Below are 114,812 nucleotides of genomic sequence, written 5' to 3' on the forward strand. Positions count from 1 at the left end.
GACATAAATAAGAATCCAAAAACTTTAATCTAGTCATTTTTTTTTTGAATTGTTCAGCGTGTGCCTCGAACCCTTGATCTCTAGGTGAAAGATTATACCTCTTACCACTCCAACCAAGGAGTAGTTGGCTAGTCATTTTTTTCTTCACGAAGCCATGTTCCCATCTTTTTTATTTGTCGTGACATCAAAAGAAGATAGATCATGATTTTTCTTTTCTATTCTCATCTTTATTTCAATGAAACTGAAATTTATGTCATTTTAACTTGTTTCACTCAAAACTTTTTTTTCTATCAGTTACAAAACATTTTAAAATTTATCGGGATAGAATGAATATTTTTTACTTGATACCATGAGTAACGAAGTTATTATGCAACGATTTCAAAATTTTATCAATTAATAAAAATCATTTTCTTATAACATATAAATTTGTATTTTTTTTAACTTAAATGTGCCCCCACATAAGAAAAATCCTGGCTTCGCCACTGTGCCCTAGTATATATATAGAGAGTTAGGATTAAGGATATTAAGATTATGAATATATAAGCCGATTTTGTGATTCAAAATAAATAAAAATAGACATTTATAATTTCACGCAAATCAAAAAATGGTGGGGTGGGGTGGGGGGGGTGTGGGGGGGGGGGGGGGGGGGGGGGTGTCATCCATCAATGTTAATCCTTCAGCTAACAACTCCACAATAATGGAATTTGTCCTAAAGTGCTCCATAAGAAACCATCCACTATGTATTATTTCTTTCACAACTGAGAACTTTATGTCGTTGGTCTTAATTGTTGCTAGTATGTAAAATTGTAAAGTTGTTGTCAAAATAAAACTATAGTGGTATTTCAATACCCTAATAATGACTTAGTGGCAAAATGTTACAAACCATGTAGTTGACTTGAATACTCATTATTCATATAGCCCAAGAAACACGCCATCCGTCAATCTCACATACTAGTCTTCATGAGTCATTATTGTCCATTTTAATGACCTAGACTAGGGATAGAATAATGATTTCGTTCCTCGTTCACTTAGCATGGTTTCATTTATTAGACCATGTATCTAATAAACCTACTTGGAACATTACATTATTTTGGACCGTCGTTTAAACACTAAACCGAAATTTATACGACAAAATAAATTGTTTTATTTCAGGTAACAAGACTTTGTAAAAGTGAGCTACCAAGTAAACTTTTTTACGCACTCGTTTTTAGAAGTTTAGGTCATCCTCGTATGATCCTAATATCTCAGATTTCATATGTTTCTCCATATTGGTTCTGAGGTGACAGTTTAGTTTTGGATTTGATCCATCAATTACTTTGCTTATAATCTTTTAACCGAAGGACGCTTCCATCAGTTTCTTTGATAATATCAGTTTCTTCAAACTGAAATTAGTACTTCCTAAGTTCTAATTATTTTCTTTACTTAGTAGAGTTTGCAACAACTCCCAACCTGAAACATTTTCATCTGGTTGTCCTTCTTTTATTAAGATTATTGTATCTTTAATTTTGGAAGATTGCGTTTTTATGACTTGCTTCAACTTTTGCTTTCTCAGATTTTATTAATAATAAACTCGATTAATAATATTCCAAGATCTAAAATAAAGATAGACTCGACTCCTTTTATAGGGTTTAGATATTTCGAGATATACTTGAACTAGGAAATAAATAACTTCTAAACTCTTCTTGATAACTATTAACCTAAATAAACTTCTAAAAATAAGGAAACTTCTTAAAACTTGAACTCTGTAGAAACTTGTAAAGTAACCGCACTTGAATTTGGCCGACTGGCCCATTAGGTAGATAGTCTCCATCACACTCCTCTTCTTTCCCGAAGGTTCGCCCTGAACCTTCCGTTAAGGTTGATGTTACGATATACGATGGTATGAACAAGGCAATCCTTAACTCCCATTTGGCACGAACGAGGCCGAAAATCTGAAGAAGACAAATATGACCTAAATCACCAAGTAAAATATAAAATCAATGATGCCAAGAGTCCCTCAAAAGCAATAATAGTGAATAAAAGGCTAATAAATTACGACATCTCCCATCATCTTGTAGTCGGAAGAAGAAGACAAAAAATACTATATTTCTTTGAATAGAAAATCACTCCTGAATACCTTCAAACCCATTATGTTTAAAACAACCTTTCTTTCAATAACAAATATAAATATCTTATGGAGGTGCCGACCAGTAAGTGAAGAATGAGACCCATTAAAAAAATGGTAGAAGAAAAAAAGACAAGTCACCTGGTTCCCAAATAAAAGTGTGATAGTTCTCAGAAATTTGAGATTCAAAGCAGTGATACATCATTGCAATAATTGGGTTGCAAATACTCTCAAATTTCTTCATTGTATCATTAAATTCATCCACGATCAGATTTGGACCACCACCTAGATCCCAATCAAAAGTTTTTATTGATTGATCTTTGATTATTGAGTTTTAGGTTTATTGTGATAATAGAGGAATTTATCTTCTTTTTCTTCATTGTGTGAAGAGAATTTTTCATATGAATATTTTGATATAGAAAGAAGGGGCGAAGTGGAAAATAATTGAAGCGGAAGAATAATATGATTCGAAACGAGGATATTTTCTCCCGTAATTGCATATGAATCAAATAATTGGTCCGGAATTGGGTGTTTCATATCACAGCTATGGTTTAGGTCTGATCAAGGAACATTACTTCCTTCTTCTTCCTTCGCCATTGAAAGAATTTTGGTTCTTTTGTCAAGAACTTTTCCTTCATTATGATCGATTACAGTGAACGAATTAACTTTGGAGAACTGTTTTCTGGAGTCAATTTTTGTTGCAACATATGACAAATGGTCATCCAAAGGAAGAAAAACGTACCTAGTGGTGTTCAAAAGGTCGGGCCAGCCCGACCCGTCATTAAACAGGCCAAGCCGGGTTGCCGGTCGGGCCTCAACCCGGGCTGGCTATACCCTGACCCATCCCAGACCGGGTATAGACCCAGGCCAGGCCAGGTAAATCCATTAATTTTTTTGTTTTGTTTTTAAAAAAAAAAAATCTTAAACAATGATATACATAAAAAAAAATATAAACCTATAGTTTTGGAAGGTATTAATCCATAGTTTAGAAATAATTTTCTTAAAAGATTTTTTGAGAATAATTTTGGGATGATTTGATGATAATAATAAATAAGAATGATATGGAAATAATTTTAGGAATTAAATTTTTTGAAAAAAAAATCTATGGAATGTTAGAATAGACTTTCTCATAAACTTAAGATTTCCATGACTTACATAAATAACTTTAAGAAATAGTTTTTTGGAAGATTTTATGAAGATAAGTTTAGGAATGAAATCATTTTGAAAGAAATCTATGAAATTTTAGAAAAGACTTTCTCATAAACTTAAAGCTCCCTATGATTTAAATAGGTAACTTTAACAAAGATATTTTGGAAACGTTTTATTAGAAAGATTTTATTGAAATAATTTTAGGAAAGAAATTTTTGGGAAAGAAATTTATGGAATTTTAATAAAATTTATGGAATTGTAGAGAAGACTATAACATTAATTTACATAAGTAACTTTAACAAAGATTTTTTGGAAAAGTTTTATGGAATGATTTTTTTTTAAATGTTCAACGTGCCTCGAACCCTTGACCTCTTAGGTGGAAGACTATACGTCTTACCACTCCAACCAAGGGTTGTTGGAAAGATTTTATGGAAAGGTTTTATGGAAATAGTTTTAGAAATGAAATTTTTCGGAAAGATATTTATGGGATTTTAAAGAAATCTATGAAATTTTAGAAAGAGTTATTTCCTTTTTAGCCCCTTAGTTTGTGACCAACTTCCCTTTTGGCCCCCTATTTCTCGTAAATTATAAATTAGCCCCCTTTTGTAAAACCGTCATTTAACTGTAATATCTGATTTTTTTTGTTTCCATAATTACCCTCCTTTATTAATTAACTCTTATTTGTTCCTTCTTCCTTCCTGAGATTCTTATTTTTATTTCTTTTTCTTTATTCTTTTTTTTTTCTTTCTCTTCTTCTGATATAAATTATGTAATACAAATGACCAATTACTGACTTAAATTGAGATAGATATACCTAAATGGCAATTCAAACTAATCCCCATTTCTTCTTCAAAAAAATTAATCCACATTCAAGCCATATATATGCATATCAGACTTCTAAGTTTCTCCATGATCTTTTTGTATAACTTCAATTGAATCACCCTCAACATATAATGGAAAATAAAGACGAAAAGGACTGAAATCCAACTTGAGTTACTCGTGAAATGACAAATAATGTAACTCATAATAAAAATAAAATATATAAGAGAAATGGATTTGAATCTCATTTGATCTGCTCATGAATGGCAGCCTTGCACTCATCTAAGAACTTATGACGAGCGAAAGATTGTTGAGGAAAATTCGGAAACAAGTTAAAGTTCCTTCTTGACCTCCTTAAATGGCTCAAAACAACACCAATAATCGGATGATTGTTAGATGCTAAAGCTAAAACTACAAATCCATCATCTATTCCTAATCTTTCTCTGTGAAAATAACACATAAGAAGAAGAGTTCAGGAATGAAGAAGATGGGTGATTAGAAGTATCGACCTTCAGATTTAAGAGAAAGAATGTAGATGAAGAAGCCATGAGAAACATGGTGTCCTAGCTTTACTTTCATTAAAAGCCCTAGAACTATTAATCCTTTCATCTACACTCTACCCAATCTTTGAAGAGATTGGAAAGATGGATGTCCAAGTCTCTTGTGCCACAGATGATCTTGTGAAGACTGAGTTGAAGGAACATGAGTTGTGCTTGTATTATTTGGGGAGAAGGAAATTGGGTAAAGACCAGCTTCAGTTGTCCCTTGGAAAAAGTCTTGGTCGAGTGAAGATCCTTCACATAATATCCAAATGGATCAAAGGTTAATGAACAGTGATTGTCAGTGGTAAATTTGTGAACTGATAATAGATTGTGTGAAGCTTGAGGTACTCTAAGAACATTGTGGAGTTCAAAATTTCTATTATTCTTAATAAAGGAAGTACTACCAGTATGAGTTATGATCATACCTAGGCCATTAGCTATTGTGATTCTCTCTCGACCATTAAAGTCAGAAGTAGAAGCTAATTGAGACAAATCAGGGGTGATATGATTGGTTGCACCTGAATTAGCAAACCAAGGATTATGCCCAAAGACATTAGCAGAGGCAAGCATGGCAGTAATATTAGTTGGTGGTGATCTTCCTTGATAGGAGAAATTGAGCCTATGATAGCATTCCATAGCAGTGTGCCCAATTTTGTGACAAATTTGACAAATAGATCGACCATTGGTAGATGGATTGGAATTATGGTGTTGAAATCGATTATAATTTCCTCTTTGTACTAAATTTCCACCTCCTCTTCCTCTTAAAGAGTTATAACCTTTGCCTGAATTATGATTATAGAACTGGTTTCTATTGGAATAACTTTGATTTGAAGAGTTTCCTTGGAATTGATTGAAGACTTGTTCTTGTATTGTGGATTTTCGATAAAATTTGATGCCATTAAAGCATTGTTATCTGAAAAAAGGCTCATATTCTTCATCTTATCATTCAGAGTTATCTCCTCACCCAATAGCAAATTATGTAACTCATTAACCGTAGTAGGTGGATTCCTTATTCGTATAGAAGTTGAAAAAACATCAAATTCAGATGGTAAACCACTTAGAATACTTATAATAACTCCATTGAAAGAAGCCGGGCTTCCAGCAACAACAAGGCTATCACAATTCCTTTTGATTTTTAAAAGAAACTCAGGAATAGTATCATTATCCTTCCTGCAATCTCTTAGTTGTCTTTCAAGTTGAAGAACATGAGCAGTTGAAGAAGTAGCAAAAGATTCTTCAAGATTTTGCCATAATTGAGCAGAAGTAGTTGTTCCAACTACTTCATCAATCCATATTAGAATTGGTTGATCTTCATCAATCCAACCAATATATTCTTGATAGATGATCTTATTGTCTTCGTTAATGTATTTATCAGGACTGGTTCCATCGATTTTGCCATAATTGAGTTGAACCAGATAGAGTTGAATTGATCCATATTAGAATTGTTTGATCTTCATCAATCCAACCAATATATTCTTGATTGATGATCTTATTGTCTTCATCAATGTATTTATCAGAACAAGGTCTGGTTCCATTGATTGGCCCTAGAACCTTATATTTCTTTAAAATTGGGAGAAACATTGACTTCCAAGCTAGATAATTATCTAGTTGAAGCTTAATTGGGATTGCATTTCCCAATGAGTGGATCGAAATTGATGTAATTTTACTAGTTTCTATTGTTTAGATGATGGAATAAGAGACAAAGATTGAGAATGTAGAGAGAGAAAGCCGAAGGTTGAAGATGAAGAGAATCAGAGATGAAGAAATTTTAGTGAGAGAAAGTTTGAAGATAACTGGAAGCTTGAGGATTTAGCTCTGATACCATAGTTATAAACCGATTCTCATTGATTTGGAAATTATGATTACAAGTTTATATAGGGACAGAGAAAACAGAAAATAACTAACTTTAAAACAAAAGTTAACTCCTAACAAACCTATAACCAATTCTAACAAACTTTGAGTTATGATCCCATACATCTCATCGCGATCCAGTACAACACACTCATATATTTCCTCTCATCTATTAAGTCTCACAGGCGTTTCTTCAAACATTTTCAGTGTCATTCACATTAGGTTGTAGATATAATTTTTTTTCCTAATTCAGGACATCGAAAACAACTGAAAACCCTAATTCAGAACATTAGAAAAAACTGAATACCCTAAAGAACGAAACAGAACATCATTCACATTAGGTATGTAAAAAAAATATACCTGAAGCTTCTTCTCAAATGGGTAAACACAGGTGAGAACAAAAAAAAACTCTAAAGAAATGAAAGTAGATTTATAAAGAGATTGGCGTAGAGATTGTCGTGGAAGAGTGAGGTTGATTGGGAGAAAGTCAAGGATATGGATATGGAAGAACTTCCACAAAAAAATGGATACGGAAGAAGGCCATTTTGGGGAAATAAATTCATTTTCTCTTAATCTGGGCCTTCTATTTGGAGTTGTTTTATTTTAATCTGGATCATACATTGAAGTGCAGCTTTGATCACTAAATATTCTAATCTTGGTCGTCCGTCGAAGTGCAACTTGAATCTGGGCCGTCATTTACAGAAAAGGATCATATTGCAAATGTGCAAGGGCGGCTAGACAATATCCTTTATTAAGAAAGGATGTTTATCACAGTCAGCGTTTTCCCTTCTGCCTTATTATATAGACTAGGTATGGCCCGTGCCTCCGGCACAGACATTATCGTTGAACATTTTAAGCCTTATATAATGTGTACTTTTTGTTATCTAAATTAACCTTCACTTAGCACAAATGGACCTTTTATTATTCCACTTGTAGCATAAACAAACCAAATAAAATATTATTTCGAAATTAATTACTAAAATATAAACAAATAAAAATTTATTCTAAATTTTAAACTGGTTTGGTCCGATAGAATAAAGACCTGCACATTTGAATTACTATTTGGAACAAACAAAACACATTTTTTTATTAACGATGTTCTAATTAACTTTAAGAATTTATTAGATATTTCTCAAGTAAATGGAGAATATAAACCTTGCACATCCGAAGGACAAAGGAATTGATACTAGCTTCAAGAATCAATTAGGAGTCCTTAGCAGAAACAAAACACAATTTTCTGCTGACTTCAGAAATCAATTATATATTTCTTAAGCACACGGAGAATATAAACCTGCATATATGAAGGACAACATAATTGATTAACAATCACCCAATCTACAGAGTAAAACTAAATACTGACCAAAAGGAGATACTTAGGAACAACCAAATGAATTCGACTTCGGGACCATAAATCGAGTAGCATAGATAAAAAATTATTAATATATGTTGCTTGTTTTGGTTTGACTAATGTCTATAAGAAAAGAATCTAGGGAGAGAAACAAATACAAATCAGATTTCAGTACTATGTTTTGAGTCCCTAATTCGTTTTAAGAATTGCAGTTTTTGTCAACAAACTGAAGTAAAAAATACAAATAAAATCGTGGTTCAACCACTACTTTGTGCAACTTCCTCAATATTGGTATCTCCAAGCATTATTGCCTAAACCTGAGACTATTAAATCATCTTTCCTACTAATAAATGAAAATTTTGTGTTTCTTAAGAGTATAACACAACATGCTAAAACGACTTTATTAGGGAAATTAAACTCAAACCTAACCTTTTCTTCAAGAAGCACGACTGCCATATCTTGTGAACTCGCTTCGCTGACAACGTACCAACAATCTATACACAGTCTCATTGCAAGTTTTCTGCACAACTGACTGTCCATATTAGGAAACTGGGTACCCGAACTTGCGCAAAATTGCGAAAAATACGTAAGCAACTGCAACGATAGATAGCTTTATTGGGAAGATAAATCTGCAAAAATATGTTGAAATCTATACTCAACATACATAACTATAAACAACAAAACACTCGCAGGGGCTTCAAGTTTTGGCACTAACTTAAACCTCTAGAGGAAATTTTACAAATGATTAAGCAAACAGAGGAGAAAAGAATAAGAAATCTCAAAACTACGTTGTTGGAGAGAAATAAGTCAACAAATTTTTATGCCTAAAAGACTAAGTAAAGTTTCTGGAATAAAATGACATGAAGTGAGTTAAAGCCAACAACTTTTAAGAAGCATCTAAAGGAGAATAATTGATGCATTTTAAACGAAAATAATGCAAGAAAAAACTCTGAAGTACATGAAAGAAAGATAATTTTCACATTCCACATCATAGTTCCTTGAACATGCACACCACCTGCACAGTGGAAATGGCAGTGAGGGATTTACACAAAATCAAAAGTTCTGTTAAAGTTGAAATTTTAAACTCTTTCACGGATATACTTGATCACAATTCTCGAAACAACAAAAAGACAAAACAAAACGTCACCTATCGAGCAGTGATAATATCCTCCTCATTGATGTTATGAGTTTTATTGTTATGAGTATTGAAGCTCTCACTTGGTCATATCCTCAACCAGATCCTATATGGATGAGTAAGACACAAAAATGAATTCTTCAAAAAAAAAACCTAATAGCGCTATCAAATTATTGAATACAACCCATTATAAGTACAAATTTCTCTCATTAACTAAAATGGATCGAAATAATAATTTAAAATAAATTATATTCTGAACTCGATACCTTGCCATGTATCTAGGATCCTAATTTGAAGAGTAACCATCTTGAGAAAGTTTGCATTTCTTTAGCATACTTGCATGTATAAGATCTCCAAGAAACTGGGCATGTGTGAAACCATGCACACCACTTTTAGCACTCTGCACAAAATGATATGTATATATGTTAGTAAGTAATTTTAAGTAGGAACGGTAGTTTAAGAGTAAAGCATGTATTAGCATGTTGAAAAGCATAGCTCCCTAGTGATACTTGCAAAGTTACATAAGAAAAAAAAGAAGTATGGAGAAGGTGACTTATTATACCTTCCAAGAACTCCCGTTCCCTCATACGCAATATCCTGTTGCTCATATATTATTTCCAGATTGTCACGATCAGTGTTCTTACAGTTCTCATTGAAACACCCTAATTGATTTTCGAAGAACCATCTAAGGGATCATAAACCACACGGTATCTACATTCTTAGGAACAAATTGGTTCTCACTAAGAGCCCCATATTAGCATTATTGAAATCAGTGTTATGTTTTTCTCTAGATCTTCTTACTTGTACCGATATCACTTCGTTCTCTAGTAAAAAATGGAAGGATATTACAATAGTTTCGTTAAAAACCGTGTCGGGCCAGAGAGAAATCAAATGTTTCTCTTAAGATGGGTGCTTCAAATAGTCGAAATGCTGCAAGAAACAAATCCAAGCTATTCATCCTTTGGTGGACTGATAAGAGTAACTTCATTTGACTTTAGTGTTAGAAAATCAGTATCTAAACTTAAAATATAAAATATTTCATGTAAAATGATGATGATTATGGATCTACGATTCCTAGAAATCATTTCAACTAAAATGTATAATGAAGTTGAAGTTGAAGGGTACTACCAGTAAACACAAAATATTTCATATAAAATGATGATGATTATGGATCTACCATTCTTATAAATCATTTCAACTAAAAATGCATAATGAAGTTGAAGAAGTACTACCAATAATTTCTGCAAACTAATTGATTACAAACTAATGGAGTTTAAGATTTGACGAATAACTCCGTCCATTCTTCAGTCATAACATATATTGCTTCTTCTTCCTCCACTTCTTTTGTGAACTCTTCCTGCAACAACATAAAGTCATCTTATTAGGTCAAACTTAGTCAATCAAATTGATGATGAAAACCAACTGAGTTATAAACCAAATTCTGAATAACAATAATAAACCCAATCCTGGAATATCATAAACCCCAATTCTGAATAACAATCAAATTACAATAACTATTAGAGAGAAGGATATCAATAATAAACCCCAATCCTCGACTATCATTAACAATTAGATTCTAGAGAGAGAGGGAGGGCAAATGATAGATTACCAGGTGATTTTGCCTATAGAAAAACCCTGGTCCATGTTTTGTGAAGATATAGGGGGAAGGAAGATTGTAACTCCTATCTTCTGGTGAAGGAAGATTTGGGTTAAGATTGTAACTCCTGTCTTCTTAATGGGCGGATTGAATTTGTGGTACTATTTTCTGGTCGGTTTTGGTGAAGGAAGAGTCGCAAGATAATGAACGGTGAAGGAAGAGTCGCAAGATAATGAACGGTGAAGGAAGAGTCAACGGCGCAGATGAGATCTCGGACGTGCGAAGAGAGTTGAACGGTGAAGGAAGATTTGAGGATATTGTAACGCGCGAAGGGAGTTGAACGATGCAGATGATGATCTCTGGCGGCCCAGATTAAGGGGTTTATTTACTTTCCTGCATTTAGTGGGTGAATAGATTTTGGTAGGTAAGAGATCAAAGGTTGAGGATGCTATTAAAACCACAATGAACGATCAGATTTGTCTTTTAGCTTGTCCCAGTCAGCAAAAATTCTTGCCTTTTATATAATAGATTCAATCTACTTATTTCCTTTATTTAAGCTAGTCAACCATTTTAAACATGTAGCTTAATTAGTTTATTGCATGTTGACAAAAAAATAGTTTATTGCACGTGCTGCCAATTAATTGGAAATGGATTTAATGAAACCAATTACTCAGATGTAGGATGCACTTATTTGTTTATAAGTGTATGGTTGACCTCGAAGTTAAAATGAGTATTCATTGTGAAACTTGACATAAAACAGACATCAAATATATTGGTGCATGGAATGATTAAGCCTTTCTAATTCACCTGTCATAAGGTTCATTGTGCTTTTAACTTTCATTTTGTTACCCCTTTTTCTAAACACATGAATAGTAACGAAAATAAGAAATAGTGATATATACAAGTTTTTTTTTTGAGAACCGATTACATTATCGTTACAATTGGCATTGAATACATCAAAGATGTGATAAGTTTGCTAGTCGTCCACTGAAACTCTAACATGACCTGGCCTATAGCCCACTCAAATTCTAACATAACCTACTATAGCCCAACTAGATCTGATATATACTATGTATATATATATATTGAAGGCATCTAATGTGGGTGGTTCAACAGTAATACACACAGAAAAATCGAAGTCAAATAAAAAATGACAATCCAGATCACGGAATCAACTTGCTACTGATTGGGCGCCGAAAATACTGCTAGCGGTTGATGGCTATTATCAGTTGATTTTTTTGTTTATCCCGGATGCGTACATGAATTTTGTAACAAGCATGTCAATATTGGGATGTGGAAGGACACCTAAATCATTAAAAAAAACAAAGGGATAGGTTCATGTGAGGACAATCACATCTCCTTCGCAAGTTGGCTATAAATACATCCCACTACCCTTGCCACACTTATCATCAACCATCATCTATACTAATAGACTACTGCTACAATTACTGACTACAGATTCTGAGTAGCTAGAGATTAGAATGAGGATGCCATCATCATTTCTCTTATTGTTTTTGTTTATCTCATCGTCCTCCTCGGTGCTGATTGGTAAGTGGTATAGTGATAGATGCGGAGACTTTGGCGATGATGTTTGTCCAGAAGGCTCTTGTTGTAGTATCTGGGGTTACTGCGGGAACACAAATGAGTATTGCATTGACAATTGCCATAGTCAATGCACTCCAATTATTCCTGAAGGTAGATGCGGTACAGAGTTTTCGAATGCTCTCTGTCCTAAAGGTTTATGTTGTAGTCGCTGGGGTTATTGCGGCTACACCATTGATTACTGTGGTTATGGTTGCCAGAGCCAATGCAGCATTAGATGTGGAAACGAATTTGGGGATTCTCGTTGTCCTGAAGGTTTATGTTGTAGTCTCTGGGGTTACTGCGGCAACACCATTGATCACTGCGGTGAAGGTTGTCAGAGCCAATGTTCTTAATAGCCATCCCTGGGGGACACTAGAGTAACTTCATCTACTAGTAATTTAAGTTTTTGCTAGCAAAGCAATAATCAGATCTTGTGTAATTTGAGTTCCTGTTATATCTCTTTAGCATAATCAGACCTTAAAGTCAACACTTGGTTTCCCAACTGGTTCATAGTGTTGACATAAACTCCAAAATCCTAGAAAAGGTAGAATCAATAGTAATTGAACTTGGGTTATTAAATAACGTTATAAGTTTATCGGACTTTAGGCCCCTTTCATGTTGTTGGGCTTTAGAGTTTAGACCTCTTTCATTATTAGTTTAACTTAGGCAGTTATCGTGTTTAGCATATATTCATGATGTATCAATGCCTTGTCACGCCTACTAACGTACATCTAGTTGATTTCTTCTTCATCTTCTTTCCTTTTCCTTCTAATCTTCCCTCTATTTGCGTGAAAGTTTGGTTTACCATATCTGGATTTGGTGTGGAACCCCAAATCCAGACGAAAAGGTATGAGAATGATCACAACTACCATGAGGTTGAATTTCTTAGCAATCACCACCACCTTCTCCACAAGCATAACCAATGGCTTTTGATAAGCCCAACAATGGGTTTATACCCGCAAGCATACAGGGTCTAGTAATAATAATTCTCAGAAATCTGAGGTCGATCCTGATGATGCATAAAATGTCTAGACGTTGACTAACGTCTGAAAAGTCAAGATCAGACTTGAAGTCAACAAAGTCAGGCCGGGTTAAGGCAGCAGGACCGCTGAGCTCCTGATGGTCCACCGAATATTCCACTAACGGGGAGGTCGGCCAGAAGAAACCAGCCCTGCGAGACGCCCTGTGCATGGACAGATCAGCCCTGGGGTCTTCAAAGGAGTGAGGGGGGTCCACACAGGTTTGACCAGTGCCTTATGCCCAGAATTGGGGATGCAGCAGCCCAAGCGATCTATCGACTTAATCCCCAAACTTCTAGAAAGATCTCAGTCAACCACATATCTCGAAGTGTTTAAGCCAGTTTGGACTCCACGTATCTGAAGGAAGAAACTTCTCCTTTAGAGTCTATCACACCGACAAGATATCTACGAAAAATCCTTAAACTTAGGAACTTCCACTTATCAAAGATCCAGGATAGACTTTGAGAGAAACCCTAGATACTCAAGGGAGGAAACTTTCCCTTCGGATTGACGGCAACCGCCTCACCACCGCCACTAATCACAATCGACCGAACATCGCCTATAAAAGGCCCCCCACATCGTCCTTCACAGGACATGATCTCTTTACCCAAAAAGATCACAAGAAACTCAGAGTTCTCATAACTCGTCCCCCAAAAGGATGAATCGATATTCATTTTTTTACTGCAAAGAGCACCCTGACTGGCTTGTGCATCAGAGCGGTTTTCGAACCCTTTGCAGGTTTTCCCCCCTCGGGAACAGACGAAAGGAGCAAAGAGGGAGCGAGGAACATGAGCCACGAGCTGGAACAAAGAGAAGCAGGGCAGGAAGCAGAGCTGAAAGCAGGAACACAAAGCTAATCAATCCCAACATAACGGAGGATTCATACATAACGGAGGCAGTCATGCATCAACTCCCTATTTCGTGCTGATCTAACGGAAAGCCATTTTTTGACATCAACATTTGGCGCTAGAAGAAGGGGGTCTCTCCAGCAAAATCATCAATTCGGTAACCCGAACCTTATTGAACAATCTTTTCAGACTAACTACTTCCCTGAGTCCCTCAAACAGGCATGACAGCAGAAGATTACCCGTCCGGTGAAATTCGGGAAACGTCTATCAATCGCATGATATTCACAGCGGCCCTCAAGCGGCTCGAGGCCGAGAGAAGGCAGCAAGAGAAGAAAATCACACACCTTAGCGCAGCAGAAAACGCGTTAAGAAAGCCGGTGCCGAAAACACTCGAATCATTGCTCTCAGAAATCTTACGGAGACCAACGACCCATTCGGCCCCCTAACCCTAGGCCTGGGATCGTACTCTGGGCGGGAGACCACTCGCTCACAGATTCCTTAAAACTTTTGGTAAAAAACTGACCGACAGATATATTGGCCAAAAACAACATTTGGGCTCAATGGAGACGGAATTCGTGTTGGGCCTTCCTTCTACCCATGCCATCATACAACATGAGGTGTGCGCCTCTAGCAATCCAGCGAGCCTGGCATGGAAGCTTACCGAGAGTTCCTCACTAGCAAGCCCAACACGCTTAGTAGGCTGATGTGACATGAAAATGTCACATTTGGAGAGCCTAACTTAGACTAATTAGTCTTTATCGAGTGTTATCAATAATATTTTATGTGTTTTTCTTGTTAGGTATAATTTTTGGAGATAAAGATGTATATCGGAATAAACGGAATGAATTGTCACTATCATTTCATGTGTCGAAAACGAGAGAAAAAGACTTCAAGCAAATCAAATGACAAGTATAGTCAATGACGAGTCCGACGGTGAAAACGGTATTCAATTCGGAGTTCGGACGGGGAAGATATGGAAGAAAGAAGTCCGGGTGTATTTTAGTCCTTTGTGAGAATTTGAAGATGTAGAGACAAGGATGGAGGCACTCTCTTGGTTTCTAAATCAAAGCCCAAAACCAAGTCCAAGCCCAAGAAATATTAAGAGAAGAAGAATTGTGTAGAGATTTTATGGGCACCCATTTGTGGTCTAAAGACTTAGTCAAGTTTGGCTAAGTCTAGGGTTTAACTCAAGTTAGAGAAAAGGGGGTCAAAGACACTATTCATGATCTTCAACCTGGGAAAGGAGGCAAAGGAGAGAGGAGAGAGAGGCTAAAGGAGGCTAGGGTTTGGGTTCATCATCTTCTTTATCAAAGTTTAGGGTTAAGAGTTTGAGAGGGCAAGAGGGAAGAGACAAGGAGGGTGCCGGCCGGCCAAGTTGGCCGACACCACTAGAGCTCGGATATGGGATGGCAGTAGCTAGCAACGGCAACAGCAGTAGTTCAGCGACAGCAGCAGCGACGGCCAGCAGCGATAACAACACAACAGCAGCGACAGTAGCACATCAGCAGCGACGACCAGTACAACAGCAGCGACAACATCTCGGTTGCATGGGACACCACCCCCTTTGGCCGGATCTAAGTTTAGTTGGTCGGGATCTTGATTTTGGCCGGATTTCCACAAACTTTGACCGGATTTTTATGAGTTTTCCGGCCACTTTCTTGGTCCAAAACCTTAGGGCTTTTACTCCCCATCATCTTGGCTAGCTTCCCATATGATTTGATTTGATTTTGGATTACAAATTTCTAGAGAGAGAAAGCTAAGGTTAGCTTTAATGGAGGTTGTGTTCTAAATGGGGGAAGATGATGGTGGTCGCTATGAGGAACCCAGAAATTTGCTAGGGGAGATCGGCTGCACCTTAAAGACTCATTTTTTTCCGACGATCTTAGCCTCGAACCACATCGAAAAAGGGGGATTCTCTCATCATTTCCTTTCCATTTCTTCTTAAATCACCATTTTTAGCTAACTTTAGTGTGTCGATTATATGAGATGAAATGTGATGAATTCGTGATTACGTTTAATATGATTTGATGTTTTGATTACAAATTGATGTTCATTTATTTCGATTATCGTTTTGATCGTATTTTCATGTGTCTTGTCAAGCACTTCGCATAGTTAATAGACGAAACGAAGTATTTGATATCGATCGTAGTCTAAGTCGTAATTTCATGTGTCTTGTCATGCACTTCACATAGTTAGGCGACTAGACGACACTTTCGATGACTCGGGATTAACCGATTTAGACGTTTGCTTGACTAAGTATGATATCCGGATATACATAGTACTTAGAGACATTTACTTTAGGAGTCGAATATCGATTGTACCTCGACACATCAAATCGGACTACACATAGTCGTAGGTTTATCATTATGGATTCCCGGACTTCGACACCTCTCTCACTTATTTGTTGCCCGAATCGAGTCTTACCGTCTCCCGACTCTTGTTCCTTCGACTCTTCTCTCGAATTTCTCTCGCTCGTTTATTTTTATTGTTTAGTTTAGTTTATTTTACTTGTTTGCTTTATTCTCTTATCACCTTATTCGATCAAACCCCCATTTATCTTTGTTTCCTTTCCTTTTTAGTCTAAGTTAGCTTGAAATATCTAGACCGAGGGATAAGACCCTTCGATATCCAAACTACCTTCCTATCCTTGGATCGATCCCGGCTTTGCCGGATTACTACTTGATACCTCCGCTTGGGTGTGTAACCTTTTCGGGTGCATCAAGTTTTTGGCGCCGCTGCCGGGGATAGGTTTAGTTGTTAAGATATCGTTTGTTGTTTTGTTCATTAGTTTAGTGTTGTTTGCTTACTTAGACGTTTTTTTTCTTTATTTGTTTTTGTAGTTTCTTATCTTTTCATCTTTTTAGGTACCAATTTTAAGAAAAAAACCAAAAGTGACATAAAGGCGAAGGAAAAGGAAGGAATCGAGAAGCTTAAGAAGAAAGACGAACGAAACGAGAGGAGCACTCGATAGTATCGCATTCTATCTCATCCTTTTTTTACTTGTGTGTGATTGTTTAGTTCTTTAAGTGTTAGCTCCCATTTTGTGATTGTGTGTTAGTATCCTTGAACATTGTGAGATCATGGCGAGTTGGTCATTTGATGAGAATGACCTTATGCGGACCCTGTCCAACACTAGTCGATCATCTACAAGTCATCATGACTACTCAAACTTATATAAGAATGGTCCGACTAGTGATAGGAATAGACGAGTTGAACCTGACCGACCTAGGATGACCATGGGTGAATATCGACGAATGTACGGAGTCGGTCAGACTCGTCATGAATATGGTTTTAGAGATTATGAGCATGAGGGTAACCAACCCCGTAAGAGTCTTAGAGACTATCGACAAGAATTGGGATGACAGCACCTTCATGTATGGATTTGTCATTTGATGATAACCGTAGTTCTATTAGTATTGATTGACCACGTCGAAGTCTTCGTGACTATCGACAAGCATATATGAACAGTTCATTTAGTGATGACAATTCCCGACTCGATGATTCCACTCAAAGAGTCGAGTCTAGGTATCTACATGAAGGTAGTGAAGAAAGGACCATGGAGACCATTAGGCCGGTTTGTGCTATTTGTGCGAGCTTAGACCATTTGACCGAGTATTGTCCCATGATCCGTGTTCCGCGAGAGTCTTCGTCTAGTTATACTCATGTGTCTTATTACGAGGAGATGTCAGAAGATACTCTCCAAGCAATTTTAGAGTACCAAACTAGATTCAATCGAGAAATCAAAGAGATCACGGAATGGATTCTCAATATTGTTGATAGAATTGAGTCGGAGCCTATCATCGACGAGTAAGGGGTTTGCGCACCCCAAACTCAAGAGGAGACTATGAACGATGGTGAGGGTAATACACCTGACTCTAGTCTTAAGTTAAATGTCGAAGAAGCTCCTGATAGACCTTTTGAGATGGAATTGACCGATGACCCTTATTGCTCACTCCCTCGACCATTGTCATCTCACCATGATCAGACTACATTAGATTGTAATGTTCAGGATGATAGCTCTATGAGCAAGTTTGGGGAGCACACGTTATTGAACTTTCCAATTTTTAGCACTTGTGATTACTTGGATGAGTTATGTAGAATGGAAGGTGTTATGCCTAACTTTGAGGCTCCCGATGCCTTTAAGGATGTCGATAACATAGTAGTTGAAGAGATAGCGGATAACTTGTTGGATTATTTACCTAAGGAACTTATGGACCTTGACTTGGTCTCCGAGCCTATTGCCTTACCCTTAGAGTCTAGTTCGACCTTCCACGTGATCTCAGACTCGGTTGTTGACCCCTTCTGGGACACTTCGGACGTCTTCCCTGGCATGTCTAGGGACTTAGTGGATATTCTATCCACTAAGCTTGAGGAGGACTTCTTGCCTTCGACTGACCTCCTCCCACTTCACTTATATGTCGACCCTTTTGACGACTTTTTAGTCGTCGCCCCTAGCATTTATGCGTACTTAGTGGACCGTGCATCCACTAAGTTTGGGGATGGTCTCTTTTCGCTTTTAGTCTCACGTACACTTCGTTGGTTTAATATTTTTGTGAGACTTTTAGCATTTGTATATAGTTTTCTTTGGGTTGATCCCCAAATCTTCCGTTTGTTACTTTATGATCGTTAGCCGATTAAGATGGGCCTTGATGTTTGTGGGTAACATCTCTGGAAACCCTCCGCGAGACATAACTCGTGCTCTTGTGTGAAAACAAGAGAATCAAAGGCTGATTACATAGCTCAATGCAATCGTGTATACCCGCGTTAGTGGTAGACTTTATATGGTCATGTCTTTTATGTGGTTCATTCTCATTATGTTTTGGACATTATAGGAGCATTTCTTATATGTTTTACTTCTAAGGCGTGGTTTGTTCCAAGTTTGGGGATGGCGTGAGCTTGGCATCAACTTGGAACCTCTTTATACATGAGCCTTGGTAGTATCATTTTTTATCTCCTTCGGTTATGGTAATATCTCTCCACTCTTCTCTTTAAATTGATGTGCCTCTTTATCATTTGGTGAGTGCATGGTTGGAACATTGAGGACAATGTTAGTTTTAAGTTTGGGGATGCGGGATATGACCATAACCAATGCATGACCATGGGTTTTAAAGACAAAAGGGTTCAAATTAGCCAAAATTTGAAAATTTTTGAACATTTTGAGTAGATTTGCATGTGATTATAGTGATAGTTTTAAGAATGTTGATGCATATGTATCGAGTTGATGGCCTTTGTGATTGCTAATGGTCTTTGCATGAAAGTCGAGTCTTTGAGTGTTTGTGTTATACTATAGGAGTGACATCTTAGTGAAGAAGAAACATCTCTAAGAGACCTAGAGTAGTCATTAGTGGAGACTTAACCCATGTGAGAGCTCAAAGCCTAAATTGTCCTTCGAGTGTACTCTTCCGCGCTAACTCCGAGTAGAATGAAGAGCTACTCAACCTCGTAACTTATAAAAGAGCTCATTTGATCTCGCGTGCTCAACTTCCTTATCCACTAAGAGTGACATTAGGATAGCGAATTAACCTTGCCCTTGTAGTCCATGAAACCCAATGAGAATGCCAACTAGAGGGAGGCGGATACTCCATCACCATCCATCATCTTATATCCCGAGAATGAAGACATGAGAAGAAAGAATGAAGAATGTCAAAAGCAAGTATGAAATGCAAAGTTGATTGCAAGAATAAAGTTATGTGTGTTGTATTTTGTTCTGGTTAATTGTATTTATAAAAAAAAATGAAAAAGTGAAAAAAAGAGAAAGAAAAAATAAAGAAGAAAGAAAGTGGTTTATATGTATGTTTGAGCATGTTAGCTCTTTTGTGTGAATGATTGTATATATGTGTTGATGTTTGTGTTCATGAATAAGTATTCGAAGCAAGAAACGAATGTGGAAATGCTTAAGAGGTTCTATCATAAGGAGGTCGACATTCTCAGGAATCAACCATCATCATCCATTTCTAGTATCCGTTAACCTTTAGAAGGCATTCTTAGAGGGTAGAATGGGTGAGAAGGGCGAGTGAGCTTCCCCACTCTATTTAGTGGCTAATTCCTTTTCGAAGATCATTCGTTCCAAAATGTTGTCCTCACCCCTTTTTATGTGTTGAGTCCATGTTAGTGATCACACTCACACATACGAGCGAACCATTCTTGAGCGATTTCATATTTGGAGTGTATGTCCGTGAGGCCGAAGTCGAGGCGAAATGTACTAACTTAGGAATCAAAGTTTTGTGACTTCGGAACATAGATGTTGCTCATTATGGTATGACACTAGCACTTTAGGGTAAGATCATTAGTGAAGGGACCTTTAGCTTTTACAAGAACTTATTTACTTGATTCATTATGTGTTGACATGCTTAAACCCTTTACTAGATGAACCATGCTTATTTATGATTTGGATGTTGGACCCTTGTGTATTTGAAACCATGATGTTTGTGGGTGTCATCTATGGAAACCCTCACGAGACAATACTCGTCCTTTAGGGGTAACCTAGAGGTTTAAAGGCTTATTGCATACGCTAAATGCAACCAGGTAGCCTCCGAAAGTGAGTTAGGCTTCTATTTTGTTTTATTTGCTCGAGGACTAGCAAAGTTTAAGTTTGGGGATCTTGACGTGACATGAAAATGTCACATTTGGAGAGCTTAACTTAGACTAATTAGTCTTTATCGAGTGGTATCAATAATATTTTATGTGTTTTTCTTGTTAGGTATCATTTTTGGAGATAAAGATGTATACCGGAATAAACGGAACGAATTGTCACTATCATTTCATGTGTCGAAAACGAGAGAAAAAGACTTCAAGCAAATCAAATGACAAGTATAGTCAATGACGAGTCCGACGGTGAAAATGATATTCAATTCGGAGTTCGGACGGGGAAGATATGGAAGAAAAAAGTCCGAGGGTATTCTAGTCCTGTGTGAGAATTTGAAGATGTAGAGACAAGGATGGAGGCACTCTCTTGGTTTCTAAATCAAAGCCCAAAACCAAGTCCAAGCCCAAGAAATATTAAGAGAAGAAGAATTGTGTAGAGATTTTATGGGCACCCATTTGTGGTCTAAAGACTTAGTCAAGTTTGACTAAGTCTAGGGTTTGACTCAAGTTAGAGAAAAGGGGGTCAAAGACACTATTCATGATCTTCAACCTGGGAAAGGAGGCAAGGGAGAGAGGAGAGAGAGACTAAAGGAGGCCAGGGTTTGGGTTCATCATCTTCTTTATCAAAGTTTAGGGTTAAGAGTTTGAGAGAGCAAGAGGGAAAGAGACAAGGAGGGTGCCGGCCAAGTTGGCCGGCACCACTAGAGCTCGGATATGGGATGGCAGTAGCTAGCAACGACAGCAGCAGTAGTTCAGCGACAGCAACAGCGACGGCCAGCAGCGACAACAGCACAACAGCAGCGACAGCATCAGCGACGACTTGTACAGCAGCAGCCACAGCAGCTCGGTTGCATGGGACAACACCCCCTTTGGCCGGATCTAAGTTTAGTTGGCTGGGATCTTGATTTTGGCCGGATTTCCACAAACTTTGACCGGATTTTTATGAGTTTTCCGGCCACTTTCTTGGTCCAAAACCTTAGGGCTTTTACTCCCCATCATCTTTGCTAGCTTCCCATATGGTTTGATTTGATTTTGGATTACAAATTTCTAGAGAGAGAAAGCTAGGGTTAGCTTTAATGGAGGTTGTGTTCTAAATGGGGAAGATGATGGTGGTCGCTATGGGGAACCCAGAAATTTGCTAGGGGAGATCGGCTGCACCTTAAAGACTCATTTTTTTTCCGACGATCTTAGCCTCGAACCACATCGAAAAAGGGGGATTCTCTCATCATTTCCTTTCCATTTCTTATTAAATCACCATTTTTAGCTAACTTTAGTGTGTCGATTATATGAGATGAAATGTGATGAATTCGTGATTACGTTTAATATGATTTGATGTTTTGATTACAAATTGATGTTCATTTATTTCGATTATCGTTTTGATCGTATTTTCATGTGTCTTGTCAAGCACTTCGCATAGTTAATAGACGAAACGAAGTATTCGATATCGATCGTAGTCTAAGTCGTAATTTCATGTGTCTTGTCATGCACTTCACATAGTTAGGCGACTAGACGACACTTTCGATGACTCGGGATTAATCGATTTAGACGTTTGTTTGACTAAGTATGATATCCGGATATACATAGTACTTAGAGACATCTACTTTAGGAGTCGAATATCGATTGTACCTCGACACATCAAATCGGACTACACATAGTCGTAGGTTTATCATTATGGATTCCCGGAGACTTCGACACCTCTCTCACTTATTTGTTGCCCGAATCGAGTCTTACCGTCTCCCGACTCTTGTTCCTTCGACTCTTCTCTCGAATCTCTCTCGCCCGTTTACTTTTATTGTTTAGTTTAGTTTATTTTACTTGTTTGTTTTATTCTCTTATCACCTTATTCGATCAAACCCCCATTTATCTTTGTTTCCTTTCCTTTTTAGTCTAAGTTAGCTTGAAATATCTAGACCGAGGGATAAGACCCTTCGATATCCAAACTACCTTCCTATCCTTGGATCGATCCCGACTTTGCCGAATTACTACTTGATACCTCCGCTTGGGTGTGTAACCTTTTCGGGTGCATCATAGGCCCAGTCAGTCTGGCGTGGTCGCCCTAGCCCACTCTTCTAGCTTGATAACCCTGGTCTGACGTGTCAACTCACTCAGACTCCGTATGGTCACGCCACCACGTGGTTAGCAGTTAAAGAACGAGTCACCTCAATCCCTAACATCTCACTATACATTGAGGTCATGGTAGAAGACCGAGTCTTGCGCTACTTTAAGGGAGTAGAGGCCACTTCTACTGGTAACAAGCTGACTAAGGCGGCAGGCATCGTAAGGCTACGACGCCCCATCCAGAGATCAACGACTACGAAGGCACTCTAACGAGATCCTACTATTCCGGATCTAACAAACCCGCACCCATGGGTGGTTATCCTTCACTAAGTTCTATAAATAGAGGAAGCCTCATTCTCAGAAAGGATCATCTAACTCTCACTCGAAATTACTTACTTACTCTCAACTTGGCGTTCCAGAAACCTTTTTGCTCCGATCACATCAATCATTCACCACTAAAGCTCCGACTAGAATCCATCTACTCCAGTGACCTCTTATCTAAGTTAGTCAAAGAAGGAGGTTCCGGCCAGAAGTGTCTACGATACCTCACCAGATCTTATTAAAGGCTCTCTGTTCCTCTTCTACCTTTCTAGTCTACCCTACCGTGACCAGAAGCCTACTCTGTCATCGCCAGAAGTCTGCTCTACCATCATCAGAAGTCTACTCTGCCGTGACCAGAAGTCTACTCTGCCGTGACTAGAAGTCTACTCTGCCTAACCAGAAGTCTACTCTATCGTCCGAGTAGACCAGAAGCTATCCGATTCATCTTCCGTAGAACCGAGATCCGGCCACTCTACGAGCCGCGCCACCTCCGACGCTACAACGACTCCACTATCATTAGTAACTCTACTTTCGGTTTATTCATTTACGTTATCGAACTAAGTTACTGACTTGACCGTCGGAGGGTCCTTGGCCGATACCATCTCCGGTGCCCCCTTGGACTTCACGGTTTTGTTTCTCTTGTGCAGATCAACAGGTCTCTAGTACCCGCTTCTTACCTAGACGTTGGTCTACCAGTAGCCATTCTCTACTCGGACGTTCGTCTACCCATCTACCCGACTACCAGACCCGACCTTCTGCCCGTCAACCTGTCTATTTGAAGGCCCGAAGCCTAGTTGCTGGTGCCCACCTAACGATCTCTCTAACCGTGTGACTTTCTACCCGTCCACAACAGACAAGCCGCTCACTCCAACCGGAATAACCAGACCAACATTCAGGCGCTCCGCGAGATGACTTTCACCATAACAATGACTAGGCGCCTAGAAGAGCTGGCAGAAGAATTCATTAGCATATCGGAAACTTTGATAAAGGAGCTCACGTGGAAAGAAACGGAGCGGGAGTTCGAAAGCAGGGAAGACATCAATATCATCATCCAGAAGGTCTCGAGGACGAAGGATCTCAATGAAGCCTTCACCGGCCACTCCATGCACAAGTTCTCAATAGATGAATCATTGTCATTTAGGACCATGTAGAAAGAAACCCTCACGTCGCCACCAGAAAGAGTTCCATTAACCATTAAGAGACTCACGGCGAGAATTGCAAGATACTCGTACTATACTTTCAGGTATATTTATAACACGAAGGGCAGTTATGAATGGGCACGGTCACCGAAGAATAACGACGAACATAAGTGAATGTAAGACCAACATATTGACGCACAAAAAGGAAATATCAAGATAAACAACGTAAAGGCGAAAATTAATTCCATTAATTCTCAAAGAAGGACCTATTACAGAAGAAATTGCAGAAAAGGACACCGAAACTACAACAAGCGTTCAGGTCTATTACAGAAGAAATTACAAAAACAAAATAAAACCCTCAGAAGGAAGTTTAGGGCAAGGAAAAAACCAAAGAACATGTACGGCCAAGAGAGCAGTCACGCAATTAGGTGGAAGAAAAACTGAGAAGTTACCAGGTGCCCCTTTCTAGAAGAGCTGCCAAGACAAGAAAAGAACGAAGGAAAAAATAACCCCCTTGTCATCATCACCTTGCCCTGAGCATCCCAATTGGAGGCAACACTGGCAAGCCTTCGTCCTTGTGGAACCTACCCAAATGGGACATGGGATTACCATGACCATTATGGAGGATTCCACCCTCAACTACTTCCATTGTCGAAAAAACATTCTTCAAGCAGGTAGCTAGTATGAAGTCAAACAGAGGCCTCATCTTGGATCTTCAGTAGAACAACGGATAGGGAACAAGAGTTAGAAAATTGTGTGAAAGGAAGGATATCTTTGATCAACTTTTGGTGATAAGAAGTTTAAGAACCAAAGTAGGTTATTTATACTGGGAAGAAATAGCCAAGAGACTTCTTGAAAAAAGGCGAAGGGTCATTAAGGCAGAGACCAAACACATCTCGGGAACACTCAAGGGAATAATGACTAAAGGATACGCACAACTCAAGACGGGTCAGATTCGAGGGGATATCAGCGGGTTTCGAGGAAACACGTCAACTCCCCACTGAAGAAACACCACGTATCCACGTATAATGAGAGAACTGCTGTGCGCAATTACCTGAAGATGTATCGCGGAAAAACGCGTGATCAGAAGATCAATTACGTGACGTCACAGCATCGCGCATGAAAAGGAAATTAATTACTTGAGCAGAAGTCGAAATGTGTCTCGGGAGAACAAACCGCACGTCCTTCAATACGAAACTTGAATAAGTTCTGGCAAGTACATCCTGAGAGAAAAGAGGTTTTACCATCAACAATACCTACCAGCTCGGTGCAAATCGGCTCAGGATAATGCAGCTTTGGAAAACCAAAAGAAAGACCGAGCTTCGCGAAACAGCTCTGGTCTAGGTAAAATCCTTGACTTCAAGGCCTTCAATGTTTAAAAACACACAAGTTACTTCTACTCCTCAGTCTCATTACTTTCGACTAAGGAGTGGCGGGACTCATGATGATGCATAAAATGTCCAGACATTGACTAACGTCTGAAGAGTCAAGATCAGACCTGAAGTTAACAAGGTCAAGCCGGCTTAAGGCAGTAAGACCGTTGATCTCCTGATGGTCTACCAAATGTTCCCCTAACTAGGAGGTCGGTCAGAAGAAATCAGCCCTGCAAGACGCCTTTGGCATGGACATATCAGCCCTCGGGTCTTCAAAAGAGTGGGGGGGGGGGGGGTCCACACAGTTTCGGCCAGTGTCTTACGCCTAGAACTGGGGAGGCAGCAGCGCCAAGCGACCTACCGACTTAATCCCGAAACATCTAGAAAGATCTCAGTCGGCCATACATCTCGAAGTGTTTAAACCAGTTTGGACTCCATGTATCTAAAGGAGGAAACTTCTCTTTTAAAGTCTATCACACCGGCAAGATATCTATGGAGAATCCTTGAACTTAGGAACTGCCACTTATCAAAGATCGGGGATAGACTCCAAGAGAAACCCTAGATACTCAAGAGAGGAAACTTTCCCTTCATTTTGTCGACAACAGTCTCACCACCTCCACTAATCACAGTCGGCTTAACATCGCCTATAAAAGGCCTCCACATTGTCCTTCATAGGACACGATCTTTCTACACCAGAAAGATCACCAGAAACTCAGAGTTCTAATAACTCGCCCCCTCCAAAAGGATCAATCAATATTCATTCTTTTAGTGCAAAGAGCACCATGACTGGCTTGAGCGGTGGAGCGATTTTCGAACCCTTTGTAGGTTTTCCCCCTTCGAGAATGGACGAACAAGATCAAGGAACAAGGAGCTGGAGCAAGGAGCAGGTGCAAGGAACATGAGCAAGGAACATGAGCAAGGAACAGGAGCAAGGAACGAGGAGCAGGAGAAGTAGAGAACTAGAGGTGTAAGCTGATTCAACCGTTAGAGTTTGACTTGACTCAACAAAACAATCAACTTAACGTAGGCTGTCATGCATCAACTCCCTGTTTCATGCCGATCTAACTGAAAACCATTTTTTGACATCAGCAGGTGAGGCGGTGGGATTAGGGTTTTAGTGGCTATATAAACTAAAACCCTAAGGAGATATCAGCAGCCTCAACCTCACGAATCTCTTGTGTAACTTGTTTGGTTATCATAGTGGAAATCATCGTGCCTTTGTCGCCGTAGAGTAGGTCTCTCCAACTGAACCACGTAAATCTCTATGTTCTGTTCTTGATTGTTCTTTATTTCCTATTGCTTCTGCTTGATTACTCGTTATTGATCACATTAAACACCATCCAGTCATAACAAACTGGTACCAGAGCTTGTCTTTTGAGGTTTCTGTGATAGCGAAATACGAGATAGAGAAGTTCGATGAAAGTAACGATTTTAATCTTTGGAAGATTAAGATGACAACAGTATTAGTTCAACAGGGTCTGCTAAAGACTTTGAACGGGAAGGATGCACTCGCTGAATCATTATCAAAAGCAGAGAAGGAAGATCTCATGGAGAGAGCTCGTGGTCATATACTGCTCTGTTTGAGCAATAAGGTCTTGTTGGAAGTAGCGACAGAAACTACAACCGATGGGCTATGGAGTAAGCTGGAGGCAAGGTATATGACGAAATCTCTAACTAATCGTTTATATCTAAAGAAGAAATTATTTAGTTTACAGATGTTCGAAGGTGAATCGTTAAAAGACCATGTGGATGAAATCAACTGGGTTATCTTGGATTTGGCAAATATAGATGTCAAATTCGAAGATTAAGATAAGGCAGTACTTTTGCTCGCGTCCCCGCCACCATCATATGAAAGCTTGGAAGATGGTAAAGCAACACTAAATTTTAAGGAGTTGAGACGTAGGTCAATGGATGAAAGCAGTTCAGGAGATGTTCTGGTTCTAAGGGGAAGACCACAACATGTGGTCGATGGGAAGGGTCGTTCGCGGTCTAAATCGATGTAAGGAAATTGTGTGTATCTAATACAACTAATTGACTAGTGTTCTAAGTAGAATCTCAAACATCTATATGTTTAACACTAGATTACCAGAATCTCAAACAACGAATGGAAAGATGATTACCTTTAATCGCTGTGGACGGTAAAAAATCACACAATTAATAGATCGTCGATTGGTGGGCCACCGAAAACTTGGGCTCTAGACCTCGAGACGGACGAAGTTCCGGTTGGACCTATAGACAGACAAAAACGAGCAGAAACCGTGAAGTCTTGGGGACACCGGGATGGTGTCTTGCCAAGGGCACTCCGACGGTCAAGTCAGCGAACTATAAGTGAAATAAATATAAGTTGATTGAATGCTGAGGGTGTCACCGTGTTCTATCGTCGGAGGATGGCTAGACTCGTAAAGTGGCCGGAGCTTCGACTCTACGGGATAGTTGGTCGGATTGATCTCCTGGAGCAGGTCGAGAGGTCGTCTCGATCGGAGATTCTGGATAATGGAGAAGTGGGATGTAACAAGGACTTTAGAAGGACTTCGAGAGCGATGGAGCTTGAAGATATAATATCGTGGTCTAGAGTGATCCCCTAGAAGATTACCCTTCAAGTCTTCTGGAATTCGAATGTCGATTATCGTCGTCTAGAGCAATGATCAGAAGATACTAAAAATGAGAGAGAGAAGAGTGTTATGTAGTTTCTGGTCGGTATTCGATGCCTTTGAAGTCTGAGCCTCCCTCTATTTATAGGTGATTGATGGACTCGTGGAGTCTATCAGATCCAAAATAATTGGGGTCGAGGGTGACTCTGAACCCTAAGGGAGACTCGTTCTAGCCGTCGATCTGTCGCCTAGAGCAGCTTGACCGTGTGATCGTTCCTCCTCAACTCTAGACTCTTCGTAGTCAGAGGTGACTTCGAGATATTTGAGGTGACGCGGGGTCTTTGACTGACCTAGTCAAGTGGCACGTGGAGAAATCTTCAGAGTTGAGGTTGAATCAACAACTGCATGCTCGGTTGAGGGTGACCAAGGAGTGCTCGAAGTAATATTACTTTTAATGGGTTGTTGTTCTTCTAGATGGTCGTTCACAAGGGCTTAGAGCCGTTTGGACCTTTAGTGGGTCGAATTCCATGTTGGAGAGTATCCAACTAGTAGGCAAGTGTTGTTTATGCAAATTAGATTGGGCCTATGCGGCGTTTAGGCGAAGTGACCTAAGACGATTTTTGGCCACTACAATTTGTCCCTCACTCTCTAAGTTAGCGAGTGGCCTACTTAGAGAGTAGATTTTGCAGCGTCGAAGAGGTGTCGCGTTTATTGTTGTACAGTGGAGTTTCAACATTGAGAGATGTATCCAAATATATTTTCTTGTTGAACATATTGAGTGTCTGATCACTTCGACTAAAATTCAACTTGGTGTCAAGACTTGTCTTCGTCAGGTATCGATTGTGGTGACCTAAAGTTATCCCAAATTATCGTGTAGTAGTGTGGGATTACTTTAGAACACCTCCGAATGAAAGTTTGTTCAAACCACCACGTAGTAGTCCGAGCATGGTTGCTCGTATAGATGTGTGAGAAGAGATAAAATATCCCATGTGTAGTGGAGGCCCACGATTTGGAGATTTCAAACTGCCCTTAGGCGGTATGGGAAGGTGTTACCCAAACCGTTCTTAGGCAGTTTGGGCTTCCCTCCAAACTGACTAAAGGAAGCTTGGAGGATAAAAGATGCTCCAAACTGCCTAAGGGCAGTTTGAGGGGAGTGGTTCCCCAAACTGCCGTTAGGCAGTTTGGAGATCTCACTCCAAATTACCCACGGCAGTTTGGAGGACCCTAGACCAGCCTTAGGCGGTCTAGAGTGCCTCCTTAAGTTGCATGTAGCAATTTGAAGGGGGACTCCAAATTTTGGCCGTAAGTGGCCTTTTTTTTTAATTGTGTATTGTATATATATAAATTTGTGTATATATATATGAGAAAATTGTTGTTTAGGTAGAAAATATAATCATAATAACTAAAAAAGCCTATATTATTTACTATTAAGTAGAACTTGCCACAATATTTTAAGTAATGATATATAAGGTTTGAAATAATATAAGTAATTACTGATAAGGTCATTTTAAAACAAAATCATTCCTAAAATACCCTTCCCCACTAAACCCCCTTATCTCCCCCAAAATCCCAAGAAAATTGAAGTTTGTTTTCTTCTCCATTCCTCTTCGATGGGGAGAAAGTTTCGATTGGGAGAACAGTCAGCTACGATTTCTTCAATCACTATTGATATGGTGGTGGATTTCGAAGTTTGATCTTCAACAACAATAGTCTGCAAGTCGGGATAATAATCAAGAAACCCTAAAACCAGATCTGCAAATCTCTCTTTCTCTCTTTCCCCTAGGGTTCATAGGATTTCCAGATCAATGAAAATGGAGTACAAATCGAAAGAGAGTAAAGGGAACAGTTCCCCCTTGTTAACGACAAGAAGAAGGAAGATAAAATTGGCAGTAGCACCAGCAAGAGCTGATTACGATCTCCTCATTAAACTTCTTCTCGTTGGCGACAGTGGTTAGTTTTCTTTTTTCATTTCATTTTTATTTTATTTCTACAAATTAGGGTTTCTTTTATTTCCAGATTGAACCTTGTTAGGGTTTTTGCAGTTTATTACTGTAAGTAGTATTGATGTTTGATGTTAAATGGGTTGTATTTTAGTTTCTTTTAGTAGAGATTGAAAGGTAAAGCTAAAGATTTAGTAAGGGAAAGTTCACTCAATCACTAAAGTTTATTAGGTATTCCTCTGTTAGGGACTCTCGTTTCTTCTACCCATGTTCTTACTCCTAGTGATTAATTCTTTCCGTACAAATTGTAGAAGAGAAGATTGAATTGAAATTAATTGTTGATATAGTGAATTGAATTTGCATGATCTTTGGGTATGGGTCTTTAGTAGTCTATTATCACTTAAATCAATTGGCCGATTCTTACTCGTTATCATCGACATAGTAGTCCAACCTTTTCTTATCATCCAGTTCCTTACCTTGGTACTTCTTTTTGGTTTTTCGTTCGAATTCTATTTAGTTTTACGTATTCACTCACCTCGGAATATGATAGAAAATTCGAATACAAGTAAAAATAACTACCGACCCCATTATTAATCTATTATCACTTAAATCAATTGGCCGATTCTTGCTCGTGATCATCGACTTAGTAGTCCAACTTTCTCTTATCATCCAGTTTTTTGCCTTGGTACTTCTTTTTGGTTTTTCGCCCGAATTCTATTCAGTTTTACGTATTCACTCACATCGGATATGATAGAAAATTTGAATACAAGTATAAATAACTATCGACACCATTATTGTTTGAATTGTGACTTGTGTATTGATTCGTACTTCAGATCTCATGGCCGTGCCTGAGAATTTGTGGGCCCTGTGCGAAACTTGAATTTGGACCTTTTTTTATAAGTAAAACATTAAACAAAATTCAAGCTAGATCGTTTATTAGTAGATAAATGCACACTATGTATAGATGAATCCACATATATCTTGACGAAAGTAGGCGTAGACAAAAATTTCAATTTTAAAATAATTTTCATAGGAAATCTAGTCTAAGAATCCATAATCATCTTTAACCACAAAAATCTTTTATTCTATCTTAGATTATAATTATATAACTACAAAATAATATAATGAAAATTTGAACTTTCATAAAACTTTCAAATCTTAATATAATATCATATTTTATATTGCAACTTATCAAACATGACCAGGAGCAGAAGAAAAATTTATTAATCTGTTAGTCTAAAATGAAAGAAATAAAATAATATTTTTGTACAAGGACGATTTTTCAATGTGACATCTTTTTTATATGATTCTCACAAATATATCTATATAATGTTGGAATTTCGTAGAAACTTTTAGATTTCTATTTTATAAAAACATTTCAAAAGAAACACACCCGTAATAAAACAAAATAATGAGGAAGAAGTATAATTATGTAGAAATGGAGATTGGCTTAGCAATTGTACCCTCACCAGCCAACTTCATAAAAATTGAAAAAAGAAAAGAACGCCATGAGATTCGATCCCACGAGATAAGCATTAAACTGAAATGGCTCTAACAACTGTGCTACTTTGTATTTGATGTTCATTTCCATAATTCTGCTTATATCTCAATTTAGCTGCGAACCATTATAGGAAATAGGCCCCTGGTGGTGGGGGGCCCGGTGCGGGCGCCCTGCCCGCACCCCCCACCACACGGCCCTGTCAGATCTCTATGGAGTTCGGATTAAACCTTTCGTTCATTTCGGGAGTTCGGATAGTAAACCTTATGTTGATCCTGCACTCATTCACTGTTGCTTACCAAATGAACTGCTACATGAGGTAATAAATCTTGCACTCCAATCACGATCTTGTATCGATGATTTTTTTGTCTATAAAGTATTTCACTAACATAAAACTTCAATAAATTTTTGTGAAACTTTAGTCGTCGGAAAGGTATTTTTGTTGTGGTACAAATCACTTGTCTCTCGGTAGTTTGATAATTTGTTAATTCTGACCAATTCTGAAATCTTTTTAAGACCATTCTAATTGTGAAATCTTAAAATGTTATTGTGTTTATTGTAGGTTACTCTTATCCGGGTAGTTGGTCATTTATTTGAATCAAATTAAATGCTTCTTTAGAAGCTCCTCATTTTGGTCAAGACTGGAGAGGTACTGTGGTCTTAGTGACTTGCCCATCAAGTCCTCGAGACAGAGATATAACCCGGGATGGCTTGGCGCATCTATCATACAAGCCAAGTCTGGAGTGGTCAGCTGCCAATCCAGTCTGATAAGCACTGCTAATCTTAATTAAGGAGGGAAGAATCCTTCATAAAAGAATTGTTCGTTAGGATGGCGAAGGATTTTAAGCTTCGGCCAAATGCGGTTAGTTTAGTTGACATTTTTCCTGTTTTCGGTTATTCCAAAGTTGTAGTACATGGTACGGAAGCTCACGGTTTCGGGATGAGAAGTTGTTTATTTGATGATGTTTTTGTGGGTAGTGCTATCATTGATTTGTATGTTAAAGGTGGAATGATGGGTAAGGCTAATAAACTTTTTGAAATTATGGATTAGAAATAAGCATTTATGGATTGGAAAATCCGTTGGATTTGTTTTCGGAGACTTCAAGCTAGCTTGATCTTTGGTGGTATTTGAAGCCTAATTCCATTTCACAATGCCACTGGCTTTGAGTTTGAAGATTGGACATGACAAGAGATGCCGTCAAAATAGAACGGTATAGTTTAGAAGCAAAGGCAGTAGCTAAGTAAGGTTTTTTCGCTTTTGGATGGGTAATTATTTTTCTTTCGAGATGAAAGTTTCTCGGTTATGGCGAACGCTATATGATTTTTTTTGTGAAGGTACCATGAAGATTATGTATTATCTCTACTGTTATGTAACCTTAAGTTATATCAAAGATCTATAGAACTTCTCATTTTCTTCATTTCATCTCTCAATTACTATATAACATCAAGTTTTCCTCTCTCTCCACTAAATCTTATTATCTCATTATGCAAACACATGTTTGCAGTTTACATTATGCAAACAAGTTTGCAGTTTACATTATGCAAACAAGTTTGCAGTTTACATTATGCAAACACGCTTGCATAACAGATTGTTGCAAACATATTTGCATAACAGATTGTTGCAAACACGTTTGCATAACAGATTGTTGCAAACACGTTTGCAGAAAAACGTAAAGGAAAAAAATGCCGTTTTTTTTTTCTGGGTTTTTATTTTTGAAAAAAAATATTGAAAGTGGATCTTGTTGGAAAGCTAATGAAATATCATTTCTAAATATATAATTTTTATAGAAATCCGACATCTCAAAAAAAAGTTATATCGATTTAAAGTTTAAAGAAAAATAAAAGAATTTAGTTACACAAAATGACAAAAAGGATATTTTAGTATTTGCACACTTTTTGACCTGAATAATAATTTTCAAATGTTTTGTGCTTTTCTACTCATTTTAATATTATTTCAACCTTTTTAGAAATTACCTATATATATATATATATATATATATATAAATGGGTGTGTAAATATTTATATACATGTGTGGATAAATATTTATATACATACGTGGGTATATGTATATACATTCAAGTGATATATTGTGTGGAAGTCATACCTTTTCTATAGGGTAGTAAGTACACTTGTCCAAATCCATGTTTTGCAGTTGGTAGAACTTTGATCATGAAGTTGCCAAAAGTAGTCTAGGTGGACTAAGTATCAGCTCGCTCTGTAGGTGTTATGGTAGCATTAGATGCCTAACCATTTTTAGTTTAGAGGGATTTTAGTTACCCGAGAGAAACCAAACATAGTCAGGTGGACTAAGTGTCGGCTCGCTCCATTCACTGAAATGGTGGTATATCTAAATCTTTAGACTTCATATATGTCGACCAGACCTACCAGAGATTGTATTTGTCACCTTGGAGACTTGAAATGATCATATCCTCCACAATTTTAACCTTAAATGTTTGTGGAGTTAACTACAAAGTCTAGACGGACTTAGTGTCGGCTCAATCCATTTAAAGGAGATGAAAATACTTTTAAAGTTTTAGACTTCACAAATGCCACCTCATTCGGATGGAAGGAGGTCAGTTTCGTAGCTGGAAGATGTATAAATGCGTAATAGATTTATTCAGTCAGGTGATTGATATACCTCTTTGTTATAGTGTAGGTTGTATCTCGGAATTTCCATGCTTAAACGGTCATCTCTGACTATAAGAAGTAGATTGTTGAGATGAAGGCTCGAGTTGAAGGTTGCCAATACAGGGTTCCAGGCAGAGCATATTACATCTAAGGTGGACAAAATGGGATGTAGAAAGAGAGTTGACACTCTAGAGAGTGTGGCAAAGGACCCATGGGGCTTTTACTTTGTTTCATTTTCTAGACATATATTGAACGCCTTCGAGGTATGTATACTTCCGACGCCCATGGGGCTTTTTTAGTGTTTTGTTTTCTGTTCTAATCACACTTTCTTTATATTCCTTTAATAGAAGTGTAGTGTTGAACTTCTGAATATTTGAAAGGATGGTAATCTCTTCAATGAAATTCATGCTTTAAGTTACATAGTTTGAGCATGTTGAGTAAGAAAATATTACAAGCAAGTAATTCAGACTCGAGGTTTTTCGTCTCGAGCCTAGTCGCCAGACTTTTGAGGGTACTCTTTTCGAGGTCGACCTTCGAGTCTCCTCCGTCATCTAATAAGTTGGACCTGGAGATACCATTCTTGAATAAGGCCATTTGGGATGGCAGACTTTCGGCACCATAGTTGACTTTCAGAGTGAAAAGCCTTGAGGCGTCATTTTTTCAGGTGGAGCTCGAGGGTGAATTCTTTCAGGAAGAGAGTGAGATCTCGAAGCCGTTGTGTTATTTTGATGACTTTGAGGTCTCGAGCTTTCCTTCTCTTTCGGTAACACCCGAGGTATTTGTATTCCCCAGGATGTGTCTATCTCGAACTTTCCTTAGGCAGGGTGGAGTCTGGGAGACGTCTCGACCCGCGCAAACTACAATGTGTAGAAAGAGTTGTAAAGAAAAGTATTAGAGGAAGGGAGATAAGTGGCGTCTCGTGTATTGTGTGGATCAAATGGGGGTGCAACAAGGTGTATAATATAGTAATACTCCCTGCTAGGCCACTTGGAGCTCGAGTGTGAACCACGCTACTTCGTTGAAGTGACCATAAGCTTCTAGAAATTGTTATTTTTTCGTCGAAGTCTTATGTTCTTCGTCTGAAGTTTGAGGTTGATTGCTCCGGTCCATTGGTCCCCTGTTAGGCAAGTTGGAGCTCGAGCGTGAACCTTGCTGCTTCGTAGAAGTGGCAATAAGCTTCTAAAAATTTTTTGTTTTCCGTTGAAGTCTTATGTTCCTTGTCTGAAGTTTAAGGTTGGTAGCTCCAGTCTCCATTTAGCTTTGAGGGAATTCGAGCTCGCATTTCAGGCACCATTTGTCCCCCAGTCTAAGTGTAGAACATTGTTTTTCTGGACTTAAGTTGATTATTTGTTGGCTGGCTTCGGTGGATGAGTGAAGGTTGTGCTTCTCCTGTTTGTCCACGAGATTTGACCGAGCTGCACGCACAAAAGCGAAGGTCGTGCAACGCCATCGGCCCTCCGACACACAAATTAGTAATTTTCTATCAACAAAAAATGATAGAAATAATGGGTGAAGACATTCAATACTTTCTGTTATCAGTATGGGAGTCGAGTTGAACATCGTTTAGCCTCGTGTGGAGTCCAGGATAGTGCAAGATTCAGGTCTGGTTCCGTGTTCCCAAGGGATTATTTGATGTTTTTTGCCCCAGATTGTAGGTGTAGAATGTTTCGTGCCCTTTAGTCTAGAAGTTGAATGAACTTTTCCAGTCTGTTATCTCTAGAGTCGACTAAAGTTGGTGGATGATGGAGGTATTTTTAGCCATGCTTGTCCCCCAGTCGGTTTGTAGTCGCTCTGCAATTAGAGAGAAAAAGGAGACCAACGATGGAGCTATATGGCCCTCCGGTGCTACAACTGTATAGTAGGGTTTTGAGACAGTGTAAACTTCTGAGGTAGAGTTGTAGAAGGTTAGAGATACACCTCTGGCGAGACGTCTGGTTTTCTGGGTGAGATGCTCTAACCTGCAAAAATTCGAGCTAAAGGGTGAGTCAGTGGCGTAGCCACCGACTCTCCGATGCTTAAGTCAGTAAGTTTATTTGAGACGAAATGTAATAAAAAAGTTTAGAGTCACAAATGATACAACTTTAGATGTGTTGCAGCTCCAACTGTTATTGACGTTGAGTCCATCTCTTGCTTGTAGTATATATGCACCTTACCCTACTACTCAGCTGGTTCGATGCTCGAGTTGTATTCAGGAACTCTGGTGCGAACTGGTTCGTTCGGCAGTTCGACCTGGTGGATCAAGTAGTATCCTGTCGTCTCTGGCTTGAGGTCGCCTTGAGGTAGTGTAGGGCTCTAAGTGTCTGCCATCTGACCTACGATCTGTTCGTCTCAAACGACATTCTCGAGACCGCTCGTCGCTAGGGTAGTGTCTGCTTCGATGGTACTCATCTTCTTCCCAACGGATTGCTACCCAAGCTCGAGCGAGGACATCCTCCGTGGTGGTGCATTTGAGCTTGGTGAGTTCTTTGTAGAGTTCACTATCTGGAAGTAACCCTTTTCGAAATGCATCCACTGTCGTCTCTTGGTTGCAATAGGGGATCGAGACTTTTTCTTGTTGAACCTCCCCACATAATCTCTAAGCGGTTCACCTCTCCTCTGGCTAAGTCGGTAGAGGTCTCCAGAGAGTTTCTCTAACTTCTTACTACTCGCGAACTGTTCAACAAACGTGTCTGTCAGCTGAGCAAATGAGGTGATGGAGTTGTTCGGCAGGTTGGTGTACCACTAGAGAGCTGGGCCAATGAGGCTCGACCCGAAGCTTTTTCACATGCAAGCCTCTCTAAGGTCCTTGGGTATGGCTGCAGTGAGCATCAGTTGCTTGTAGGATGCAATATGGTCGTCTGGATCTGAGGTGCCATCATACATTCTAATACTTGGGAATGAAAATTTCTTCGGCATCTCCATTAAGGCGATGGCGTCGACGAAAGGGGAGTCTGTATAACTCTGTGGTAGACTCTTTCTAAGGGGGGTTAGGACTCCTGGAATGCGAGTGATCAGAGCCTCCATCTCCGCCAGTTTTTTAGCCATCGCCTGCTCCAAGGGGGTTCGTGCAAAGTCAGAGTTCAGGCCATCAGTCAACAGACTAAAGGGTACACTAGTAGGTAGTAAAATAGGAGCAGTAAATGAGGATGAGAAAAGAGGGGCAGTCATCGACTGCGATTGTTGATTGGTTTGAGCTGAGCTTTGGAAAGATGATAATAACGTCATTGCCGAAGTCGTAGTATTAGTCACTGGATTCGAAATCGAGACGCCAATGGTGCCAGAATGGACGGTTGGTTGGCTGGAGGAGTTTCCTGCTTCAGGGGTCACCAAGGATTGCATCGGGTTGACTAGAGTTCGAAACCTAGGTCCTGTTGGATACACCATGACGAGTTCAGTAACTTTTTCTTGAAGTAGTTGGTTTTCTGCTCGAACCAGAGCATTCTCCTCCTCCAAGGCTTTAAACTTTTGGGAGTTTTCTCGCATCTGAGCTGTGAGTTCAGCGATCTGGATCGAGACATCGTTTGGTGAGGCTACCATTCCTTCTTCCATTGATGAGGTCGTTTGAGATGTTAGTTGAAGGGGCCCCACAGTGGGCGCCAAAGGGTGTCACCGTGTTGTATCGTCGGAGGATGGCTAGACTCGTAGAGTGGTCGGAGCTTCGACTCTACAGGATAGTTGGTCGGATTGATCTCTTGAAGCAGGTCAAGAGATCGTCTCGATCGGAGATTCTGGATAATGGAGAAGTGGGATGTAACAAGGACTTTAGAAGGACTTCGAGAGTAATGGAGATTGAAGACATAATATCGTCGTCTAGAGTGATACCCTAGAAGATTACCCTTCAAGTCTTCTAAAATTCGAATGTCGATTATCGTCGTCTAGAGCAATGATCAGAAGATATTAAAAATGAGAGAAAGGGAAGAACGTTCCGTAGTTTTCTAGTCGGTATTCGATGCCTTTGGAGTCAGAGCCTCCCTCTATTTATAGGTGATTGATGGACTCGTGGAGTCTATCAGATCCAAAATAATTGGGGTCGAGGGTGACTCTAAACCCTAAGGGAGACTCGTTCTAGCCGTCGATCTGTCGCCTAGAGCAGCTTGACCGTGTGATCGCTCCACCTCAACTCTAGACTCTTCGTAGTCAGAGGTGACTTCGAGATATTTGAGGTGACGCGGGGTCTTTGACTGACCTAGTCAAGTGGCACGTGGAGAAATCTTCGGAGTTGAGATTGAATCGACAACTGCATGCTCGGTTGAGGGTGACCAAGGAGTGCTCGAAGTAATGTTAGTTTTAATGGGTTGTTGTTCGTCTAGATGGACGTTCACAAGGGCTTAGAGCCGTTTGGACCTTCAGTGGGTCGAATTTCACGTTGGAGAGTGTCCAACTAGTAGGCAAGTGGGTTAGGCCCAAGTGATGTTTATGCAAATTAGATTGGGCCTAGGCGGCGTTTAGGCGAAGTGGCCTAAGACGATTTTTTGCCACTACAATCTCTTTCCCACGAACTAAATCCCGACCAGTATTCGGAAGATAAGAGCTTCAATTCTAGCTCCTCTACTTGAGACACCGAGTATATGACTTGAACTCCCTCATTCGAGTCAGCTAGGACCTTCTTGAAGGTTGAGATGAAGAACTTTTTCTTTTTGACTAGATAATTGAGAGAAACTTCTTTTTTTTCTCTCTCTCTGAGAATTAGACTTCTTGGCTTTTCAACCTCCCTCTTTAGGTTGTCTAATTAAGTCCATATATAGAATTCCATAGAATAGTTGTTTGACCCAAACTAGGATTCATAAAGACTTAATTAGGAGTATTTCCAAAATACCCTTTTAGGGTTCCCATGAAATGCCCGGCCAACATAGCCCTTTATGGGCTTCCTTGGCCGGCCCACTTAGGGCCTAACTGGCCATGAGATGGCCGACCCCTTGCTTTTGTCGATCATCACATAGCCGACCCACCTAAAGCCTTTCCGGGCCTCCCTTTCGGGCCCGGATGTGTTTGTCTTTATTCGGACTCCTCCGAACTAATTGGACTTACCAATAATGGATCCAATCCACTTATTTGCCATTCTATTTCTAGTCAATTCTACTAATTCAAACCATCACTCTAATGTGTAACCCTTGTAGGATCCGGTCTATGTTAGCCGCGGATTACCGAAGTTATTCGACGATCGTAAGCGACTTCTAACTAAGCATTACGACCTCTAATTCGACCGGACTAATGATTTTCCGAGTAAGGTCATCATGATCCTATTCGCCAAATCGTACGCATTGCCACCTTGGTCGAATTCCTTCGGAAGGATACCATTTCTTCTGACCGAGGGAATATATCTTCAGTCTCCCACTTGTACTTAGAACACGTGCAATGCTCGATTCCCATGTCTTTTCGTATCTCATCTGATATGTCATATTTATCAGACTCTATTGATCCCGAGAACAAACTTCCAAATCAAATGATTAACTCTCAATCCATTTGAGCATGGCCATGCATTTTTCAGTTGTTTCTCATCAAGTGGCCTTGAGATACTTTATCCTGATTTTACTCAAGAAGACATATTCCATTCTTGTACGCCCACTCAATTTCATGTCTATCCTGTCTCTCCTAGTAATCCGCCTTTATAACCATTTTTTTCGGATGGCGTTTAACGGTACCAAAGTTCGACATTCCTTACATAAACTGAGTGAGTACTCATGTTTTGAGAAATTTCTCCGATTTGCTTAAATGAGAGTTATGCCAATTTGTAACTTCAACCTTTTGAAGTACTCTCATTTTGGCGGGTTTCCAGTGTATCATCTATAGACCCATGAAGTTGACTTTAAATACTCCTATTCCCATAGCCCAAGAAACAGCGCTATCTTGTCAATCACTCATGCTAGTCTTCTTAAGTCATTGTTGTCCAACCAATGACCTGGACTAGGGATAATATAATGATGTGCTTCCATTTTCACTTAGTAGGGTCTCTTTCATTAGATCACATATCTAATAAACCTACCTGGAACACTCTATTATTTTGGACTGTCGTCTAAATTCTAAACCACAATTTAAATGACGAAATAAACTGAGTTTATTTCGGATAACAAGAGTTTGTAAAATTTGAGCACCCGCGTAAACTCCTTTCCGTTCTCAATTTTACAAGTCTCTTAGGATTCTCTACCTTGATCCTAATTCCTTAGATCCGTACATCCTCCATGTTCGTTCTAAGGTGACAGTTTAGTTACGTTTTCACTTCGCTTATTATTATCGTGCTTTAGAACGCTTTCATAAGACTTTATCATAATATCAGTTTCTTAAACTGAAATGAGTACTTCCTAAGTTCTAATTTTACTTTCTTATCTAGTAGAGTTAGCAACGACTCCCAGCATGAATACTCATTTTCATCTGTTTGTCCTCCCTAAAAGATTCATATCTTTATTTTTGGAAATTGCCTTTATGACTTTCTCCAATCTATGACTTCAGAGACTTAATCCTGGATGCTCCAAGCATTCTAGGTTGTTCTCTGACGTGTATGGGCGACGACATCTTTTATACTCCAAGTATTTCTCAGATGTGCGGGTAAACATCAATCATCTTCATGATTGATCTTATGTTCTTAAACATAGGTGTTTCTCTCATGTTTGCTTTCGCTCATCAGAATTTTCAAATTCTGAATTTTGCTTGGCAGTTTATCATGCGAGATGGGTAGAACCTCTCTCTAAGAGTTCTTCTATTCAGATCTCTTCAAAACTCCTTTCGAACGAGTCTTATCATCTCTTTGATCTATCGTTATAGATTTTGACGCCGAAATTAATTTACCCTCGTCTATTGTCCTATTGAGTCAGTTCTCTAACTGTTTTGACATTTCCAATTGTCTTCTCAATCCCAGTATGTTTCCTACGTACTGGACCTGAAACGAACTTGTTTCACTCCCACTTACCTTCTTGTCGAACAAGACTTAACCATTCTTACTCTTATCTCTTTGGACTCTCATTCCAATTTCAGAGTGGTTCTGCTATAGTAAGTTTATTTGACTAGATTAGAATAACTAAGTTGAATTGTTTAGGTGTAATTATTTAAATGTTAAATAGGCTCTTTTAGGAACATCATAAAATACTAAATACTTTCTTTACTCCTATAATCCCATTGCAGAGTCAATGCTCGAAAAAGAAAAAGGAAAACTAAAATTGATTTAAGTAATTCCTATGGAGTCTATGATCCTTCTCGAGCTTTTCTAGCAACTCTTGCTTCCTTAGCTTTCATCTCCTCTTCAATAAATACTCAGCTCCCACTAGCTCCTGTCATTCATAATGAAAAGAGCTTTTAGGTATCCTATACCTTAGATGAAATAGTATTTGATTGAATCCACTTTTAATAATTTTTTACCTTGTCTGAAACTTCCGGTTCCTTTGATTAATTCTTCCAAGTATCGCGGGCAATCTCTAATCCGAATATGAGATGTGCTACCGCACATAAGACAATTTTTGTTAGGAAGGATTGTTCTGGGTCTTGGCACTTTCTTGCCTGATCTTCTGCCAGATTGTCTCCTTCTCCTAACGCCTTCTGTTCCCGTATTTGTACCTTCTTGAACACTAAGAATTTCTTCTGTAGTTTCAGGTATGCTGATTTTGCTTTTAGCAACTTTCAGAATTGCGAGCAGACTTTCAAAGGAAACTTTACCAAACTTTTCTTCAAAGTTAGTTATTACATCCTGATAACTATCGTCTAGTGAACGCAGGATGATGTCAACTGTCAGTTCGACTGCCATAGGAGATCCCATCCATTCCATGTCCTTGAAGTGATCAATCATTTCTAAGACATGGTGACAAACTGATTTCCCTTTCTCAAGTCGTTTTTCTAGTGTTACCATTTTGATTCTAAATCTCTCCATTCGACATTGTGTTCTAAACACATCTATGAGTTGTCGAATGATGGTGTATGCTTCCATGCCAATGAATATATCTTGATATTTCCTTTCCATGGACATTAACATTAAATCGGTTACTGGCGCTGACTTCCTTCGAATAGTGTCTACTTGCTCACGCTCTTCATCAGAAGAGGTTTCTGAAAGTATGGGGATTGGAGTGTCCAATACTTCCGCTCTTGCTCCAAGAAGCTTTCTCAGATTTCTTTCCTATTGAACGAAGTTGTTGTCATTCAACTTCATAAGCATGGTATAAAGGTTGAAGATGTTGTTGTTTGCCATAATTAAACTACATGTAAGAAATGCGAAAGTACTTAAACTTGTTATCCTGGCATAATTCTTAATTTGCCTATATTATTCTATATTTGTTGTCCCCTAAGAATAATATAATTCCAAGATCCCAGTCCTTCGAGATTAAGCGTACTTTGGCACTTCCTTTAACTCGTTGTACTGGGTAAGTAACATTTTACTGATCATACTCTTATGATTCTTGGTTGACAAATTTCACACTTGAGTGTCAATTGTCCTTAAGCCCCAAAATCCAAAACCCTTTTGCTGACTCGTTGAGAATAACCATTTAAACATGTAGACCTCTTCATAGATCTACCCGTGTTGTCCCGATGTAAAAGATGACACCCTGCTTTGGCAGACCCATCATCGATGAAAAAGGGATCAACAGGTGTCTTAATCTGGGTAGGCTCTACTCAAAAATCTTTTTGGGACTTATTACGTAATTTATCAAGTTGTGTTACTGTGAACTTTAACATAACTATACATGATTTATTCAATCTTAGTATAACCCCTAAAAGATCTCATCTTTTAGGTTATTTCTTGTTTGCCTATGGTTCGTTTGGATTTATATCCTTGAACCTCCATTGACTACTCCCTCTTGAACCATGATCTCATCGTTCGGTTCGTCAATAGATTCTAAGACCCTATACTCTAAGTATTATTCGGGCACATTCACTTGTGCTTAGATACAAGAAACGATTACTTATCTAAAGGTATACTATTCTACGCAATCACATATATCCTCCATACATACAATAATATGACATTCATAATTAAAACACAAAGTATGTATCCTAGATTCGTTTCTAGGTTTGCAACATTTCGTATAGCTAATCGTGGGAAATAATGACATCTCTATGTCTAATGGCTTTAAAGTTTATTTTTGTAAAATTCGGACTAAAAGCTCATTATGTTTCTTCCTTAATGATTTCCAAAATCGATTCAAGGAAAATTCCGTTTGGGCTCTCCGATGGCCCGGTCAATGTCGAAAAAATATGCTTGGAACCGGGAGAAAAAGGTTTGGAAAAAATTCCACTTAGGTTAAGGCCAAAAGGCCCTCGAGTCAAACTCGAAAAGACCTAAGTCAACCCTGGTCAAAGTCCCTTGATTGGTCTCGGGTCAACCCTAGACTTTGTCTCGGATCAGCCTAATCATAGGCCGGTCCTTTCGTGCTCTGTCCCTCGGTCAGACGCGTCCTAGCCTAACTAGACGCGTCCTTACCGGGTCAGATGCGTCCAAGACGCTTCTGACCCAGGACAGACCATAGGCATCTCAGATGGGATGCTCAGGATGCATCCAGACCATCGGGTCTTTGGTATACCCTCTCGAACGCTTAGTCCGAGAGGTGTTGGAACAGTGAGACACGTCTCGGGTCGGGACAGTGCATGGCCATCTCGGATGCAAGGTCCGAGATGCCTCGGTGCACCACAAACGCGTCTTAGACGCTTCTGTGTACGACGACACGTGCATCCTACATGGGATGTCTTCTGGATGCGTCCTAGACGCTTCTGGTTGCTCCAATCGTGATTCCCTACGAAAGTGGTGAACGTGGTTTAGTTTTATATTTCTGTTTTGCTCGAGGAGTAGCAAAATCTAAGTTTGGGTATATTTGATGAGACATGAAAATGTCCCATCTGAATCTCTTTACTTGGGCTAGTTAGTCCATTACGAGCTATTACTCTGATGAATTGTTTGTTTCTCTTGACTAGGTGTCTTTTACGAGGTTCGACGCGAAAAACAGATAAAATCGGGAGAAATACGTAATAAGGGCATTTTGGTCATTTGGTGAATTGGGTATTCTAGTAATTTGACCAATATTGATGTTTGGTGAAAAGTAGAGTCCAAGAAAAGTCTGTGGGTGAAAACAAAAATCAAATCGGAGTTCGCACGAGAAAGTTAGATTTAGTCAAAGTTTGGAGTCTAAGACGGTTAACCAAATCAGCAAGACACGTGGCGTGTAAGTGGAGGAAGATCTGACCGCTCAGATAGGTTCCGGGTTATTTTCTGTCACACTCTGTGGTACTTGTGGAATTCCAGTGGTCTTCGATTTAGTGCAACTGCGTGCACGATATTACCATGTACTTGAGCGCATTCTCCAAATCTGATGGACAGGAATCACAATCAGATGGATCAAACGGCCGTCCTATCTGCATCGCACACAAACCCATGGTCCGCGCTACAGAAAATCTCGGCCTTATGATTGAGCAACGCATCCCAGATTCGAAATCCTCTTTCTCTCTTGTCTTCTTAAACTGTTTTGGTAAGATAACAGTAGAGAGAGAATAAGTTTTAAATAGAAATTTTCGAAGACAAATCAGATAGAGAGGAGGCATTGGAAATCCTTGCAGAGATATATGAAGATTTATAGAAATGGAAAGAGGAAGATTTGTAGAGAGAGGGAGTATTTCTCTTTCTCTTATAACCAGTGAATGTGGGATGCGATTTTACTTAGAAACCAAGATTGAGGAAGATTTATTCTCTCCTTCTCTATAGATATCATAAAGTGAAGAAAGAAACAAATATTATATAGAGAAAGAGAGAGAAAAAGAGAATTTCAATTTTATCTCTTTCTAATCAAATATTATGATTGTATCTTTTGAATATTAATTTCACCATTCTTCTATAAATGGTGCGAGAAAAATAATTTTGGTGAAATGTGTTTCGTTCTGTCACCTTTAATATATCCTTCCTTGATTTGTGCAATGCAAGCCGCATTATCTTCATAAATAATGGTAGGTGACTTTGTAATTGTAGGAAGATCACATGAAATTCTAATATGATTGATAATAGACCTGATCCATATACATTCTCTAGTAGCTTCATGAAGAGCAATAATCTCTCAATGGTTAGAAGATGTAATGGGCATACTTTGCGTACTTGATCGTCATGAGAAAGTCGTACCGCCACTGGTAAAAACATAACCTGTTTGTGAAACTCCCTTATGTGGGTTAGAGAGATATCTAGCGTCAGTGTATCCTATTACTTGTGAACCATCTAATGAATTCTTCGAATAAAATAACCCCATGTCAGTGGTTCTTCGAAGGTATCGAAAAATATGCTTTACTCCCATCCAGTGTCACTTTGTTGGTGCCGAACTGAATCTGGCTAATAAATTTACTGCAAAAGAAATGTCAGGTCTTGTATATTGAGTCAAATATAATAAAGCACCGATTACACTTAAATATGGTACTTCAAGAGCAAGTAGTGTTTCGTTATCTTCTTTAGGACGATAAGGATCTTTTACAGTATCTAAAGATCTAACAACCATTGGAGTGCTAAGAGGGTATGCAGTTTCCATGCGAAATCGTTTCAAAACCTTTACAGTATATAAATTTTGATGAACAAGTATACCACTTGTACTCCTCTCGATTTGTAAACCAATGTAGAATTTTGTTTTTTCAAGATCTTTCATCTCAAATTCTTTCTTCACATATTCTGCAGCTTTTGGACATCTTCAACTGTCCCAATTAGATTTATATCATCAACGTATATTGCATTGATAGCGAATCCAGTATATGATTTCTTAATGAACACACGTGGACAAATAGGATTATTTACATATCCTTCCTTGGCCAAATATTCACTGAGGCGATTGTACCACATTCGCCCTGATTTCTTAAGCCCATATAAAGCTCTATTAAGTTTAAGTGAATACATGACACGTGGTTTTCCCTCAGGTAATTTGAATCCTTTAGGAACTTTCATATAAATATCAGTATCTAGATTGCCATATAGATACGCATTAACGACATCTAGTAGATGCATATCAAGTTCTCCTTGAGCTGTCAAACTGATTAAATATCTAAATGTAATTGCATCCATAACAGGAGAGTATGTTTCTTCATAATCTATCCCAGGTTTTTGTAGGAAACCTTGTGCCACAAGTCGAGCTTTATATCGAACGATTTTGTTATTTTTATTGTGTTTTCTTACAAAAACCCATTTGAATCCAACTGGATTGACATCCTTAGGTGTGAGGACCACTGGTCCAAAAACACTACGCTTATTAAGTGAATCTACTTCTACCTGAATTGCGTCTTTCCATTATGACTAATCGGGTTTTTGTCGACATTCCTCAATAGAGCGGGGTTCATAATCATCATTCTCTTTCAGAATTGAGGTTGCCACCGTAAAAGAGTATAACTCATCGATAATTATTTCATTTCAATCCCACACTTCTCTCGAACATTCATAATTTATAGAGATTTCCTCATTTTTAGGTATCTCTGCCTCATCAAGGGCTTCATCCTCTTCAATGAATATTTGTTCAGAAAGTGTGGGTGTATCATTAATAATTTCTTCTAGAGAACTATTATTTTGTGATGGATACTTCCGTTTTCTAAGGATAGTATCTTTAGAACCAATTGGTCGCCCACGCTTCTGAAGTATTTTAGATGACTCATTTGCTATAACATTTTCACCTGGTCCTCCAGGAATATTGATTCGTGCACAAGCATTAGCAGCAAGTATATATGATGCTCTTACCCTAGCTGTATCATTAAATGCATCTGGTAGTTTATTTGCAATGTCTTGCAAATATATTATCCTCTGTACATCTAGTTCCGACTGACTAGTGTGAGGGTCTAAATAAGACAAACTTTGTGTATACCAACACAAATCATTTTGTTTACTATTCGATGTAGACGGATTTTCACCCCCTAATTGTGAGAAAACTGTCTCATCAAAATGACAACTCGCAAACTGTGCGGTAAAAGTATTACCTGTCATAGGTTCGAGATATCTTATAATAGATGGTGAGTCAAAACCAAAATATATACTCATCCTCCGTTGAGGTCCAAATTTAGTGCGTTTTGGAGGTGAATTAGGGATATGCACCTCACACCAAAAAACACGTAAATGTGTAATATTTGGTTGATGACCCAAAACATGTTGTAACGGCGAATAACCATTCGCTCTGGGTCGAAGGCGGATCAAAGCTGCAGCATGTAATATTGCAGATCCCCATGCCGAAACAGGCAACTTAGTTTTCATCAACATTAGTCTCGCAATTAGTTGTAGATATTTTATGAATGATTATGCTAGACCATTCTGGGTATGAACATAGGCTACAGGATGTTCAACATCAATACCAACTGCCTGACAATAAGCATCAAAAGCATTTGATGTAAATTCACCTGCCCCATCAAGACGTATCCTTTTGATAGGAAAATCTGGAAAATGAGCACGTAGTCTAATAATCCGAGATAGTAACCGTGCAAATGCAGTATTACTAGTAGATAAAAGATTAACGTGAGATCATTTGGTAGATGCATTAATTAATACCATAAAATATCTAAATGGTCCACATGATGGGTGAATAGGACCACAAATATCTCCTTGAATCCTTTCCAAAAAATTAGGAGATTCTATATGAACTTTTGCGAAAGATGGTTTTACAATAAATTTTTACTAAGAAAACAGGATGTACAAGTAAAATCCTTACTTATCAGAAACTTCTGGTTCTGTAATGAGTGCCTTTGAGAATTTTGGATTATTCTACTCATCATGGTAGATCTAGGATGTCCCAAACGATCATGCAAAGTGTCACCACACTAGGGTCGTAAAGCTTCTGGTTTACGACAACATATGATTCAATCGTTTTTATCTTTACAAGATACAATCCAGAAGAGAGAGTCGACAATCTCTCCAGGTCATGCTTCTCGCCAAAAGTATTGGAAGTAATATATAAATGTTCCTCATTATTTTCATATCTAGTCTCAATGTGATAACCATTTTGACGAATGTCCTTAAAACTTAATAAATTTTTTAAAGATTTAGTTCAAAACAATGTGTCCTTAATGGTTATTTTTGTACCATGTGGTAATATTATAGTAGTTCTACCAGAACCCTCAATGAGATTAGATGAACCAGCGATTGTTATTGCGTTAGCCTTGTATACCCTCAATGTCTCAAAATACTTATTGTTTCAAAAGATAGAGTTAGTAGTTGCGCTATCAACTACACATATATCTTCGTTATCTTTCGATATTGTGTTTCTGCAATCCATACCTTGTATGCATAAAATAAGAAATAAGATAACTATAACATAATTATATTATATGAACATGATAATATTACATTATTTAGGAGAAACAAAACCAATATATACAAATAAAACGCTATTCAAGAAACGTCAGATTTAAGAAAACACTTTACAAATTCTTCATCAGGTAATTTGTCAAATTCAACGGAAGATAGATGATCGAAGCTACCATCGTATATATCTCTTTCATCGTCTGGGACACAATCTTTTGGAATTTCAGGGTTACTGCCGTAATTAACGGGAAATAACTCGGTTTGTGGTTCAGTATGACGTATTCGACTTCATCAATTAGATAATCAGACATATCTAGTCTAGTGTTATAGGAGGAACCATCAATCTTCATCTGATTCATTTCTGTGTTGGTCACCGATTTCTTTAACGACGCTTGGTAGAGATCTACCAGATGTTTTGCAGTTTTACAGGTCCTTTGCCAGTGACCTGTCATACCACATCTATAACATGAGGTCTAGTATTCGAGTTATTGTAACGTCCTCGACGACCACGACCACGCCCACCAGAGTGGTAGCCACCATCTCTGTTATTCCAACTTTGATTATTCCCATGACCGCGTCCTCCAGAGTGGTAGCCACCATCTCTGGTATCTAATTGGTGATCGTTATCTCGATCACGCCTCTATTATTTCTGTTGTGACCGTTGCCACGACCACCTCGTCCATAAGATGTCACATAGATTTTAGATACTTCAGAATAACCCGTTGGACGAGTCTCTTGATTTATCATAATGACTTCCGGTTTTGTTCCGCAACAAGTAGACAAGAAATTAAATCAGAATGAAATTTAAAGTTCATATTTCTGTGTATTTTTCTAGCAGATTCATGTTAGATACATGAAAACTAGAAAATGCTTTCTCCAACATTTGTTCTTCACTGAATGGGAAACCACAATGTGTCAATTTTGTCGTTATTTTAAACAAAACAAAACTATACTCAGAAACAGTTTTATAATCATGTAATCTCAGATGCAACCAGTCCTTTAAAGCTTTAGGAATAACTCTTTTTAAATGGTCAAAACGTTTCTTCCAAGCTTCTACTTAGACCCCAAATTTTATTTTATTTCCAATTATAATTTTCTTATGTTGTACTTAAATTATTTTTGTAAGTCAGAATTTTTTTCTTTTAGTTCTTACTTGTTTATCTTTCTTCACTTCATGATCTTGTTATTATTCACTTATGTGTCGCCAATCGTTTGTAAGTTGTCTCGATTGACCCTCCAATCTCAACATTTTTCTTTTTGGCTTCTCAAATTTAAGTAAGTCTGATGGTAGAAAAATAATCTTTTTATTATATTAAATGACAAAAGTTTGAAACAATTATGATCAAGCAAAATATATTCTCATCTTATGACAGCAACTTTATGGATAGAAATTTTGAATAAAAAATTCACTGAAGTTAGCGTTGCCTCGGGCAAAATCCTGATTCCGCCGCGTTCTATTTGGTTGTTTTAGTGAAGGTTGTCTTGTCGTTCGCTGACACATATCTGGCAGAAAGAGTTTGTGCTTTCATTATTTCCTCTTTATGACAAATTTGACTTCGAATATCTTGAGTGATTGCGATTTTTATATTAAGTTTATGAACGCCCAACTAAATACCAATTAAGTGCAGAGTGGAATTTATTTATCTCTTTGTTTTGTTGCTACATTAGACTTGTTCCGCACAATTCAACGTATGAAATTAACAATATTAAGTAACAAATGCAAGCAAGATTTTTATTTTAAGAATATAAATTAAATAGCAACCATAGTGACCAGAAAAAAAATCATCTACTCAAATGAAAAAAAAATAACAAATTACTTTCCTACTACTTCCATTTATCTAACAAGAAATTGATTGATCATGTAAAATTTCTTTAGTCGGATACCCTTATGGAAAGAAGGGTTACACCATTTATGGCATAGAGACTAAAACACTCTATGACTCTCGAAATGTCACTTTTTTTTTTAAAATAAATTCCCTTTTGAGTCGATTACTGACGTTTCTTCTTACTCACAGACTTTTACTCCTTTAAATATTATGGATGACCCTGTGCCTTTTCCCAACACTTTCTGGTCTCCGTTGCGACCAAATATTTTTCCGCCTCCACCTCTGGTCGAGTCTTCGCCCTCGCCTTCAGTTGATTCCCCTTGTTTGCCTTTTATAGAGTCGTCACCTCCTACTTTGGTTGAGCCTCTAACTCACTCGGATTCTAACAAAGATTTATCTTCACATATTGATGCCACTATTTTACATATTTTTCTCATAACTAACACAAAGGGAGAAATCTTATATTATGCTCCGCCGACGCGATTGTTTTTTCTAACAGGAACGCCATGTCCACAGACTTTTGCCGCCATTATCACGACAAGCAAAACATTGCCGTCATTATCACGACAAGCAAAACAAGAGTGATATTCATCATAATCAGCAAATATTTGTAGTTCCTCATTCATGAAATCAATATTACTCACAGGAAACAAAATGAAGAGGAGGTGAAACACTCTATCTTATTTATAAGATGCAATCAAGATTCGCTACTTCAAATCATGGTGGGTTGGGTTAGGTTGGATCATCTTTAATGTATTGATGAAGACTTTTTGTCCCCGTTGGATAATCAAGTGGAGATGGAGAGAGTGGAAACCTTATCTGGTTTCCTACTAATCAACTCACACTCTCTCAGAACTTGCACACTTCAACATTTCCACTAACCAACTCTCACTCTCTCAGTACTTACACACTTCAACATTTCTACTAACCAACTCACACTCTATCAGGACATACACACTTCAACTAACCAAACAGAGACTCGTATAGCAAACTCACACTAACAAGATGAAAGACATGGACGAGGGTGTACCAGAATCATCCACATGGCCATCAAGGGAAATGATATCCCGACCAACAATAATATTTTCTACATGGGTTGCAGAATGGATTCTTACTTCATTGACCGCAACAAATTTTCCTACCATAAGTTGTATAGTTAGTTGGAATGCCGCGCCCACTAACACTTGCCGCCATCATGATGACAAGCAAAAGGATAATTATATTCATCATCATCATATAATACTTGTAGTTATTCATAATTGAGTCTAATAAATGTTTAAGGAAATAAAAGGAGGAAACATAAGGAAGAAGAGAAGGATAATACAACATTATATATAGAGGGTTGTTATAGTTCACTACTTGAATTCAGGCGTTGGGTTGGGTAGGTAGGTTTGTTAATTTTACATTGAATTGAGACAAATACCTGTGGACCAACATCTAAACCCCAATTGAAAGCCTCTATTAATAGGTATTCATTGGTAAAATTATATAGGTGAGTTAGAGAGAGAAATAAACTACACACAAAACACATTAACACATAACACATTACACTTGAAAGTAATTAAGAACACATGAAAAGACAAACAAACCACGAGACTTGCGCTATTCCTAAACATAGGGGACTCCTCGGGGGTGTTCACTCCATTGTTGCAGGCATCAAGAGAGAAGATACCCCGGCGGGTGTTCACTCCATATGAGTCCTAGGAAAATAAGAGTACATGATGGATCACATGATAGATTGAGTTGGGTTGGTAAGAAATTTCAATTTAGGTTAGATAGAGAAAAGGAATCTCGTTTCAAGTGTGGTCATCACATCAAACAATCAATGGTACTGACGATAATGTCCAAAACTTTCACATTTGAGGTGTACTAATTTCAATAATTTTTCTTCTATAATAAATTCTTATCTATTTGGAACCAACTTTCTGATCCCATATCAGGGATTTTTGTCTGTTGAGATTCCATCCACGACATGAAGTTTCGTCCATGGCAATTAAATGACAACTCGTGGGTAGATGTATTAATTTGCATTATCATAATTAGCATTTAGAACATGAAATAGGTCCAATAATATGGAAACTAAAAGGTCTCCATCATAGATGAAACAAACAACTTTGAAATATTTAAAGGTTCAATAACATGCATTTTTTACAACTTAGCTATGGACTTCTTGTTAACAATGATTTCATATATATATCGATCGTTTATTTTGAAAAATTCACTACGTTTAATCACAGAAAGGGTTAAGCCTTTCTTTGGATGTGATCACAAAATCATAACAAAAAATTTCATAGCTATAACCATTGCTAAGACCACATCACTTACTAGGTGGACAGTAAATAACATTTGCTACCAATTTAACCTATCTGCTACAACTATTCAATTTAGTGAAGCATTTATATGCTATTTACTTGTATGAAGTACAAATTTTACTTTGAATTTCAAGAGTTATGATATACTTTAAATATATAGAAGTTCATGTTGATGCACCATTCAACATTAATGTCTACTCTACTGGTCGAAAGGGAAGGCCTGCAAGGCCAAATGCCTATGGGTAAATGTATAATCACTTAGTAAATGTACAATCACTTTTTCAAAATTAAAACGTAACTGATTAATTAAAGGTAATATCAGAGCCTTACAGGCTCGTCCAAACGAAATGCGTATAATTTTAATTGCATTTTGTCAAAGGTAGCTCATATAAAAACATTGATTTATTTATAGATGTCTGTATGTATGGTATTAAGAAATTTTACATGGTCAATCAATTTCTTGTTAGATAAATGGAAGTAGTAGGAAAGTAATTTGTTATTTTTTTTCATTTGAGTAGGTGATTTTTTTTTGGTCACTATGGTTGCTATTTAATTTATATTCTTAGAATGAAAATCTTGCTTGCATTTGTTACTTAATATTGTTAATTTCATACGTTGAATTGTGCGGAACAAGTCTAATGTGTTGGGGTCCCTCTTTATATAAAAAGGATTCCTAGTTAGAATAGGATTTCCCTTATTCCTTATTTAGGGAGAAATAGAAGTTTCTATTTCTAGCCTAAAAAGGAATCCTATTTCTAGCAGAATACCTCCTTATTTGTCATTATAAATAGGGAATGAAAGGGATGGAATTATTCATACTTTCAGGTTAGAGAGTATCATACTTTCAGGTTAGAGAGTATCATACTTTCAGGTTAGAGAGTATCCTCCCAGTTGGGAGCTCCCAGTTGGGAGAGTTACAAGAGAATCCTCTCAGATATATACTTTCAGGTTAGAGAGTATCATACTTTCAAGTCAGAAAGTATCCTCCCAGTTGGGAGCTCCCAGTTGGGAGAGTTACAAGAGAATCCTCTCAGATATACATTCTCAGGTTAGAGAGAGAGATAAGAGAGATGAAACAACTTCCAGAACAAAGAGAAGTCAGAGTAAGAGAGATTTCTGAAGTGGTTCTTTCAAGAGAGATTGAAAGAGAAGAATATTGGTTTGAAGAAAAGAAGATTATTAATCTTGTGAAGCAATTTAGTTTGTGGTTATCTTCTTCAACCTTTAGTATTCTAGGATTTGTTCAAATCCTAAGGAGTAAGAGATTTGTATTTCTTTGTTTCTTTGTTCAGTTTATCCACCGTAGTTTTGGTGAAGAGTTGTCATTCAAGAGTATTTCTACACATCTTGATGAATTGGTTAATCCTCTATTTGTTTAGGGAAGAATTGTTATCCAAGAGTGTTTCCACAGATCTTGAACAATTGGTTTATCCACCATAGGTTTGGTGAAGAATTGTGTAACCCATTATTTAATTATAGTGGAAGATTTCTGGACTAGGTTCTGTGGTTTTTTACCTTCTATCTTGGAGGGGTTTTTTGCCACGTTAAAAAATCTTTGTGTCTCTACTTTTACAATCGCGTCGTTTATATTCATATTCCTGAACAAGTTAATTGGGTTATTTTTCCTAACATAATGTAGCAACAAAACAAAGAGATAAATAAATTCCACTCTGCACTTAATTGGTATTTAGTTGGGCATTCATAAACTTAATATAAAAATCGCAATCACTCAAGATATTCGAAGTCAAATTTTTCATAAAGAGGAAATAATGACAGTCAGGGAGACAATGCAAAGGAATACAATCTGGATGGTTGGAGATGGAACAGATACAAGAATCATGGAAGATAAATGGGTTCCTAAAATTACAGAACACATTCCAACATTAATTCAACCATTGCCACAGAACATCAAATGGGTCGCAGATTTGATTAACAAACAAACAAATATATGGAATTTATCTCTACTTCAACAACATTTCACCACTAAATCTATAATGGCAATCACAAATATCACTATCCCATCTAATTTTGCCAAAGACAGACTGATCTGGAAGGGTACAGAACAAGGTAACTTTACAACAAAATCGTTTTACTCTATTATCAGAACCAGACCAATTCTACCAACAGAACTTAGTGACTTTCCTTGGCAAAAATTTTGGAAGAAGACGCACATGGATCCTAAAGTGCAAATATTTATTTGGAGATTAATTCATGATGGGATTGCGACTTTATCGAATATTGGTAACAGAATACAATCCGTGAGTCAATTATGCAAAATGTGTCCCACTGGAGATTTCGAGACAGCCAATCACTTATTCGGGACATGTAATTCTTTTCAATCTTTTATTTCATCTTCACAAGATGAAAATATTTCAGATCTAACAGGAAATCACATTGAAAATCTGAAAACTATTCTTAATAAGGGAGTAAGATCGAATGAACAGTGGTACACTTATAGTTATCTGCTGTGGCATTGGTGGAAACATCAGAATGAAATCCATTTTCAGAACTCGGTCACTAATCTTGATCGGATCTGGAGCAATATTTACCTTGACCTTCGTCGTAATCCTTCACTTTCAGTTCTTCTCTATATTTCTACTGTTTTGCAGGAGAAAGCATGGAACCCTCCGAGCTTAGGAAGGATCAAAATAAACGTGGATGGAGCTTACACCCATAGTAAAGCATCAACGGCGACGATTGCGAGAAACTGGAGAGGGGAGGTGGTGGATTCATTGGCAAAGACTTTCTCACCGATATCATCTCTTCACAGTGAATTAATAGCTTTTGAGCTAGGGTTACTTGTGGCAGACAAATTGGGGATAAATTCCTTCGACTTGGAAGGAGACTCTCTTATTATGGTTAACCTATTAAACGACGGTCAAGATTCATGCCCTTGGCGTCTTGTCCATGATCTAACCAAGCTACGTGGCGAAGTAAATCAAAGAGATGTGTCGATTTCTCACTGTTATTAGAGAAGTGAATTCTGCTCCTCATGATTTGGCTAAATTAGATTTAAATACCGATATGTTGAATTAGTGACTTATTAGTCCTTTTATTGTGCACATGTAAAACTCTCATCTTCTTGATGGTTATTAATGCTATTAGGCTTTTTCCAAAAAAAAAAAAGAAATAATGAAAGCACAAACTCTTTCTGCCAGATATGTGTCAGCGAACGACAAGACAACCTTCACTAAAACAACCAAATAGAACGCGGCGGAATCAGGATTTTGCCCGAGGCAACGCTAAAACCAATCCATAGTAATAAAGGTCTCTCATATTTAAATATTCCGACTTTAGATCTTCACATAGATGGTGCCGGATAGAATTCAGTGCAGCCGCACGATTCTGAGAAGTTTTATTATTACCCTCTGCTATGGTTTTCTTTTGATTCATTTCCTCTAAATAAGATTCAACATCAAGAGCCCAATTAATAAAGTTCTTTCTTGTTAGGTCAAGAACAACAAAATTTATATTAGTTAGATTCGACATTTGAAAAGTAATAACACAACTTACCTTGATATTTGGATAACCTTCAATATAATTCTTCGTTTACACCTTTAAGTCTCTTTACCCGCTTCTCGAGACAATCGTGCTGATAACGTATAATAAACTAGAGAAGAGATTAAGAAATTAAAGATATTATTAAGCATTATTAACTCACTGTTTTGTTGTATTAACTCAATATCTTATACCAACTCTCTGGAATAAGGAAAGCTATATAAATAGGATCAGTTGCATGGATATGTATTCCAATCATGAGAAACCTCAGGCAAGAGGTGTCTAGTTATCTACTTCATTAAAGATAACTTCACTTTCCACTACAATTATCTAGCCAAGTTAGAGAATCCATATGACCCCATCATTGCACTCTTCTTAATTATATATAGGCCCCTTAACAAAGACCATTAAATATATTTTGGTCAGTCATACTTACATATATATAACATCAACATATTTATTTCCTTTATTTAAGCTAGTCAACCTTTAAACATGTAGCTTAATTAATCTATTGGCATGTGCTGCCAATTAATTGGAAAAGGATTTAATGACATTTATATACAAGTACTTTATACTTATTTGTTTATAAGTGTATAGTTGACCTGGAAGTCAAAAGGAGCATTCTTGTGAAACTTGACATAAAACAAACCTCAAATATATTGGTGCATGTAATAAATAAGTCTTTCAAATTCACTTGTCATAAAGTTCGTCGTGTTTTTATTATTTTGTTACACCCTTTTCTTAACATATGAATAGTAACGAAAACAAGAAGTAATAACAAGTACAAATCAAAACTCTACGCAGAAAATGATATAAAATAGTTAAATATATACAAGTTAATGTATAGAACGCATCTAATCTGGGTGATAATAAGTCCAACAATAATCTACACGGAAAAATCTAAGTCAAACCAAAAAAAAGGAAATCTGACAATCCAGATCATCGAATCAACTTATTATTGATTGGGCGCCTTAAACCCCTTTTTTTTTTGTTGAACTGGGCGCCTTAAACCCTACTAGCTATTGATGGTTATTTTCAGTTGATTTTCATTTTTTTCTTCCCCTGTGCCTATATCAATTTTGTAACAAGCAGGTGAATATTGGGATCTGGAAGGACACCTAGGTTATCTAGTAATACATTAACAAAGGGATGGGTTCATTCATGTGGCCATGTGGGGACAATAACATCTACTCAAATTGGCTATAAATACATCCTAGTACCCTTGCCACACTTATCATCAACCATCATCTATACTATTAGTAGACTACTGCTACAATAATTAGTGACTAGAGATTCTGAGTAGTTAGAAATTAGAATGAGGATGTTATCATCATTTCTCTTATTGTTTTTGTTAATCTCATCGTCCTCCTCCATGCTGATTGGTGTGTGGGCTAGTGATAGATGCGGAGAGTTTGGCGTTGCTGTTTGTCCAGAAGGATCTTGTTGTAGTGTCTGGGGTTACTGCGGGAACACTAGTGACTATTGCCTTTACAATTGTCATAGTCAATGCACTAAACTTATTCCTGAAGGTAGATGCGGAAGAGAGTTTTCGAATGCTCTCTGTCCTAATGGTTTATGTTGTAGTGTATGGGGTTATTGCGGCTACAGCGATGATCACTGTGTTGATGGTTGCCAGAGCCAATGCGGCATTAGATGTGGAAACGATTTTGCGAATTACCCGTGTCCTGACGATATGTGTTGTAGTCGCTGGGGTTATTGCGGCAACACCTTTGATTACTGTGGTGCTGCTTGTCAGAGCCAATGTTTTTGATATTACTTTTCTGTCAATTGTTTATGTATTGTGGGTTCTCTGAACTTAGTATCTTGATATTATCTATATGTAATTTGCGTTCCTGTGCTATACCTCTTTAGCATAATCAGATCTTAAAGTCAATGCTTGGTTGCCCAAGTGGTTGATAGTATTGACACAAGGAAAGAGCTCTGATTCAATGAGCTCAAGCTCATAGGTTGAACTATGAGCTTGAGCTCAATAGCCGTTGATCTTCTCATGTCAATCCAGACCGTTGTTCTTCCCCGTCCTATAAGGAGCTTATAAAAACAAAAGATAACAGTTAACCCATATTTTATATCTTTAATTACAGAAACACCATCTCTTTTTATTCACCCCAACAGGCAACAATCTTTTTCTTCTACATCGGATAAGTTGCTTCCTCAGAAAACAGGTAGAAAATTTCCAAACCTATAAGAACTTCCGGTGAAGATGTGGGTATTATTATTTCAGCCATGTAATTTCATCAATATTCACTTATTGAAAATTTTGCTCAAACCAACTATTACTTTATCTATTTCAGTAAAGGTCTTCAAAATTAAGGGTTTTTCCTGTTGAAAATATTGATGAAATTACATGGCTGAAACAATAATACCCACATCTTCACCGGAAGTTCTTATAGGTTTGGAAATTTTCTACCTGTTTCCTGAGGAAGCAACTTATCCGATGTAGAAGAAAAAGATTGTTGCATGTTGGGGTGAATAAAATGAGATGATGTTTCTGTAATTAAAGATATAAAATATGGGTTAACTGTTATCTTTTGTTTTTATAAGCTCCTTATAGGACGGGGAAGAACAACGGTCTGGATTGACATGAGAAGATCAACGGCTATTGAGCTCAAGCTTATAGTTCAACTTATGAGCTTGAGCTCATTGAATCAGGGCTCGGTTTATTATCTAGAAAGGTTTCTAAACTTTCTATAACCATAAGATACGTTTATCTTTCATCAAGAGTTGTGATTCTAAACAAAGTTGAACTTGGCTAGGTTTTACCATTATTAGTGAAATATGAGATGCCTGATAGTTAACTAGTGCCATGATTTTAGCTCGAAATTATGTTATTAATGGTGTAGAAGTGATTAATGAGAGCTTAATAGGATCTTATTAATGATCTACTAATTTAATGATATGGAAAGAACTTCTCAATTTTTTTGATCTCTCAAAAACTGTTGTTATTTCCTTTTCTATTGATGCTAAAAATGAAATCACAGTTGAGTAATTCTGAATTTATTTTTTGTGTGTAATAATTGTTTTCCGCAATTGCATCATAATTATTTTTTTGCAGATTTAGAATTTTAAATCTATTATATTGAAGCTGCTCAGTCGGTTATTCAGGGGATAAGTCTGACCGTCCATTTTATTTTAGAAATTTGGTTGGGAACACATCCGACGGATGATACAAAATCCTTTTTATGTAAATAGACTAAAAAAGAAGGATATCTATGTAAATCAGTAAAAATTGGCAAACTACCAATTTTCTCCACTTTTCAGTAGAAAATCGTGGGAGAAAATAACTAAACCAACTCTCCCATATCTTCCTAATTTCTCTCTCCACCCCCAAATTATTTGACTTAAAATTGAAATTCTCTCATGTCCTTTCCAAATTCTTTCTCTGCACCATGCTTTCTCTTTCTCTCTCAACAACAGAAATTTTATTAAAAAAACAACAAAAGAAATTTTGTGTTCATCCTTCACATAAAATGGGATTTACCGGCGAAGCCAAGAGGGATCTGTAGCGTTCGTAGGACGCGGCAGAAACCTAGTCTATATAATGTCACAACCTACATCTAATGTTTTGACTTCGACTAGTTGTCTTTTAGTGTCGTCTCAGTCAACAACCGATGTCAATGAAACAAATAGATAACATCTAGTGCCAGAAGAGCATGGAGCTACAGAAGAAGTCCTTGAATGCAAAAAAAAGAAAAAGAAAAAAGAGGTCAAAAGTGTGGCTTGAATTTAAGAAAAAAATAGTAAATGGCAAGACTAAAGCTATATGTAGTCATTGTAAGAAGTCATTGTAAGAAATCTTAAAAATCATTTGAACACTTGTGTTAGGAGGCCTACAAATCGTGCTAACCAATTAGTTTTGACTTCTCTCAAGAGTAATGATAAATCCTCAAAGGTCGTAAATTGGAAGTTTGATGAGTCAGAACGTCGAAAAATTATCAGTCAAATGATTGCTAAGCATGACTATGCTTTTAATATGGTTGCATATGATTACTTTAGAAAGTTAATTAGATCTTACCATCCGACAACCAAATTTTATTCTACAAGTACCATTCGGGGGGGATCTTCTAAAAATGTACCATGAGATGAAAGTTGAGTTACAAGGTGCGCTAGATTCAATATCTTCGTGATTTAGTCTGATGCATCTAATTTCTGGACAGTTGAACATCAAAACAAGGATTATTGTTGTCTAACTTGCCACTACATTGCTTACGTAACACGTCTCCATATACGGGAAATGTTTTAACTGAGGTTGTGAAGTTTCAGGTATTGTCATGGAATATTGATAAAGAATTATTTTCAACATCAGTTTATAATAAAAATTCTTAAACTATGGCTACATGGAAAGAAATTGTTGTTCATGCTGAGATGTTTCATATGCATTGCAGTGAACATATATTAAATCTTATTGTGCAGGATGGATTTCGAGTCATAGATGATTTTCTTCGAAAGATTCGGGAAAGTGTTAACTATATAAATGCTTCTCAAAGTAGAATCGAAAAGTTTAAAAGTGCATTGGCTCAAACAAGATTGGCTGCAAACGTAATACGTAGAAAAATTTGTGGTGTTCAATGGCTCGAAATCTCTTGGTTGTTCCAATGTCCACAGGAACATTAGAATCCGCTTTATTTGTGGCAGCAGAATCCTCACGGAATATAGATTTTCATTAGCTCCTGATGTAGTGGAAGCTTTGACTTGTTTAAATAATTGGCTACCATCTATACCAGGTAATACGTTATATTTTTAGTTAGTTAACACCATTTAATATTTTGTATGTTTTTTAAATTATTTCATTTTCTTTTTCAGATATTTGAGATTGAGCAGAACAGTGGAAATGAGCAATCAAGTGTTAATTGATTTTGTAACGCCGCCGAATTTGGGTTAAGGAAAAAACATAGGTAAGATTTGTTACTTTGATAATGGCATTTTCTTAATTATGTAATTTTGTTTCTAACACTTGATTTATTCATCTAATCTTGCATATGAATTCATCTTCATTTTAGTATTGGATAGTACGTATTGTTTGTGTTGTAGGCAGTAGGATACTTCTCAAAATATCCTGAGCAGAGAGCAAAAGTTTCCTCGCGTCTTTCTTGATAGTCTTATAGTATCATGGAATTTCGATTTTTTCTTTTCTTTTTCAAATGTAAACAACAATAGCTTCAAATGAAGACCTTAAGGTTTAGTCAGAATTCTAAAAAAGAATTGTTAAGGTCGCTGATGTTTTTTTTTTTTTTTGTGATGTCTGAACCTGAATTGTCTTAATCTGAATTGGCTAAACAAAATCAACTGAATCTGGCTGGATAGTTTTAAAAGTTAGTATGTTTGTTTTACAATCTGAAATGAAACTTTGACATTTATACCTTAGACCCTAGTTGATATTTCTAAACCTAATTTTTTCATCCATTTCTAACCGAATTCATGAAGTAAAAGAATCCAAAACAAAACCCTAAACAACTCCTCACCTCCTCACTTTCTCTTTCACCACATCTCTCTACAATCTCTTTCCCTCTCAACCTCTGTCTATAATCATATGTCAGGCGAAGCTCCGACAAGGATCTAGTAAGAATTCAATCTCTTTCTCAGTCTATTTCTTTCTCTCTAACAAATCAGTAAAGTGAAACCCTCGTCAGACCCGGCGAGGGTTTGGTCTCTTTCTCCCTCAATCATCCTCTTTCTCTGTAACAAGATCGGCAAAGTGAAACCCTCGCTAGATCTGACGAGGGTTCCGTCTTTCTCTCAATCCCTCTTTCTTTTTACATACCTGCAACGTATGACTCAAGAGTAATGAATCAAGTAAAGAATCAAGTAAAGAATCAAGAGATGTGATGAACCAAAGTAAAGTTAAAATTATTCAAAAACAGATCTGGCGAAGTTCGTCTCTCTCTTTAACAGATCGGCAAAGTTTGTGGTGATGCGCTCTAGTTTGTGGTGGTGGTGGTATTCAGGTCCTGGTGGTGCGTTTTGTTCCTAGCACCTGCAGTGGTGGTGTGGTGGTGATGTGGTGGGGAAGGGAAGAGGATGGACATAATTTTGTATTTTACAGTATAACAAGGCTATATACGCCTTTTAGCACTTTTCAGATTTTGGACTCACTTTTCAGACTTGTTTTAAAGTCTGAAATGTTTGGGCCTTTATTCAGCCAATTCGGACATGAAATCAAATCAGACAAAATTTTAGATTTGCCTAAATATAAAAACAAATATCTGAAATCTGGGAATCCCACTCGGAGAATGGTTCTGAGTCTTGTTTTTCTAGAGTTCTTATTTGATTCCTAATTGGAATACGATTCCTACTCTAAGGTTCTCTATATAAAGAATCATATTAGAATAGAAAAGGTGTGGAATTTTCTGTAGAGAAAATCAATATCTACAACATCAAGTGGAGAGAGAGATTTTAAAGAAAAGGCTCCCAACCTATCTATCTAGTCAAAGAAGAAAAGTTCTTTATTTCAATATCTCGATAAGGTCATAACCGACTCTAAAGGAGGGAGATGAAGTCAACTTGCTCGGGTGTCTCAAGTAGAGGAGCTGCAATTTGGAGCTCTCATCTTCGGGATAAAGGCATCAGATTTTTTTAATTTGAGGAAAAGCAATTAAGGTAATGTTATATCGTAGTTCATCTTTAGTTCTTACATGTGATCCTGAAAACTAGAATTAGATGTCTGAGCTTCCCCTAAAACACTAGGTGACACTAAAACCTTACATTAAATACTTGGAGTATGATATGTCATAACCAACAAATTTCAAAGTAAGTACTTTGGACTGCTAACAGAGAACGTCTGATGAGGCTAAGAACATCGAGGATAAAATCTCAAAAAACAGAAAAAAAAAGGTTGAAGTGAGACATAAAATGCTATCTTCCCAAATTAAAGACATAACAGTCTTGACTAGGAAGGATACCAAGCTAAAAAAATTCAAGCTAGCACGTGTTGCACATTCTACTAAAAGGGGAAATAATTAGCGCTTTGGAAGCACTAATTTCAGGGGGCTACCCTTGCCGGCCATATAAGGAGTCTTAGATGGGACAAAAATCCCATCTGGGAACCCCATTCAGAATAGGATTTTGGGTCTTATCTTTTCTAAACTTCTTATTTGAATCTTAATTGGAATATGATTCTTACTTTAGAGTTCTCTATATAAGGACATTAATAAGAACGGAAAAGATATGAAATTTTCTTAAGAGATAATCTATCTCTACAAAATTAAAGAAGGGAGATCAAGTCAGCTTGCTCGGATGTCTTAACTAAAGGAGCTCCAATTTGGTGCTCTCATCTTCGGGATAAAGGCATCGGATTTAGTTCAAGGGAAAGTGACTAAGGTAATTTTGATCCCATTCCAGTTCACCTTTAGTTTTCATGTAATTCTAGAAACTAGTGTTAGACGTCTGAGATTCTGCTTTGAACACTAGGTGACATCAAAACCCTATATTAGACCACCTTGGCCACGAGACTTTGGTTGAGTTTGCCCAATGCCCTTATGCCAAAGCCTCCAAGTTCTTTCGATCGTTGGATTAGTGCCCATGGTAGGAGGTGTATTTCGTGCATCTTCTTCTTGGTTCCACCACAAGTCCCATTTAATCTTTTCTAGTAGGTTCAGTACACCTAGTAGGAACCGCAAGAGCCCCTAGAAGTATGCATAATTTGGACCAATTTAAAAACATTTATTTACGTGCGGTTACTAAACATTTGATATTTATGCAAATTTTAGTTTATCTTTACTGTATGAATATGTAATTAGTTCTATGATGGGTCATGAAAATGTCCCATTGGAGTCGTTTAAATTAGTCGAGTTAGTCTGTTTTGAGTCTTTATTGTAATAAAATGGTTGATTTTTTTGATTAAGTGTCTTTTGCAGAGTTAGGTATGAAGAACAGTTGGAAACGGATACAAAGGGTAGTTTGGTCATTTGGAGTCAAGGGCGTTCTGGTATTTTGGCCAATGCGAGTACATGGGTGAAAATTAGAGGTCGATACGAGTCCGTAGGAGAAAACAGAAATCAAATCGGAGTCCGGACGAAGGAATAAATCAAGGTCAAAGTTCAGTCAAAGGATGTTGACTAGCGAGACAATGTCGGGTACAGTTCTGGCGCGCGGTATCTCAACAAACATATGTCGCATCCTAGAGGCCGTTTCATCCAAGTTCCGTAATCCCGCTTAGCACCGAAATGGACCCATGAGCACGCTTCAGTGTAGCGCGTTGCATCTTAATTCAGTAGTCCCGGATCGTATGTTTTAATCTCAGCCGCATCCTTCCGCGTTTTCTAGATCGAACGGCTCCTGTGGATCTGCTCTTTTATTACTTATCCTGTGCACCCGAAGTCACTTAGCTCCCATGCTCCCAACCACGTGTCCCTTCTAAAACCGACCAGATCCGTGCATTGCTAATCCGACAGATTTCCCATGCGGCCGACTTGATTTTCACATGGCTGCGCTACACAGTAGCTTCCGAATTCCCAGCAGGTTCTAGAGGTCGACACGTGTCCATCCCATCAGCTTCACAAACCCTAGCCGCCACTACACTTGTGTATTTTTAGGGTTTTATATTTTAAACCCCTAAAAATTCCAAAAGTAACCCTCCTTTTATTCTTTTCTACCATTTAACCCAACAACACCCTAACTCTATATAAAGACTTTTATAATACCAACCAAACTCCTCCCCTCTTAGCCTCCCTCCCCTCTTAGCCTCTCTCCCCTCTTAGCCTCTCTCTCCTCTTTTAGCCTCATTCTTTTCTAACCTATCCCTTTCTCTCTTCATCTCCTAAAAATTAAAATCCTAGCCTCCATTCTTTTCTTTTCTACCCATTCCACCATAATTTCTTTCCAATCTCTCTCTTCTTTTCTAATTTCTTCATCTCTTCTTTTCTAAAATCTTGTATCCTCTTATTTCTTTTCTAAATCTCATTTTATCTCTTCTTCTTTCAAAAAAAGCTACCATTGGAGTTTTGAGCGAATATTATTGAAAACATTTGGAGCATTTATTGGATATCAAAATGGAGGCAAGTGGACCAATGGATCTAGATCTCATTTGGTGATTTCTTCTCATTTATCCTTTGTAATTCCATTTATTTTATAAATTCAATGAGTATTACTTTAGATTCCATGAGTAGCTAAATTTGTATCTAGGGTGTAGAGGAAGCCCATATTTGGGCTTATTTTGAGATGTGTTATTGAGTAGTAAATCCTTTTATTGAGCTTCAATGTTTATTAGTTGTCATTTCATATTGATTCTATGATCTTTTCATCATTCATGCATTATAATTAGATATTTCATGCTTTTATTAGATTATTAGATGAGATATGCTTTTTAGATAATGAATGATAGTTTAGGATTCTAGATTTATATGATAGTCAATCAAATATATATGGTTTTGAATTGAGTTATTAAAAAATATATTCCGAAATCTAAATAGTTTATTATGTTAGATTTTGAGTTATACATGAGAAAAGGGATTTGTTGGTTAATGCATGTTTTAAGTAGTCCATTTATGTGGTGAAATCGAAAACCCTAGATTCTTCTTCTCACCTTGATTTCATTCTTATTAGTCTATTAGTATTGTTTTCTTTTATTAAAGTAATTTCCAAATCAAATCAAAAATTTGAAAGGGGTTTTAATTCGAGATTTAGGTAAAATAGCTTGTCCTTTGGAACGATACTCGATCTTATTAGAAATACTATAACTTGACCCCTACACTTGGGGAATAGACCTATTTTTAGGCCTATCATTCTATATTATACAACTTTGGAGTTGAACCTAGTCCGTTATCTGAGTTGCAACTCGATATATATATATATATATCCGCTTTAGTGATGAAAGGTAAATCTAGATTTGTTTCCTCGAATATTCCTTTGGCAGAGGTGATCACGGGCCTCACAACTGAACCAGGCAAGGAAATAAAAAAACAGGCATGTGAAACCCCTCTACTAATTAATCTCTTACTATAAGTTATATATATTATACATTTTGAATCTATTCATTTCCGTCATTTGAGCTAGTCAACCATTTTAAACATGATCAAAACTCAAACTAAAGTAAAAAAAAAAACTTTATTTATTGGCTTTTCATTTTCAACTTTGTCGGTCAGAAATTGACCTTGATTACCAGCATGCTTGCCGGTAATCGGAGGAAGGGACCCCTGACCCAATCGCAGGGACTGATAATTTAGTATTGAATAGTTTTTTTTAACGACTCACATCTCTTTTCCAGTTTTGTTTCCTCTCCTCCCCTTAGTTTCTCTTTCATCTCAGTCTTTCTTTCTTTTGGTCGGTTACCTACTGGTCCTCTTACCCATACCTCCTTTTCTCTTCTCTGTGACATCTTAAATCTATCACTTTTGTCTTCTTTTTCCTCCCCTCCTTATTATCCAAGATCTTTGCCTGTTTTTTGAGCTTTGCTTTCTTCTTCCTAACTTACTAATCTTCGACTCTATTTTTTAGTTTTTCTCTTTCAGGTGGGTGCTCGTCCCGGCGGTAGCTTGGTATCAAGGATCACATGTTCAGGCACCATCAGAGATTTTCATCTTGTACTTGTGACAAGTGGCAGAATTTTTTCTCTTTGCTTACATAACACTTGTAAGCTTCATATCCCAATGAGGTCAGCATTCCTCCTCCCGTGGGGAATATGGATTCATCATAATTTGATTTTGAAAACAGAGCTTTGTACAGAAAAACCACCCCAAGATTTTGTTAAACCAGGCATTAATCTTGACAGTTTTATGGAAACCACTAAACCCCAACCAATATCCCCTGACTGTACACGGTACTCGAAATCGACCACGTCTCAGCCTCTGTATGGCTTGCATGCAATTATGAGTTTCAAACCCATCTCTACCCAACTAACCCACACGCTAAACCTGTTAAGAGTCTTAACGATTCATCTTCCTCTGGTTGGATTATCCTTTACCAAATGGTTTCTCCCACAGATAGCAATAACGCTATAACATCACTCACAGCTTCTCATCTAGCAACCCAAATGGCAACAAAACTAACCATCCCCGTCAACAAAGAACCAGTAGTGTACCTTCAAAAGAGATTAACTCAGCATGCAGACAATCTGAATCTCAATAAGAAATTGATTGGCAGAGTTTGCAGCCACCATTTCATCCCAATCTATAAAGTTCAGAACCAGTTGAAAAGAAAATGGTAAGTCTCCTTTCCCTTCACCATTGAACCCATCCCTAACAGATTAAACTGCTTCATATTTGAATTCTAGGTAGAAGAAGACAGAAACAGAGTACTGAATAACAAGCCGTATATCATCCTTGATTATCTCCTTATCCTACAATCTATTAACGTGAGCACTAACCCTTCCACTATTCCCCTCAACTTTGCAATCTTTACTGTTGTATTGTCTTCTATTCCTCCTTGCCATCAATTTGAATCAGACCTTAGGGTTCCCATTGGGACATGATCTTAGATTCATTCCCTCTCAATGTACTTCTCTACCTGACAATAAGATTAAGATTGAAATAGCCTGGAATGTCACCCAACCCTGTCCCACAGGGACCACTGTTCAACTGGAAGGATCATTGATCACTCTCCCCACCCTTGTCCCAAATCTACTGTCTTTTTTGTAGGATCATGGATCACTCTCCCCACCCTTGTCAAACAATTAAAGAATCTTCTAAAAACCCTATCATGCAAACCTCTAAACCCACCCCTCTTTCACCCTCCCTAGAATCTTTGATCTACTCCCTTCCTGTAACTGAAGCCACACACAACTCCACTCGCACTACTAAAGCAATTTCAATAGACTTAACTTCTACTAGTAGGAATCATGCAAAAGAAAACCTCAACCCAATTCAGCGCTACACCCAACCACCCATTATCAACACAACCCCCGCTTCCTCCAACCCAGGTCCATCTAAATTTATCTATCCCAATTGGACTAAACAATTTCTTAAGAAACCTTCCCCTGATCAACCTATTCCTTGACCTAAAGTTGGAATCACTATTAAAGAACAAACTCTTCCCCCACCAATTAAACCAAACATTAAACCAAATGACAAAGGGAAATCTATTCTTCATCAACCTGGCATAAATCAATCTGAGCCTAACCATACCTCCCCTAGTATAAACAACCCTATTGATAATGGTTTCACTTCTACCCCTTCTCCAAAAACTGGAGCCAGAGACAAGAGAAAGCATGTTTTTGAAGATGGTCTAGTTAGAGCAACTATTTTTTATGATACTCACTCCTTTGTGGAAGGCCTAGAAAGTTACAGGAAAAGATACAAAGATGACAAACATCTTGATTGTCCTAATCATTGGGGGAAAAGAGGTGAGGCATGGTTCTTGTAACACTTATGGCCTAGATGGATCAGTAATGTTCTCCTCTTTATCTTTTGATACTTCCCTTCCCTCCTTATTGTATCTTTCACTGAGCATGTAAACTTTGATCGAATTTTTGGAGTATCTCACACATCAGGAGAAAATGAAAAGAATAAGAAGAATCCAAGGAAATTTAGAGCTCAAAAACAAAAAGTGCTTAGCAAAAACACCCATGTTTCACAAGAAGCAGACCAGATCATTTCTCAACCTGTGGAGCAGTCCCAGAACTCAGGCAATCAGCAAATAACTAATTAGGGAACCCAAAATGTGATCCAAATTATACCAGCTACCAATGGACAAACCAACAACTCACCTAGCACCACGAAGAAGGTACTTTCCCCATTAAACTGTTATTTTTTATTATCTAACTTCTTTTTGTCATTTAGTTTTTTCCACTGCATGTGTACTATGTTTCAAAACTTCCCTCAGTCGATTTTGAGTTGGAACTGCCAAGGTCTGGCTCCATACTCACTAAACATCACCTCAATCAATTATTGGTTCGAAAACACGATCCAGACATTTGTTTTCTCTGTGAGACTAAACAGAAAGAGTCTGTTGTCTCCAATTTTATGTTTCATGCTGGTTTTGATTCGTGTGTCCTTTTTTATCCTATTGGTTTGAGTGGAGGTTTAGCCATGGCCTACAAGAGCTCCATCACAATCAAAACTATTAACAATTGCAAGAATTGGATCCATGCTGAAGTAACTAGTCTCTCTAGGGATTGCCAATTCTCCATTATCTACATTTATGGAGAGCCTCATAATAGACTCAAACAAAACTTCTGGGATGGTCTCACAAACTACTATGACTCTAACCTTGACAACAATTTTCCTCATATGATAATTGGTAATCTCATTCTTCACCCTTCTGAGAAGACAGGAGGCAACCCTCCTCCAACTTCACAATTTCTATCTTGGAATAATAAGATACACCAACTCGGTCTCCTTGAGGTCCCTTATTTTGGATATCCTTTCACTTGGTCTAACAACAAGGCTCCCCCAAACTTGGTACAACAACTATTAGAAAGAGCTCTAGTATCCCAATCCTGATGACCATTTCCCCAACTCTACCACCACTCACCTATCTAGAATAGGATTTGATCACAACCCCATCCTTTTCACTACCTCAGATTTCTCTACAAAGGTCAAAAACCTTTCAGATACAATCCTGCTTGGAATAAGGACCTTGAGTGTTCTATACTTATCGTACATCATTGGCAGAGGACTATAACAGAGCACCCTTCCATCCTGATTCACAAAAATTTGATTGACCTTCAACCCTTCCTTTCTGAATGGAATATAAATCACTATAGAAGCCTTGAGACAAGAATCAACAAAACCTTCACTCTTCTTGAGAATTGTTCTGATGTAAACCAGTACAAATCTCTATTATTCACCCTCAATCAATTGCTAAGTGAGCAAGAAACCTACTGGAAACTTAAACGCAGAGATAATATTATCTCTCTGGGAGACAGAAATACAAAATATTTTCATGTTATGGCTTCCTCTAGGCAAAAAACAAACAGAATCAAAGGCCTTCACATCCTTGATGACCTTTTCCATCCCATGATCTCTAGGAAGCAAACTCCACTCTCACTGCTATCCCTACCCTGATGAAATAACCAAAGTGGTCCACCTTCTAAAAAGTGACAAGTCCCCTGGTCCTGATGGTTTCTCTCCCTCCTTCTTTCACCAAAACTGGAATGTAGTTGCAGAAGACACCATTAACATGGTCCAAGCTTTTTTTCTGACCAAAGAGATGCCTTCCCCACTTAATCAAACCCATATTGCCTTAATCCCCAAAACAAAGTCCTCCCCCACCCCTTCTGACATCCGACCTGTTAGTCTATGCAACACCACTTACAAGATTATCTCCAAAATCATCTCTAATAGACTCAAACCACACTTAGATAGTTTCATCAAACCCTATCAAGTTGCTTTTGTTCCAGGCAAACATGGTTCTGATAGTATTATTCTGGCTAGTGAAGTCATCCACTCTATGAAGATTCTTAAAGACAACCAAAAATACATGGGGCTAAAACTTGATATATCAAAAGCTTTTGACAGGGTTGAATGGAGCTTTCTTCTTCAAATTCTCCACAAACGTGGGTTTTCTGAGACTTTCATTTGTTTGATAGCTCAATGTATATCTACGACCTCCCACTCTGTGCTCCTAAATGGTAGTCCAGGCCCCTTCTTCAAACCCTTTAGGGGTCTAAGACAAGGGGACCCTCTATCCCCTTACCTCTTCATCATATGCATGGAAGCCCTTAGCAGATTGATAGGAAAAGCTCAATCTGAAGGTCTTTTTCAAGGATTCAAATTTAATGATTCAGCCTCTATTATATCTTATTTATTTTTTGCGGATGACTGTCTCCTCTTCCTCAAAATGGGCATTCCCTCTGTCCATCAACTTCTTCAACTCACCGACTTTGGGAAGGCCTCGAGACAATTGATTAACTTCCAAAAAAGTGGGATTTTCTTTAGCTCCAATGCCCATCCTAGACATTGTAGAATTGTCTCTCGAATTCTCAAGGTCAGAACCATCCATAAAGAGGACCCATATCTAGGAGCTAACATCTTCATTGATAGATCTAAAATTAAACGCTTCACTCCTATTCTTGATAGACTGCAACAAAAACTCTGTGTCTGGAAAAGAAACCTTCTCTCACAGGCAGGCAGGGGAAAACTCATCTAATCCTCCTGGATGCTTCCCCTAGATACCAAATGGCCTTGTTTGACCTTCCTTGTAAGACAAAATAATCCATAACATCTCTGCAGAGAGATTTTTGGTGAGGATCTACCTCATGTAAGAAGAAAATTTGTTTAAAAGTTGGACATCTATTTGTAAACCCAAGAATCAGGGTCGGCTAGGCCTGAGAAACATTCATGTGGATAATCTTGCCCTCAAAAGTAAACTTAATTGGACCATTGCTTCTAAACCTTCCACCCCTTGGGTTCAGCTCCTGAAAGACAAATATTAAAACAATAGACACCACTCCTCCAACTCTTCCTGGATGTGGAAATGTATTCAAAATAACCAACCTCTTGTTGACAACTTTATAACTTGGGACATAGGTGATGGTAGACTTGTTAATATTTGGACAGATCCTTGGGTACCAGGCCTAAACCATCTTGAACCAGTGGGAGGTAACCATGGCTATACTCTTGTCTCTCAACTTATCACCTCAGAAAGGGAATGGGACCTTTCTGCTCTGTCTCTTATTTTCTCCTCTGATATCCAACAAAGAATCAGGTTTATACCTCTTACTTCTGTTAGAGACCATCCGAAATGGACTCTTTCTCATTCAGGTGATTTCACAGTTTCTTCCCTATACAAACATCAAATCCACTTAAATCCAATTCCTACTTCCTTCAACCAATGGAAGAACTTCTGGAAACTTAGGATACATCCTAGAGTACAGCTATTCCTTTGGAAAATGGCTCATGACATCATCCCCCTTAATCTGTTTTTAAACAAGTATTTGGCCAACCACCCCAGCCTTTGCCCTTTATGCTTCGGAGAGGAAGAAACCACCATTCACTTCATTCACAACTGCACATTAGTTAAGATTATTCTGGGAGAATTCCACCCCCTCTACCTCACTCAGCTCTCAAACTCCGATTTTTCTGAATGGTTTGAGTTTATTAGGATGGTTGATGATGGAGTAGATCATCTTAACTCCTTATTTGTGCTTGAGACTCTAGCCACAACCCTCTGGTTTCTGTGGAAAAGTATATGTGATCTCATTTTCAAAGGGAAAACAATCCATACACCTTCTTTGATTATCAACATAAAGAGTTTTCTTCAAGTTCGGACCACCATCCTTCCATCTCTCTAATGTGGGGCTTCTCCTCTTTCTCAAACTTGGGTTGCTCCTCCCACAGGATTTGTCAAGATTAATTTTGATGTCTCTTTTGACAGAGTATCTCTTAATGCAGCTCTGGCTATTGTTGTTTCTGACAGGGCCGTGTGGTGGGGGGTGCGGGCCGTGCGCCCGCACAGGGCCCCCCACCACAAAGGGCCCATTTTTTGGAGGGTCATTAATGCCTGCTTTCATCGAATTACTTATAAACACAAAGTCCTAAATCAATAGTTGTTTGTAGCTCAGTGGAAAAATTGGTGAATGTCACTCAAATGGTCATGTGTTCAACCTCCATGGAAAGCAATTTCTTAATATTTTTTTTTTATAAAGGCCAACTCTCCATACGTCCTAGGGAATGTTTTAAATGTCCGCTCCACTTAATGTTATTGGTTTAATTCAACTATGATTTTAATAGTCCAATAATTTATTGTAATATTTGTGTAATATAAAATACACGGAGGTCTTTTTACTCTCTCCAATTCTCATATATTTCACACAAAACTCTATCTCGCAATCTTGTTTATTTTTATTCTCCATTTCTAACTCTATATACAATCACTCTCATTTGTCTATCTCTCCCTTGCGTTCTTAATTTCGAATAAAAACCTATACTAATCAAGGACAACTTTATTAGAAAAAAATGTTAGACGAATGATATAAAGTTGTTATTCATTGAGTTTAGATTCATCATAGTTTTAATAAAATAATTTACTGGTAAAATTTGTGTCATCACTTCGCGTGTAAACTTTGTTTACCTCACATCTATACAAAGGGTCCCAACTAAGTTTCGCACCGGGCCCCTGAATTGTCAGGCACGGCTTTCTGATTTTTCAGGATCTCAGTGCACCTCTGAATCCTCCCTCACCGGCTCCAGAACAATAGACGAGGGAGAAGGACTGGCAGCTTTATATGGAGTTCGATGGGCCATTAAGCATGGCGGAACGAATGGGGCGCGCTTTGGAAGAAGCGATCTGTTATCAAGCCGTCTTATTGGGAATAACGAGGGAATCGGACAACTAATTTTGGAGGGAGATTCCACTAATGTTAACAACTTTTTGAATGGTCAACAAAACTCCATGCACTGGACTGCCAAGCAGGTCCGTGCAGTACCCAGTGCGGGCAGGGCGCCCGTACTAGGCCCCCACCCACGTGGGGCCCAAAAAAAGTTAGTTTCCCACTTTTGTTGCCTGTTTTGTCCGTTTGCAAGTAGAAAAACAAATAGAAAGTTTTAAAAAGTCACTCAAAAAGGAAGTAAGGAATTTAGGATATATATATATATACAAGTAAGTAGGTAACTAGGGGCCCACTCTCAATCCATGCATTTCTTTTCTCTCTCTACTTTCCTTCCTCTCTCTACTTACTCTTTCTCTCTCTAGTTTCTTTTTCTTTCTTTTGTACTTTTATGTCCTTTCCTAACAAGGAAATAATTTTAAACTTTCCTAAATGCTAAAAAAGTGGGTCGGTTTGTTTTTAGAACCGGTTTAGTCGGTTTAGAGTTTTGTTTTAGTTAACTTTTTCTTTTTTATAAATTGTAGGTTCCATAACTTTTTTATTATCCTTCTTAAGTGTTCTTCCAAATTACTAGTGTATGAGTAGTGTGTTCTTTATGAGTGCATTATTCGATAAACTTTATTGAAGTAAAAAGTTGAAATAATTGCATCAATATCTGCAGGTAATATATCTTTTTTTCTATTTTTATTTCTCTTCTTGTTGTTATTTAGTCGTTATAATTTGTTTTTGATGAAACTAGACAATCGCCTTAATTTATTAGCTGTTAGAGGAATAATTCATTGTGGTTACATCAGTTGCTTTAATTTAATCGTTATAATCGCTCTATCAGATTAAGTCTTTAGTATTTTTTTAAAGAAATATCCAACTAGGTTTACGATTTTATATTTTAATAATTTATATTATATTATTATTGATAAGCTGTTTTATTCATGTAGTTATAAAACATGGCACCAAAAAAATATAAATCTAGAAATTTCAAGAGGCAAGCGAAAAAAAAAGAAGAAAAATTGATTCAATCACAAAGAGGTGCTCTTGATAAATTTATTATAAGAGAACAACAACCTATTTTGACTGAAGAGGCAGTAGCTGAAGCTGAGCAAAATAATGAAGAATTAACTAAAGTCCATGTTGAAGACGAAAGTAATGGTGATCATAATATGGTTAATGGGGGGAGTTTTGAAAACGTGGATGTTGATGAAGAGATTGACGGTGGTATTCCTAATCATGATTTGCATGAGTCAGATGACGAACCAACTGATGAAATTCCAGATAACATTTTTGATCCGAAAATTTGGGATTATCTTGCTGGAAAATGGAGAGATCTATTAGTTGAAAAAGGTCCAATTAGAGACCTATCACTAAAGAAAGGTCCTAAAGACAAGGCAAATAGATGTTTTTCATCAAAATTTTACACTAGACAATTACCAAATGGAGAAAAACACGATAGAATTTGGCTAGTGTACTCAAAAAATGACGATAAAGTTTTCTGCTTTTGTTGCAAATTGTTCAAGAAAAAACTCTCAAAAAATCAGTTAGCAAATGATGGTTACAGAGACTGGAGACATCTTAGTGAGAGGCTTAAAGAACATGAGCTTAGCAGTGACCATATATCGAACATGGCCACCTGGATTGAATTGCAGCTTCGATTTCAAAATAAGCATACCATTGATCAAGCTATACAAGACTCAATTCAAAAAGAAAAAGATCATTGGAGATTCTTGCTACAAAGGTTGATTTCAGTAGTAAAATATCTTTCGAAGTATAATCTCGCATTTCGTAGAACTAACCACAAGATTGGTCAAGAATGCAATGGAAATTTTGTGGGTCTTGTTGAGATGTTGGCAGAACATGATCCATTGATGAAAGAACATCTTCGTCGAATTCAAGACAATGAAGTTCGACATCATTATCTTAGTAATCGCATTCAAAACGAATTGATTCAATTATTATCTTCTAAAGTTAGAGATGCGATTCTTAAAAAGGTGAGAGAAGCAAAATATTATTCCGTTATACTTGATTGCACTCCTGATGTCAATCACCAAGAACAAATGACTTTGATTTTGAGGTGTGTTGATATGTCTGCAAGTCCTCTGAAAATAGAAGAATACTTTGTACAATTTTTTATTGTCAACGATAGATCTGTATCAGGACTCTTTGAAGAGTTACAAACAACATTAAAGACTTTAGATCTTAAGATTGATGATGTGAGAGGTCAAGGATATGACAATGGATCAAAAATATGAAAGGGTGCAAACAAGGTGTACAAAGAAGACTTCTAGATATAAATCCGCGAGCATTCTATATTGCATGTGGTTGTCATAGTCTGAACTTAACCCTCTGTGACATAGCTAATTGTCATGGTAAAGCGAAAGACTTATTCGGAGTAGTGCAACGAATTTATTCTTTGTTCGCAAATTCTACAAAGCGTTGGCAAATTTTAAAAGATAATTTGAAAGGCGTTACTCTGAAATCTTTGTCGACTACACGTTGGGAGAGTCGTGTTGATAGTATTAAGGCAATCATAACCCAACCTCTACAAATTAGAGAAGCTTTACTTCAACTTGCAGAATGTGACACTGAACCTAAAATTAGTAGTGAGGCAAGATCAATAGCGAGATTTGAATTTGATAATTTTGAGTTTTTACTAAGTCTAACAATTTGGTACAACTTATTGGTAGCAGTTAATAAGGTAAGCAAACGTTACAGACAAAGGACATACATATTGACGTTGCTATAGAGTTAATAAAAGGTTTAATTGATTATCTGAAGATGTATAGAGAAACCGGATTCGAAGAGGCCATGGTTAATGCTAAGAGAATGGCTATTGAAATGCAAGTTAACCCAGTTTTTCCTGAGAAGCGTGAAATTCGTCGAAAAAGACATTTTGATGAGACTGGTGATGGATCATCACAATTAGTTCCACCATTAGGTAAAGAAAGTTTTAAAGTTCATTATTTCATCTTATTAGTAGATCAAGCTATTGGTTCATTATAGAGAAGATTTGAACAATATCAAAAATATGAGAAAATTTTTGGCTTTTTGTTGAGACCGGAAAAGTTAAGTGGGTATAGTGTTGAGGAATTAAAATCTTGTTGTCAGAATCTTTCAAATAGTTTGACGAAAGAAGAACATTTTGATGTTGAAGCAGATGACTTGTTTGTGGAGTTAAAACTCTTGCAAACTATTTTGCCAAGAGAGATTACGAAAGCTACTGATGTATTAGATTTTTTATAGAAGATGAAATGTTTTCCAGCTAGTAGCATTGCCTACAAAATTTTATTGACTATACCAGTCACAATTGCATCAGCAGAAAGAAGTTTCTCAAAGTTAAAGCTCTTAAAATCGTACTTGAGATCAAGCATGTCGCAAGACAGACTAAATGGATTAGCTTTGCTCAGCAATGAAAGTGGGTTCTTAGACAAGATTGATTCGAACATTTAGTTGATGATTTTGCTTCAAAAAATGCAAGGAGAAAAAAATTTAAGTAATATTTTTTACTTCAAATACTTTTTAATTACATTTTGAGTTGATAAATAAACGATCAATTATCTTTATAGTCAAAATTATTTTGAATTCGTTATCATTTTGTGTGTAATTTTTTTATATTTTCATTATACGAAGGGCCCAAACTAAATTTTTGCACTGGGCCCCCAACAGGCACGGCCCTGCTGCCAAGCATGTTTTGAAGGAGATTAAGGCTTTAATTTCCACTTTTGACTCTATATCTTTTGCTTATGTACAGAGAAAATTTAACTTCATGCCGAACTCTGTCGCTCGTAGCACTAGGAAAGAGAGATTTGCTTACTCTACTTGTACTCTTAATTGCTCGCTATCTCACCATAACATCCATGTAACTAACCTTGAAGCTTATTAATAGATGTTATGAAGTTATAAAAAAGGGCTTTGGTATAGGAAGAGCATTTTTTAGCAGAGGCAATGCATTAGATAGGAAGAACACTCTTTTTAGAATAGAGAGGGATAAACATTTTTTTAAAATATCCCAATTTTATACTTTGGTCCCTCCCATCAAACTATTTTGGACCAAAAGAGAGAGAAGAAAGTATCCTCTTATTCGATTAAAAACCTTCGAGTGAGAAGAGAGAATCCTGTTCGACTTAAAATCTTCGATCAAATCAAAAAGAGAGAAGAGAGATAAACATCTTGAAAAGGAGAAAAGCCCTAAATCTGTTTGATTATATAAAAAAGATAGATATAGAGATAGAAACCTAAACCCTAGATGACTAACACAACACTCATCTCCATAGAGAGTTTGTAATTCTTGTTATTGTTTGATTTCTCCATAGATTTTTAAGGTTTTAACACTAATTAAAGTAACTTTTGAAGATTCCAAGTATCAATATTGCAATAAAGAATACAAACAAGGGTGTAACTCAAAAAATATATAAGTGACATTTACATAAAAGAAATTTCCCTTGGCATAAATAAAAATTCATGAATACCAACTGAAAATTTTAAAAAAATTCGGCCAGAGCGGTTGAAAAAACAGACTAATTTCAGCCATCTCAGCCGAAATTTATTACTATTTTCAACGGGACCGGCCGAAATTTGTTATCTTTTTCAATCGACCTAACCGAAATTTTTCGTCTTTTTCAACCGTTACTACCGAAATTTGTTGTCTTTTTCAGTCGACCCTACCGAAATTTGTTGTCTTTTTCAGTCAATCCAACCGAAAATTCTTTACGATTGTTCAACCATAGAGGAAGAGAAGAAAATGACATCTCTTTACCTGAGACATATTATCCTCATTAGAAATGTCTTTGTTTAAGTCTATAACTTCGTTTAAGTCTATAAATTCGTTTAAGTCGATGTCCTTGTTTAAGTCGATGGTTTCGTTTAAGTCGAAATCTATGTTTAAGTCAAAGGAATCTTGACTTATGGGTGATGCATCAATGAAAAACATACAAGCAATTCAGATGATAATAGAAAAGTATTCAAGTTTCTCTGGCCAATGTGTTAATTTCTCTAAATCCTCCATTTTTTTCAGCTCAGGTACTTCCATTGAGCTCAAGGGAATTATTACTAACACTCTTCAAGCTCCTTTCATGGAAGATTCAGAGAAGTATTTGGGGGCCCATATTCTGAAAAATAAAGCGAGGATCCAATCACACAACTTTCTAGTCCATAAATTTCAAACCAGACTAGCAGGGTGGAAGAGAAATCTTATTTCTCAATCCGGTCGAACTACGTTAATCAAGGCTACTCTTAGCCCAATATGTACCTACTTTATGGGCTTATCACTTTTACCTCAAGGGACTATCAATCAACTAGAAAAGCTTGAGAGATGCTTCTGGTGGAACCAAGAAGAAGGTAGTCATAAAATGCATTTTTTACCTTGGGATCTCATCCAAAAACCTAAAGATCTAGGTGGACTAGGCATCCGACCTTTGGCTAAGGCGAACCAGTCTCTTTTGGCTAAATTAGCCTGGAGACTACTCACTAACCCTAATGCTACTTGGTCTAAAATCATTATGGCAAAGTATTACACCACAGACAACTTCTGGTATGAAACAAAACAGAGAAATACCACACCACTTTGGAATGGAATTATGGAGGTAAAAGAAATCATGCAGAACCAGTGTTGCTGGCAAGTCGGAGATGGGTCGACTATCAGAATATTAGCCGATCCATGGATACCTGATCTCCCGAGCTTCAAACCCAATTGTATAGAGCTACCACCTGAAAACATATATTGGGTTAGAGATTTAATTGATAATGGCACCAGGTGGAAAACAGAAATTCTTTCTAGATATTTTGATGGTAATTCGACAAATGCTATTCTTAATATTCCACTGTCTAACAACAATATTTGTGATAGACTCATTTGGATTCCAACAGTAAACGGAGCCTTCTCCTCCAAATCATATTTCAGAGAAATCACTTCGAGTCAAAGAACCTCTAGGGTTTTTCATCAGACTTTCCATGGTCGAAGTTTTGGAGTATGACTTTCATTGAACCCAAGGTCTTATTATTTATATGCAAGCTCTTGAACAAAGGATTACCTGTTCTTACAAGCATAGCAAGAGGAAACAATCACATATCCACCATTTGCAAGTTGTGTCACCAAGAAGAGGAAACGACAGAACATCTATTCGGCCTTTGTGTTCATTTCCAAAACCTTTGGATCAAGGCTCAGACCCAATTTGTATACCAAAAGGAAGACGAACCAGAACCATTTATCAGGAAATTAATAGATCAAAGAAAGACAAATCCAGACTTAGTAAAGTTTTATCTTTACCTGCTCTGGATCTACTGGAAGGAAAGAAATGGGGTGCATTTTAATGGCAAACAACTCCAGGTAGAAGGAATCATCATTCGTGCTAGATCGATGGTCACCCATAACAATGTAACCCAAGTAGCAACAAACACCATAACAAGCAGTGAAGAAGACCACCAAAGGGATAAGGTTATAATTTCTTTTGATGGTTCCTATAAACCTAATGAGGCTTCAGTTGGTATGGTAATCACAGGGTATCATGAGGAGCTGATATATAGTGAAGGAATTGGTATACAGCCAAGATCTCCATTAGACTCTGAAGCAAGAGCATTACACTTTGCTTGTGAACGAGTTGCTGATTTAGGGTTTCTAAACGTATTTATACAAGGAAACTCGGCCCTAGTGATAGATGCAGTAATCAGCGGTCCTGATCGCATCCCTTGGCGAATATAATCAACGATCCAGGACATCCATGTACAATTGGCGAGATTCCACTCTTATTCATTCCGTCACGTCAACAGAGAATACAACACTATAGCTCATGAAGTTGCTGACTCAGCTTTAGGCCTCTAAGCTTGGACTTTGCTGCTTAGTCCTTACTTTGGTTGTACTGGTGTATTTCATCCTAACTTCATTGTATTATCCTTTGCCGTTTTGGCCATTAATGAAGTTATCAATTCCAAAAAAAAAAAAAAGTCAAAAGAATCTTCTTTCTTGATGTAGGTTGCCTCCTTCATTAATGGTGGTTCCTCATCCATGAGATCTTGAGGCATCACTAAAAGCTTGAAACTAAGACTATAGTGATGATAAACTTTGCAAGTTTTTTAATATTAATGGTGATGTTGATAGTAGTCACGATATTAGGTTTTTGTTGTTTATGTGAGAGAAACTACAAGTGAATAAAATATTAGATTTATTATTAATTTTTATCTAAGTCCTTCTATTTTAGCACTATTTATTAAATGATCTTTATAACGCCCTCCTTAAACTAATTTGATAAAGGAAGAGCAAATACATAAATTGACATTTCTAACGCACTGTTTTTACTAAATAATGATCTTCCTGTACAAAAAAGAAAAAAAAACATTTGAAACACGTAACCTAGTTATTTTATTGCTGTGGTAGCAATTTATTGGAAAGGAATTTATTGAAATCATTTATTTACATGTACGACGTATTTGTTTATTTATAAATGTAAAGTTGACCTGAAAGTTAACAAGAATTTATGGAAACCATTTATTTACATGTAAGGTGTATTTGTTTATTTATAAATGTGAAGTTGACCTGAAAGTTAACATGAGCATTTATGTGAAACTTGTCATTAGACAGCATCAAATATATTGGTGCAGGGAATAATTAATTAAGCCTGGTTCATTGTGCTTGTAACTTCTTACTCCCTCCGTCTCAATTTGTTTCTAGTTTTGAGAAATTCAACTTATTAGCGAATGTTATTTGTTATTGACAAATATAAAGACTTTCTCTAAACTACCCTCATTTAATATAGAGTATTTCATTAAATACGACATTGGTAGAAGCGTATAACCAATTGGAACTTTTGAATGGTATTCAAATTAAAGGATAGTCTTGGAGGTTTCATCATTTTAATAATTAAATGAATGTTATAAAAGAAAACTGATCAAACTTTTTCGGACATCTATAAAAAGAATAACAACCAAACAAAATGTAACGGAGGAAGTATTTTGTTCCACTTTTTCTAGGAAAAGTTCTACAATTACAACTTACAAAGCCGGCCCTAGGGTTCAAGCGGGCAAAGCCTCGCTTCGGGCCCCCAGGGCCAAAGGGCCTCACATGAAGCTTAAAACGAAGCAATTAAGAGGCCCCATTTATTTTGTCTTTATAATAAATATTACCAAAACTAACAAGTAACCCGCTTTAGCTCAATTGGTAGCAAGTATCTAAGAGAGATCTCTCAACAAAAAAAAAGTATCAGAGAGAAACCAATTGACTTGGGTTCGATCCCAAGTATAAGCATTTTTCTACTTAAATTTTACTTCTTTCTAATTACTTTGGTTGCTTTTACCAATGTACCTCCGTTACCACCACCATTACAGTTGACACTTCTACCACCACCACAATTACTTCGACTACTACCACCATTACTAAACTTCAACACTACGACCACCACCATTAAATTTTACTTCTTTCAAATTACTTTGGTTGAAATTTCTACCACCAAAACCAAGATTACTATGCTTTTACCAATATACCTCCACTACCACTACCGTTACTAAACTTCAACACCCCAACCACCACCAACACTAAACTTCCACACCACAATCACCATCAAACCACAACCACCATAAGCACCAAAAATTATTTTATCAGAGAATCGTTTTTTAATATTCTTTTCGGTTTAAAAAAGAAAGGAAATTGAACAAGCTACTGACTCATCGAATTCCTTGCTGAACCACTTGATCGGGAAATCGACTAAGGATCTCTCTCTGAACCCAAACCGTTTTCTGAGTAACTCCATCAGATTGTTTGATTTAGACTACAAGTTATGAACACAAGTTTCATGTTTAAACCCCACATTATATCCAAAGAAAATGTAGAAAGTTTCGATTTATAATGTTTTTTTTTGTGGTAAAACGCGTGTGGGCCCCATTCTTAAAACTCGCTTCGGGCCTCCAAAATCTCAGGACCAGCCCTGACAACTTAGAATCTGGAAAAGTCATCCAGGTTGACATGGCTCCTACGTGTCATCTTGGAATTTGAAATGCATTTATGTAGTATTTTTGTTTTTACGAATCTATCCATTTCTTCTCTTAACTCTTTCTATTACTTCTCAGTCTAAACCTTCATTTCTCTCTCTAAACCTTCATTGTCATTCTCAAACTTAATAGGACTTGTGATGTATTTTAACCAATACAATTTCTTAATCAAGATAAATGAAAAAGGTTCATCAAACAGTCGAAATCCCTTCAGTCACTTAGAAATAAAATTAGACCAAACGTGGATAAAGAAATCCAATTTCCTTCTTAAAAAACTCAATGGAAATATCTATTTTGACATGAGAAGTGAAAGATTTAGGTTTTGGGTTCCTAGTTATCCCTTCTCCCATGTGAGACTATTCACACACGCGCCCTCACGTGTGGCGTGGTTAGTCTAACACGTGTTTGTATTTTGGCTGACGTAGAACACGTGTGACTTTTAAGCCTATCACGTGTGGACCTAGCAAGTAGAAAAATTTGTTCCAGTTACCCTACATCTAGCTCAAATGAGTAAATGACTACTTCAGAAAATGAAAATCAAAATCCATAATCTTCACTACCTCAACATTATCAAACAACTAAATGTTGGAAAGAAATGTCATCTTATGAAAGAAACCTCCATGGATGATAAATGTCAGAGATTTCTGGTTAGAGAGAGAAACACCTAAGAGGAAGTTAGATAGAAAAAGAGAGAATATGAGTAGTTGTTTACTTTAGATTCCAGGCTAATGCATTTGCTCGAAATTGGGGATCTGCACGACAAAAGTCCCTCGTAAATTTAGAGTCCAGGAGTTAAGGTATAGAGAGAAACATGAAGAACCAGAGAGAGCAACCATTGAGGCCATGTTTGGCGTGCGGGAATAGCGTGGGAATGGAATGTGATTCCCGGGAATCACATTCCATATCATCGTTTGGCTTATGGGAATGGCGTGGGCCGGGGAATGTGATTCCCTCGAAAAAGGGTATAGCAAACCCAGGGGGAGGTCCCATTCCCTCGAAATCACATATATTAATATTTATTGACAATTATATCCTTAATTAACAAAATATTGAATTACCAATTTTTAAATTACCGTGTCATATATAAATCATGATTAAACTAGGGTTTTAAACCCAAACCACCACACGACTTCTCTCCTTCTCTCTCTCTTCCGGTCAGAGCTCTAATAGAAGTAAGGTCTTGTGGTATTTGGTATGAATAAGTATTATTTAGGTTTATGAACAAAATTTAATTTTAAATAAATTTCTATTTAGGTTTATGAATAGAGTTTTATTTTAGATAAATTTTTATTTGGACTTTTATTTATATCTTTAAATTATAACCCTTTACTGTATCGTGTTATTATTTCATATTTACGAATTTGAATAAATAATACTGATTTTAATATACAACAAAGTTGATGTGTATTTTATGATGTTTAAGTAAGGTAAAAGTGAACTTTTACAAATAGATACATTCATATTCCTATACGAACCAAACACCTAATTAGGAATATGTCAGGAATCAAATTCTCATTCCTGGTCAAACCAAACATCAAACTACAATAATCTGATTCCCAATAATCACATTACGGGGATGTGATTTCCAGGAATCACATTTCATTCCCGCGAACCAAACATGGCCTGAAGGGTTAGAGAGAGAAATAAAAGAAAGAGCTAAGAGAAGAAAGGGGCAGATTCGTAAAAGCAAAGAAACTACATAAATGCATTTCAAATTCCAAAATGCCATGTAGGAGCCACGTCAATCTGGATGATTTTTCCAGATTTTAAATTGTAATTGTAGCATTTTTCTTTTTCTAAACACATGAATAGTAACGAAAATAAGAAGTATAAATTAAAACTTTACACATAAAATTATATGAAATAGTGATATATACAAGTTAAATATATACTGTTGTGACAATGGGGGTTTAATATGACCAAAATCAAGTAATCAAAGAAAAGCAATAGAAAATAAAACAATCACACAGAACACAAGAGATTTACGTGGTTCAGTTAGTGGAAACTACTCCACGGCGACAACGGCACGATGATTTCCACTATCATAAGCAAACAAGTTACACAAGAGATTCGTGACATTTCGACACTGATAACTCATATGATTTTAGTTTATATAGCCACTACAACCCTAATCCCACCGCCTCACTGACTCTCTCTCTCTCTCTAAATCCGAAATACACATGGATACGCTAACACTAATAACTAACATAAGCCTAGCCCCGCATTCCAGCTCTGTCTCGAAGTCCAGCTCTGCCTCTGAACTTTGCTTCGCATACCAGCCCTGTCTCAGAAATCAGATCCGCTAACGGGTCCAAAATTCAGCGCTTTGTAAGTGGGTTTGCGGGTCGTGAACCGGGTTCGATATCAACTCATATTCAAGCAACTTTTAACAATTTGCCACCTTGACTTGAATATGCTCCTCTTGACTTAAATTTGCCACCACCATAGCTCACCGACTGTAGCACTGCTCCCCAACGAATGGCACTCCAGCAGAGAGTGAACGTATAGCCCGTTAGCAATCTCTTCCTATCAAGATCCCCTGAAAAATCTCAATCCACGAATCCAACTACCGGACCAGAAGTGTCAGTCCTTCTGTCGTAAACCATACCAACGTGTGTAGTTCCTCCTAGATACCGCAGTATCCATTTTACAGCCTGCCAATGACCTCTCCCAGGTCTGCCCATGTATCTACTTACTAAAGTAACATGTGAAAAATCTAGCCTTGTGCACACCATAGCATACATAACGCTACCTACTGCACTTGCATAAGACACCCGAGACACGAACTATGTCTCTTTCATCAGTTGTCGGTGACAGTTCACCCGAAAGCTTGAAATGTGTTGCCAATGGACTACTGACAGGTTTTGCCTCTGTCATACTAAAACGTTCCAACACTTTCTCGGATTTACGTTTTCTAAGACAAGATATATTTCCCAGCAGATCTGTCTCTCTGTATCTCCATACCCAATATCTTCCTTGAGGCATCCAAGTCTTTCATCTCAAATTCCCCTTTTAACTGATCCTTTAACATGTAGATTTTCGACATATACTTGCAAGCTATCAGTATGTCCACATATAGGAGTAGATATAAGAACCATCTGATAGTTTCCTTTGATACACACAACTATCATACAAGGACTTCTTCAGCAAACAGACCTGGTCTTCTTTCCCGAGAATCTCAAACCCCTCTGGTTGACGCATATAGATTTGTTCCTCAAACTCTCCATGTAAGAACGCAATTTTAACATCAAGTTGCTACAATTGCATATCATACAAAGCAACCATAGAAAGTAATACTCTAATAGAGTTATGTTTAACAATAGGAGAAAATACCTCATTGAAGTCTATCCCTTCTCGTTATATAAACCCCTTGGCTACTAACCGTGTTTTGTATCGTGCATCCTCCATCCCTGGAATTCCTTCCTTCTTCTTGAAAACCCATTTTCTATCAACAGTCTTCTAACCCTTAGGCTTCTCGACTAATTCCCAAGCCCGGTTCTTACTAAGATATTCGATCTCTTCATTCATGGCAAAAGACCATTGCCTCGATTCATCACTCCTTATAACTTCTTCATAGGTGCATGACTCACCTCCATCAATGTTTTTCCCCACACTAAGTGTGCAACCATATATGCCATTTGATACCTTTATGGTGCCCGAATATCTCTCCTTCCCCTGTTCCTCGCAACACTGTAATGAACTACTTCTTGTTCATCTTCCTCAGCTTGCTCATCTACTTAAGGTCTAACCTCTTCCCGAATGTTTATCTTAAACTCCACTTGTTCCCCATGATTTTCCTGCTCTACCTGTTTACTAACACTCCCGAGCATCTACAGGCGTTACCTTCTAATTTATCATGGCTAACTCACCAAAAGTAACATCTCTACTTATAAGAAACTTTTTTGATTTTTCATCCGGATTACACAACCGATAACCTTTCACCTCGGGCTCACAACCAAGAAATACACATTTTTTAGCCCTCGGATCCAGCTTACGTTCTTTAACATATGCATAAGACGGGCAACCGAAAATCCTCAAGTTCTCATACTTTGCAGGATAACTAGGCCACACCTCATTAGGAATTTTACACTCAATAGATGTACATGGAGAAATATTTACCAGATACGTTGATGTGTTCACTGCTTCAGCCCAGAACGCCTTCGACAGTCCTGTATTTGTAAGCATAAAACGAGTTCGTTCTAATAGAGTTTTGTTCATACGTACCGCCACACCATTCTACTATGGTGTCTTTCTGACCGTATAGTGTCTCACAATCCCTTGGTCTTCACAGAACCTATAAACTCGTTTCTGCAAAAATTCATGCCATTGTTAGTCCTCAAGCGTTTGATCGATTTTTCAATCTGCTTCTCGATCAAGGTCATCCACTACTTGAACTTGACGAATGCTTCATCTTTGCATTTCAGTATGTATATCCATATTTTCCTAGAAAAATCATCTATCAAGATTAACATGTATCTACCCCAGCCATGTGACCTAGCCCGGTAGGGACCCCGAAGATCTGAATGGATTTAATCCAGAGTTCTTTTGGCATTATGAACCGCTGTACTGAACCTTACAGGACATTGCTTCCCGAAGACGCAATGTTCAAAAAATTCTAGTTTTGCAACCTTCTGCCCACAGAGTAACCCCTGCTTTCTCAGTATTGTCATCCCCCTTTTGCTCATATGCCTTAACCGCATATACAATAGCTTGGTAGTCCCAACTTCCTTGTCTGATGACGATAGCGCTACATATCCGGTAATTGTGTTACCCTGTAGCACATATAGACCATTCTTCTTCAACCCTTCATAACTGTAAGGTTCCCTTTAAAAATCCGAAGCACACCACCTTCACTAGTATACTTACAACCATTATTATCATCCAGTGTTCCCAAAGAGATTAGATTCCTCTTTAAATCTAGAACATGTCTGATGTCTATTATAGTCCTCACAACACCTTACCGGGAGCGTCGTTTCCTTGTAAAACCTTACCGCCATTAAGGGCCTTGTAAGTGGAAACCCAAGCCCTATGAGGACATACATGGAACGTACAACCAGTATAAAAAATCCACCTATCTTTAGAGAAGCAGACATTGATACCAAGAACCATAGCTTCATCACATTCTTCAATGATTGCCAAGACACTACCATTATCTTCTTTTTCCATGATTGCTGCCTCACATGGTTGCTTTCTAAGCTCAGAACAATTCTTCTTAAAGTGTCCCTCATTCTTACAGTTAAAGCATATGTACTTCCTTGGTTTCGATTTAGACTATGACTGACCCTTCCCATCGCCTAGATGTTGCGTCCTTCCCCGTAAAACCAAACCATCTCCTGGCGTGCTTTCTTTCATTGATCTTCGTTTCAACTCGTTAGAGTTCAATGCTGCTTTAACATCCTCCAAGGTTGTAGTTATTTTACCAGACATAAAAGAATCAACAAAGCTTTCATATGATGGTGGCAGGGATGCAAGCAATAGTACTGCCTTATCTTCATCTTCGAATTTGACATCCAAGAATACTCGGTTGATTTCATCCATATAGTCTTTCAACGATTTTCCTTCTGACATCTATAAATAAAATAATTTCTTCTTTAGATACAAACGATTAGTTAGATATTTCGCCATATACCTTTCCTCTAGCTTACCCCATAGTGAAGGATATGTCCTTGCGGTCTAAAGGAAAGTCCTTCCAAACGAGTGTCCTTTGACCAAGATGGCAATGCGTACGATTTAGCTCATAGAATCATGATGACCTTATTCAAAAGATTATCCAGCCTGGTTAAATTAGGAGTCATAATGCTTAGCTAGAAGCCGCTTACGGTTGTCGGTTTACTTCGGTTATCCGCGGCTAACATAGACCGGATCCTACAACTGGTTATACATAAGAGTGGTGACTTTAACGGAGAGAATAGACGAGTGGGAGTTTGGCTATAGATGGATGTCTTCCAGTCTAATAGTGCTAAAAAGATAGAAAAGAATCGGGCTCGGAAGGGAAGCCCGAAAAAGTGTAAAACCTATTTTTGGGCCAACTAGGTCAAGCCCTTTAAAGAGTTGACCATAGCCGGCCATAAAAGGATAATGGGCCGGACAGATTAAGCCCATTAAGGGGCTAGTCTGGCCGGCCATACACTTAGGGAAACCCTAATAAGAATTTGGTCCTAATAAGGATTCCCAGCCAGAAAGAAGTTCTGACAAAGTTATCTTTTCTGTAGGACTTAAGGAATCCTAGTTTGAGTGTAAATCATATTGGAGATTGCCTATACAAGGACCAAGTTAGAGAACGGAAAGGGTGTGGAATTTTCTCAAAAGAAAATCATCTCTCTCAGACATCTCAGAGAGAGAGGAAGATTTTGGAAAAAAAGGTTCCCATTCTATCTATCTAGTCTAGAAGAAGGAGTTATTCATCTCAACATTCAAGAAGGTCCTAGCTGACTGAAAGAAGGGAGTTCAAGTTAACCATTCGGTGTCTCAAGTAGAGGAGCTACACTTGAAGTTCTTATCTTCTGAATACTGGTCGGGATTTAGTTCGTGGGAAAGCGAATAAGGTATTCTTCTTTCCTTCTAGTTCATCTTTAGTTCATGCATATGATCCCGGATACTCTAGTGTTAAACATGTGATGTTTGAGATTCCGCTTGCAACACTAGTTAGATGATTAGGATAGTCTTAGAGACGTATAAAACTCAAGACATAGCCCATCGATTGTAGTTTCCTTCGCTACTTCCCGTAAAACCTCATTGCTTAAACACAATAGAATATGTTCATGAGATTTTCCTTCTTCTTCTGATAATGATTCAACAAGTGCAGTCTTCCCATTCAACATTTTCAACAAACCCTGTTGAACTAATACGACTCGCATCTTAATCTTCCAAAGATTAAAATCATTACTTCCATCAAACTTCTCTATCTAGTATCGTCATCACAGAAACCTCAAAACCAAAGCTCTGATACCAGTTTGTTGTGACAATTGGGGTTTAATATGACCGAAATCAAATAATCAAACAAAAACAATAGGAAATAAAACAATCGCACATAACACAAGAGATTTACGTGGTTCGGTTGGTGAGACCTACTCCACGGCGACAATGGCGAGATGATTTCCAGTAAGATAAGCAAACAAGTTACACAAGAGATTCGTGAGAATTCGACACTAATATCTCCGAGGTTTTAGTTTATATGGCCACTAAAACCCCGATCTCACCGCCTCACTGACACACACTCTCTCTCTCTCTAAATCCAAAATACACATGGATACGTTAACACTAATAACCGACATAAGCCTAGCTCCACATTCTAGCTCTGTCTCGGAGTCCAGCTCTGCCTCGGAGTCTTGCTTCGCATACCAGCCCTGTCTCAAAAATCAGATCCGCTAACGGGTCCAAATTTCGACGCGGAGACTGAAAGCGGATTTACGGGTCGTAAACCGGGTTCGATATCCACCCATATTCAAGCCACTTTCAACACATACATATATATATATATAACGCATCTAATGTGGGTGGTCCAACAGTAATACACACATAAAAATCAAAACCAAATAAAAAATCACCGAATCAACTTACTACTGATTGGGCGCCGAAAATCCTACTAAGGGTTGATGGCTATTTCAGTTGTTTTTCATATTTTTTCCCCCAGTGCCAGTGTCAATATTTTTGTAACAAGCAGGTGAATATTTTTATTTTTTTTGAAATAGAAACTTCATTTCATATTAATTTAAATCATCATCAATACAATACTTTATACAATCTGGAATGTTATTCATGTCCCATAAACCGGACATGTTTCTAGAGAGAACCAGATTAGCAAGTTCATGAGCAACATAATTGCGATGTCGATAACAATGAAAGAAATGAACTGACTGTTATGCCCAATCGGGATTAATGTGAACAATACGAGTAATCCAAGACAAGCAATAGGAATAGTAAAGAACAATCAAGAACAGAACACAGAGATTTACGTGGTTCGATTGGTGAGACCTACTCTACGGCGACAATGGCGCGATGATTTCCACTATGATAAGCAAACAAGTTTACACAAGAGATTCGTGAGATTGTGCCTTACTGATATCTCCTTAGGGTTTAGTTTATATAGCCACTAAACCCTAATCCCACCGCCTCACCGACTCTCTACAACCGACGTTAATACATAGATAACACTAATCACCGACATAAGCCTAGCTTCTACATCCCAGCTCTGTCTCAGAGTCCAACTCTGCCTCCCAGCCTTGCTTCGCATACCAGCTTTGTCTCAGTAATCAGCTCTGCTAACGGGTCCAAAATTCGGCGCCGAGACTTATAAACGGGTTGGCGGGTCGTAAACCGAGTTCGATACCAATCTATATTCAAGTCACTTCTAACACTGACTCGATAAAGTCTTCAAATTGAGGTATTTCTAGCACGAATGGTTGGTATTGCCATGGAATTAGGTTATCCTTTTGGTGAATACATTCAATCAATGCTAACGCATCACTCTCAATGATGACTAGTCAAAGACCCATTTTAACTAATAGTTCAAGTCCTAGCACAGGATGTGCTTTCGCCATAGCCGTTGTCTGACAAGTTATATATTTCGATTCCCCGAACAGAAAAACTCCATTGTGATCCCTGGCTACTGCCGAGCAACTGGCCCCTGAAGTAGAAAATGCACCATCCACATTTATTTTGATGATCGATTCTGGAGGAGGGATCCATTTCATTTGAATACATCGAAACGACTCGGTTATGTTCGTCCCGATAGAGAATGAGTTTAAATTTAGAGTCTGCCACCATTATGTAAATTTCCGTAAGACTATATGGTTATTGTATGGAGTCGAGTCAAAGACCAATCTGTTTCTTGCCTTCCGATGTTCCCAGGAGATAATAGTGACTTTGTTAAAGACAACAAAGTTATCAGGTTTGTGGATCCATTCATCTAATTTCTCAACAATTGTAGTAGTAGAATTAAAATTCCCCAAAGTAAGTCCCACTTGGGTTGTAATTTGCTTTATAATCCCACAATCCATAAGTGATTTATTGTTTCGTAAGAATTGGCACAACGGGGGCAGTTCATTGGAATTGAATTGACGTAGTTTTGTATATTCACTTTAATATGTAAACCTTCATGGATTAGCCTCCAAATGAATGTGCGAATTTTGGCGGGCAATCTTGATTTTTTGTAAAACCATTTCCAATCAAACTGAACTACCGAGTTTGCCGACTGAGTACTGTCGAGAATATGTTGATAACCTGATTTCGTCGTAAAATCTTCACTTCTATTTGGTTGCCAAATAAATTTATCATCTAAAACAGTTGTAGGAAGATGGATTGATAAAATTTTGGTTGCAATTAATGGAGGGAAAAATTGGTGGATAATGTGTTCCTTCCATTTGCGAGACATCGGGTCTATTAAATCAACAACAGTGGAGATTTCGTCTGGCCACGAATTTGGTCGGGAAATTAAACCCTCATTCCTCGGGCGGATCAAGGTTCTTTAAAGACATTCACCAACTCACCATTTCCTATCTGCCATAAACAATTATTCGAAAATAATTCCCCTGATTTAAGAATAGATTTCTATAAAGAAGAATTTGTAGACCTCAATTAAGTTGACCAAAAATTTTCATTGGGAATATATTTGGCCGTTAAAAGCCTGACCCGAATCGAATCTTTAGATGTCCGGAATCTCCAAGTAATTTTTGCCAAAAGTGTCAAGTTGAAAATTTGGAGTCTCCCGAATCCCAAGCCACCTTCCCGTTGAGGTTTACATATTATATCCCAATTGATAAAATGTAGCTTTGTCGAGTCTTCAGAATGACCCCACCAAAAGTTGCGTTAAATCTTCTCCATATGTTTTATAACCCCGAGAGGAAGCGACGATGTGCTCATGAAAAAAAACCGATAAAGATAATAATATTGATTTAATTACAACACTTCGACCTTCTTGGGACATTAGGTTTTGTTTCCATCCAGCCATAGTATTTTGCATTTTTCAATAAGGAAATCGAAAGAGGCTATACGAGAATCCGATTTTAGTGTACGGTTGCCCAGATATTTTTCATCTTGCACCATTTCGAGTACACCCAACAAGCAGGTGAATATTGAAACATGGAAGGACACCTAGGCCAATGTGGTACTATATAATACATTAACAAAGGGATGCGTTCATGTGAGGACAATCACATCTCCTTCTCAAATTGGTTGTGTAAATACATCCTACCCTTGCCACACTTATCATCAAGGATCATCATATATACTAGACTACTGCTACAATGATTACTGACTGCAGATTTTGAGCAACTAGAGATGTCATCATCCCCATTTCTCTTATTGTTCTTGGATGTCATCCTGAAAACTAGTGTTTAACGTATTAGACGTGTGAGATTCTGCTTACAACATTTTGTGACACCAAAACCCTATATCCAGACCACCTTGGCCACGAGACTCTAGTTGAGTTTGCCCAACGCCCTTACGCCTAAGCCTTCAAGTTCTTTTGGTCGCTGGATTAGTGCTCATTGTAGGATGGCATTGTTTTTCAACTTGTATGTTATATTATCGTCTTGTTTCTTTCAACAATGATAATATCCTTCTGAAACTTTTTCAGAGATAAACAGTCAGTATTTTAAATTCAAATTCCTTTAAACGAAATCAGAAGGTTAGTAATCTGTTTTTAAATTTCAGATACAAATTGTATCTTTAACTAATACAATAAGAAAGAGGATAAAGAACAGAAATTATATTAGTTAGAACGGAGGCGAGTGATCTCTTTCCTTAAGACAATAATTCGCCCTGTTTATTGTACCAACAGTATAGGCGAGTTGTCTCCCAGGATACAACGGATTACCTTTTCAGATCGGAGGTACTTGGATCTGAAAACTCTTTCGAACGTAAGTATTGAAAACTCTTGAATACCTTAAACTCTCTTAATTCGAAGTGAATATTGAAGTCTGGTTTCATGGCTTATTTAAAGGTGAGAGGTGACTGTTAACAAACAGTCACATTTGGAGGCAAAAGTCACAAACCTCATATTTGAGGGTAAAAGTCACAGCCCTCTTGAAGAAAGGAGGTACTGATCCACGGGCTTAATCTGGTCCGCCGGATGTAGATTTAATCTTGTCCGTCGGATTGCATTTGGTATTAAAATAAAAATAAAGGCTTCTATGCTCCTAGCGAAGTGCAAAGTGCGTGCGGGCGCCTCTAAAGTGCCAAATGCACCCTAAACGCCCATTCGCCCACGCGCGTGCGAAATCGTTGAACCTTTATTTCATTCATACTATAGTATGGGAGAGCAACTTATTATAAACCCTACATATTCCTTTAACTTACCCGATATGGGACTTTCCTTAAATATTTCCATATTTAAACCAAAACTTCGAAAATTAATATCTTATTCATACGGAATCGGTTTTGAGCAAACCAAAGCTTGAAATTCAAGCCCTCGACGAGAAGAATGCAACGGTACGTTATTTGAGTTGTTTCGACAAAGGGAACCTTGTCAAAATGGCAAAAAACGCTTCTGCTGGAAAGTCGATTCCAACATGCATTTCATGTGCATCTTCCTCTTGGTTCCACCAAAAGTCCCTCTCTATCTTTTTTTTAGTTGGTTCAGTACACTTAATGGGCACAACACCAGACCTTAGAAGTATGCGTAATTTGGACCGATTTAAAAACGTTTTTTAGGAGCGGTAACTAAACATTTGATATAATATGCAATGGGCGGAATCTCATAACTATAAAAGAATCATCATAGAAAACGACAATATCAATATAATAAAAAATCTACAGAACGGTAGACATGAAATTCAATGGCAATCGAAAATTCATATTAAAAGAATACAGGAAATAAAAAGAAGGCTGGAAATAGTTAAATTCTCGTATACTAGTAGGAAATTCAATGTAGCGCGGCATACAAGTTGGCTAAATGGGCAAGGAAGGAAAACAGAACGAAGCCATGGAAGAATGTCCCTTACTTTCTTTTAAGTTGTATTGTAATAGAACTCTTATTTCCCGTTAATTAATAATAAGATCAATTTCAACAAAAAAAAACTAAACATTTGATATTTATGCAAATTTTAGTTTATCTTCACTTTAAGAATATGTAATTTAGTTCTATATTATTCAACATTGGAATCCTACCTAGTCAGTTATCTGAGTTGCAACCCAAGCGTAGGAAAACGACAAACGGCCATGTGAAATCCCTCTATTAATTAACCTATTACTATAATTTTTGTATATATATATATATATACAAAAATTATAGTAATAGGAAAGGAATCATTTTAAACTAGTCAATCATTTTAAACATGTAGCTTACTTAGTTTATTGCATGTGCTGCCAATTAATTGGAAAGGAATCTAATGGAACCATTTATTTACATGTACGATGTGTTTACTTGTTTATAACTGTGTTAATCTATGATAAATTAACAAAGGGATCGATGATGCGTTCATCATGTGAGGACAATCACATCTCCTTGTCAAATTGGCTATAAATATATCCTACTACCCTTATATCATCATCTATACTAGACTACCGCTACAATAATTACTGACGAGGAATTCCGAGTAGCTAGAGATTTAGAATGAGGATGTCATCATTATCCTCAATTCTCTTATTGTTTTTGTTCATCTCATCGTCCTTCTCCGTGGTGATTAGTGACTGGAGTCTTGATAGATGCGGAAACTTTGGCATTGAAATTTGTCCAGAAGGCTCTTGTTGTAGTATCTGGGGTTACTGCGGGAACACTAATGACTATTGCCTTAACAATTGCTATAGTCAATGCCCTAAAATTATTCCTGAAGGTAGATGCGGAACAGAGTTTTCGAATGCTCACTGTCCTGATGGTTTATGTTGTAGTCTATGGGGTTATTGCGGCAGCACCGCTGATCACTGTGGTAGTGGTTGCCAGAGCCAATGCAGCACTAGATGTGGAAACGGTTTTGGGGATTCTACTTGTCCTCAGGGTTTATGTTGTAGTCGCTGGGGTTATTGCGGCAACACCATTGATTTCTGTGGGGATGGTTGCCAGAGCCAATGCAGCATTAGATGTGGAAAGGATTTTGGGGATTCTCGTTGTCCCGAAGGTTTATGTTGTAGTATCTGGGGTTATTGCGGTAACACAATTGATCACTGTGGCGGTGGTTGCCAGAGCCAATGTTCTTAATACCATCCTTGATTGCAAGAGAAAGTGACACTAGAGTAACTTCATCAAGTAGTAATTTAAGTTTTCGCTAGCAAAGCAATAATCAGATCTTGTGTAATTTGAGTTCGTGTTATATCTCTTTATCATAATAAGACCTTAAAGTCGACACTTGGTTGTCCAAGTGGTTGATAGTGTTGACATAAACTCCAAAATCCTAGAAGAGGTAGAATGGGTTATTAAATAGCGTTATAAGTTTATCGGACTTTAAGCCCCTTTCATGTTTTTGGGCTTTAGACCTCTTTCATTATTAGTTTAACTTAGGCAGTTATCGTGTTTATCACATATTCATGATGTATCAATGCCTTGTAACGACTACTAACGTACATCTAGTTGATTTCTCAAAAAAGAAAACACTTGAACTCCACTTAGTTACTGCTTCTTATTAACCATGTCTTTTTGGGTAATTACATACGATGACACCAATTTTACAAATCCAAAACAAAAGCGTTCGTTTTTAATTCATCAAAGTTCTATTCTTTAAAGAAAAAAGTTTCTATTAAGCCCACAATAATTGTGAGCGTAGCCCTCCACTAACGATATAGATAAATATCAAAAGAGATAAAAAGGTGACTAAGATCAAGAGGGACGGATGAAAGGGAGATATACGAACAAAACCCATTGGTAAAGAGTCGCTCCTCCGCAGACAACAGAAAAATTGAGAGATTCACTCTATCTCACTCTTCATCTTTCTTTATCTCTCTATCGTTGTGTCTAAGAGCAGTTCATGTGCAATAAACATTATTTGATTTTTTTTCAATGAGTCGATCGATTATAGATGATTGGGCTTGTAATTTTGGTGTGTGCATATATAACTTTTCTTTTCACTTTTAATCCAACCCTCCTAGTATAATTCTTTTTAGAATTTTTGGGCTTATAGTCCAAAAAACGGGCCCTAACATACATTTAGTCCTCTCTAATCCCACAAATTAAAGGGTTTTTAAACCAAAATATTAATGTAAATGGATATCTAGTCCATTTGTATACATCTAGAGAGAAAACACAAATCCTTAGAATACATATTAAATCATAATATCTAAACTAACCTTCCTTATATATAAAAACTGATTTATCTTCAAAGTCCCCAAATATCTTTTTCCCTTTTTATCTCCCACCTTCTCTCTCAAATCACGTTTTTATTTAAAGTAACCATTATCTTCATTATCCTCCATAACGGAAACCTGTTTATTTTCTCTCTCTAAAACCGAATCATCTAATCAACCTCCATTTTTGAGTCTCAGAAACCTTCTTCGTCTTCATTAGAGCAGCTGAAACCTCCATCGTTTATTTCGATTTCCATCATCAAAGATTCAGGTTCGAACCATTGTTAAGATCAACAGTTGCTTCTGAGGTTAAAGTAACAAGTTTAATCTTTCTTTTTAATGTTTTTCATCATCATCTTTAAAGATATTTATGATTTTCATTATAATCGATTTCATCTTTGTATCATCTTCTCAAATATTCATCATTATTCATTATTTTCTCTCTCTAAGATCTTTATAACCGGTTTATGATGTTAATGTTAAATTCTTGTTTACTAACTCATTATCTTCGATTATGTTATGTTTGTGTCCATGTATTATTTTATTTTTCATTAGATTTAGGTTACAGATTTTGATGTTTAGAACATCTCTTGATATTAGATCCGGTAACGATACCATTTTTGATCCACAAAAGATTACGTACGTTTTTTATAACAGAATGTAAACGATGTGTAATTTATACGAAATTATGTGTACTTTATTGAACATCACAACTTTGTACCAGAGAAGATTTCCTACGTTTTTTTGTAACAGAATGTAAACGATGTGTAATTTACATGAAAGTATGTGCATTTATTGAACATCACACGTTTGTATCATAGAAGATTCCGTACGATGTTACTATAACAGAATATAAACAATGTGTATTATGCAAAAAATTATATGTACTTTATTGCGCTTTACACATTTGAACCGCTGAAGATTTCGTACAATTATACTGTAACAGAATGTAAACATTGCGTAATGTTCCAAAAATTATATGTAATTTATGTATATTATACATATTTTTTTCACATAATAGTGACCTTGTGATTCAAACTAAAGTTCTGTTTGTCTCCCAACATATTATGAAGTTTAACAAACAGTATGCATAATTTACTCCATTATACATGTCGTTTCTAGTAAATTATATGTTTTGTTGACAAATGTATATTTGTTTTTTTTTTGTAGTTTTGCTGTTATCTATGGAATTTCCTACAAATCATCCAATTAAGTAAGACCACAAAACTAAAATCTGATGGTTGGGATAAAATATTTATTGAAATTGATCAGTTGTTTCCTGGTGGTGCAAAAGCATTTCGATATGCTCATCGACAATATACTATAAACATGTAATTGTTGTTAGTCCTGTTCAAGACTGCAAATGGAGAGTACATGGATGAGCACCATTTCTGAACAAGAGAAGATTTTGTACGCTTTTTTTGTAACAAATTGTAAATGATGTGTAATTTAATAGAAATCATGTGTAATTTATTGAACATGACGCTTATACAACTGATAAATTATGTTGTATACATAACAAATGATGGTTGCCTCGTCATAAATAACACATAATTTACAAACCTGTTTCATAATTTTGTATTCGATGTGTGGTTATGTTTGAGTAAAAACGAAAACAAATGCTACTATAATGTTCCCAGAAAAATATACTTTTTCCAAATTTGAAAGTTAAGTAAGAGAAAGTGATATATACGTTTTGTATATTAACCCCTAAATCACGCTTAATTGATCCCAGAAAATATTCTCTTTCCAAATCTGAAAGTTAAGTGAGAAAAAATTGTTTTGAATCGAAATAAAAATTACATAGTAAGAGAGGGAAAATTGATTTGGTTTCCAAATCTGTAAAGAGAGAGAAAATTGATTTGAAAATATCCGTTATTTCCTATTTAATTTCCTCCAATCATGCAAATTGATTTCTTTTCCAAAACAGATTTGATGAGAGAGAAAATCGATGATTTCGTTTCTTTTTTAAAACCAAAAATCACGGTACAAAATGCCTTTTAAAATTTCGTCTGGCCCCACATTAAAAAAATCGCGGGAATTAAGTTTGGGACAAGGACAGTATATTGTTTAATATACTAAGGGTTTTTGGTCCAAAATGCAAAAGGACTAAATACCTATTTTTTGGGAAGATTGGACCATAAACCTGTTTTGAACATTATTTTGGGCTATATACCCATGGACCCTTCTTTTTGGGCTCTTTTATAAGGTTTTAACTATAAAGGTCAAAATGATAAAGAAAATAAGTAAAAAGCATAAACCATTTATTTTTTGGAAACCGATTACATTGTCGTACAATTTGCATTGAATACATCAAAGATGTGATAAGCTTGCTACCCGCCCACTCAAACTCTAACATGACCTGGCCTATAGCCCAACTAGATAATGGCATAAAGCCCAACTACACTACCTTATTTATACCTTAATAATCCCAATCAAATAACCAAAGATTCCACCTTCTCTGGTGATTCGAACTTGGGACCTCAGGGATTTCTGGAGTTTATGTCAACACCTTGGAACCACTTGGGCTACCAACTGTTGACAAAACACAAACCATTTGAAACTTATTATTAAGGTCAAAAAGTATACAAAGACTAAAATACCTTTTTTTGTCATTTTGTGTAACTAAATTCTTTTATTTTTCATTAAATTTTAAATCTAATATAACTTTTGTTTGAGATGACAGATTTTTATAAAAATTATATATTTAGAAATGATTTTTCATTAGCTTTCTAACAAGATCCACTTTCAACAATCTATATTACGTTTTTCTGCAAACATGTGTTTGCAACAATCTGTTCTACAAACAAGTGTTTGCAAACGAGTTCTGCAAACATGTGTTTGCAACAATCTGTTCTGTAAACATGTGTTTGCATCATGTAAACTGTAAACTGTGTTTGCAAAATATAGATTGCAAACATTATTTGCAGAATATAATCTTGAGTGGCATATCGTGCAAATTCGATTCGCAAATCGAGAATATAAACTAAGAGTATGTGTCTACGAAATCTTGAGTTTGGAATTAATTTCATCATTCATCAGTTCAATCATACTCGGAATCACCAACGAATTTTTGCCTCCATCCAAATAAAATTGGCGAACTTCATTTGCTAGTCTTACAGTTTACGATGCAAATTCAAAATTAAGAGTTGGTTTTCCATCAAGGTTGTCCTCTTTTGATCTTTCGGGTCTATATAAGTATCCACTTGACTCAAAAGTTCAACTTCTGTTTCTTCTTCTCATCCTTAGTTATATGTTCTGCAACTTTCATTTATAAATCTCCATGTTCATTTTTGTTTTCAAAACAACTTTGGTACTTGAGCTGACCTCATCATAAGATAAAGGAAGCCATTGCAACAAGTTTCAGATGCAGAAGCAATAGCATTCACTTTGCACACCAAGTGACAACACTGCAAAATCAAACTTAGTATTCAAATTTTTCAGAAAATTAAACAGAAAAGCATAAACTTTTGAAGAACTATAAAAACTTTAGCTAAGAACCAAAAACTCTTTGTGATAACAAACAACACATCCCACAAACTCAGAAGGAGAATCAACTAACAATGATCAACATTCTTCAATGTAAGACAACTTTCGGAACAAGCTGAAAACTTCCAACACTGTCAATAGTGTATGTCTAATTAGTCAATAATTCTTGATTATGTATAGCGGACTAAATGCGTTGGTGTGTTATGAAATACTAAAAACCAACTTGAGGTGGAAACCGCTTTATATAACATTGATCATCATTACTGTAACAAGCTTCTTTTATGAAGTTGGAGTCTATCTCTAAAACACATGAACTTGAAAATCCATCCAGAAACAACAACAATTTGTGTCTATCAAAGAAGAAGAAGAATCAGTGAAAAAAGAAGAAGAAGAAGAAGAATCAGAGATGAATAATTGAAGAAGACATACCAATACATAACTAACAAACAAATAGTAATCGTTTGTTTTTTAGCTTCACTACCAATTCTCTTCTCCACTGGTTGAAGTTTGACTCTAGTAATGAAAGTTCCAACAATTTGAACAATTGAAAGACAAATTGAATCTTTAGTTCGCAATTCAGACGTTGGGCTCCCAGACAAATAACAAAAATTTCTCATCTAATTTCACATCCTCTAACTACAAATAAAAAACTCAATGAATTAACAAATGGAATAAATCAAAAAATTTTCTTCTTCTTATTTGATTGATTAGAGAAGTTATGGATACTATGTATTTACCTTTGTTCTTTTGATTGCAATACAAACCCTAAACTGATTTATGTCTTTATGGAATAAAAAACTTTCATCAACACAAACCCTCGATCGGATCTTCTCCTTTCTATTGTTGTTTTGTTTTCCAGTTTTTCAAGCAAAGAACCAGATAACTCTTGAGGGATTGGGCCATTGGTCCAAAAAGCGGCCCAAAAAGCGTATCCGACCCACGGTTGCCTAGAAATGGACAGGAGGTCCAATGTGTCAGTCAGGGATATAAAATTACGCAAAGAGGCTCCGTAATTTTGCGTATTTACGACCCGTGCCATCCAAATTAAACCGGGATTTGGCGAAAATTTAAGCGGGATTTCTGACGGATGGAGGGAGGGAAGTGACCGTTTGCAGGAAACGTCTCTTCCACATTAACTTCCATGCCACGCCTCTTCCATCCCACACCTCTTCCATCCCAGCCATTTTGCTACTTCTCAAGAAAAGATCCAAAATCCAAAATCCTTCATCCTTCATCTTCCTCCTTCTCAATAACAGTTCTCAAGAAAAGATCCAAAATCCTTCAACTTCTACTTCTCAAGAACAGCCACTACTATTAAGTTGAAGAAGGGAAAAAGTAAACAACAAAATCTACAAGATTTGAAGCAAAAAGACCAAGAAATAGTAGGTTTTACTTCTATTTCATCCCCCTAAATTTCCTTCTTCACAAAAACTTCTACTTCTCAAGAACAGCAACTGCTATTTTGTTTTCTGAAATAATCTCTTATTGTTTGTTTGATACAAGTTTTTAGAAACCCTGAAATTTGTATATGATCTTTCATTTTTTGACGCAGATATGGTGAAAACTAACAATACAAAGAAGAAATCAAAGAGTGTCACGATCAAAGAACCAACATCCACGAGAGTAATAACAGAAAAGGGAAAGAAACCTACCCAAAAAATTCTGGCTAGAAAAACAAGTCCAAGAAAGAAGAAGGTATGTAACTGAAAAAAAAATAATTTGTTTTGTTCCTGGTAAATAAATAAATTTCTGGTAAATGTTTTTTTTCTTGAAAATATTTTATTGTACTGAAATTATTTTGTCCCAAGTGTTAATGGGAAATAATATTTTGTACAATAAATTGTTTTGTTCCTGAAATATTTTATTGTATTGAAAAAAAATAATATTGTACTGAAATTATTTTGTCTAGTGTTAATGGGAAATAATATTTTGTACAATAAATTGTTTTGTTCCTAGTAAATAATTTTGTTTCTTGTAAAATATTTTGTTCCTTGAAAATATTTTATTGTACTGAAATTATTTTGTTCCAAGTGATAAGGATTTGTCTAGTGTTAATGGGAAATAATATTTTGTACAGTAAATTGTTTTGTTCCTGGTAAATAATTTTGTTTACTGTAAAATGTTTTGTTCCTGGTAAATATAAATTTTTTCTGAATTTTTTTTTGTTCCTGGTAAAGATGACCATGCACTTCAAGTGTTTGTTGTAATGTGTGACACAACTAAATTCCTGGTTGGTAAATTTTTTACAGGTCAAACCTGCTGAGAGCATTGAAGTAAAAGAGCATGCAAAAGGGAAGAGAAAAGCTCCAACAGAAAGAGAAGAAAGCAGTAAAAAAAAAAAGGCAAAGAAATCAAAAAGTGAAGTTGGAAGCTCAAGTGAACGGAAAAATCGACCAGCCAACCTTGCAGCAATGTTGCCGAAGGCTTATAAGTATGCCCTTCGTAATACATGGAGACAATTAAAGACCACTTATCCAAAGATGTCGACTAGACAAAAAGAGTTGTTAGGAGCTTGATGTAGAAACGCAGCAGAATTAAAGAAGATGAATAAACTTAATAAAAACGATAAAATAAAGATGAAATAACTCTAAAATACTCAACTTTATTAAAACTTCAAAGGGGTTTTTCTTCAATCTGAGAATAATGGACAAACTAGATATCCTTTTATAGGTTTTGGACTTTCCTAGATAGACTTGAATTAGACTTTCCTAAATAATTAAAAGACTGCAACTTCCTAAATAGCTAGACTCAAATCTGGACCTTTCCAATTATTGGAAATACTAAAATAACATAAATTCCTAAACCTAAATTCCTTAAGACTAAAATTGGGACTTCCTAAAAACTACTCTTCATGGCCGGATGGCCTATGGCCCGGTTTGGCCATGGAAAAAGCCTCCACGCCGGGTGCCCCTGCATCAGCATTCCCTTCTTTCAAGAGGTTCGTCCCGAACCATTTTTGAAGAGAATGTAGTTCCTCCGATCCATCTTCAATTGGTAACAACGTCACAATCTTCTTTTTCCACGGAAATTCATAAACATTCAAACGACCACGGTAAGTGGCATCTACATCAGATTTCCATGGTCGTCCCAATATGATGTGGCGTAAATCCATATCTGTGACATCACAAGTAACTGTAGACAAATAAGAAGAACCAATAGAAAGATTAATAGTACACATGCGATCAACCCATGTAGTAGTACCCGACTGAATCCAAGCGGTTTTATACGGATTTGACTTAATCATTGTAGAAATACCCAAGAAGTTGACAAGCTTGGTAGAAATTAAATTATCTACACAACCATTGTCAATCACAATAGTACATACTTTATTCAGTACTGTTCCCCGTGTAACGAACAAGTTCTTTCGTTGAGATAAAGTCCTCTCGAAAGGTGTAAAAAGAACTCTCCGAGTTAGTAACATAACTCGATCACCGTTGTCTAGATTAAGGTTAATACGTTCCAACTGTTCTTCATCTGAATCGGAATCTGATTTCTTCTCTACAATATTTGCTTTACCGCGAGAGGGGCAAACATTAGAATAGTGCCCCGTTTCATAACAACGATAACACTTTACTGGTGGAGGTTTTTTATAAGGATTTTCGGCTACTGTTTTTGTTCCCTCCTCCGATTGTTTTGTTTGATTTAATTCATCTGGTAAAGTTCTAACTGATTGACTTCTAGTACTGTGTCCCTGGAAGATGGAACGTGAATCCGATTCAAAAGATCGAGCTACACTGATACATTCAGATACGGAATTGAAAGACCTTAAATTAACCAAATCTTTAATATCATTCCGAAGCCCGTCTTTGAATTTTTCTACTTTCATTGATTCTAAATCGGGGGGATTAAGCCTTGTAATTAGTCGTTGGAATTCCGAAGCATACTCCTCAACTGAACGTCTTCCTTGACGGCAACGTAAATAATCAACACAGAATTGGTTCTCATAATCCGGAGGGAGGAATCGTGAGAACATTAATGGTTTAAGATCTAACCAAGAAAAGATAGGAGGTAGGTGTAATAAACGTCGATTTTCAGATTCTTGTTTCCACCAAGTAAGAGCAGTTTTAGATAAGTAACCGGTAACATAACGTACCTGTTCAGGACCTTCCACTTGCATAACATCAAAGAAGATCTCGAGTCGTGAGACGTAATCTAAGAAATCTTCTATATTTATCGAACCATCATATGATAGTACTTCCATTCGAATACGGTGAGAGGAATTTGGATGGTGACAATCGGTTTCGGTTGGTTGAGTGTGGTGTTCGAGGTCGGTTTGAGGGTTTTGGGAAACAATGGGTGTTCGTTGGGTTTGGGTGTTTGTACGGTGGAACGGTGTGTTGGGTTCTCGGGTTTGGGTAAGGACTAGGTTGGGTTCTCGGTTTCGGGTGATTGGTTGGTATGGCTCTCGGTTACGTGGGATTGGTATGTGGTCGGGTTGTTGATGAAAGGTAAGAGTAGTCTCGGTTTCATGGTTGCCTGACTGGTGTAGGGTTTCTTGTGGACGGCGGTGGTGGATAGGTGGTGTAACGGGGTCACGAACGGTGGTGTTGTATCTGGGTTCGGTTTGGAGGTGGTGGTGGGTGTGATGAGGTTGGTATTGTGATTGGTTCTCGGTTTGGTTGTTAGGGTTTGGTGTGTATCGGGTGTACGGGTAATGAAGACGAGGGTCTTGGTAAGTTGGGGTGGGTCCTAAAGGGCCGATTGGTTGGTGGTGGTTTACACTGTTTCGGTTGTTGGTTTGGGTGTTGTTAGAAGTTGGTGTTCGGCTGGGATAGAGGGTTCGGGTTGTGGTCGATGTAGGCCGGTAGTTGACCCGGAGAAGGGGAAAGATGGTGGTGTTAATGTGTGGGCATAGGAGGGGTACGTGGGTGGTTGTAAAGGTGTGTTTGGTGAGTAAGATGTGATGAAGGGAGGAGTGATAACCTGAGGGGGGTTGCTAATGGTGTGGCCGAAGAGTGGTGTAGTGGTTTCGGAAGAAAAACCGAGAGGTGGTAGTCGGGTGGTGTTGGTGGTAGTCGGTAGTGGTGAGGGTTGTTGAGTGGTGATGGTGGTGGGAGGTGGAGTTTGGTTTTTACACATACCTTCGAGTTGCTTGGAGATTATGTTGATGGAGTCGTTGAGTTGATCGAAACATTGATCGATCTTATCGAATTTTCCTGTGTTTTCCTTTTTGTACTCATTGAAACCTTCTTCCAACTTTTTAACCGCAGATAGTCGTTCTTTAATGTTGTCCCATTCGGATGAAAAGGTTGGTGTTTTCTCCCTAGCTGGTGTAGCGGTGGTAGTGGTATTAACCATTGTGATAAAAGTGAAAAAATTTATGGCTCTGAATACCACTTGATGTAGAAACGCAGCGGAATTAAAGAAGATGAATAAACTTAATAAAAACGATAAAATAAAGATGAAATAACTCTAAAATACTCAACTTTATTAAAACTTCAAAGGGGTTTTTCTTCAATCTGAGAATAATGGACAAACTAGATATCCTTTTATAGGATTTTGGACTTTCCTAGATAGACTTGAATTAGACTTTCCTAAATAATTAAAAGACTGCAACTTCCTAAATAGCTAGACTCAAATCTGGACCTTTCCAATTATTGGAAATACCAAAATAACATAAATTCCTAAACCTAAATTCCTTAAGAATCATACTAAAATTGGGACTTCCTGAAAACTACTCTTCATGGCCGGATGGCCTATGGCCCGGTTTGGCCATGGAAAAAGCCTCCACGCGGGGTGCCCCTGCATAAGAGCTACTCCATTCAAAAATTTGGTGATGGCTTTTGTTGAAGACAAAATAGACTGGGATAACATAAACAAACCCAACAAGGCAATCTTTGAAATTCTCTGCCTTTATTCTAGTTCGACAGAAAGGTTTACATTGGCGGGGAAAGAAATGCAAGTGAAACCTGAAGATGTGGCCCTAATTCTAGGTATGCCATTGTCAAGAGAGGTGGGAGAAATTTTCCCTAAAAATAAAGCACTAAAGCAGCAAGAAATAGATTTATGTATGAAGTACCTGGGTGAGATCCCTGGTTCGGTATCATGCATACAAATATCCAATGCCCTGAAAATTGCTGTCAACGGAGGGGAAGATGACATGGATGTGATGAGGCTGATCATCATGTCTATTTCTACAAATGTTTTATTTGCTCCGCTATCAGGTTACGCGGTTCCAGTGCGTATTCTATTCAACTTGCAATCAATGGAATCAATTCAAAGCTTGTGTTGGCCAACGGCAGTGCACTCATACCTGATCGATCGAATCAATAAGTACCCTAACGACCCAGTGAAAGCTTCAGGGTGCCTTGTATTACTGCCTGTGAGTATGTTTTTTATCATTTAAATTCAAACTTAACATTCATGTGTCTCATACTTTATGTTTTTTATAGCTGTGGTTTTGCGAGCATACTATATGTTTTGATCGAGAAGAGAGGTTTAGGGATGAGGTGCCTAGGATTGGGAGGTGGTCTTTGACGAATATAGATGATACATTTGACCAGAAGCTTGCAACTCTGACTGCGGAACAGGTATACCTTTGTACTTACTCTTTCAGTGTCAATGGGAAATTGCTTTGTTCTAGTAAATAAAAAATGATCCTTTAAATTGTTTTGTTCGTGGTAAATAAAAATATTTCCTAGTAATTGTTTGGTTCCTGGTAAATAAATTTTTTTATTGTACATTAAATCAAGTTAGTGAATCATTTGTGTACCCACCAAATGATCAAGAAACAGAGTTGCTGTCAACCCCAACGAACACAACAGTGGTAAATGAATTGCTTCTCAAGATGGAACAGCTACAAAAAGAAAATGCCGAACTTCAAGCAAAACTGTTGGAAGCGTGCGACGAAAGAAATGATTCTTACAAAGCGTATTCAACACTCCTTCAAAGCTTGTTAGTTCCTGTAGAAGAACATGTTAGAGGAGAAGATGGCCTGATCAAGGTTGCGGATAACGTGGAGGAGCTAAACGCACAGAAGCGTAAGGGAAAGAGTAAGAATGAAGATCCAAAAGATGGGGGGAAAGAGAAGAAAGAGGAGAAAGGGAAAGAGGAGAAAGATGAGGGGGAGGAAAAGGAGGATGATCAGATTAATAAGGATGAGGAAAAAGACAGTGAGGAAGAGGGTATAGAAAAAGATGATGATGAGGGAGAAGAAGATGATGAGGGAGAAGAAAGTGAGGAAGAGGGTATAGAAAAAGATGATGAGGAAGATGATGATGAGGAACAAGATGATGACAGTGACGAAGATAATAAGGAGAAAGATGGAAGCGAGGATGGAAGTGGCAAAGAGAAGAAAGAGAAAGAGGAGAAAGATGAGGGGGAGGAAAAGGGTATAGAAAAAGATGATGAGGAACAAGATGATGACAGTGACGAAGATGATGACAGTGACGAAGATGGAAGTGAGAAAGATAGCGATGGCAGAGAGGATGGTAAATGAAATAGTTTTCTTTTTTATTTTATATTCTCAGGCAATATTATTCTTTTTCAGTTTTATTTTTTATTCTGAGAAAGTCTAATAAGTATGGTAAATGATACTATTGAAATCAATTTGTCAAGTGCTGAGATGGATGATGAGGATGATGTTGGAATCAATTTGTCAAGTGAGGAGCCAGCGTGGGTAGATGATACTATTGAAAAAGAGATGCCTTACAAGAAAGGTAATGTTGGCAAATTATGTGGTGAAATAATTAAAGTTTCCGAGTTTGTTAAAACATTATTTTTCTGAATATACCTTATTTGACAGAGAGTATGAAGGATGATACCAATGATTTCCCAAGTTTTGATCTTAACTTTGGGACTCAAATTATTGTATGGACTCCACCACCACATCAGGACATGGAGAAGAAGGAAGATGAGGTTTGTAAAACAGCTAAACAGAATTTCTCCGATATTGCAGAAATGGGGAGAGCATCGGTGGAACAAGTATCCAAAAACTTGGATCGTGTTGGTACAAAAATTAAATCACCGCACGTCAGCCCCCCTAAACGAGTAGTATCAAAGAAACACAAAGGGTCAATGACTAAGCCAACATCTCTTATCAAAAGGGTAAAGGATAATCCCAGAAAACGAAAACAAACATCCAAAGCAGCTGCCATTACATTCCTTGTGATTGATATAGAGTCGATAACAATGAAGAAAGAAGTGAAAGAAAAAATAAGTAACTGGAAAAATGGAGGGTTATGGCCCTACGTGCAAGAGAAAGAAAAAGCATTACTGCTAGAATTCATGACATACGGGTGGACAAGGTAAATAACTCAGTGTCTGGTAAACAAAAAAATGTCTGGTCTACAATTATTTGTGTAGTAAATGTATATCTTTCTGGAAAATAATTGTGTTGCTAGTGAAATGTATGTTACTTTGTACATCCTCGAAGTGTGGAACAAGGACAAAGAACATTGCCTGAAAGCGAAAGATTTAGATGAACTTATGATGAATCGGGGATGTGACTCGCAAATCATAGACTGGTTTGAGGGCCACCTGGCTCAGGACGCTAGAGACATGAACAAAGAAGTTATTTTCCTATCTTCATTGCTTTTTGTAAGATTTCTTGTCAAACATATAATTCATTTTTAGATGGTGTTGAGTAAATAGTAGTCTAAATTATATAACGATTTGCAGACCTTGATCAAACAAGAGCGGAGTCAGACAAGTATTGAGGTCAATTTAAATCAGCGGCTGAAAGCGCAATACATTAAAGATCATACTACAACGTTGTGCGCGCCACTGAATACTCCGTACACATATGACTCATTTGAGTCTGCTTGTCTATGAATTCAAAGAGAATGAATGGAAGCACTACAACTCTTTACAGCATGACACTAACCTGGCTAACCAATTCAACAATAATGCAAAGAAATTTGCATCGCAGCTGGCAGAAACATTGATAAGATGAAGTGCACACGCAAACGAAGTGGGCTTTACGCTAAAGAAAGGATGACGAAAAAGATAACCTATGTAAAGAAGGTTGATTGCCCTCAGCAAGGGGATAGGTGAGTCTAAAATTTGCTTCCTTACTTTAGTAGTTTATAAGTTTCTTTAAACTTAACTGCATCTTTTTTGAATCAAACAGTCCAGACTGTGGCCTCTACGTAATGCTCTAGTTGGAGGATATCTTCAACATAAGCAACCAGTCCAATTTGTCGGGGAGCTGCTCGCAGCTAGAAACTTATGCAGACAAAGCAAGAAGAAAGAGGGTAATAGTAACATTCAAAATTTTGGATGAATCAAAGGAGGTATGGAGAAGGATGATAGCGGAAGCGTCCTAAATAGTTGTTTATGTGAAACTTATGGTTGTGTTTTTTAAGTTTTACTAAGTACTGGTTTTTAAGTTTTGTTTATTACTTGTTGTTTATGTTAAACTTATGGTTGTTGCTTTGAAACATTTTGTTAGTCAAAAATATGTTCGCACTGGAAAAGACTTGGAAATTTTCCCTAAAAAATACCGAGAAAACAAAGAATTTCCGGTAAATAAAATAATTTACTGGACAAAACTTAGAAAATAATATTATAAAACCCGGGGAAACTTAAACTTTCCGGTAAATAAGAATATGTACTGGACATAACTTAGAAAAAATATTCTAAATCACGGGAAAACTTAAATTTTCTGGTAAATATAATAATGTACTGGACAAAATTTAGAAATAAAGATTCTAAATCAAGAAAAACTTATAATTTCCGGAAAATAAAATAATGTACTAGACAAAACTTGGAAATTTTCCCTAAAAAATCCCGGGAAAACAAACAATTTCCGGTAAATAAAATAATGTACTAAACAAAATTTAGAAAAAATTGTACTGGAAAAAACTTAGAAATAAAGGAAAAAAATACCGGAAAAACAAATAATTTCCGGTAAATAAAATAATTTACTGGACAAAACTTAGAAAAAAGTATTCTAAAATCCGGGAAAACTTAAACTTTTCGGTAAATAAAAATATGTACTGGACATAACTTAGAAAAAAAAACATTCTAAATCATGGGAAAACTTAAACTTTCCGGTAAATAAAATAATGTACTGGACAAAACATAGAAATAAAGATTCTAAATCCAGGGAAACTTAAATTTTCTGGTAAATAAAATAATGTACTGGACAAAACTTAGAAATAAAGATTCTAAATCAAGGAAAACTTATAACTTCCGGAAAATAAAATTATGTAATGGACAAAAATTAAAGTTTCTTGTAATGCATTAAGTTCGAGCACAGACACATTAACAAAATATAATGTAATACATTAATTTCAAACACAAATACATTAAGTTCGACAAAAGATACAAAAAAATCAAAGCAGCACAAGGCTAAAATATCTAGAAAAAGGAAGAAAGAAGTTTCGAGTGAAATTTGAATTCCGAAGCATCTAGAAGATCATCCGCATTAGTCCAAGAGCTCATAATACTTACAAAGGTTCGTCCGCTTTCAGAATAAAGAAGTACCATCTTAAAACTCTGAAAGGAAAGTCGTTGTATTCCGAAGGCATACACCCTAACGTTTGGTACTGTTACGGGGGTGTAAAATGTCTCAAGGAAAGAGAATTTATTCTTGCCTCGACTACAATAACATCTATTTGGGTTAGCCCGAAAGAAGGAATATTGATAAATCATTATTCTTTAATAGTTTATCTCTCTATAAGTTAGAGAAAAGAAACTCTGTCTAAATCAAGCCAAGACAGAGAGAAATCGACTTATCGATTGATAACCAGAGAACAACAGATGCAGAAAGAGGAAATTGACGTGGGAAGTTGGTTGTGGTATTGCTTCCAAATTTACCCTTTTAGCATATGCCTAATCACTCACATTGTGTACCGTTAGTTCTGACCTAAAATAAACTTAAAACATAAATGGACGGCCAGACTTATACCTTCCATAACCGACTGACCTGTTTAATGTATAGAATATGTTCCTCACATAATGATGGAACTACCTTTGGGTATTACATCTTAACCAAAAGTGAGTTCTACTATACTGAGGTGCAGGTGGACCCCCTTAAAAACAAGTAGAGCAAGTAAAGGGGAACTTACTGTCATAAGAATATAAGGGAAATGTCCCATCGAAATACACACTTGATAATATAAAGACATGAGAAGGCTTCATTCAATTAATGTTACACCTTTACACCAACACCTACCACCGGACCCCTCATACACGTCTCAGACGTGCAACCCTTTCTTTTTCGTTTTTCTCCTGCCCTTCTTTCTCTTATGGGAGAATTTGACATACACCCCCACTATTATATGAATATTAGGACTACACCCCCACTTTTTGAAAACTTTTGATATACACCCCCACTTGGACGGAAATCGTCAACTCAGAGTTAAGTTGGGTGTGTGCGAAACACACGCGCCAACCATGACCATTTTACCCTTTTGTAGTTGTTGAAATATTTTGAGCGATTTTGACATACACCCCCACTATTATATGAATTTTTGGACTACACCCCCATTTTTTGAAAAAAACAAAATTTTTCAATTTGCTCTCCAACGATCATCTTTTACCTTTTGTCTTATAAACTTATTAATCTTAGACAAGCTAAAAGATCAAAGCGAAAGAACTTATTTATCTTATATGTCAAATAAGATAAATAAGTTCCTCCCATATAAGATAAATAAGTTCTTTCGCTTGATATCCCAAATAGTTCCTCCCATCTTTTCTATAGTTTGATATCTCAAATAGTTCTTTCGCTTTGATCTTTTAGCTTGTCTAAGATTAATAAGTTTATAAGACAAAAGGCAAAAGATGATCGTTGGAGGGCAAATTGAAAATTTTTGCTTTTTCAAATAATGGGGGTGTAGTCCAAAAATTCATATAATAGTGGGGGTGCATGTCAAAATCGCTCAAAATATTTCAACAACTACAAAAGGGTAAAATCGTCATGGTTGGCGCGTGTGTTTCGCACACACCCAACTTAACTCTGAGTTGACGGTTTCTGTCTAGGTGGGGGTGTATATCAAAAGTTTTCAAAAAGTGGGGGTGTAGTCCTAATATTCATATAATAGTGGGGGTGTACGTCAAATTCTCCCTTCTCTTATTTACATTATCAAAAACTTTTGTCAATATCTCTTTTTCAATAATGTCTCTTTTTCAATAATGTCAAATGATAAATGACCACTGCCCACCTCCTCCAATTTCTAACTCGAATGTCAATTTTTCAGGTTCAAGTTTCTTTCATATTTTCCTTTTTTTCACCAATTCTATCCAATACTTTAAACTTCTAATATTTTCACTTGAGATTATCTTCGACCTAATGCGTGCAGAAGATGCATAACGATTTAATCAAAATGAAATTTTATTGTAATGTAATAGTACTAATTGGGAGAAGGCTTGAGAGAACACTCAAACTTTACCTACATTATTTTCGATCGATTTAATTTTAGTTTGACTTTTGCAACATTTTCTCATTTTTTAGTTATAAATGAATGTAAATGTTTGAACCATTTATTGTGCGTTTTGCAGATACAATATTCAACGGTACACTGCATATTCTTGGAAGTACGAGACGTCACTATCAAAAGTTGTAAAACATAAAGCCGAAGGAAAAGAAAGGATAACATATATTACTTAATTTCAACAAAACCCACTTAAAGTAAAAGTTGAGCTTGGTCTACAAAGATTTACCTTATTTGCAAGATTCATTCCATCCCAAAAGGACAAAATCTATACAATTTTCAAATCAAGAAAATACATTAACAAATCTTTATATAAACCCAATCTCAACTTTCCTCAAACCTCCTCCTCGCATCTATCAAACTAAACACCATGTCTATCTTTAAAAAAAAAGGCTCTTGTACTCTGTGAAGAGGGAATACCTCTTGTGATATTAATGGATCGAAAATAGAGATGGAGAGAGATATAGCCGAGATAGAGAGAGAGCAAGTAGTATTTGAGAATTAATTCTCTTGTGTTTATTGATGTATAATAAGATGTATATATAGGTTTACACTTCAGGGTTAGCTAGGATACATACAAGAATATAAGATAAACAAGATCTTTAACAAAAAAAAAAAGATAAACAAGAATTAGTTAGTTAGCAAGATCTTCAATGATCTTCTATTTTGTGATGACCGGTGGGGTGTTCTTCTTCATGGGGACGTCAGCTGCATGGGACATGCATCGGACGAACTGGGTAACAGGTCGGATCGGTATGTTATCCGTAATAAGAAGTTTCGAGTAAACTAGTAATTGATAAGAAAACAACTCTACATTTGTTTTCTTTGAATTTTCTAGGTGGAGGTGACTGGTGATCACGACTCACGAGCCTCACAACTTAATCAAGCTTAGAAATCGACTAATGACCATGTGAAATCCCTCTATTAATTAATCTGTTACTATAATTTATATATATATTCGATCTACTTGTTTCCTTTGTTTAAGTTAAGTCAGCCATTTTAAACAAGCAGCTTAATTAGTTTATTGCATGTGCTGCCAATTAATTAGAAACCCATTTGATGAAACCATTTATTTACATGTACGATGTATTTATTTGTTTATAACTATATAGTTGACTTTTTTTTTTTTTTTTGATGAAGAAACTATGTAGTTGACTTGGAAGTCAAAATGAGCATACATGTGAAACTTGACATAAAACAGACATCAAACAGCTACACAAATAGACTTCTGAACGACAAAGCCGACAAACTGGCAAAATGGGCGAGAAAGCACAAAAAGTCGAAGTCTTGGACAGTTGTTCCTTCCTTTTTTATTAATTTGTATTGTAATAGTGTACTCGTTTAAGTTTTAATCTATGATAATATTTAACAAAAAAAAAAAAAAAAAAACAGACATCAAATATATTGGTGCATGGAACAATTAAGCCTTTCTAATTCAGATGTCATGACGTTCATTGTGTTTTAACTTTTAATGTGACACCCTTTATTCTCATCAAAAAAAAAATGTGACACCCTTTATCTAAACACATGAACAGTAACGAAAATAAGAAGTAATACTATATACAAATCAAAACTCGATCTACACGTAAAATGATATGAAATAGTGATATATACAAGTCAATATATAGAACGCATCTAAAGTAGGTGATATTAAGTCCAATAGTAAATCAGGGATATTTTATAGGCAATACTCAAAGTTATTAAAGGCAATCTCGCTAAAGGCAAACTCACAAATTGTTAGATACAATGTTGTCTTTAGGCAATACCTATCTTCCTTCTTTGGCAAACAGTTTTTTTTTTTTGTTTCTTATTCTTCTTCTTTTTTCTCTATCTTCTCTTCTTCCTTTAATCTCCCAATGATTACTTGCGGATAAATTTGATTGTATTCTAGTCTATGGTTGTGTTTGTTTTTTGTTTTTTTCAGATCTGAAATCTGAATTGGACACCAATTCAGATTTCAGATGTTTGTTTTTGGATTTAAAGAAATCTGAAACTTTTGCTGAATTGGGTGATGGTCTGAATGGGCTGAAAAAGAGTCCATATGTTTCAGACTTTAAAACAAGTCTGAAAAATATGTCCAACATCTGAAATTCGACAAATGACGTTTCTGCCCCTGTATTTTAGATTTTTTTCTCCCACCAACACCACCAAAACCACCACCGTCAACACCACCAAAACCACCACCGTCAACACTACCAAAACCACCGCCGTCAACACCACCAAAACCACCACCGGCAACACCACCAAAACCAAACAACAACAAAGCACCACCGGCACACCATCAACACAAACCAGCACACCATCTCACCACCATCACAAACAGTCGGACCACCACCACCATCAGAAACAGTCGGACCACCACCACCATCACAAATAGTCGGACGCCACAACCACCACAAACAACATCACCGTGGTACACTACAGCCACCATCACAATCTGTCGAGGGTAACTTACCCATTGTTTTCCAAGCCTTCGCCGGATCTGGCTTATTGTTGAGAGAAAGATAGAGAGAGAACCAGAGAAGGTGAAAGAGATCCGACGATCTTACAATCGGTTAGAGAGAAAGAGATGGCGACATGTTTCAAG

General features: G+C 37.2%; 1 protein-coding gene and 3 long non-coding RNA genes across 7 annotated transcripts; 2 read left to right on the forward strand and 2 right to left on the reverse strand.

Moving 5' to 3' along the window:
- Positions 1 to 7,526: 7,526 nt before the first annotated feature.
- LOC147556177 (uncharacterized) lies at positions 7,527 to 10,852 on the reverse strand. Of its 2 annotated transcripts, XR_015235004.1 has the most exons (7): positions 10,558 to 10,852; positions 9,511 to 10,305; positions 9,215 to 9,348; positions 8,961 to 9,054; positions 8,772 to 8,828; positions 8,243 to 8,442; positions 7,527 to 7,756 (listed from the first exon to the last, which is right to left on the reverse strand). It is a non-coding gene; the product is annotated as an uncharacterized LOC147556177 (long non-coding RNA). The 2 variants fall into 2 exon arrangements; XR_015235005.1 differs by lacking the exon at positions 8,772 to 8,828.
- A 5,958-nt stretch (positions 10,853 to 16,810) lies between these two features.
- Positions 16,811 to 107,286, forward strand: LOC147556178 (uncharacterized). Its single transcript, XM_086658592.1, has 6 exons — positions 16,811 to 18,930; positions 101,401 to 101,543; positions 102,098 to 102,358; positions 105,600 to 106,170; positions 106,241 to 106,378; positions 106,545 to 107,286. The coding sequence occupies exon 6, from the start codon at positions 106,636 to 106,638 to the stop codon at positions 107,284 to 107,286; it is 651 nt and encodes a 216-aa protein (XP_086514718.1). The 5' UTR covers positions 16,811 to 18,930; positions 101,401 to 101,543; positions 102,098 to 102,358; positions 105,600 to 106,170; positions 106,241 to 106,378; positions 106,545 to 106,635.
- LOC147556179 (uncharacterized) lies at positions 29,562 to 32,919 on the forward strand. Its single transcript, XR_015235286.1, has 3 exons — positions 29,562 to 30,013; positions 32,064 to 32,668; positions 32,739 to 32,919. It is a non-coding gene; the product is annotated as an uncharacterized LOC147556179 (long non-coding RNA).
- Positions 61,252 to 80,102, reverse strand: LOC147556180 (uncharacterized). Of its 3 annotated transcripts, none has more exons than XR_015235210.1 (3): positions 79,199 to 80,102; positions 78,729 to 78,875; positions 61,252 to 61,739 (listed from the first exon to the last, which is right to left on the reverse strand). It is a non-coding gene; the product is annotated as an uncharacterized LOC147556180 (long non-coding RNA). The 3 variants fall into 3 exon arrangements; XR_015235211.1 differs by lacking the exon at positions 61,252 to 61,739 and adding an exon at positions 78,014 to 78,277; XR_015235209.1 differs by lacking the exon at positions 61,252 to 61,739 and having other exon boundaries at positions 78,508 to 78,875.
- Positions 107,287 to 114,812: the final 7,526 nt, after the last annotated feature.

Source organism: Eschscholzia californica, unplaced genomic scaffold (assembly GCF_041429995.1).
Source record: "Eschscholzia californica isolate CP2 unplaced genomic scaffold, dmEscCali1.0.p SCAF_2, whole genome shotgun sequence".
Classification (NCBI taxonomy): domain Eukaryota; kingdom Viridiplantae; phylum Streptophyta; class Magnoliopsida; order Ranunculales; family Papaveraceae; genus Eschscholzia; species Eschscholzia californica.

Excerpts from the sequence above, each read along its gene's own strand:
- LOC147556178 (XM_086658592.1), top strand. The coding sequence starts at position 106,636 with ATGGAACAGCTACAAAAAGAAAATGCCGAACTTCAAGCAAAACTGTTG.